Source organism: Aquarana catesbeiana, linkage group LG12 (genome assembly GCF_042186555.1).
Source record: "Aquarana catesbeiana isolate 2022-GZ linkage group LG12, ASM4218655v1, whole genome shotgun sequence".
Lineage (NCBI taxonomy): Eukaryota > Metazoa > Chordata > Amphibia > Anura > Ranidae > Aquarana > Aquarana catesbeiana.
The window spans coordinates 85,910,076-86,031,971 of record NC_133335.1 but is presented as its reverse complement, the minus strand read 5'-3'; the positions used below and the strand labels follow the sequence as shown (position 1 = coordinate 86,031,971).

At 43.4% G+C, this 121,896-nt stretch overlaps 1 protein-coding gene across 2 annotated transcripts; it reads left to right on the top strand.

The window, feature by feature from the left end:
• Nucleotides 1–1,716: 1,716 nt before the first annotated feature.
• USH1G (USH1 protein network component sans) lies at nt 1,717–112,144 on the top strand. 2 transcript variants are annotated; one of them, XM_073608161.1, is made up of 4 exons: nt 1,718–4,217; nt 79,789–80,172; nt 84,419–85,258; nt 111,332–112,144. In XM_073608161.1, the coding sequence occupies exons 1-4, from the start codon at nt 4,054–4,056 to the stop codon at nt 111,333–111,335; spliced, it is 1,392 nt and encodes a 463-aa protein (XP_073464262.1). In that variant the 5' UTR covers nt 1,718–4,053; the 3' UTR covers nt 111,336–112,144. The 2 variants fall into 2 exon arrangements, with proteins under 2 accessions (XP_073464263.1, XP_073464262.1); XM_073608162.1 differs by lacking the exon at nt 111,332–112,144 and having other exon boundaries at nt 1,717–4,217; nt 84,419–85,262.
• Nucleotides 112,145–121,896: the final 9,752 nt, after the last annotated feature.

Sequence of the window (121,896 nt, the reverse complement as noted above, 5' to 3'; positions counted from 1 at the left end):
ATGGGACACTGACTCGGTCTAGATTTGGACTGTAATCTGCCATTTAGGAAGCCTGCTATAGTTACCACCACGGGGTGACACTGGCACTTACAGTAATAGTTATAGGGGCTGGGTCAATCTTGTGCTATTAAAGCCAAAAGCTGTAAATGTAATATATCGCTGCTTATCAATCATTAGATGTGGTGGCTGCATTCGTTTTCTTTTTTTAGACTTTTTTCCCTCTGCTTTCACCTGGTGATCTGGCCAGTAACACACCTCCTGTATTAGAGTGCCTCCACTCTGGATGAAGGAGCACAGGCAGGACCTTTAGGCAGCAGCATTGTCAGTGGGGAGGAAGTGTTAGATGTGTTTGATGTACTAGATGTACTTGATGTAAACCCCTGTAAGTAGCAATGGTTTGTCTCATCCATGTAACTGCAACATCTACAGGACATCTTGTTCTTCTGAAAAACAACAGACATACGGCCAGATTACCAGATGAAAATAGAAGAAAGAAAGGCTAAAAAGAAAGTGAATGCACCCATCACACCTAAGAATTGGTAAGATGCAATATAAGTAGTAAATCCTTGCTTTGGGTTTAATACAGCTTCAATTCCCACCTGGGACTGTAACCTGGTGCATGCAAAGCCGCGTACACACGGCGGACTTTTCGACCGGATTGGTCCGACGGACTTTCCGACGGACTTTCAACGGACTTTTGACGGACTTCCGACAGACTTTTTAACGAACGGACTTGCCTACACACGATCACACCAAAGTCCGACGGATTCATACGTGATGACGTACACCGGACTAAAATAAGGAAGTTGATAGCCAGTAGCCAATAGCTGCCCTAGCGTCAGTTTTTGTCCGTCGGACTAGCATACAGACGAGCGGATTTCTGGGTCCGGCGGAGTTACGATGTAAAGATTTGAAGCATGTTCCAAATCTAAAGTCCGTCAGACTTTCGACAGAAAAAGTCCATTGAAGGTCCGATGAAGCCCACACATGATCGGATTTCCGCCGGACTTGGTGCGTCGGACCAGTCCGGTCGAAAAGTCTGCTCGTGTGTACGCTGCACAAGAGTTTGGGTTGTGTATGCCTGAGATTGAGATCTGTATGGGGTTCAGCACCCTGCCTGATTGAGGAGATTATGGCTTATAAATTGGTAGAAACCTGTGAAATTCCTGCTGCAGGGAAATTGGTATCTGCTCTCAGAGGATACTGGAACCCCCTGGGTAGAGGAAGATAGCTGGTGGAGTCTGAAGCCTTGTTGCTGATGGAGCCCTGTTGCTAATGGAGATCTAAACTCTAATCCTTTCTTCATTGTCATGTGACAATCCCCACTGCAGCCATGGATCCAACCCTCCCCCTGCACTAGAGGTAAGTCATTATCTACTCTGGTCAGGACAGGTGCTACAATGGTTTACACACTTTTTGCTGGAGAGTTTAGGATAATATAAAAGTGTGCATGAAATAATAAATAGGAACAGGGACTGCAGTTGTAGCACCCTCTAGTTAGGGTATAGGATGCTACGTACATTTTGTTTGGCTCCTCTGTAGCCAGTGGAACAGTTGTTGATTGCTTTAGCCAGCTCAATGTTTCACAGGCTGCTGGTCTGATTATTTCCCCTGCTTTCTAGAGGGTTCTGGAATTACAGTGGGAGGAAAGCTAGAAAGGCTGAATATTAATGGGGAGCCAGCAAATTCCTGCGGAGGTAGCTGAAGAGCCCATAAATAGTCTGAGGCCTGGAGCAGAGTTGTGTTGGTTCTGGGTCCAGTCCTGCAGGAGGATCTCCTGGCATAATGGGCCCCTGCCCCTAAGGCTGTTCCCTGGAACATTGCTGGAGGGTCATCAAGGTCCCAGCTGTAGCATAGCTAGGTGGCCTACTTAGAAGGTTCCAGTCTGAGATTTTGGTCTGGAGTGCTATCTGAAGAGTGCCCAGTGGAAGTTTTAGGAGGCTGTTCTACAGTCCTGTGGCATTGTGAGCTTTTTTCTCCCTCCCTGAAGAGCGCCTGGTAGATATTGGAAGGAGGCAGATCCCAGTGATCCTGTGGCATTGTGAGTACTGATCTACATTCGGAACCTTAGTGACTGTGTTCTGGTTCTGTTTTCTTCAGAGGGCTCCAGTAACTGTTCAGGCTGTGGTGGCCCTCATGAGAACTTTAATTCCAGCTACCATGATGTACAGAGACTGATAAGTAGTAGAAGTGTCCTCTGATTATTCAGTGTTCTTGGGGTATCACATGCTTCCCTTCATCCCATCTTCATCCGTTCCTACAAGCAAGACAAAGCATAAAAACACATTGCCTAGACTATGTATTGTGTATTTGTTTATTTATTATTGAGAGAAAATACTGTGTGCTTGGCTGCCTCTGTACTAAAATTGGGGAAGGAACCAGTCGAACTACACTGTTTTTTTTGGGAGGGTGCACTACACAATAATAAATAAGAATAGAGATTGCAATAATAAATAAGAATAGAGAGCATGATTTAATAAATAAGAATGGGGTGCATGAAATTATAAATAAGAATAGAATGTATGCAATAATAAATAAGAATAGAGTGCATGCAATAATAAATAGGATGCATGCAATAATAAATAAGACTAGAGAGCATGAAAATAATAAATAAGAATAGCGTGCATGTGATAATAAATAATAGGATGCGTGCAAGAATAAATAAGAATATAGTGCATGCAATAATAAACAGGAACAGAGAGGAAGAAATAATAAATAAGAACAGATAGCAAGAGATAATAAATAAGAGTAGAGAGCATGACATAATAAATAATAATAGGATGCATGCAATAATAATTAAGACTAGAGAGCATGAAAATAATAAATAAGAATAGCGTGCATGCGATAATAAATAATAGGATGCGTGCAATAATAAATAAGAATATAGTGCATGCAATAATAAACAGGAACAGAGAGGAAGAAATAAAAAATAAGAATAGAGAACAGGAAATAATAAATAAAAATAGAGAGCATGAAATAATAAATAAGAATAGGGTGCATGCAATAATAAATAAGAACAGAGAGCAAGAAATAATAAATAAGAATAGAGCGCATGAAATAATAAATAAGAATAGAGAGCAAGAAATAATAAATAAGAATAGGATGCATGCAATAATAATTAAGACTAGAGAGCATGAAAATAATAAATAAGAATCGAGTGCATGCGATAATAAATAATAATAATAGGGTGCATGCAATAATAAATAAGAACAGAGAGCAAGAAATAATAAATAAGAATAGAGAACAAGAAATAATAAATAAGAATAGAGAGCATGAAATAATAAATAAGAATATGGTGCATGCAATAATAAATAAGAACAGAGAGCAAGAAATAATAAATAAGAATAGAGAACAATAATTAATAAATAAGAATAGAGAGCATGAAATAATAAATAAGAATATGGTGCATGCAATAATAAATAAGAACAGAGAGCAAGAATTAATAAATAAGAATAGAGAGCATGAAATAATAAATAAGACTAGGGTGCATGCAATAAAACATATGAATAGGGTCCATGCGATAATAAATAATAACAGGGTGCATGCAATAATAAATAAGAATAGAGAACATGAAATAATAAGAATAGAGAACATGAAATAATAAATAAGAATAGAGAACATGAAATAATAAATAAGAATAGAGCACATGAAATAATAAATAAGAAGACGGTTTGTAAAAAAAAAAAAAGGACGAGCAACCAACGTTAATTAAAAATGTGGTAACATATGTGTGACTGATATGAAAGTGTTAACAGGGCACACACAACCTGCACTGAATGGGCATCCATGAAAGAGTGACCTCAGCATGAATTATAATGGGTAGGGCTGATGTCTATGCTCTGCTGCACTTGGTGTTCTGCTGAAACAAAGACAGCACACAGACGTCTGCATAACTTAGTGGTTGGGGGGGTCAGAGGGATGAGCATGCTCATCTAAAGGGACACAAGGATGCGTGCTATCACAAGTGTGAAGCTAGGATTAGCACAGTGACAGTGGTGGGACTAGTTGGGAAGAGGAGCAGTAGAGTGACACCGGGCCCCCAGGTCATGCAGGATGGACGGGCGTTATCACCGTGCCGCCCGGGACGGGTTCCTGGACGTGCTGAAGGAAGCGACCCGAAGAGATCTGAACTCCCCCGATGAGGATGGCATGACCCCAACTCTATGGGCGGCTTATCATGGACACCTGGGAGCTCTGCGAGTCATCGTGAGCCGGGGGTGAGTCCTGATCTACTTACCTGGATGAGACCCCAAACTGTCTTCTGGGCTCCTGGTACCTTGGCTGCAAAAAAATGCAAGGCTTTTATTATCAGCGTTTTATATGGATGTGAGCGCAGCACATTGTTTTCTAGCAGTCGGTACACACTGGTGCCTTGAACCCACTAAAGCTGGGTACACGTTGCTAGAATTTCATTTGACATTCTAAGAAAAGTTCTAAGAATGTGTGTTCAGGAGCGGAACCAACATTTTTTCTCAAATGTCTGAATTTCTAACAATGTTGGTGGTTTTTTTTTTGGTAAAGTCCATTCATTCCAAAATCAAATTTTAAAAGCAAACAAATTCTTCAACTACTTTCAAATGACATGCACATCTTTTTATACTAATTTTCTTAAGAATTTTCGTTCAAAATTCTACCAGTGTATACCTGGCTTTAGGCTCACCATACAGCGCCTTGAAAAAGTATTCATACCCCTTGAAATTTTCCACATTTTGTCATGTTACAACCAAAAACTTAAATGTGTGTTATTGGGATTTTATGTGATAGAGCAACACAAAGTGGCACATAATTGTGAAGTGGAAGGAACATGATAAATGGTTTTCCAAATATTTTTTACAAATAAATATGTGAAAAGTGTGGGGTACATTTATATTCAGCCCCCCTGAGTCAATACTTTGTGGAACCACCTTTTGCTGCAATTACAGCTGCAAGTCTTTTTGGGGATGTCTCTACCAGCTTTGCACATCTAGAGTGACATTTTTGCCCATTCTTCTTTGCACAATAGCTCAAGCTCTGTCAGATTGGATGGAGAACGTCTGTGAACAGCAGTTTTCATGTCTTGCCACAGATTCTCAATTGGATTTAGGTCTGGACTTTGACTGGGCCATTCTAACACATGAATATGTTTTGATCCAAACTATTCCATTGTAGCTCTGGCTGTATGTTTAGGGCCGTTGTCCTGCTGGAAGGTGAATCTCCACCCCAGTCTCAAGTCTTGTAACAGATTTTCTTCTAGGATTGTCCTGTATTTGGCTCCATCCTTCTTCCCATCAACTCTGCTTGGCTTCCCTGTCTCTGCTGAAGAAAAGCATCCCCACAACATGATGCTGCCACCACCATGTTTCACGGTGGGGATGGTGTGTTCAGGGTGATGTGCAGTGTTAGTTTTCTACCACACATAGCATTTTGCTTTTAGGCCAAAAAGTTCAATTTTGGTCTCATCTAAGCAGAGCACCTTCTTCCACATGTTTGCTGTGTCCCCCACATGGCTTCATGTAAACCGCAAATAGGACTTCTTATGGTTTTCTTTCAATAATGGCTTTCTTCTTCCATAATTTGTGATTATGGAGATTTGTGGAGTGCACAACTAATAAATGTCCTGTAGACAGATTCTCCCACCTGAGCTGTGGATCTCTGCAGCTCCTCCAGAGTTACCATGGACCTCTTGGCTGCTTCTCTGATGATTGCTCTTCTTGCCTGGCCTGTCAGTTTAGGTGGACGGTCATGTCTTGTTAGGTTTGAAGTTGTGCCATACTCTTTCCATTTTCGGATGATGGATTGAACAGTGCTCTAAGAAATGTTCAAAGCTTGTTTTGATTTTAACCTAACCCTGCTTTAAACTTCTCTGAAACTGTATCCCTGACCTGTCTGGTGTGTTCCTTGGCCTCCATGATGCAGTTTGTTCACTAAGGTTCTCTAACAAACTTCTGAGGGCTTCACAGAACAGCTGTATTTATACGGAGATTAAATTACACACAGGTGGACTCTATTTACTAATTAGGTGACTTCTGAAGGCAATTCCACTTCACAATTATGTGCCACTTTGTGTTGGTGTATCACATAAAATCCCATTAAAATACATTTACGTTTTTGGTTGTGACATGACACAATGTGGAACATTTCAAGGGGTATGAATACTTTTTCAAGGCACTGTACCTATTACAATCCGACCATACAATCTTTGCAAAATCAACTTTAGATTTATCAAAACTTTGCAATATAAGGGCCTATCTAATCTATGCAATAACTGCTATGCAATCAAAGTGGATGTTTATCCACTTAAAGTGTTACTAGACCCACAACAGTAAAATCAGTATGTATATGAAGTGCTTGTTATACTCACTGTAGAACCTAAGCTGTTAATCCTACGCATTGTGTAAAAAGGCTGTTTGATCCTGTCTTCTCTGATCCTCCCCTTCTTCCACTGTCCCCAATCCATCTGCTGATAAGACAGATCCTTTGGAGTCACTCTGCACATGCTCAGTTTGGTGTGTAATGCTAGAGAGTTTTTTTTTTCTTGGGGGGTTGCATTTGATCAGCACAGGGCCAATCAGCACTGTCCAGACAGCATCAGGGGTCCTGCAGCCTCAAAGGACAATCAGAGTGGAATGAAAACTCCTACAAGCTTTAACCAGACACTGATAGAAGTCATACGACTGCTATATACTGCTGATGAGAAAAGGTATTTAGCAGTTTATATTTACTAAAATAATTGCATTACATTTTCTGTGTACTGTGGGAGGCCAGATATAGTGAATGCAGGGTCCCGGGTTTAGTAACACTTTAAGCTTTGGAAGGTTTTACCCCCTTCATAACCAGGCCATTTTTGCTATTTAGCACTATGCTACTGTACTTGGTAATTGCACGGCCATACAACACTGTTCTTAAATTATATTTTGGCACAGAACTAGAGCTTTATTTTAGTGGTATTTGATCACCACTGTTCTTTTTTTTCATGTTTTGTGATATAAAAGAAAAATGACTGAGAATTAACAAAAAAAAAAAAAAAAACAATATTTTTTACTTTCTGCTACAAAACTTATCCAATACAAAATAATAATAAACAAAATGTCTTCATAAATTCTGGCCAAAGTGTATTCTGCTACATTGATTAACAACAATCCCAATAAGTGTATATTGATTGGTTTGTGAGAAAGTTATAGCATCTACAAACTATGGTATCTACAGTGTACTGGATTATTTTTTTAGTAATACTACTAATGGCAGTGATCTGCAACCTATAATGGGACTGTGATAGTGCGATAGGGAATCTGACGCTGTGGGGGAACTGATTATTTTTTTAAATCATTTTTATTGCTGTCACAAGAAATGTAAACATCCCTTATGACAGCAATATGCTTAGACCCCAGATGTCTCCTCTGCTCCTAAAAGCTCAAGATCAGTGTGATCAGATGCTTCCACTATTTAAAAATGGAGCTATTTACATGCAGGAATCTGGAAGTGACGAGAAAATGCTCGTTGCTTCTGGTCTCCTAGCTAGGGTTGTCACTTTTTATTCTTTTAGTCAAACCCGAACACTTTAGCGGCACACGGCAATTTTTTATAGTATACATTATACATATATTTTGCTTTTAAATAACATTCCTAATCATATGAAGTTAATAACAAGAGTCCCCCTTTACATATGAATCCACAGAGTTCCCCCTTTACATCTGAATCTACAGAGTTCCTCTTTTACATCTGAACTCGCAGAATTCCCTTTCACTGTAAGTGGGGACTCTGCAGACTCTGGTGTAAGGGAGAGCTCTGGGGACTCTAACATAAGGGATGCTCTGGGAACCCTGATTTAAGGGGGAACACTGAGAACTCTGATGTACGATGAGGACTATGATGTAAGGGGGAACACTATGGCCTCTGGTGTAAAGGGGAACTCTGATGTAAGGGGTGCTCTGAGAACCCTGATTTACCTTAGTGTACTCACGCAGAGGCAGGAAAGAGAACGGGGGAAACTTCAGTCACAGACAGGGATGGATGGTGAGCTCACTCACCTCTTGGCAGTCAGCACCTCTTATCCAGATGTATCTGAGGCTGCTGGACTTCAAATTTACGCCCTCCCACTTTCCTTTTCTGAGGCACAGCGCCGGGGATTGGAGTATGGGCAAAACACAAAGGGGTGGGAGGGAGGAGCAGATTGAGCCCTCTCTCCTCTCTTGTCTGTGTGTGTGTTTGGGGGGGGGGGGTTGTTAGTGTTGGCTTTGGGCAGTGTGAAAGAGAGTGTCCCCTGCTGGAAAGCCATATTCCAGTCTGAATAATGTGTCCAGGTTTCAGGCAGTCTGAAACCCAGACACATGATTCCAAACCCGAACTGTCCTGGTGAATCCCAGACAGGTGGCAACCCTACTCCTAGCCCATAGAGGTGGTCGGAGATGATCTGGTCTCCAGTCACCTCTATTGTAAGCCATGCAACTGCCAGATCGGATGCCGGTACAGGAATCAAAATGGCCAAAGATTGTAACCTCGAAGAAGACCAGCCATAGATGTCAGTAGCCAGTGAAGGAGCCCCCAAGACACAACGCTGGAGACTTATGTGTATATATATATATATATACTTTAACCGCATTCCATCCAGTCCCAGTAATATGATGGTTGGGTGGGAGCTCCCTGGTTCATTTGATGTTCCCCAGTCGTGCACTCCCCATGCGCACTGGCAGATGCGCTGCAGCTTGATTTGTCACCAATTGGTGTACCAGGCCAGGTGACCAATCCCAGCGATCACATGACAGTTGTAAACAATGAATGGCTTTCATTCATAGCCTTTCATTGTGTAGTATTGTGATCTTTGTGATCACATGGTACAGACATGGCCAATCACTGCCTGTGCTAAGTGGCCAACCTCCTGTGTTCACAATGCATCAGGCCAGCCATTCAACACAGAACTCAGAAGTATGTGGAGATGACTGGACTAGTTTTGTGTACTTCAGTGATTTCCAGCTTCCAGGGGGATCCCACAGGTATGGTATATACATAGTTACATTGGTCCAAGCTGGATAAATCTGTCACATAGAATAATAAAATGTAAGAAGATACACTCTATCCAAGCGGTGCTTCTGTCAAGATAGTAACAAATTGACACATCTACATTCAAATGGATACAATGTAAACATATTAATTAAGCAATAGAACGCTAACAGGTGAATGGAGATGAAAGTAAAGTCTGTGATTAGCTTCATGTATGGATAAGGGGAGAAGATAACGATATAGTGCACCGATCACCCTATTCCACACCCTGTGCTTCACACGCCCCTCTGAGGTTCAAACTCACTAGAGATAAGCAGAAAGTAAGCATTCACGATCTCCCACAAGTTAGCTGCTCGGCTACCAAAGAATTGCAGATAATTCACGATCTCCAACTGGTTAATTAATCGGCCAACTCGGAAGTCCACTGCATCAGCGGATATAGGGAAAATAAACTTCAGATAGAGTAGTTCTATTTTCCAAACGTTTTATTAAAAAACTGTTCATCTAAGGTTTAAAACTTTTCTACTTCATACACCTGCCATCAATACTCATTTATCCAATGGCTTGTTGTGAAGTTCACACAGAAGACACAGGGCCGGAAATATCAGAAACCGCTGCTGGGGACACTTAAAGTCAATTTACCGCTTAGCGCTAGTTTTTATCCGGAACCAAAACTGAGCATTGGAGCGCAGTGTCTGAGTGTAGTGTTCAGTATGCCATTGGATCATTCCCTGATCGATTTCGTGTTCCCGACTTTCTCAAAGGGGTGTAAATTGACTTTGAGTGTCCCCCGCAGCGGTTTCTGATATTTCCGGCTCTGTGGCGGCACTGTGCCTTCTGTTTGAACTTGACAACAAGCCATTGGATAAATGAGTATTGACGGCAGATGTATGAAGTAGAAAAGTTTTATACCTTGGATGAACAGTTTTTTAATAAAACGTTTGGAAAATAGAACTACTCTATGTGAAGTTTATTTTCCCTATATCCGTTGATGCTGTGGACTTCCAAGTTGGCCAATTAATTTGGAGATCATGAATTATCTGCAATTCTTTGGTGGCCGAGCAGCTAACTTGTAGGAGATCGTGAATGCTTACTTTCTGCTTATCTCTGGTGAGTTTGAACCCCAGAGGGGCATGTGAAGCACAGGGTGTGGAATAGGGTGATCGGTGCACTATATCATTATCTTCTCCCCTTATCCATACATGAAGCTAATCACAGACTTTACTTTCATCTCCATTCACCTGTTAGATCTAGGTTCTACTGCTTAATTAATATGTTTACATTGTATTCATTTGAATGTAGATGTGTCAGTTTGTTACTATCTTGACAGAAGCACCGCTTGGATAGAGTGTATCTTCTTACATTTGATTATTCTATGTGACAGATTTATTTTATCCTATTTTATTCATGTAATGTTTTTTTTAAGTGGCAGCTATATTTTATCTTAATTTATTGGTGTTTGTGATCTTTTGTAGATTACTGGAGTACATTGCGCTGAGTGGGAAGGAGATAAGGGAGCCGGTGTTCTGCCGAGAAAGTTCCCCTCGGCGGATAAGGACCCCCCTCTACTGCGCAGGCACAGCGCTTGTGCAGTAGGAGCCGGCGGAAATAGCCGAAGCCAAAGAGAATAGAAATCAGCTGTACACGGCGCCTGTAAGAGGGCCCCTCGCGGGCTCGCTTCGCTCGCCACGCTTCGCTCGCCATGCTTCGCTCGCCACGCTTCGGGCACGGCCTCGCTGCGCTCGCCACTTTTTTATTCTCCCTTTAGGTCCACTTGGATGGTGGGGCTTGAACCTGGACCTAGGGCGCAGGCGCCGCGTACAGCTGATTGAAGATTTTCAGCTTTGGCTATTTTCGGCAGCTCCTAGTCATTCGTACTGCACAAGCGCAGCGCCTGCGCAGTGCAGGGGGGTCCTTATCCGCCGGGGAAACTTTTTCGGCAAGACACCGGCATTCTTTTTCTTTTTGTTTTATCTATTCACTCACATGTTACACATCTTGTATCAAACATTGTACAGCTCGTACTACAGTATACTAAACGCAATCCCCATTAATCTCACCACCTCCACGCTGGCTAATGACCATCCAGGAAGACACCACTCACTCTCACAACGTTGATTCGATGATTCCAGTTGCTGTACAGTCACGCACCAACGTGTTTCGTCTCTTTCCGACTTCGTTATAGGGGGTGACTGCACGGCACAGCAACCAGGCTTATCAATACTCTGCCTCTAAACTGTTAACCCCTTCCAGGGTTAAGGGGTTGTAAACCCTCGTGTTTTTTCACCTTAATGCATCATATGCATTAAGGTGAAAAACACCTGGCAGTGACCGCCCCCCATTTTAACTACCTGAGCCCTGGAATTTCAAACACCAGAGACGCGCTCTTCCTATGCCCGGGAGGTTCTCGGCTCTTGATTGGATAGATTGATAGCAGTGCAGCCATTGGCTCCCGCTGCTGTCAATCAAATCCAGTGGCGCGGGCGCCGTTGAGAAGGGGCCGAGTTCGGCATTCGTGTCTATGGACGCAAATGCTGGACTCGGGAGTGCGCCCGCAAGGTAACCCCCATGGGAGAGCGCTTCTCCTAGGGGGTTATCCGATGCGGGGAGGAGCCGCGAGAGCTGCTGAGGCACCCCAGAAGAGGATGTTCGGGGCCACTCTGTGCAAAACGAGTTGCACAGTGGAGGTAAGTATGACATGTTTGTTATTTAAAAAAAAAAAACGAGCCTTTACAATCACTTTAGCAATTTCTAAAAAAGGCTGTGCTATGCTGTGCTCAATCCTCCGTGCAGTCCTCCTCACGAGGGAACACCAAAACTTACAGACAAGACAACAGCAAGCAGTCTGTGCATTTAAATAAAACACTATCAGTTCTATCTGTAGTGTAAAGAAGATCACATGTTGAGGGTACCACTTAATAATAATCAATCAATGTTCTACAACATTGGAGGGTAACAGTCAACCTTAATGACAGAGTAATACTACCGAATACAGCTGACTTCTTTTCACGTATTAGCCCAACCATGGAGAATGGAGGGCAACAAGATTTGGCGAGTTACCATCTGATGGGAGTGGGTTGGATGTGACACACAATGGAGGTGGATCTTTTTTTGGTGATTTATTCCTAATAGGACATCACTGGGACTCAATATTTCTACAAGGAATTATTATTTTACACAGAATTATTTGTTGAGGAGGACTGTTGTTGGACTTCTTTTTTCTTTCTTGCATTATATTTTTTATTAACATTTTATTGAGCACTGAATTGATTTGGTGACAACATTGCGCGCTACTGTAGATTCATATATATGTCTATTATATACTGTATGTTTGCATTTCACTCTTTTCATGTTGATTATTTTTAGAAGTAGCAGCATTTGACATATTGTGTTTTACTAATTTTAGAGTGCTAGCTATTATATAAACTATAGCAGGATCATGCCTGCACCTACAATCATCCCAGTATCAAAAATTTCAGCCAGGGATGGGCTTTCTTTAAGAAGTGATCCAAGCAGCTGTACAGCCACTCGATCACGTCTACAGGGAGGTGACAACTGCCATTTTATTCTCCAGGGTATCTGCTTTCAAAATTCATATATTGTTTTAATATAGCATTGTCATTTTAAAAAGCTGATTTTTACATGTATGACAGAAATGCCAGAATTGGCTTGGGGTAAAGCAGTTAGAAGACCAGCTAAATCCTACAAGCCCTACCCTTTCCCTATGCACTTTATCATTATCGGCAACACTTCATATGCTTTCCCTGTTAAAACTAACTTAAGTCAATATGGCTGCTGGGTATACACAAATCTATAGTGATGGGACTGGTTTATTCAAAAGCCCCCTTATTGGTCACTTTAGGCCGGCTGACCTAAGTTCAATGTCCAGGTAGTGCATTATGGTTATGGCACATTCCTGCAGTAGGTCAACAGGTCCATGATCAGCAAGTTTCACATCTATCAGAATGTATATATTAGAATATATTAGAATCTTTGGCACGGAAAATGATCCGCAATCCTGTACATGCTCTTAAAATTCTTGAATCTATTGATACTCCACAAGAGACATAATATCAGTACAGCAGTTGACACGTTTCAGTCTTGTCAGCCTTATTGATAACAACCAACCTATGACACAGAACACCATGTGCAAGGTAAAACATTCTGTAGCAGTCATTTACAGCGCATAGCACAAGTACACATCTTTTGGTAAGGCGATCTTCCCTTTCCTCCTTTCCATAGAATTGGTACTACCTCCCTATGTATACTAAGTCTACAGCTTTAAACAGAGTTCCAACCAAAAGAAGAACTTCCACCTATCTGATTCCTCCCTCCCTCTGGTGCCACATTTGGCACCTTTCAGGGAGGGAGCGGGTACCTGTTTTTGACAGGTACCCTGTCCCCTAGGGCAGGGGTCGTCAATCCCTGGGCCATGGCCCACTACCGGGCAGTGGCCCTTCTGCAGCCGGGCCGCGGGTGTGGGTGGCCAGCAAGAGACATACTCGGCTGCCGGCATGAGAGAGCTGGGTGGATAGAAGAAGCGAGTGGGTGGGCAAGCAGAGATGATATTGTCTCTCTCCGCCCCCACGTCACCGCTCTTCCACCCTCACAGCCAGTGTTCTATCTCAGTATCGGAGGTGCGGCGGGGATCAGAGAGATGAACGCCCCGCATCACCGCACTCCTGCGGCTTCTCGCTGTGAGAAAACTAAGATTCCTTGTTCAGCGGCGCAGATCCCCCACTCCCCGGACAGCTAATTAGGAATGGCCGAGTGCCAGAGAGTGACAGCCGAAGGAGTCCCGGACCCTCCCTCTGCCAGGTGAGACCCACTGTAGCATGAGGAGGGAGACACCCTGCTACATCCAGAGGGGTGATCCCACAGAGATGTGATGTCATCAGTGACAGGTGAGCTGTGTGTGGGAGTATAGGTAGGGTGTGTTGGGACTTATAGTTCACCCCTCATCTGTCTGCCTGACATACCACAAGGGGCACTCCACTCACTCTGCATCTGGTGACAGGCAACGTGGCAGGTGGCGTGGCAAGTGACATTCCACATCTGGTGACAGGCAACGTGGCATGGCAAGTGACATTCCACATCTGGTGGCAAGTGACAATCCACATCTTGTGGCAGGCAGCGTGGCAGGTGATGTGGCAAGTGACATTCCACATCTGGTGACAGGCAACGTGGCAAGTGACATTCCACATCTTGTGGCAGGTGATGTGGCAAGTGACATTCCACATCTGGTGACAGGCAACGTGGCAAGTGACATTCCACATCTTGTGGCAGGCAGCGTGGCAGGTGATGTGGCAAGTAATATTTCACATCTTGTGGCAGGCGACAGTGGCAAGTGACACGCTCAGGGCTCCCACTGATTATACATTATGGTGAGTTGAACTATTTCATTTATTACTACAATGTAATAATAGAAATAATGCGCTTCAATCACCCTGACACCATATCAAGCATGGTGCCGTGATGATTGAAGCGCTAACACCAGCCATTGCCCGTGAAAAATCACGACCCCCCCGGTCCTTGGCACAATATTCTTCCATGCAGCCGGTCCACAGTGCCAAAAAGGTTGGGGACCACTGCCCTAGGGTGTTTCATTTTTCCAAAGATGTGATTTTCATATGACTTTGTTTACGCCCCGAGTCTCAGTGATGTAAAAGATATATATGCCAAATTTCAAGAAGATTGGATAATATTTAGGGGTTTACACACATTGATCACTTTTATCAAAGCAAAGTCTGTGGGCTTCACTTGATAAGAAGTCATATACAACAATGCTGGATGAAGAAAGTCCCGTTCAAGGCTTCCTAGAAGAACAACGAGTGAAAATGGTTAACTACATCCAAAATGTCCTAAAAGACGGAAGTCATCCAAGAGAAGACTACAAAGAGTTATTACAACTCTCACTCCTGTACTTAGGAGGTTGGTCTAAAAACTACTTCAGTTTCAGGATCCCAGGGGCGCTGCATCAAGCAAGGTGGATGGCAAAGGCAATATATGTACTTAAAATTGTCCTCTTCACTAAACAGTTGAATATTCCTCAACGACAATTGGAAGGAATGAAACAGGTTGCACATTTTGTCAGCCTCATATATGTTCACTTTTGGCATGAGGCAATTGTATGTCGATGGGCTCCAAAGAATGATTTGGATATGCTACAGCTTTTGAGCACTTACCCAGATGTAGACGTCAAAAAATGTGCTCTCACAGTTGCTAAGAGACACCTTTGGTATCTGTCAGAAACAAACGTAGGATTGGCTTTTTTGGACAAACGTATTACTCAGGCTGTTAAGGAAAATATGACTAAAAATTTAGAAACCAAGCCTGCAAAGAAAAAGGAAGTGAAATGATTAGAGGGTAAAAACATGGTTTTTGAAGGAAAAGACCTGAGCCATTTCGTTACTAATAAAACAAAGACGTTTTTTGAATTGTTTGGGATCCACGACGTGTCAGAATATAAGGGATTGCATCGTTCAAAGTTGACTAAAGGGGTTGTAAAGGTAAAAGTTTTTTTCACCTTAATGCATTCTATGCATTAAGATGAAAAAACGTCCGACAATACCGGCCCCCCCCAGCCCCCCGTTTTACTTACCTGACCCCTCGAAAGTCCTGCACTCGCCCCCGACATCCTCTTCGCCGCTCAGCCTGGCCGTTGATCGGTTACAGTTGATAGATTTAAAGCAGCACAGCCATTGGCTCGCGCTGCTGTCAATCACATCCAATGATGCGGCGCGCCGTGGGGGCGGGGCTGAGTGATACAGTGAACGGCTATGGCCGCCGGCTGTATCACGGGAGCGTGCCCGCAAGCACTCAACACCATAAGAGGGAGCTTGCATTAAGGTGTTGAGTCCTTGCGGGGGGGAGCCGAGACAGCCGCCGAGGGACCCCAGAAAACCAGGTTCGGGGCCACTCTGTGCAAAACGAGCTGCACAGTGAAGATAAGTATAACATGTTTGTTATTTAAAAAAAAAAAATATATATATATCTTTAGTGATCCTTTAATATAACACATGTTTTGCCTATCATATTACCTATTAATCTTAATGTATAGTTTTAATAGTATTTTAAGTTTGTGATTTCTAGTTTTCCCAATAAAAGTAATTAACATTGAAAAACCGTATTTTTTGCCTACTGTTACAAAGTGTGCAACCTCGGGGGGGACTCTTTCCCTGCTGCCCCCCTGCAAAGTGCTGCCCTAGGCCTGGGCCTTGTTGGCCTAGGCCAGGATACAGCGTTGGCAGTAGGGACCCGACTGTGAAGCCACAAGGCTTCACTGCCGGGTTTCCTTACCGGCAATCACAGCGGCAGCACCCGAAAGCCAAAGGAAACATCGCTGGATTCCAGGACAGGTAAGTGTCCTAATATTAAAAGTCACCAGTATGTGTAGCTGCTGACTTTTAATTTTTGGAGGGGGGGGGGGGGGCGGAACACCGCTTTAAAGCTTCCATCACAAAGTCACGGGAATTACAGTTGAGGGTCAGGGGGAAAAAGGTGTATGCCAGTCTCTTCCCAATATCCCTTCTATAGACTTGCCTAGCCGGGCATACTCTCAGTCTCAGATGAAAAACTTATTCCCAGGCTTCCACCATTACTCCCATATGAGGACTCTTTCCAAGCCCTCAAGGCTTTGACACCATGCTACATGACCTGCAGAAGATGGACTGTGGAGACAGGGTGATTACAGCTTCTCCTCCCATGATCTGTACCATCTCATCTGGGAATTCAGCCCAGCAAAGAGCCCTTTAGATCAGCTCTGTGTAGGGCTACATTTTAGAAGCTCAGGGGTGACCTGTTCCCATACTCCAGAATCTCTGGGCCCCAACTACATTGGCATTTATATGCGCACTAACTCCACCTATGACATCACTGGAGGAGGGACCTTTCTAAAAGGGGAGCTAACACTGGCATAATGGCAACAGAGTCATCTAGTGACAGGCAAGGTAAGTGCACCTGTCAACACATTAGTGCGATGGTCAGTAGGAAGAATCCTCCTTACACTTGTGGTGTTTGTGAAGAATTATCCCCTTAAAGATAGCGAAAAAGATCAATGGTGTCAGTGGGAACTTATCTGAGAGGCAGAAATTGCTCATTGCTTGAGGAACCCCTAGCAACCACTGGAGGAACCCTAGGGTTCCATGGAACTCTGGTTGAGAAACCCTGACATAGGGGATCAGGGGAGCGTTTTTTTTCAGTACTGCAAAGTAATTTAAAATCTTTTCATTAGCACCAAGATCCACTGTGAGGTTGAAAAGCTTCTATATCCACTTCAGAAAAAGAAAAACATTGTTTAACCACCTATTTACTTTTGTATGTTTTTGGAACAGAGAATTGGTGGACGGCATTACAGAAATCAATAGGCAGTGTGCCCATTAATGGCCGTTACCATGCCATTATTAGACGGCTCAGTCCACAGGCACAGTGTACAGAGCCAATCCAAGCAGCTCTGTACCATGTGATTGCTGTGCTGAGAATCACGCATGTAAACAATGTAGTGATGTAGTGTTACGTTGACCACTCCCCCCCCCTTCCCTCCTTACATCTGAGGAATAGAAGAAAGGAGGAACTAATGAATGAATCAATCATTCATTCAGTAATTCCAGATCAGAATATCAGTGGGTCTGAAGGTTGTAGGGTCAATTTGAACCTTTCATCCTCCCTCCTCTCCAGTATATTTATCTTGTCTCTGCAATGACCTGTATATTGACCCCTTAATTTCCATACTCCCACAGTATGTTTCCGGTACCCCTTCACCTCCTCGTATATCTGTAGGTGACCTGTACATTTATTGTATCTAGTGCACCAATACCAAACTCCATGATTTAACCCCCTCAATACCAGCATGTTTTTTTCATTTCCATAAAATTGTGGCAAAAAGAGATTACCTTTATTGTATCCAATTTCCAATTCCAATTCCAATTCTAATTGGCAGTTTTCATATTGTCCTGGCATTTTCGTTTGATTTGTTTCAAAACAGGACATTTAAAAAAAAAACAATTTGGTTCCTTTTGGTTCTTTAATCCGGTAAAAAGTAAACATCAAAGTGGTTAATCAATACTACCAAAAGTAAGCTCCATCTGTTTAAAAACATTCATTTGGGTACAATGTTGTGAGTAATTGTCAGTCAAACTATCACAGCACTGAAATCTGAAAGGTGGCCTGGTAGTGAAGGGCTATTGCAGGATGGTACTGAGGTGGTTTGGAAGATTATTATGCCCTTTGGAAGGGATTGATGACTTGCACTATCATTGGCATTTTGTCTCCTGGAATAATGAAATGGTGGTGTTTATTGACCTACAGTATCTCTTGGTTTAATTATCTCTCAACCTGGCCAATGTACTGCATGTGGATTTGCGACATAAACATACATTTTTTTTAAGTATATAGGTGTTCCTGCATTCTGGTTGTTATTAGCAACAGGGCAAAACTAGGGGGCGGGGGTCCTCTGCTCCGGGTGTCCCTCTCATTGAGCGAAGAGCCAACAGCATGATTTGGCTATGGAAGAGTAGAGCGCATGGACTGTGAGCTCTGCCGTACAGGACTGTTTTCTTGGCTATACATAGACCGGCTTATCCTCAGATTTCATGACCAAATACAGGAATCAGGCTGTCTAGGTGGACGGTGCACCCTGGGATACAAGTAAAAAAGTGGGGTGAGTGGCGCTACCCTATTAGGTAAGAGGATGATAGGTGTATGCCCTCCCTCAGAATGGAGAGGGGATACCTATCCTAATGGGGCTAAGTGTGTATGTATGTGCCCATCAATAGTGAATATACAAAAACGTGCTAATACACAATAAAACTAAGTGAAAACAAATAAATATTGTAAGTAGTCAAGCAGAACTTATCATAAACCTAGCTAGGCACATAATGTAAAATATACACATATGTCTACCAAGCCAATAATGTGAACTAAAAGGCCATAAGTATAATAACAGTGTTGTATAAATGAAGTTTCTAGGAATGACCAAACAAATAATTAAAAGTGAAATATAAGAATCCGTTGCTTGGTTGTGAAATCCCACATGAATATATGATAAAAGTGTGTAAAAAGAAAATATATCAGTATAGTCCTACACAAAGCGTGTATAAAAAATCAGCATATAAGTCCCAGAGGATGGTATATATAAAACATGAATATAATTCCAGAGTAGCCAGTTCTAACTCATTCAGGTGACTCCAGTGCTCAACAAATCAGGTGACTAGTAGTGCTCCCCCCGTTGGGTTCCCACTCACCAAAAGTTGTTACCCCTGCAGGGGTAGTAGGCATATGTGGGTAACTGTGGATGGATTTAGTCCTCAGCTCTCCCAATGTTCCAACTGTTGGTCCAACGGGCTCCTGCAGCTGCTTTCCACACAATCAGGGGTGGTATACACTGACCAGCACCTCCCAGGGGTCACTCCACAGTTTCTCAGGTCTAGGTCCTCAGAGGGAGGAAGAAAAGGGCTCCCATAGTGTAGTAATTAAAATAAGTTTTATTTAAAATAAATTAAAATCAAAGTCAAAATTAAAAGCTTCCCACCCACAGTGTAGGAGAGCTCAAAAAACTACAAAGCTGGTGTGTAGGAGAAGCCGGTCCGCAGCGTGCATTCCACCTGTGTTCCAGGCTCCCTACTTCCGTACCGGAACTGACGTAAAAGTGTAGCCCCGCCTTACGTGTTTCATCATTAGACGTTCTCAAAGGTGGCGCCATCTTACGTCACTTAGCATCTAATATAGGCAGACGGACATGCAAGTTACTCCCCCTCCCGGGACACAGCAAATAGACACTCAAGGTGTCAATAGTGAGCTAAGGGGGAGGAGTGGACCTATTCAGCATGCATCAGGCAGCAGTTTCCCATTGGTTAGTTGAACTTGTGTAAGTCTGTTCGTCCTTAGTAATAATATACCAAACAGGAATACCATATTACAGACAAGAGTGTATAAAAGGCATGTACAATATAATTGATAAAACGAGTAGAGCTGCAACTAACGATTATTTTCATAATAGATTTGTTGGCTGATTATTGTTTCGATTAATCGATTAATCGCTTAATAACCTTAAAAAAAAAAAGTTTTAAAAATAGGCAATTTATTCTTAAATATCTCTATGCAGTGGTAAATAAAAATAGCCAACTATATGGTTAGGGAGCAAAATATATAATCCACTCTGAGAATAACAGACAGAAGAGATATACTGTATATACTATAAGAGGAGATATACTGTATATACTATTAGAGGAGAGATAAGAACGTTCGTTCGATTTTCTAATCGTTAGTGGGGTCAAATCGACGTTCATTTTCAACCACAGTGACGGGAAAATTTGGAAATAATAAAAAACTTCTTGGTGAAAGGAATTATCAGTATGTGTATGTGTATGTGGTTTTCGTTCAGAAATTACAATTATTTTAAAAACAGAATGTTAAAAACAAGTGAAAATTTCAAACATTCTTTCATTCATCGAATGTACAAAGACTTTTCGTCTGAATATTCTCGTCTGAAAATTGATCCGTGTGGCCAGCATAAGGCTCGGTACACACCTATGCAGTTTGCTTTTGATCTGTTTCTGCAGTGCTTTTTGCTGTGCGTTTTGATTTTTGTGCACGTGATTTTGCTGCAATTTGTGTTTTTGCATTTTTTTTTTGCCCAATTTGTTGGGCAGATTAAAAAACACAAATTGCTGCAAAAACGCATTACATGCTTTTCTGCAGATTCTCCATTGAAGTATGTTGAACCAAAAAAGCATTGTTTTGCGTTAAAAAAAAGTCACTGACGCTTTCCAAATACGCAGCGGCTGAAAAAGCATAGATGTGAACATGTCCCATAGGAAACCATGTAAATGAACTGTAGTCCGTTTCTGCAAAAAGCACCAAAAAACACATAGATGTGAACCAGGTGTAAGACGTTTAGTAACATAATGGGGTTAAAAAAAAGAATATTAGCCCTTTATAGTACAAAAAAAGCAGATAATCACTACTGTAAGGGTTTTTTTTTACTGTAGAACTGTGAAAGAAATAGTTACAGTAGCGATTATTTGCTCTTTTTGTACTATAAAGGGCTCATTTTAGTTTTTTTTATTTAACCACATCATGTTACTGTCCGATTAATTTCATAATCGATTAGTTGTTTCAGCCCTAAAAACGAGTTGGTGAAAATGCCAGCAGTAACGCACCCTGGGATGGCTTCCTCTCCCCACCACAACACTAGAAGACCCTTCTGCAGCCACCACCATGATGGACAGGTTCTCTAGTACATTTAGGAGCACAGACAGACTCATCCTTATCCCCCCCCCCGCGGTAAAACTAGAGCAAGCTCTGTTTCTTCCAGTGGTGCAGCTCCTGCTTGGTATGGTAAGCAACCTCCCAACACTGCCCTGCAGTTAAAGCAGTTAAAGTGGTTGTATAGTCTTTTTTTTAACTTTTACCTACAGGTAAGCCTATAATAAGGCTTACCTGTAGGTAAAAAAAATATCTCCTAAACCGAGATATTCCCCTTGCTATGAGCCACTGACTGCAGCGGCGCATGCGCACAGGGGATTCTCGGCTGAAGGCCCGGCAACTGCCGGACCTTGCTGGGAAAGAAATCTCCCGTGCACATGCGTGGGAGTGATGACACACGGCCCCAGCCACTCACAGTGCTGGAACCGCGATGCCCGGAAGACACGCCGAGGCAACATGTCAGCTACCTCGGCATGGACCAGGTAAGATACCGACGCCTCATTCTAAGGCAAGTATTTCATAATGAGCTAGTATGCGGTGCATACTAGCTCATTATGCCTTTTGCTTTACAGGGGTAAGAAAAAAAAAATGTTCAGCGGGTATACAACCGCTTTAACACATTCAGCTCACAGTTTACATTCCCTACCAACCAAAGAAGACCCAGCCTAATTTTTCTCCCAAATACAATCCACTCTGAAAGCAGATATCACTGTGATCAGACATGAGCTGTTAACCATTTCCTTTAAAGGAGAAGTACAGCCAAAGCTCAGTCTGCACTCTTGTGACCCAGATTGCAGACTAGCAGATCTGCCAGATGGAGATCTGTGTGTGTATGGTGGCCCAGCAAACGGTTGGGTGGTGGCAGGCTAGCTTTTGTTGTGTGTCTGGTGTGTGGACAGTGGGAAGAGTGATTAACACCAGGGTTCTAGCTTGTAGGATAGCTTGAGAAACCCTAGAAGTGTGTGCTTATTGCTAGACTGCTCCCCAATACTTAGTGCACCAGATTGTGTGTAAGATTCGTATCTGCCTGTGTGTGGTCAGCCAGCTGGATTGGAGTGGAGTCTTCCTCTAGTGGTGGCCAGAGGTAGTGTGGGCTGTGAAGGTGTATCACAGCTAGTCTTACTTATTCCCTCATACCCCCCAAGTTACGGAACCACGTCTCAGCTAGTCGCAGTGGGCGTGGGTATCCATGACAGTCACCAGCTCTCTGCTCTCTGCTCACAGAGCTCTGAGAACTGAGCGATCAGCTGTGTTTATCACTCGGTTCTCAGTCTTAGAGCCAGCGGGGGACAGATGTAGCATCAGAAAAATGCTGCATCCACCTAGGTCATTTCTAACTAATATCCAAAAAAAAAAAAATTCCCAAATTTCTCTTTTAACTACTTGACCTCCGGAAGATTTACCCCCTTCATCACCAGGCCATTTTTTGAGATGCGGCACTGCGTAAACTTAACTGATGATTGTGCGGTCGTGCGACACTGTACCCAAAAATATTTATGTCTTTTTTTTCACACAAATAGAGCTTTCTTTTGGTGGTATTTGATCATCTCTGCGTTATCATTTTTTTACGCTATAAACAAAAAGACCGACAATTTTGAAAAAAAAAATATTTTTTTACTTTCTGCTATAAAACGTATCCAATAAAAAAAATGAAAACATGTAATTTCTTCATAAATGTATACCAATGTTTATTATGCTACTTTTTTTTTTTTTTGTAAAAAGTATATATTGATTGCTTTGTGCAAAAGTTATAGTGTCTACAAATTATAGGATATATTTTCGTATTTTTGTTTTTTCCCAAGAGATTCCCTTCATTTGCAGGGATTTATCTCACTTCTTGTTTGGCTATGCGACAGGAAGTGAAGGAATTAAAGCTCCACAAACCCCCCAATATTCTATTCATAATACATGGAATGTAAAGAATGAGGCTGCTGTGACCACTGAAATATAGGAATATAGAACACTCACTTTATTAATTAGTAATAAAGTGTATATGCTATATTTCAATGTTCACAGCACTTCTCACTTTTTAGATTCCATGTATAATGAATAGAATGTTGGGGGCATTGGGAGGGGCTTTTTGTAGTTGGGTTACATATTAGTCTGTACCAGGAGCTCCCACCTCACTTACTACTGTTCTCTGACCTCTGAATCACTTACTGCTGACCTCTGAACTCTGAATCACTTACTACTAATCTCTGAACTCTGCATCTTACTGCTGACCTCTGAACTCTGCATCACTTACTGTTGACCTTTGAACTCCATACTTACCAAATGCCCCGGATTTCCCGGGACATTCCTGGGATTTGGACTCTTTTCCCGAGTTTATTGTTTCCCGGGAAATGTCCAGAGAAATCAGTTTTTTACAAATTTTTGCCGCCGCCGTTAGAGGTCTGCGGCCGGCGGAAACATTGTCTCTGCCGGCCGTCATTTTTAAGGAGACCACGAACGGCTGGGTGGCTAGACGAAGCTCCTGCGTCGCTGCCCACCCTGCGCCCCGCTCCGCCTCGCCCCGCCTACCCCCCCGACCCGCTGCCGGTCTGTTATGGAATGGTAAGGCACCACTGGGGACACCTGATATTAGGGGGGGGCACCGCTGGGGACACCTGATGTTAGGGGGGGCACCGCTGGGGACATCTGATGTAAGGGGGGCTCCGCTGGGGACACCTGATGTAAGGGGGGGCTCCACTGGGGACATCTGATGTAAGGGGGGCTTCGCTCGGGACACCTGATGTAAGGGGGGGCTCCACTGGGGACATCTGATGTAAGGGGGGCTTCGCTCGGGACACCTGATGTAAGGGGGGGCACCGCTGGGTACATCTGATGTAAGGGGGGCTCCGCTGGGGACATCTGATGTAAGGGGGGCTCCGCTGGGGACATCTGATGTAAGGGGGGCTCCGCTGGGAACATCTGATGTAAGGGGGCTCCGCTGGGGACACCTGATGTAAGGGGGGCTCAGCTGGTGACACCTGATGTAAGGGGGGGGGCTCCGCTGGTGACACCTGATGTAAGGGGGGGCTCCGCTGGGGACACCTGATGTAAGGGGGGGCTCCGCTGGTGACACCTGATGTAAGGGGGGGCTCCGCTGGTGACACCTGATGTAAGGGGGGACTCCGCTGGTGACACCTGATGTAAGGGGGGCTCCGCTGGGGACACCTGATGTAAGGGGGGCTCCGCTGGGGACATCTGATGTAAGGGGGGGCTCCGCTGGGGACATCTGATGTAAGGGGGGGCTCCGCTGGTGACACCAGATGTAAGGGGGCCTCCGCTGGGGACACCTGATGTAAGAGGGGGCTCCGCTGGGGACATCTGATGTAAGGGGGGGCTCCGCTGGTGACATCTGATGTAAGGGGGGCTCCGCTGGTGACACCTGATGTAAGGGGGGGCTCCGCTGGGGACACCTGATGTAAGGGGGGGCTCCGCTGGTGACACCTGATGTAAGGGGGGCTCCGCTGGGGACACCTGATGTAAGGGGGGGCTCTGCTGGGGACATCTGATGCAAGGGGGGGCTCTGCTGGGACACATGATGCAAGGACAGACGGCTGGTGGCAGGCGACGTGGCAGGTGACACGCTCAGGGATCCCACTGATTCGGCATTATGGTGAGTTGAATGATTTCATTTTATATTACAATGTAATAATAGAAATAATGCACTTCAATCATCCTGACACCATAACAACCATGGTGCCGGGATGATTGAAGCGCTAACACCAGGTGTTTGGAGTATCTTTATCTGCTGGTTGTTAAACTTTCTAGAATACACATATTTCCATTGTTGTGTAGGATCTGAGCCTGCTTTCCTTCCATCCCTCTCCCCCCCTTTCCCTCTCCATCCCTGATTCATCTCAGACTCTAACCACACCCCCTTTGAGCCACGCCCGCTATTTTGCGTAAACCACACCCATTTTTTGCCGAGGCGTGCTTCGCACGTCGCATTTTTACTTTCCCCCTGTGCCACACCTACAAATGCATGCCCGCCCCCTAATTATAATAAGACTCCTCCTACAGAAAAAAAGTTCTGTCCATAAAAATTTTTTTCAATGTTGCCAACTATGGAACTCTGCATCATTTACTGCTGACCTCTGAACTCTTCATCACTTACTGCTGACCTCTGAACTCTTCATCACTTACTGCTGACCTCTGACCTCTTCATCACTTACTGCTGACCTCTGAACTTTGCATCACTTACTGCTGACCTCTGCACTCAGCATCACTTAGTGCTGACCTCTGAACTCAGCATCACTTACTGCTGACCTCTGAACTCTGAATCACTTACTACTAATCTCTGAACTCAGCATCACTTACTGCTGACCTCTGAATCACTTACTGCTAGTCTCTGAACTCTGCATCACCTACTGCTGACCTCTGAACTCAGCATCACTTACTGCTGACCTCTGAACTCTGCATCACTTACTACTGATCTCTGAACTGTGCATCACTTACTGCTGACCTCTGAACTCTGCATCACTTGCTACTGATCTTTGAACTCAGCATCACTTACTGCTGACCTCTGAATCACTTACTACTAGTCTCTGACCTCTGCATCACCTACTGCTGACCTCTGAACTCAGCATCACTTACTGCTGACCTCTGCATCACTTACTGCTGACCCCTGCATCACTTACTGCTGACCTCTGAATAACTTACTGCTGACCTCTGAACTCTGCATCACTTACTACTGAACACCTGCACTCTGCTTCTATTTTAACTACAACCAATATTCTGCACAATAAAAACCACACCCAATTTTGACCATGGTGCAATGTACGTGGCACACTTTTTTTCTTCCTTAGGAGGGCCCAGCTTATGATACCACACACAGGCCCCATTACATTCTATGTCACTGTTACCCAATATTTTACTGCCGGATAGAATGCAGCATGCTTAAGTGCAGTGCTCTGAATCCTACACCCTTCTCCTTCCCCCCAGTTGGGTTGATTGCATTTGGGCACTGAATGACCTTGTTCCAGTACTAGAGGGGAGCTGCCGAACTGAGTCTTTGCCTCGGGTGAAAGAATGTCTACCTTCACCACTGATCAGGAACATACTGGAGGCAAGGGGTTGTCAAGGTTTAAACCCCCTTGTACATGTGCATCTGCAGGCAAGGAATGTCCCTGCGGAAGATGAGTGGGCCATTGCAGGTGACAGCTTGCTGATGGGCTTGGCCACATGGATTTGAAAGATCATTTAATAACTCCTGAGCTCATATTTATTCCTAAGGAGTTTGGTAGGAGACACTTGGTTGCAGAGGCATAACTAGAACCTTCAGGGCCCCGGTGCGGGAAACCATAAAGGACCCCCTGACCCCCGGCTGGGGCCCTTCCCACTGATCCCAGGGCTCTTTACTCTTTTTGCTGGGCCCTTTATTACGGTCCCACAGCGGGTCCCTTTCACATGTTCTGAACCAGGACCCCTTCCTTTTGTCTTGGGGCCCCCCAAGCTGTCAGAACCCGTAGGGCCCGGTCGCAAGTGCAACCTTTGTGAGCCTGGTGGTTCTGCCACTGGTGTCAGTCGATTTTTATTTTTGTTATTTTATTTTTTATTATTTTTTATCATTTTATTTTATTTTGTTTTGGTGAAGCATCAGGGGTCTAAACAGACCTCTGATGTTTCATATTTGAGACTGAGAAAGGAGATCGAGGGGCCTCAATCTCCATCTCTGCAGCCTTAGCTGCACAGAATGAATGGGCAGAAATAGATCTGTACAGAGCTTCCTGTTCATTCACAAACCAAAGCATAGTAAACAGATTTAGCTATGCTTCAGTACTGATCACTGACTCTAGCCATTCAGAAAGGGAAGGGCCCATTAAATTACATATTTACTGGCCCCTTCCCCACTCTCAATCCCGACATCCCCTGTAGCAGCTAATGGGAGAAGGGAAGCTGGCAGCACTGTGGGGGGGAGGGGGAACCAGGGGAGCACACAGGGGCCTGAGGGCAGCAGGAAACAAGTTCCCCTGGATTGGAGGGGCACAATTCCCCCCATTTTCCACAGGCAATTGTGAACCTATATAGTTACACCCCTGAAACATCCTATCAGAGAGGCAACAGCCTGAGACCATAACAGAGTCTACAGCCACTGCCCCTACACTGGGTTTTAACCCCCCTGGAAGGAACTCCACAAATATATTCATCAATAGCAAACTTTGGTTCCATTGGTCCAGCGCTGTCATCCACACACACCAGATAAGTAGTTTGGTGGAAGCAGTCTAGCTATGGGTGCTATCAGGAGCCTCACTATGGTTAGGATCATTAGTGGTATGGATAATTCATATTTTTACTTGCTAATGCATTCACCCTCTAAATATGTCCTAGTGACAATTGGTTAGAATTCTTACTGATATAGAAAGTGATAGCAAATCCAAAATTTAGAGTTCTCACAAAAACAGCGGTGAAGGAAAATCCTCCAATGGGGACACCTTTCCGGTAACAAAGGTCTAAGAGCAGAATTTCCCTCACTTTGTACAAATTTTCTCTTACTTTCTGTTGCATTTCTTGCGTAAATCTCCCAAATAGATCACAGCAGGCAAAAACGAAACTTCCAGGGGCTGTAACCCTCCTTTACGCTACTCAAAACTGAAGAGAAACATTTTGGCTTTTCAATCACATTAAATCATAAATGTAATTGTAGTGCTACCCCCTAGAGGGCCACAGGATTTCCGGTCCTCCTATTCCTGCATAGCCAGGCAAAACACATTTTCCAACTTTCACATGAAAACAGAAATCAGTCCATGGGCTTGTTTTTGTTGTTTTATTAGGGGAAAACAACTTGGATATGGGAAGAGGGATCATAGAATGCTCAATTTGACTTGATAGAAACAACTTGGGGACACCTTCCTTCACTACATACACAGAAAAATGATGGCAGGGACTGGATTTGAACCCAGAGCCTCTGCTGGTGAGCCACCTGGAATGCTGGACAGTTCCTGAACAATTCCTTGGATGATCCTGTCTTAAACCTAGTTTGTCTTGAACCTTCTCCTATGAATGTCTTGATTTAAGCCATGCCTCTGCATCTCCTGTTTGCCAGATTATTGTGCTCTCTTCAGCCAGTATCTCACTCTTGTCTTCCTTGCTGTCGTCCATATTTTGCTACCACTCGTTATCAACCCTGAGACTCAGAAGGGAATCTGAGAGAGAGGAGTCCTGTTTGTTTGGATTGAAAACAAAGGTTTGCTTTACCTCATGTTTTGTGGGTGTCGGGGACCAGCTCCACACTGTATAGAGAGCAGTGTACTGTTTAGTTTAGTGCTGGACGGCAAGGATTTGTTTTACTGTTTTGTTTATTTTTATGACTTTGCAAACCACCTGTAAATAAAGCTGGCAACCCACCAGATTTTAAAGAAACTGCCTGTACGCTGACCTTCATTTCAAGAAAAGGGGATCCCCACAAGATAATCTCCCCACAATATATATATATATATACATACAGGGCTTTTTTCAGCGGGAACGCGGGTGAACGCAGTTCCAGCACCTCCAGCAATGAATGTATGTATGTATGATCTATTTTTGCATGGGAGTCTATTCTTGCTGGGTAGGACTATTGTTGCTGGTGGGGGGGTCAGTTGTTGCTGGAAGGGATCTACCATTGAGGGAGAGGTCTATTGCTATTTGGCTGCTGGGAGATCTGTTGTTGCTGCTGGGGGTCTATTGTTGCTGGGGTGTTTTTTTGGTGTGGGGGAGCATTGTTGGTGGGGGGGGGGGCAGTCTATTGTTGTGTATGGGATCTATTGTTGCATAGGGAGGTCTATTGTTTTTTGGGGGGATCTATTGTTTTGGGGGGTGGTGTACTGTTGCTGGGGTGGGGTCTATTGTTGCTCACAGCAGGGATTCTATTTTACTGTTTTGTTATCATTACCAAATTCTGTTATCATTAACAAACCACTAAGTAGTACAAAATGATACTTGGTTCTGTACTCTCTAAAAGGGGCGGTACTGGGAGGTATGTAGAAGGAGGAACCAAGGGACATTGCTCAGAGGTGGGTAGGGGGCAGAAACGACGGCTGACTCGGAAGGCATGAGTTCCTGCATCTATTCTCTGAGAAAAAAAGCCTTGTGTATATATATATATATATATATATATATATATATATATATATATATATATATATATATATATATATATATATATTATTATTATTATTATTAAACAAGATTTATATAGCGTCAACAGTTTACGCAGCGCTTTACAATGTATAAGGGGGACAACACAATTACAGTACAGTTCAATACAAAAGGTACAGGAGGGTCCTGCTCGTAGAGCTTACATTCTAAAGGGAGGGGGTGGTGGTACAAAAGGTAATAGCTGCAAAGAATGATTTGATGGGGGTGGCTCAGGGACAGTTATGTGGGTGTGGGATAGGATATATATATATTATATATATATATATTATATATATATATATATATATATATATATATATATATATATATATTTAAAATTCCTTGTGATATCTGTTCAAAGGCTTCCAGTAACAAGGTGACAACACACTAATCTTGTCCCCCGGTGGTGCTCTTGTGTTGTCATCTTGTCATGTGGGCTTCTGTTGGAGACCGCCAGGTGGCATGTGATTAGCTGGCTTGAGCTGCAACAAAGGGTACAAAAGCTGACAACATGTATTTTATGTAAAAAAGGTAATTGTTTATAGTACAAGGTGCTTTGGCAGAATAAATGTCAGTCAGTTAGGGTTTACATATACTTTACCATTTTTCATTTAGATCCCACAGTAATGAAATATCTACACAGTTAATTAATAAAAAATTCCATTTACCTAGCAATAATTTCAGAATTTGCAAAACGGTTATATGTGAGTTATGCAGAGCACAGCAATGTAATTAAACACAGTTGACGTCACATTATAGATTGCATTAAAGAATGTTTATTAAATGCATTTTTCTGGGGTAGTGCAAAGGGCAATGACTGCGCACAAAGTGTGATAACCATGGCAGCCAATCAGAGTTCTTGTTTTTTCTTCATTTAATATCAGAAAACTGATAACTGTTTGCTCAGGGTATTTTGCAGTTAAATAGGGCTGCAACTAACGATTATTTTCATAATTGATTAGTTGGCCGATTATTGTTTCGATTAATTGGTTAATAACCCTAAAAAAAAGTGTGGTGTATAATTTAGTTAATATGTAAAGTTTAAAAAAAAAAGGCCATTTATTCTTAAATATCTCTATCCAGGGGTAAATATAAATAACCAACTATATGGTTGGGGAGCAAAATATCTAATCCACTCTGGGAATAACAGACAGAAGAGATATACTGTATATACTATTAGAGGAGATATACTGTATATATTATTAGAGGAGAGATATACTGTATATACTATTAGAGGAGATATACTGTATATACTATTAGAGGAGAGATATACTGTATATACTATTAGAGGAGATATACTGTATATACTATTAGAGGAGAGATATACTGTATACCGTATATACTCGAGTATAAGTCGAGTTTTTCAGCACATTTTTTTGTGCTGAAAGTGCCCCCCTCGACTTATACTTGAGTCAAGCACTTTTATGCAGCAAAAAATGTCATTTTCCGAACCGACTAGCACTAAGTGGCCCCGAGATACGGGGCCCCAAAATCGGTTCGGAAAATGTCATTCTCTGCTGCAGAAAAGTGCTTGACATTTTCTGAACTGTCTTTGGGGCCTCGTATCTCAGGGCCACTTGGTGCTAGGAACCCCAAATTTGATGTGCAATCCCAGTGGAACTGGTACCATAACATATCCAAAGATGGAGTTCCTAGCATCAAGTGGCCCCGAGATACAGGGCCCCAAATCCGGTTTGGAAAATGTCATTCTCTGCTGCAGAAAAGTGCTTGACATTTTCTGAACCGATTTTTGGGGCCCTGTATCTCGAAGCCACTTGGTGCTAGAAACCCCAGCTTTGGATATTTTATGGTGCTAGTTCCACTGGGTTTGTACACCAAATTTGGGGTTCTTAGCACTAAGTGGCCCCAAGATACGGGGCCCCAAAGTCGGTCAACTGTGTCCATCTGCAGCAATGTCATTTTGGGACCCTTTGGGTTCAGAGACCCCAAATTTTGGCTGCAGCTAGGCGGCATCTAGGAACCCTTAACTACTGAGTTTGAAGTTCGGGGGGCCTATGGCTGCAAATGGGCACAGTGAGGCATGCAAATGGGCACAGTGAGGCTGCAAATGGGCATTGTTGACCCTCTTTTCCACTTACAGTAGCTGTGCATTTCTCACCCTCGTCTTATACTCGGGTCAATAAGTTTTTCCCATTTTTTTGTGGTAAATTAGGGCCTCGACTTATACTCGGAACGACTTATACTCAAGTATATACGGTATACTATTAAGGGAAATATACTTTATAAACTATTAGAGGAGATATATACTGTATATACTATTAGAGGAGATATATACTGTATATACACTATTAGAGGACATATACTGTATGTACTATTAATATACTGTATAAACTATTAGAGGAGAGATATACTGTATATGCTATTACAGAATATATACTGTATATACTATTAAAGGGTGGTTCTGGTAAATATCATCAGACTCAGAGATCAAAATTTTTTATTTAAAAAAACAATGTCTTCCTTCAAAAAAAAAAAAGTAATGTTTTAAGAAAGTTTGTTCGATTTTCTAATCGTTAGTAGGGTCAAATCGACGTTCATGTTCAACCACAGTGATGGGAAAATTTGGAAATAATAGAAAACTTCTTGGTCAAAGGAATTTTCAGACAGTATGTGGTTTTCGTTAACAAATTACGTTCATTTTAAAAACAGAGGGGGTTATTTACTAAAGGCAAATCCACTTTGCACTACAAGTGCACTTGGAAGTAAAGTCGCTGTAGATCCGAGGGGGACAAGCAAGGAGAATAAAAAACAGCATTTTAACTTTCACATGATTGGATGATAAAATCAGCAGAGCTTCCCCTCATTTTAGATCTACCCCTTAGATTTAGAGTGACTGCACTTCCAAGTGCACTTTCATTGCACTTTCAAGTGCACTTGTAGTGCAAAGCGGATTTGCCTTTCGTAAATAACCCCCAGAGTGTTAAAAACAAGTGAAAATTTCAAACAACATTCTTTCATTCAGTGAATGTACAAAGATTCATCTGAATATTCTCGTCTGAAAATTGATCGGTGTGGCCAGCAGAAGGCTCGGTACACACCTATGCAGTTTGCTTTTGATCTGTTTCTGCAGTGCTTTTTGCTGTGCGTTTTAATTTTTGCACACGTGATTTTGCTGCAATTTGCATTTTTGTGGGCCAATTTGTTGTTGGGCAGATTAAAAAACAGAAATTGCTGCAAAAACGCATTACATGATTTTCTGCAGCTTCTCTATGGAAGTATATTGAACCAAAAAAGCACCGTTTTGCGTTAAAAAAAAGTCCCTGACCCTTTCCAAATACGCAGTGGCTGAAAAAAGCATAGATGTGAACGTGTCCCATAGGAAACTGTAGTGCGTTTCTGCAAAAAGTATAAAAAAACACATAGATGTGAACCAGGTCTAAGACGTTTAGTAACATAATGGGGTTAAAAAAACTAAAATTAGCCCTTTATAGTACAAAAAAAGCAGATAATCACTACTGTAAGGGGTTCATTTTTTTTACTGTACAACAGTGAAAGTAATATTTACAGTAGTGATTAGTTGCTCTTTTTGTACTATAAAGGGCTCATTTTAGTTTTTTTTTTTAACCCCATTATGTTACTGGCCGATTAATCGATTATGAAAATAGTAATGATTCATTTCATAATCGATTAGTTGTCGATTAATCGATTAGTTGTTTCAGCCCTACAGTTAATAAAGTATATGTTAGAGCAAAAAAAAAATGTACTAAATGTACTATATCTCTGCAATACATTCACATTTCTCCATGTTTTATCCATTTAAAGACCCTGCAAGTACAGAAAAACACCTGTTGTGCTTCCAGAAATGCACTCAGCTCCCCCACCCAATTTGTGGGCATTTCTGTGGATGGTGCGGTGTCAGCCCTGCCTAGTTTTCTTTTGCTAAACTATTTAAACAACCCCCATCCTATTTTTTACAACATAGGCACTAATTATTGTGTAGTCCCAAGATAAGAGCTAGGAGGGATCATTACTTTTCCTAAGATAACACAGGAAGTGTGCATTCAGAGCATACATCAGTGCTTTATGCAACCCCTGGTGCACTACCACTTACAGCCTTCTCTTCTAATGCATCTCAGTAGACAGCTGTATGCGGTGCCAGTGGTTCCCAGGGGTGTCATTATGCAGGCTCTGCATGCTTTATGGCTTCTGTGCAGTGGTGGTCATACACCGATAAATTATTAATTTCTTTTCCAATTGATCACAAAATAATATTCTTCCAATAGGAATAATCAATTGATAGTCGACAACCCATCCCATCAATATGGCCCCTTCAATAAATGACAGATTTCCTTTCTGATTGTTCTCTTTCAATAGGAATAACCAATGTATGGTTGACAACCCATTCAATCAATATGCAGCATATCAAAATACAGCCGTAACATACAATCTAAAATTACTGATCACATCTCTGTATCCAGCACGTAATCTCAAAAACTGATTGATTGAAATATGATCATATTCACAAACAAAGTATCCCAGTGCTTCCCACTGATGCAAAATAATCAATATTGCACCCCGGCTGATTTGATTTTTTCCAATTCAATTGAGAGGGGAGAGGGGATATTACAATGGGTGTGTATTGTGGAAGTAAATAGAATATGAGCAAGACATACACTATATTGTCAAAAGTATTGGGACACCTGCCTTTACACGTACATGAACTTTAATGGTATCCCAGTCTTAGTCCGTAGGGTTCAATATTGCGTTGGCCCACCCTTTGAAGCTATAACAGCTTCAACTCTTCTGGGAAGGCTGTCCACAAGGTTTAGGAGTGTGTCTATCGGAATGTTTGACTATTCTTCCAGAAGCACATTTGTGAGGTCAGGCACTGATGTTGGACAAGAAGGCCTGGTTCGCAGTCTCCACTCTAATTCATCCCAAAGATGTTCTATCAGGTTGAGATCAGGACTTAAGTTCCTACACCCCAAACTCGTTCATCCATGTCTTTATGGACCTTGCTTTGTGTACTGGTGCGCAGTCATGTTGAAACAGGAAGGAGCCCATTCCCAAATTGTTATCACAAAGTTGGGAGCATGAAATTGTCCAAAATGTCTTGGTATGCTGACACCTTAAGAGTTCCCTTCACTGGAACTAAGGGGCCAAGCCCAACCCCTGAAAGACAACCCCACGCCATAATCCCTCCTCTACCAAATGATTTGGACCAGTGCACAAAGCAAGGTCCATAAAGACATGGATGAGTGAGTTTGGGGTGGAGGAATTTGACTGGCCTGCACAGAGTCCTGACCTCAACCCGATAGAACGCCTTTGGGATTAATTAAAGGGGAGACTGCAAACCAGGTCTTCTCGTCCAACAGTGTCTGACCTCACAAATGTGCTTCTGGGAGAATATTCAAACATTCCCATAGACACACTCCTAAACCTTGTGGACAGCCTTCCCAGAAGAGTTGAAGCTGCAAAGGGTGGGTCAACTCAATATTGAACCCTACGAACTAAGACTGGGATGCCATTAAAGTTCATGTGCGTGTAGCCATGCCCCCATATGGGTTTGCTGTATGTAGTGGTTCACCTTTCACCCTGCCCAGCCAGACATCAATTTCTCAGTCATTTAGAGTCATAAACTTGGTTGGGAATTATGGGATGCCCTGAAATATTCAGTGCAAACTTGCTTGGGACTTCTATATACACTCCAGTATATACACCTCAATCTTTTCTCGAGCACAAACACTTGGTGCACACAGTTTCTCCTCCAGCACTTCACTTGCTGCAGACTAGCTAGCACTGCAGGGACCTCGGGCCCCTGTGGTGCAGAAAAAGTTCAGGTGCCAGCTGTCCTCTATTCAGCTACCACTCCCAGATAGCTCAGTTCTCTCTTCTGGTTCTGCACCCATCTTAACCGCAATCTCCCATTTCTCTCATGCGTGCCTCCCCAGTCCTCCCAACTGTGCTCACTTACCAGCCTTCCTGGGTGCAACCAGTTGTCCTCCCTGGAGACTCTTAGAAGTGTTATCTCCCGCTGTCCTCTACTTTCTCTCACATGTGCCTCTCTCCCAGGATCTCGTCACTCCTCCTGGATGCACCCGAGCCCCAACCCAGAGTCACCCCCCCCCCCCCCCCCCAGACTGGGGAGCTCCCCGTGGGCCCCAACAGCCTCCATACTCTCTCACTCCAGCTTTTCCACCTGATAATTCCTCACCAACTGGGCTGACTCCAGGTATTTAAAAGAGAAGTATTTTTCAACAATGTCATGAAGGGGAGGGGCTTAGTCATTATCACATAAAGTGCAGAAATGTGCCCATTATATGCACCCTCACTGTGCCCATCAAATGCGGCCTGTACAGTGTGGAGGGTGTACAGAGTTGGTGAAGGGTATTAGTATATACAGGAAGGAAGGTAGGTGTATATAGGACAGAAGATGTATATCTGCAGTGAGGGATGATGGAGGAAGGTCTCTTTATACAGGAAGGAAGGTGGGTATATACAGCTATATATACACCCACCTTCCTTCCTGTATATAGAGACCTTCCTCCAACATCTCTGACTGCAGATATACATCATCTATCCTGTATACAGCTATATACACCCACCTTCCGTCCTGTATAAAGAGACCTTCGTCTTGCAGATGATGATGATGTTCTTTCAGGAACTCCCTCTGTGTCCTGGCTCAGGGGATGGCGTCTGACCTCCGTCATACTGCGCCGCAGCATATCCGGATCTGAAGTGCAGGTAAGGCTGAAGTATCAGGAACAGCCTCCAGGCCGTGGTAGATAGGAAGCTATACTGTCCGCAGATGTCCCTCTGTATGCAGCTGTAGATAGCCCTCTCCTATGCAGGCCGCGACTCGCCCGCAGCTCACACTGGCACAGAGCTCCTGCTGGCAGATCTAGACCAACGTCCCAAGAGACCTTCCTCCATCATCACTGAAAGGTATGCCACTTGACTTCAGGACTTCCTGTGATTAGGCCTAGGCAGCGACGAGTGCTCCTTGCTTCCTCCTCCTCCAGTCCTTCGTAAGCGTTTCTACACCAGTCCATTCCACTTGAGTGGGTGACGCCAGTGTCCCGCCGGCCAGATCTATATCTCATAGTCTGCACAGGGACTAGAGGCTGAAGCAGAGCGGCCAAGCCATCGCATTGGATGATCGGGGGTGAGGGAGGGACGATCAGAGAGCTGTAGCCAGCAATCACTCAGCAGACTCACAAAAAAAAGTCAGCAGCGGCCGCAGCGGACCCTTGCCGATTCCAGGGGGGGGTGGATCGGTGGACACCCATGTGATGGCCATCTCATTTCTTGAGGCCCGAAAATGCCAGGACAGTACAAATACCCCTAATTGACCCCTTTTTGGAAAGTAGACAGTAAAAGGTATTTAGTAAAAGGCATAGCGAGTTTTTTGAAGTTGTAATTTTTTTGTCACAATTATTTGAAACATGAAGAAATAAAAAAACCCCAAAAACTGTCACCAGTGTAGTAAAGCGTTATCATCTAACTGGTGTGGCAGTGATTAGGGACCCTGACTGCTGACAGTATGTAAAAAAAAAAAAAGTCTTATTTTTTTTTCTATTTTTTTTTTTTTTTCTATTACATTTTTTTCTTTTTTTCCTTTTTTTTTTTTTTTTTAGTGAATTTCCCTGGTATAAGCAACCATTTTTACTGAATTAAACTGGTTCATTCAGTGTCTTTTGTTGTAATTAGCTGTGATTGGCCAAAGCCAATCACATCGTACAGATGAACTGTGATTGGCCCTGTCTGTGCCATGTGATCACTGTGACCAATCACAGCTAGCAACACATTTGTATACAATAGATGGCATGAAAGGAAGACATCCATTGTTTACAACTGTCATGTGATCTGCTGTGATTGGTCACAGCGATCACATGACACTGGCAGCAGACCGGCACAGTGATCAGTCATTGGCTGTTTCCGGTGGACACAGCTGGGAACAGATTGCTTTGCTGCGTGGCCCTGTGAGAGGCGCATTCTTGGCCGACATCATATGACGTCCTCCCAGAATAACAGTGCTCCTACCTGGCCATCATTTTACTATATGCCAGGTGGAAAGGTGTTAAGGAAGTTCAAACTAAGTAGATTAAAAAATGTATGGATGTGCTGTCTGTCAATGACTTTAGAAAGGAGACAGATGAATGCCATTGAAGGTACAGAATATGTTATTTTTTCTACTTTTTGGGTTTAGTAACACATTGCATTGGAACTTTACGTCCAGCAGTGATATTGTATCATTTGTGACAGCGCTATGCCCTGCCATGGTAGGAAAAGGAGTATAATGTATGTCACAAAGGGTTGTCACTGATGCAGGCTGAGGGGCTCCAGAATGTCTATTCTGAGTGAAAAAACCTTGTTTTGCAGTTTTTGCTGGGAATGGTAACTCCTGAATTGGGTGCTGGAGTCCAGAGACTTCGAAGAGTATTGGGAGGGATGAAGCCTCTGACCCTGTGCCCACGTTCTACTAAAGATCAGCAGCCTGATGGTGCAGATGTGTACAGCCTTTTTAATCAAGGGGCTGCCTCTGATTCAGGGCTTTTTCCCCTGGAAACAAGCTGCTTCAGGAGCAGCGAAAGTGTGTGAAAGACACTAGGAGAGTGTCTACCAGTGGCAGCCGCTCATACAGGGCGCAGGGGCATTGCCCTTTAATCCATGCGCCCGACCTCTAATCTACATGTAGGGTGCCGGACGCATGGATTTCAATAGATTTTTTTTTAAGCACATGATTAGAGCCTGAGGCTCTAATTGGCTTCAAAAAGGGTGGGCTTGGGGTGCAGAGCACTGCGCCTGAGCCCTCCCAGTTGTGTGACATTAACAAATTAATATATTGTTAATGTCTTCCTGTTTCTCCTTGCAGCCAATCAGGCAGCTGAGACCCAATTGGCCAGGAGTCCTGATTGGCTGGGAGGAAAAGCGACCGCCAGGACTCAGGAGGAGACACGTGGAGAAGCCGCAACCTGGATGGTATAAGTTCGGGGCTGGTCTCGCGGGGGGCCTGGCGGGCACCGGGCGAGCAAAGCAGCGATCGATCAAGCAACAGGGGTTGGAGGGAAGCGGCGATCGATCGAGTGCTGGGGGCGGGAGGTGGTTGCCTCCCCCCCAAAGACAAATGCACCTCAAAAAGCACTGCAGAAACGGATCAAAATTAAACTGCATAGGTGTGAACCGAGCCTTAGGCAGGAGCCTGTGCAGCCCAAGTGGGCATTTCATGTGTCGCCAAGCTGACTGAAACAATCTGTGCAATGACAGGCTCAGGAACCACAAGGTCTAGATAGCCAGGAGGCTGGAAAACCTATGTTATAATGATGAAAGCCCTGGCAAGGGTAACCCTGAGAGTTACTTTTGAATTTTTCTTTTAAATAAAAGTCGGCCTCAAGCCTTGAAAATGTACTTCCCCGGCTGATCTGAACTTTGATGGAAAGCAATCAACTTTTTTTATATTCTCAGAATTATCTTTTTATGTCAAGGGTGCGTCTTACTGTTAGTGACATTTGGAGTAGAACTGTGGCCAGGCTATAGAATGTCAAATAGTTACATACTATATTCCTAACAAGCTTATAGTGGGAGTAAACATCTTTTTTAGAAATGGCCTGGACAGGAAGAGGGTGAAACATGTCAGTACTGAAGTGGTTAATCATTATTGTCAGACCTTTGTATATTAGCAGCCTTACCTCTAAGGCTGGGTGTATACCAGAAAAATGTGGTTTTCATTTAGTCCATTCATTCCAAAATCGAATGTTAAAAGCAAACCAAATCTTGAACTACATTCAAACATTTGAATATTCTGAGAATTTTCATACAAATATTCTTTAATTGAATTCTCTAATTTTCTATAATTTTCGTTGTAATTTCTAATAGCTTTATAGCCCATACACACAGTTAGGAAATCGCACTAAAAATACGGCTTTTGAAGTGATCGTACGATAATCTGATTGTTAGCACACAGCTTTCGAGAGCCGATCATGACAATTAATTTGATATTATCTGATGGGACAAGCGCGAAAATTTTGCTCATACGTTTAATCAATACAGTTGTCGTTCAGATACAATGCAAATACACTACAACACATTACTTAACTTCCGAATTTTTATTCTGTCGTACAAGAATTTTTTCGTCACTTTAGTAAACTCTTAATTTTCGATATGAGATTAGCATGCAAAAAAAAAAAATGGATGATCATTTGTCTGATAATCTCAGCATGTGTAAGAGGTACAGTTGGGCTAACAGTTCGAGCCGAGCAAAAGTTTGGCCCAAACATCACCTGTTCACCCTTTCGGCAAACACCCAAATTTGCGGGGGGTTCGGCGGGATGTTCACCCACCGAGCGATCCGCAATGCACCCAGTGCATTCTAAGCCCTGATTGGGCAGATCTTTGCCCAATCAGGGCACAGTGAATAGGTGGTTGTTAACCAATTGCCGACCAGCCACTGCAGTTTTACTGCGGCAGAATGGCATGGCTGGGCGAAACGACGTTATGTTACGTCACTTCGCCATTTGGCCACTAAGGGCGTGCACGCGCCTGCTGCTCGCCCCTGGAACCGATGCGAGTGCCCGGCGGGCATCCGCGATCGCTCGTGATACAGCGAGAACTGGGATCTGTGTGTAAACACACAGATCACGGTTCTCTGAGGGGAGAAGAGAGAGATTGTGTGTTCATACAAAGTATGAACACCGATCTCTCTCTTCCCCTAGCAAGCCCTCCCATCCCCCCTACAGTTAGAACAGTGGTCATCAACCCTGTCCTCAGGACCCACTAACAGGCCAGGTTTGCAAGATAACTGAAATACATCACAGGTGATATAATTTGCTGCTCAGTGATTGCAGTATTCTAGTCTTTATCCCAAGGTAATACATAAAATCTGGCCTGTTAGTGGGCCCTGAGGACAGGGTTGATGACCATTGAGTTAGAACACAGAGAGGGAACACAGTTAACCCCTTGATCGCCCCCTAGTGTTAACCCCTTCCCTGCCAGTGACATTTTTACAGTAATCAGTGCATTTTTATAGCACTGATCGCTGTATAAATGCCAATGGTCCCAAAAATGTGTCAAAAGTGTCCGATGTGTCCGCCATAATGTCACAGTCCCGATAAAAATCGCAGATCGCCGCCATTACTAGTGAAAAAAAATAATAATAAAAATGCTATAAATCTATCCCCTATTTTGTAGAAGCTATAACTTTTGCACAAACCAATCAATATACGCTTATTGCAATTTTTATTACCAAAAATATGTAGAAGAATACATATCGACCTAAACTGTGAAAAAATTTGCTTTTTTAAAAAAAAAATGGGGATATTTATTATAGCAAAAAGTACAAAATATTGTGTTTTTTTCAAAATTGTCGCTCTTTTTTTGTTTATAGCGCAAAAAATTAAAACCGCAGAGATGATCAAATACCACCAAAAGAAAGCTCTATTTGTGGGGAAAAAAGGACGTCAATTTTGTTTGGGTGCAGCACGACCGTGCAATTGTCAGTTAAAGCGACGCAATGCTAAATTGCAAAAAATGGCCTGGTCATTCAGCAGCCAAATCTTCCGGGGCTGAAGTGGTTAAAGCGGTAGTAAACCCATCCTGTTCAATTTCAGGCATATTAATCATTCCAAACTAGTGAACTGGATGCTATATATGGATCTCTTCCTACCTTCTTCCTTTCAATGTAATTCTTCCTTTTCTGAGCAATGACGTCACCGGCGTATGCACACTTTGTTCCATTTCTCAGGCAAGCTCTTAATGCCAGAAAAATGGTGTTTACATGCCGGAGTTACGTCATTTCCTTTGCTCTGTGTCAGCTCCGAGATTCCGTGAGTAATACAGCAGCAGGTCAGCTCCGATTCCTGGAGCACAGTTGTTAGGGTAATCCGGCAATGAGGCTTGCTTGATAATTACTGTGCATGTACGAGATTATGGACGTGGAGAGGGAGTAAGGGCGGAAATAAAACACGTATTGGACACGGAAGACAGCAGTCACTATGGTGGCGGCTGCAGACGAAAAGGAGCTTTCCAAAAAAATTATGTTTATTTAAGTAAGGAGCATACTATACACTCTCCCTATGCGGCGCATTGCTTCAAAATAACTAAATTCATTTCATTATTTGAAATTTAGGGTAGAAATATCTGAGTTTACTACCGCTTTAAGGAGCGGGATGGGAAGCCGGCCGCGGTGTCCTAAACAACGGTTGAGTCATCAGCTGTCAATTGGCTTCCCCGCTGACAGCTGAATGAAAAAAAAAAACATTGCCGGCAATAGAAGTAAAAAAAAAACAGCGTGGGGGTCCCCCCCTATCCATACCAGGCCTTTTGGGTTGTTGGGAAGAGGCCCTTGTCCCCATCAGCAGAGCCCCCCAAAGCACCCCCCTATGTTGAGGGCATGTGGACTGGTATGGTTCGGGGGGGGGGCACTCGCTCATTCCCCCCCTTTCCAGGCCTGCCGGGCTGCATTCTCAGATAAGGGAGTGCTATGGCTTTTGGGGGAGACCCTGTTTTTTTGTTAAATTTTGGCATGGGGTTTCCCTTAAAATCCATACCAGACCCAAAGGATCTGGTATGGATTGGGGGGACCCCCATGCCATATTTTTTACATTTTTTTTATTGTCGGTAATGTTATTGTATTTTTTTTCTTTATACTGTAAATGTCAGTTTTGCTGCAGCATTTTCTATACACAGTACAGATGCACCACTTCACAGGCAGACTAAGGGACCACCAACCCCCGCCCCCCCCCCCCCCCCCGGCACTATATTTAGAGGAATTTTTCATTTTTATTGTTTCATTTTAAGCATTGTTAAAATCACTGCTCCTGTAATCTTAAAAAAAAAAAAAAGCATTGACACATGTCCCCAGGACAGTACCTGGGCACCCATACCCTTTTAATGGTCAATTACTTACATGTAAGCCTTCAAAATGGGCACTTTCGATTTTTCAAGTTTGGGTCCCATAGACTTTAATAGGGTTTGATGTTCGGGTCCGAAGCTTTGAGATGTTCGAGAGTTCTGATGCGAACTGAACCGGGGGGGGGGGTGTTCAGCCCAACCCAAATAATGGTAGCATAACAGTTTCTTGCAGCAGCACTGTCAGAGACTAGACCTCTACCGTGTGCTCTTTATCAGTATCGCCACTGACCTCAGCAAGGCATCAGTGCCTATACATTACAGATGGTAGCATTGTTATTGCAAATTAGTGTTAACTGACATGACATTCTTACTTCTCCTGTGTAACTCAGGTGTGACTCAGCCATGGTCACACCTGGATGCAGCAGATATGAGGCAGGTGTATGGGTTACTGAGGTCAGGAATAGAAGTTATAGTGACAGAAGTAGGAGATTTGGGAGAGTTTCCGGTCTGACCTGTGTCTGCTACCTAAGCCAGATGCTCTGATAATCACCAAAATTAATATTTTTTTTACTGCTAAGTGACATCTTGAAAAGTTTTATGTTCTGAATCAGCTTGTGTTATGGATTGGTATCCAGGACTAACAAATGACGTAGATGAGTGCTCCACTGGGATGACAATGTATGTATCTCTTGGCTGGATAGGTGTGTTGTCCACAACAATTTTTCACGGAGCCACGCCTTGCAAATACATACTTGAACCTGGGATTTAATGGGTGCTGGAACAACCTGAGAACTTGTGAATTTGCTGAATAGTCCACAATCAGTATGAATTTGAACCCTCTAAAATCAAGTATATACCATTTCTTCATCCCTTGATAAAATATATATATCTTCTTTATATTTCATATCTGGGACCTATTTGAAATGCAGGTTTTTCCCCTGATTTAACCACTTCCTACCTGCAATCTGTAGTTCAACATTCCCCTCCAGTGTCAAGGGAATGTTAATCTAGGTCCTCTACAGCCTTGTACACATGGTACGATTGTTGGCCAACCGAGCGTCTGATTTTTGTCAAAAGGGCGTGTGCCAGGATCTTGTCTTGCATATTAACATTTTACACAATTGTGCCACAAACACGAACGTAAAGACGTACTATGAGGAATTTCAGCTCTTGAGCACCACCCTTTGGGCCCCTTCTGATAATTTCGTGTTTGGTGAGCATTGATTCTGAGCATGCGTGTTTGTACTTTCGACGTTTGTGTGACGGATTTGTGTACTGACCATATGAAAATCTGACGTCAAACTGTTGTCCGCCGAAAATTTACTAGCCTGTCATCCAACATTTGTTGGCTGAAAATTGGACAACAGTTGTCAAAAGGAGCGTACTAATGGTAGGGTTTTAGGACAACAGTCTGTCAACAGACAACTCCCTGCCAACAATCGTATCGTGTGTACAAGGCTTTAGACTGTGTGTGGTTGCTGGCTGTCAGACTGCACTGTTAAACTGACAGCTCTGGTTTTCTCTAAGGCCCTGTTCACACTTGAGCATTTTTTAGCTTGTAAAACGCTTGGCTCTGAAGCTCCAAAATGACCAACAAGCAAAATCCTATTATTTTCAATGGCCCCTGTTCACATAAAGAGTTCCATAAAAGCACATAGATTCGCGTATGCTATCTTAATTATATGGATATGGAGCGAAGGCATAAACCTGACAGTCTCTCGGATTTCGTGGAATGTTGTTTATTGTAAGAAAAAACATATAATCCTAATTAAAACATAACATAAAGGCTATGCAAACCAGTGGTGTCAATGTGGTATCCACAATAGCCAGTGGCTCAAACCGCTTACTTGCCCTCAGATGGAAAGGTCCTGTATGTGTCTTTGTGCCTGCAAGTACCAGCGTTGGTGTGTGATGGCTGGACTGGGTCGATGGATCAGGGGGCAGATGGAGCAAGTAAGCGATTTGAGCCACTGGCTATTGCGGATACCCCATTGACACCATTGGTTTGCATAACCTTTATGTTATGTTTTAATGAAGATTATATGTTTTTTCTTACAAGAAACAAAAATTTTATTCCACAAAATCTGAAAGACTGTCAGGTTTATGCCTTCACTCAGAATATCCATAAAATTAAGATAGCATACCTGGATCTAAGTGCTTTAATGGTAATACACAGTCTTTTCTAAGATTTTTATTTAAACATATAAAAGAGGTCAACTAAAGGTAAATAATATTAACATGTGCTACTGTGTTAAAAATTGTGTCGTTTTTATTTTTTTAATATACAGAATCTCACAACCTCACATTTTTGTAATTATTTTATTATATCTTTTCATGTGACAACACTGAAGAAATGACACTTTGCTACAATGTAAAGTAGGGAGTGTACAGCTTGTATTATGTACACACGGTCGGATTTTCCGACGGAAAATGTGTGATAGGACCTTGTTGTCGGAAATTCTGACCGTGTGTAGGCTCCATCACACATTTTCCATCGGATTTTCCGACACACAAAGTTTGAGAGCAGGATATAAAATTTTCCGTTGTTGGAAATTCCGATCGTGTGTACACAAATCCGATGGACAAAGTGCCACGCATGCTCAGAATAAATAAAGAGATGAAAGCTATTGGCCACTGCCCCGTTTATAGTCCCAACGTACGTGTTTTACGTCACCGCGTTTAGAACGATCGGATTTTCCGACAACTTTGTGTGACCGTGTGTATGCAAGACAAGTTTGAGCCAACATCCGTCGGAAAAAATCCTAGGATTTTGTTGTCGGAATGTCCGAACAAAGTCCGACCGTGTGTACGGGGCATTAGAGTGTAAATTTTCTGTCCCCTCAAAATAACTGAACACACAGCCATTAATGTCTAAACCGCTGGCAACAAAAATGAGTACACCCCTAAGTGAAAATGTCCAAATTGTGCCCAAACTGTCAATATTTTGTGTGGCCACCATTATTTTCCAGCACTGCCTTAAACCTCTTGGACATGGAGTTCACCAGAGCTTCACAAGTTGCCACTGAAGTCCTCTTCCACTCCTCCATGACGACATCACAGAGCTGGTGGATGTTAGAGACCTTGCGCTCCTCCACCTTCCGTTTGAGGATGCCCCATAGATGCTCAATAGGGTTTAGGTCTGGAGACATGCTTGGCCAGTTCATCACCTTTACCCTCAGCTCTTTAGCAAGGGAGTGTCATCTTGGAGGTGTGTACAAGCTGTACACTCACTACTTTACATTGTAGCAAAGTGTAATTTCTTCAGTGTTGTCGCATGAAAAGATAGAATAAAATATTTACAAAAAGGTGACGGGTATGTACTATATGTACTGTATGTACATGGGTAGAACCATATTTATCTATTACATATCTAACATCTGATTTCTTATTTATAGTTCTTTTGGGTCCTCTGTTTCGAGGCTTGTGTCTGCATTTTTATCTAGTGACAGGTTCACATTAAACTTCTGACCTTTTTGGCTTTTCCACAAATATTCGTGACTGCTGATCTCCCTTAATACTTATTCATGAAGGAAGAATGTTTTACAGTGTGACTCAGATTCTGAATCTTCACTATCCTCAGTAGCCTGGCTTGTTAACTTGTCCTCTATTCTTTGAAGTCTAAGCCAAAGATAGAAGAGTAAGCATCAGATCTTGATCTTCTTCTCTCCTATAAGCCACCAAAATGTATAGACCGATATACATAAAACTGTTTTTGCTTTTGGTGGATTTAGAGATGTTGGTAAGTTAAATTTATTAGGTAAAGAGCATTCATAGGTGTAAATAAAATGTCACACACACAGAGGCTTACCCTACAGATCGCTTATTGACGATAATGTTTAGACAATGAAGCTTGGATTTAATAATGCTATTAAAAATGTAAGTACAATGGAATAACAAGAAATATGTTACAATGTAGTCTATGATTGTGAAACATTAAGAAGAACTAATTAAAAAAACCTAAAGTTGGATGAGAAGGTTCTGTAGGGGAAGGGGCAGTGGGTCAGAGGCGTATCTAGTGAAAATGGCGCCTATGGCAAGCACTGAAATTGCACCTCTGTGCGACGAAGACAGAGAGGGACACCAGGGACAGAGAGAGACGCTGAGGACAGAGAGGGATGCCAGGGACAGGGAGAGATACTGGGGACAGACAGAGAGGGACACAGTGTGATGAGGACAGAGAGGGACGCTGGGGACAGAGAGGGATGCAGTGCAGACAGGGGATACAGGAGGGGGACGGCGGGGGGGAGAAGAGGACACCATGTGGGGGTGGGGACACAGGGGGATACTGTGGGGGGACCAGGAGACTATCATGGGGCCTCCTGCGGTCCTATTGGGGCCCAGGCCCCCCATAACTGTACTGATTGCCCCTCCTCCCTCCCCTCCCCGATGGTGGCAGCTCTGGTGTCTGTAGACGCCTATAAAAAAATAAAAAGTACACAGCCTCACCTGATGCCTGTAATACTAAGACCTCTCATGGCACGCTGCTCCCCGCCGGCCCCTCCTCTCTTCTCTTCCGTCCGGTGATGTAATGTACAGTACAAGCACCTGGGGTGAATGGGAGGGAAGGAGGGGCCGGCGGGGAGCAGTGCACTGTGAGAGGTCTTATTACAGCCACTGCCCCTGCTAGACTGTATGTGTTGCAGTCTTGCAGAGCCTCTTATGGGGCACCCCTATGGCCCCAGGCCCTCGGGCAGTGCCCGAGAGTCCCCGATGGGTCAGTCTGCCCCTGCTCATTAAACTGTTCACATTCAATTAAAGTTCATGTATTGCAATGTTTGCAGTAAAGTTCACTGAATGTGGACAGTTTAATGAGCTTGTTGCACAAATCACTTTATTACACTTTATTTATGATATCAATGACAAAGGCTATGCATATCTATTTAATCCATATTGAGCACTATATTTGATTAGCACACGCACAATCGCACATGATGATGACTTTAATGCCGCGCACACGTGACCGGTTTAGCCGTCGTAATAAACTCTGACGGTTTCTCCAACGGAATTCTATTCAAGCGGTCTTGTCTACACGCGGTCAACCCAAATTCCGACCGTCCAGAACGCGTTGACATACAACACTTACGACGGGACTAGAAAAAGGAAGTTCAATACCCAGTAGCCAATAGCTTCGTCTCGTACTTGCTTCAGAGCATGCATACAGATCATCTGTTTTCCCGATAGGAATTGGGTCCGTCGGAAAGATTTAGAATATGTTCCATTTCTAGGTCCGGCAGATTTTTCGAAAAAAAAAAGTCTGATGAGGCCTACACACGATCGGTATATACGGAATAAAATAAATATGCATAGCCATTGATATCATAAATAAAGTGTAATAAAGTGATTTGTGCAACAACAGGTACTACTTTTAAGTAGAAGTAGTACCTGCTTTTGCACAAAACACTTTATTTATGATATCAATGGCTATGCATATTTATTTTATTCCATATTCAGCACTATATTTGGCTGCTTGCTTCTCTTTGGCAGTTGGCAGTGGGATGGAATCCAGGCACACAAGCATATGATGATGATCAAGATCCGTACCTGCTACGCTGCAGTGCTAATCCTTGCTGCTGCCTGGGGGTTCCCTTTCATCCATTCTTTCTCTCTAGTCTCTCGTGACTCTTCTCTTCTCCTCCTCACATCACGTGACGTCACAGACCACGCTCTGGGGAGAAGATGATGCCAGCCGCGCAGAGGAGGTTAGGCGGAGCATTAGGCTCCGCCTCCGCCAGTCACCCTACCTTCTACGTGGACCTGGTCTGGCCAGTCATTGGCCGTCATGGGGGCACGCGCCTGTCGCCCCCCTTCCCAGGCCAAGTAACCATTAGCAAGTGCCGTGCCGGTGCCGCGCTCCAGCAGGCCGGCCGCAGCGCTGGGGGCTTTATTAGTGTGGGAGGCACCCACGAGAGGCGTGAGTGCGTGGGGGGGGGGGGGTAGCATTAGTAAATAGATAGGAACATGTATCATATTTACTTGTTTTAAACTTTTTTTGTACATTTCTTCAGCTACTTCCTGGTTTCCAGGCCTATGATGTCATACATCCCAGGAGTCTTCAGGATGAGAAGAGGGGTGTTCTCAGCTGAGCATACCTTCCTGTCTGCCTGTCCGAGCTAAGGGCAGAGGGATTCTAAGAAGTTAATGCTACATGAATCATCTGACCTTACTCAAGATGGCCACGACCAGAAATGCTAATGTGTGATTTTCAAAGTGATTTCTCAGCAAAATAAAGCATGGATAGATGGGAGACTTTACTTTGAATATAATAAATGAATTAAATAGCCTATTTAGTTTGTGGTGCAGTGTGGTTCTGCTCTAAAGTAGAACTGCAGGCAACAATTTTTCTCATTTTGGATAGAGTAATGGGGGGTTATAACCCCTGTCAGTTTTTTTTGTCATCTGTGTCCCATCTAGGAGATTTCCCTTCATAACCAAAACAGAAAGTGAGAGTAAATCCCTCCAAAGTAAAGAAAATCACTGAATGTCCCCATAACTAACATCCCCATTGGAAGATGTCCCCTCTATTCCTGTTCTGGTGACAACCCAAATTTGGAATTTTCTTTCACTTTTAGTGAAAATTTTAACTGTGACAAATGGAATGAATCTCCCTAATGGGGGGCACAGAGAGGAGTAAAAACTGAGGTGTTCTACTCCCTCTCTATCTATCCAAAACTAAAAACATTGCCTTTAGTTTACACTTTAATTGCATAGTGACCGTAGAAAGCATGTAGCGCCGCTCGAAGCCCAAGGCACATAATGTTGCCCCGCTGGAACTCAGAAGAAGAGAGCAGGTGTCCAATTCCACTGATTTGGAAGTGCTGATAGAGGTCTATAGAGGTCTATGACTAAGCCCTGGTAGGGCAAAATGCTTCAGAGGTGTGGCTGGTGGAGTAGCGCCGGCCGAGGCCATTCACTCACTTTCAAACACCAGGTCAGTAGAGCGTCTCATACTTCTCTTATCTGCACTTTACTTGCATAGTTACATTGATTCACCTTGACACAATGTATGTATAGTGCTCACCCCTGCAAAGACTGCTGAGTTGTGTCCCAGGTCCTTCTGCCACTAGTGTAGCGGCAGCCAGGCAAACAGTAACATTCACTCCTCTGGCTCAGAAAACATTCTAGGGGTTGCCTTTTTAAAGTTTATTGTAGATGGGCTCTAGGGAGCTGTGGGATACTCCAGAACACTAAGCAGAAATGTGAGGATATTCTTCCCTTTGCAACTACTTCTTAAAAGTAGGACGTAAAATAGACAGCACTGGGACACTATTATTAATGTTCAAGGCCAGGCAAGCCTTAAAGTATCGTTAAACCCAGAATATGAAAAACTCTCATTACATGCTATATAACAGAGTGTGCATGCTTTCAAAACCACTAAAGCATTTGTTTTTTTGTAGAGTGAAATATACCTGGATGATCCTGTCTTTAGCTGTCCCTCCCATCTTCTCCGTGTCCTCACTGTAGGCTGAGATTGTGTAGACCAGCTGGTGTCCTCTACTGAGCATGCTCATATTTCAGTTCTCTTCTGTGGTTTTCATTTTCACCTTTTTCTTATCTGTGCAGCCTACATGACCATAGAGTCACACATGTGGAGGTATACAGAGTGGTAAATGACACCCCCCTCTCTCCCTCCCTCTCTCCTCCTCCATGTCCTCCTGATGCTGATCGCTCAGTTCTCAGGGCTCCCTGAGCAGAGAGCTGTTGACTGCTGAAAACGGGTCACAGAAGTGCGGAATGAACTGCACTCCTGTGATCCATATATAAATATATAATATATATAATATATCAATTTAAATATATTTAATGTACTTGCTAAAACCTGTAAAGTAAAAAAGAACCTTGGATGCAGATGCCATCAGAACAAAATGAAAGCTATAGTCAATCATCTTTGAATCCACAAACACCATATTAGTTCATACAAAAAAAAAAAAAAACATTTGATGTTCAATAAAGTTTTATTTGAAGCTGTAAAACAGTTTTTTTTTTTTTTAAGCTGAATTTGAATTGCTCTTCTGAAACAGGTTTTTTTAGTCATGTGACTGGCAGAGAACCAATAAGAGCTGTCTAGACACAGACTCACATTGTAGATAGCATACATCAGCAGAGTAATAGAAGCCCCATCCTAAGGATTTTCTCTGCGCATGCCTAAGAATAGGGAAAAATCATATGACCACACAACAGAGCTGCAGGAATAAGGTACTTAGAGGATTTGAAATAAATACAGTGATGTTATATATATGAGTCATGTAAATGGATTATGGCAATAAACACTTCTCTGTTGAGTATCATTTTAAACTTAGTGCAGAAGGATCTCTCTCTCAGGTCTGTACTCACAATGTCCCAGGGACATGGATGTCCCCCTCGCAGACAGACTTTTCTCTGAAGCTTCCAGACTGGATCCTCAGTAAAACCCCTCTTCCAGCTCTCAAAGAATTAGCAGCAGAATATGACCCCACATCTATGCACAGCGGGGACCTCACTGAAACAGGCAGGATCTTCAGATGGACTGTCAGGAAGGGCAGCACCCCCTCTGGATAGGAACCTCTCCTCCTGGGGAAGAACCCTGCTTTCAGAAGCTCCATACTGTTTATACACTCCCCAAACACCCTCTGGGCACATCTTTCCAGGGACTGGCTGGAGCTGCATAAATATTCAACCCACTACATTCTGGAAGCCACCAGAAGATAGGGGGATGCAATAAAACTCTTAAGCTGCAAAACACAGAGGAGCCTAAAGCAATCACGTGCTGCTCTGCTGATTACAGGAGAGCCATAGAACTAAATTTGCCTAACCAAACCTAGCAGCCTATCTGGGAGGGGCTACATAAGCATGTATATCTCATTCACAGATTCTTTTTAAAATTGCCAAAGTATAATATTTAGTATCTTGTTTAGGTGAGTTCTTGTTGTTTTCAGTCATTTTGTTTCATCCTATACAATCTGGTCGAATGTATTGAGACTATTTTCTCTTAGAGATGTTACATTCACCTGGCAAAGGGTAATAAATGTAATCTGACAATTTGTACATATTACAAACTTTACAGGGAAAACTATTCCACATTTTATCTCCATCCTGCTTGGATCTATCTGAATTGCTATAAGATTATAAGGTACAGTACAAATGGTGAGATAGATAGATAGATAGATAGATAGATAGATAGATAGATAGATAGATAGATAGATAGATAGATAGATAGATAGATAGATAGATAGAAACTTTGGAATACCCATTTTGAAAGTCTACATTCTGTACAAATGGAGCAAAAAAGGCAAATGGGGCAAAAAATATTTGTATCATAGGAATTTCCTATAATGCTTATCTCCATCTAGTGGCTAAATGTGGTATGTTTAATCTTACATCAATGATTTTACATTTAAACAGCACAGGATGTAGCCTATTTAGTAGGGGTGTTGAAAATAATCGTTTAATCGATGCATCACGATTCAGCCTTAAACGATTCTGCATCGATGCAGAGAACGGCTGATTCGAGATTGCATTGATGATGTCATCCCGGTAAACCCTGTCAGAGTCCTCGCCTCCCCTCTGTCGTGAAAAGGTTTACCCGTTGGTGGCGCTATCAGTCTCTTGGATCGCAGTACCAGTGTCCACCAGCGGGTGTCTTCCAACACCTAGGACCTGTAATAAGAGGACTCACCTGCTGGTGGCACTGTTGCATCCTTGGGCCGTAGTACCGGTGTCCACCAGCGGGTGTACCCTGGAAGTGTGGAGCAGACAGCACCCTCTGCGCTCAGGTGTAACGTGAGGTCAATTACTGCAGCCTTATAAATACCCGGCAAGCACTCACATGCTTGCCTTGGTATCTTTCTCCCTGTGCCCTGACCTCGCTGCTTGTATCCTGACCTTGAGCCTGTTCCTGATCTGATCTGATCCCTATCCCGAACCCATCCTGGACCTGTCCCTCCTGTGCCCTGTTCTCCTTGTATCCCTGCCCTGCAGCCTATCCATCCATCCTCTCCCTTTCCTGTTGGTTTCCCATCCTTACCCATCTGCTGACCTCCCTGTGTATGACCTCGGCCTGGCTTGTTTACGATTCCGGTATCTCCAGTTATTTGTATATATTTTTTGTAGTTCGTGGGTCTGTGGTTGGTTTTGCACTGTTTATATTTCACTTATTTGTCACCTATTTAATAAACACCCTTATTTTTCACTTACATGTGTTTCTGGTTTCCTCTGTGCAGTCCACACAGTCTGGTCTACTAAATTCCGTGACACCCTCCCTCCCTCTTCCCCTCTGCCTCTCCGCCTCTCCGCCCGTATGTCACACCGAGCGGGGATCTCCTGCTGTGTCATGGAGCTTGGATCTGAAATGCCTGGGACGGCCACTCACCAGTGCCTGGATCACACACAGCGGGCATCTCCCGCTGTGTCACAGAGCTTGAATTTGATTATCCAGGCGGCCACTGTAGCAAAGTCCCGCCTCCTAGACCAGCTTCTGTGATAGATGGAACACTGATCCAATGTCTGGAAATTGAATCAGTGTGACGTGTATCATAGGAGCCGGTCTAGGTGGCGGGACTTTGTTACAGCGGCTGCCGGGATATTCAAATTCAAGCTCAATGACACAGCGGGAGATGCCCGCTGTGTGTGATCCAGGCACTGGTGAGTCTGCATTGATGGGAACAGTGAGGCTGCATTTGATGGGCACTGTTGAGGCTGCATTTGATGAGCACAGTGAGGCTGCATTTGATGAGCACAGATGAGGCTGCATTTGATGGACACAGATGAGGCTGCATTTTATAGGCACAGATGAGGCTGCATTTGATGAGCACAGTGAGACTGCATTTGATGGGCACAGTGAGACTGCATTTGATGGGCACAGTGAGACTGCATTTGATGGGCACAGTGGGGCTGCATTTGATGGGCACAGTGAGACTGCATTTGATGAGCACAGTGAGACTGCATTTGATGGGCACAGTGAGACTGCATTTGATGAGCACAGTGAGACTGCATTTGATGGGCACAGTGAGACTGCATTTGATGGGCACAGTGGGGCTGCATTTGATGGACACTGGTGAGGCTGCATGTGATGGGCACAGTGAAGCTGCATTTGATGGGCACACTGAGCCTGCATTTGATGGGCACACTGAGGCTGCATTTGATGGGCACAGTGAGACTGCATTTGATGGGCACTGATGGGGCCGCATTTGATGGGCACTGGTGTGGCTGCACTGATATTGCTGCACTGATGGGCACTGATGGGTTTTTGATTAAACCCATGGGCAGCAATCGTGATGCATTGCGGAATCGAATCGTTGACATGATAATCTGAATCAAATCGTGAGACCAGGGAAGATGCGTAGCTCTACTATTTACATTGTTTGTTTGTTTTTGCCCCATTAGCACAGAACAAATGTACATACACTTTTAACGGGTAAATTGGCTATGCGGATTCTTTATAAAACACTTTAGGATTTCAAACTTCAAAGCTGCAAGGGAAGCCATACCCCATCCACTTTAGTCCCCTGTCACATACTAACAAAAAAGAAAAGTCTCAGGAGCTGCTTTGCAAAATCAGAAATAAAAAAAATATATACATAGTGAGTCTCAGCTGAAGCCTTGACACACTTGAGTGGTGCTTCTTCATGATGATGATTAAGGTGTTCTGATTAAGTGCCGTTTGGTACAACACACATCAAGGTGTCAGCTAAGACCCACTATTTTAACGTGAATAATAAACCTCTGATTTAGCGTGCAACTCCTGGGATCTTTCTTCTGATTTAGCATTTCAAGTTATGCACTGTATACACATCCTCTTGAATATATAAAACAGTTTTAGTGCATTTCATGGATTGCAGAGGTTTACAAACAAATATAACGCTTTGCTTTAACCACTTCAAGAGCATTGTACTGAGGACAGGCAGCTCCTACAGACACAGGGACGTACCTGTATGTCATTCCCTGCTTCCAGGTTCAGGGTGCACCCCCCTTCCCGCCGACTCCTGCTGTGATTGGACACAGCGGGATTTTGTCAGCAGTTCCCAGACAGTGATTCATGGCTGAGACCTGCTGACCAGCTGTGTCCAATCACAGCCCAGAGCCCTGTGTTGACAAACTACACAGGGCTCTGTACAGAGGGAACAATCTCTCTGTTTCTTATCCCTGCAAAACAGGGAGAAGGAACACATTACTTTTTTAGTAAAAAGCAGCATATAATACACACATTAACACTTGTTAGGCACACACTTAACTTCTTGATTACCCCGAGATGTTAACTCCTTCCCAGCCAGTGTCATTAGTACAGTGCCAGTGTATATTATTAGCACTGATCACTGTATTTGTGTCACTGGTGATGTCAGTGGCAGTTATTCAGTTCCCACTCACTGTCAGTTAGTGTCAGATTTCTGTTTGTCAGATGTTTGTTTGTAGATGCTATTACTTTCACACAAACCAGTCAATGTACACTTATTTGGATTTTTGAATATTACCAAAAACAAGCAGCACAATACATTTTGTCCTAAATTTATGAAGAAATTTTATTTTTTTATTGGATATGTTTTATAGCAGAAAGTAAACAAATATTTTTTTTGTTTTTTTAATCTTCTGTCTTTTTTTGTTTATAAAATAAGAAATTAAAAACCCAGTATATAAATTTAAATTGTGTACAGTGTTGTATGAATGCGCAAGTACCAGTAGCGTGCTGCAGAATAGCAAAAAATATAGATCCATGTCATTTTAAAGTAAAGTAATAAAGTGAATGTTTTTTTTTTCTGTTGCGTAAACTCATTTGCACAAACGGTATTTATGTACAGATGCATAAATATATGATTTTCATTTTACAATTATTTATAAACACTATAAAATACATTGGGGGAAATTTATCAAAACTAGAGCAGACATAATCTGTACCAGCATGCTCTAGTGGAAAGGAGGAAGAAGTAAAATGACTTAAATGATGTTAGCATGATGTCATTTCTTCAGTGGAGCTAATAAATTATGCTCACTAAAGCTGCGGCATTCTTGGGAGCCGACCTCTGTTGGGATGGGACATGGAGATCCCATTCACACACCTCAGCATGTGAAAAAAAGTAAATTATTCTATATGGAGATAGTTCATATCTCCACTCCAAGTCGCCTGAAGCTCAAAAAAGTTCTGGAGCTTTTTTTGTAGCTTGAATTTGAGCGTTTTTGGCACATTTTTATTCCCATAGAAATGAATGGAAACACACATACGAATGTGCGCATGCATGCATTTTTTGTTACACATTTTTGCACAATTTTCTGCTCAAATGAAAAAAATTTTAAAAATTGTAAAAAAAAAAAAAATAGTAATAATATATGAATAAATAAATGTAAAATAAATACACAAATAACTAAAAATCATCATAAATAAAATACATTAAAATATGTAATAATACATAAATAAATAATTAACCCCTAACCTTTAAAATATTAAATACATTTTTATTATTATTAATGATAATAAAAATAAATAATAATAAATAAACACCCAAGCCTGAACAAAAATAATTATAATAATAAATTAATGTATTTATTTATTTTGTGTTAGGGTGTTTAGTTATTTATTATTATTATTTTTTTTAAGGGTTACGGGTTAATTTTTTATTTATTATTATGTAGAATTCATTCATGATTGGAGCTCACTGGCAGAAAAAATGTAAAACTCTCCTAAACTCATCTAAACTTTGTACAAAAAATGCTCTATATGAACGTTTTTTTACTCCCAAGAGAACAGACAGTTTTTTTAAGCCCAGTGTGCATGGAGCCTTACTCCTTAGCTTAAAGAAAAGAAAAATACATGAAAAATAATAATAAAAAAGAAATAAAAACGAATGAAAAAGCTAAAACAGCTGAAATACCTAGCAACAAAAGATGCAACAGATAATAGTTTTCTCTATTGGCTAATAAATAAACGCCAAAATTCAAAAACGTTGTAAAAAACACGCAAGTCACGCATAAAAACGTGCCAAAATCGTACATAAAAACGCCGGAAAAATGCTCAAAGATGCTACGCTCAGGTGTGAGGCCTGGTTTACGCCTAAGCAGGTTGCAGTTTGCATATTCCAGGTACATTTTGCATTTTTGCATTCTCCCAACACAAAATGCATTTTTGCATTCTCCCAACACAAAATACTCACTATACTTTCAGCCTACTGACTTGCTTTTGCAGCACCGCTGCTCTGGCCTCACAGAGGCCTGAAGCCCTTATTTGTCTATTCTTGAGTCAATACCCACAACTTGGATTCTGAATGCATATACTGTATGCACCATCTCACACTGGCCAACCGTCTCCTGGGTGACTGTCCTATCCCCACGGTGGACCCCTGAACTCAAAAAATTTGGACCCAGGGGTCCACTGTGGGGATAGGACAGTCACCCAGGAGACGGTTGGCCAGTGTGAGATGGTGCGTACAGTATATGCATGCGGAATCCAAGTTGTGAGGATTGTCTCAAGAATAGACAGATAAGGGCTTGAGGCCTCTGTGAGGCCAGAGCAGCGGTGCTGCAAAAGCAAGTCAGTAGGCTGAAAGTATAGTGAGTATATTGTGTTGGGAGAGGAATGCTGAGAAACCCTGTGAGGGTAACCCACCTGTGTGACTGGAACTTTCTTTTATTATAGGTGGGCACTCGGTCTAATTACAACATTGTCTCATGTATGGAGTACACATCATATTGAAATCATTTTTGTTTGCTAGAAAATTACTTAGAACCCCCAAACATTATATATATATTTTTTCAGACAACCTAGAGAATGGTGGTCGTTGCAATACTTTATGTCACACCGTATTTGCGCAGTGGTCTTACAAGCACAAACATTTTGGAAAAAATACACTTTTTTGACTTAAAAAATAAGACAACAGTAAAGTTAGCCCAATTTTTTTATATTGTGAAAAATGTTACGCCGAGTAAATTGATACCCAACATGTCATGCTTCAAAATTGCGCCCGCTCATGGAATGGTGACAAACTGACCCTTAAAAATCTCCACAGGCGACATTTAAGAATTTCTACAGGTTACATGTTTAGAGTTACAGAGGAGTAAGAATGATCACTCTCGCTCTAATGATCGCGGCGATACCTCTCACATGTGTCGTTTGAACACCGTTTTCATATGCGGGCGCAACTTACATATGCGTTCGCTTCTGCGTGCGAGCTCGGCTCAAGTGTTGCTTTAGCAGTGTGTTTGGGGTCATTGTCCTGCTGGAAGGTGAACCTCCGTCCTAGCCTCAAATCACACGCAGAGTGGTACAGGTTTTGCTCAAGAATATCCTTATATTTAGCACCATCCATCTTTCCCTCAACCCTGACCAGTTTCCCAGTCCTGACTGCTGAAAATCATCCCCACAGCATGATGCTGCCACCACCATGTTTCACTGTGGGGATGGTGTTCTTTGGGTGATGTGATGTGTTGGGTTTGCGCCAGACATAGCATTTTCTTTGATGGCCAAAAAGTTCAATTTTTGTCTCATCGGACCAGAGCACCTTCCTCCATACATTTTGGGAGTCTCCCACATGCCTTTTCACAAACTCAAAACGTGCCATTTTGTTTTTTGCTAAAAGTAATGGCTTTCTTCTGGCCACTCTGCCATAAAGCCCAACTTTATGGAGCGTACGGCTTATTGTCATCCTATGTACAGATACTCCAGTCTCTGCTGTGGAACTCTGCACCTCCTCCAGGGTTACCTTAGGTCTCTGTGCTGCCTCTCTGATTAATGGCCTCCTTGCCCGGTCCGTGAGTTTTGGTGTGCGGCCGTCTCTTGGCAGGTTTGCTGCTGTGCCATATTCTTTCCATTTGGTTATGATAGATTTGATGGTGCTCCTAGGGATCATCAAAGATTTGGATATTTTTTTTATAACCTAACCCTGGCTTGTACTTCTCAATAACATTGTCCCTTACTTGTTTGGAGTTCCTTGGTCTACATGGCAGTGTTTGGTTAGTGGTGGCTCTTGCTTAGGTGTTGCAGCCTCTGAGGCCTTTCAAAAAGGTGTGTATATATAATGACAATCATGTGACACTTAGATTGCACACAGGTGGACATCATTTCACTAATTATGTGACTTCTGAAGGTAATTGGTTGCACCAGAGCTTTTTATGGGCTTCATAACAAAGGGGGTGAATACATACACACATGCCAATTATCCGTTTTTTATTTCTGAAAGATAGTTTTATGTATATATTTTTCTAATTTTACTTCACCAACTTAGACTATTGTGTTCTAATCCATCACATATAATTCAGATAAAAAAAAACATTGAACGAAAGGCTGTAATGTAACAAAATAGGTAAAAAGCCAAAGGGGGATGAATACTTTTGCAAGGCACTGTATATCTAAAAAAAATTTTAAAAATTGGTTGGTTGTTGATGTATTGGCTGGCAGAAGGGTTGTCTAGATTGGCATACTGGGCGTGATTTACTAAAGGCAAATAGACTGAACTTTGCAAAGTACAATTGCTCCAGAGCTTAGTAAATGAGGTAAGGCTTCACTTTGCAAACAATACCCAATCACGTGCAAGGAAAATAAAAAAGAATGCATTTTTATGTGCACATGATTGGATAATGGAAGTCAGCAGAGCTTCTGCTCATTTACTAAGCTCTGGAGCAACTCCTCTTGCAAAGTGCACAATCTATTTGCCTTTAGTAAATCAACCCTACTGTACATCATTGTAGCACATTGAAATGGCTATGCCTTATTGTGTGTTGCTATATTAGGTACTTCCAATGCTTTAAGACTACTTGATATATGCATGTAGGACACCTTATACCCTTAGGAAGGCAATGCTTTCTTGCTGGTGTTCTGTTAACAGGTACAAGCTGAATATTTGAGATTGTTTGCCTTAGTAATTACCAAAGTGCACTACTTTCTGTAATCACAGTCTAAGAGATTGAGTAAGCGTTGCACGCAAACTGACTATTTCACCTATACAACAGATATTGAGTTTTGAGAACCATTTAAATATTAATACAGTTATTGAGCACTATATTTTTGTACATTTGAAAGTCTCTCTAAGTGCTTGTTTACATTTATAGCAAGGACTGCCACTCCTTTGAAAAGTGATCTGTGCGATATGCCTTCTTGATGTCTGTTTTAACCTCCTAAATGCCACACGACTGTGCCGCAGCCACGTGCATTGCACACAGATACAGGGCAGTTGTAGTGCAGCTTCATTCACTTAAAGTGCCTGCCTTACACAACAGGGGGCATAATGCCTGCCAGGGCATGGGTACACCTCCAGCTACAGCGCAGGCCTACTTTCCCGGGAGGCTGTCATATGATACATTGATCGCGCTGCCCACGTGCCCCGCTCTATGATTGCTGAGTCCTTCGGTCAGGATCCCTCTGTGTGTCATGAGAGGGGATCCCTTCCACACCTGAGCCCAGGCCTAAGTTCACCCCCCCAGGCTAGGGGGCTACTCTCAAAGGGCTCCGACAGCCTAACGCTCCATCTCCATCCTCTACCTGAACTCATACTGCCCCAGCTAGGCTCACCCTGAGTATTTGAGGAGGCCTGCCCCCTGTCAACCTATCTGTTGGGGATTGGTCAGGGTCTTCAGAATACTTCAGCCAGCTTCTCCTAGACCCCATCCCAACTGCTTCTGGAATCTTCTCCAAGTTTCCAGCAAGCGGGGAGGAGTTACCAGAGAAGCTGCTGCTGAGTCATCCAGCCTACCTGAGTCACTCAAACCCTGACCCAGAAAAAAAACACACAAGGCTTGGCTGCCAGCGAAGCCTGAATTCACCTACGCTAACAAAAAATCCTATCTTGCGTTTTTTTTCGTACGAAAACAATACTAATTATACGAAAATCGGACGATGAGTTCACATACGACAAAAATGTTATGGTCTGCACATCCAGCTTTTGTCGGACGAAAAACCAGAATTGGCTGTCGAAAGCACTATACTAACTATCCGAAAACTGGCAGATCGTTCGGACAAAATTTTACTTTCGATTTTCGTATCGTGTGTACGGGCCTTAAAGAAAGCACACCCAGGGAACACAGTTAACCCTTTGATAGCCCCGATATTAACCCCATTCCCTGCCAGTGTCATTTATAGTGACAGTGCATTTTTTCTTAGCACTGATCACTGTATTGGTGTCACTGGTCCCCCAAAAGTGTTGCTTAGTGTCAGATTTGTCTGCCGCAATGTTGCGATCCCATTAAAAAACGCTGATCACCATCATTACTAGTAAAAACTATTTAAAAAATAAAAAGTCCATAAACTATCCCATAGTTTGTAGACGCTATAACTTTTGCACAAACCAATCAATGTACACTTATTGGGATTTGTTTACCAAAAATATGTAGCAGAATACATATTGACCTAAACTGATGAAGAAATTTGATTTTTAAAAATTTTTTTTATTGGATGTATTTTGTATTGTATTTGTATTTGTATTGTAAAAAATATTGAGTTTTTTTTCAAAATTGTTGGTCGTTTTGTTTATGGCATAAAAAATAAAAACCGCAGAGGTGATCAAACACCACCAAAAGAAAGCTCTATTTCTGGGGAAAAAAATGACATAAATTGTCATTGGGTACAGCATTGCACGACTGTGCAATTGTCAGTTAAAGTAATGCAGTGCCATATTACAAAAAATGGCCTAGTCATGAAGGTGGGTAAATCTTCCGGAGGTCAAGTGGTTAATGTTATGTTCTTCCTAGTGGAACTACATGGCTATGATGTAATTTATTGTCCATCCCTCCCTCCCACTCCCCTCTAACCCATCCTGCCCGGGTTAAACTTTTCCTTACCTAGTAAAGCCAGTTACACTCACCTGTGGCCATCTAGTCTTCTTCACTGCCATTGGCCTGATATCAGATCTCTTCTGGATCCTAAATCCGGCTATACACTGTTGAATTTTTAGCGTTCAGCCAGAGTGCTGAATGAAAAAAACTAAATTCTATAAATTTCTCCCGCTGGGACATTGTATTCTGACAGCTGAACCTGCCACTGTCAGCAGCTGCAGCCAATTGGCTGTAGCCGCTGATCGACTAAAGTTTTGCAACATGTCCAATCCACAGAAGTTGATCTAACAGTCAAGTGGGGGCGGTCACACAGTGAGTGAAATTTGGCTGGTCCCTGCTGAACTTCAGTCTGCCTATGGCCAGCTTAAAAGGACCCCTCCACTGGTTGGTCAATGGAAATTGTCCATACCACGCATAGTTGCCAACATTGTAAAAAAATTTATAAGGACACTTTTTTGGCTGTAGGCGGAGTCTTGTTATAATTAGTGGGCGAGGCATGCGTTTGTAGGCATGACATAGCAAAAATGTGGGAAAATGGGCGTGGCTTTTGTGAAATAATGAGCGTGGCTTATATGGGCATGGTTCAAATGGGGGTGTGGTTAGAGTCTGAGATGAATGAGAGATGGAGAAAGAAAGGGCAAAAGAAGGAGGGAGAAAGAAAGGGGAAAAGAAGGAGGGAGAGAGAAAGAAAGAAGGAAAGAAGGAGGGAAGGAGAGAGAAGGAAGAAAAGAGGGATGGAGGGACAGCAGGCCCAGATGCTACACCACAGAGAAATGTGTTTTCTATTTTCAGAGTTTAACAAATCAGCAGATAAAGATACTTCAAACACCTGGTGTTAGCGCTTCAATCATCCCAGCACCATGGTTGTTGTGGTGTCAGGATGATTGAAGCGCATTATTACTATTATTACATTGTAATATAGAATGAACTAATTCAACTCACCATAATCCAGAATCAGTGGGACCCCTGAGCGTGTCATCTGCCATGTCGCCTGCCACCAGATACCATCAGGTGCCCCCAGCAGAGTCCGTCCTTGCATCAGGTGCCCCCAGCAGAGTCTGTCCTTACATCAGGTGTCCCCAGCGGAGTGCCTCTTACATCAGGTGTCCCCAGCAGTCAGTGTTCCCAGCAGAGTGCCTCTTACATCAGGTGTCCCCAGCGGAGTGCCTCTTAAATCAGTGCCCCCAGCGGAGTGCCTCTTAAATTAGTTCCCCCAGTGGAGTGTTGGCTGCAGTCTAGCTACATCTCCTCTCGTTCCTTGTGTTCAGTGGAGAGGGGATGGGCCGATCTGTGCAGCTAACCCCGGCTGGAGAATTGTGAATAGAGAAGATGATTCATTGGCTGCATGGATCGGCCCCTCCCCTCTCCACCGAACACGAGGAACGAGAGGAGATGTAGCTGAACACAAGGGGAAAGCTCTCGTGGTGGCGCCGGCTGCCATTTTGTTGGAGCCAGGAGCCAGAACTGCTGCAGAGCCAAACATTCCCGTTTTTCCATGGACAAAAGGCAAAATCCTGAATTGGGACGAGGGACCCAAAATCTGGATTGTCCTGGGAAAATCGGGACTGTTGGCAACTATGTACCGTGCAGGCAGCGATGTGAACACCTGTGTAGCACCCTCTACCATAGGTAGGTGCTAGAGATGTAGTGTTGTAGATTCTGTTAGTAGAGGTAAATTTAAGCAGGCCATTGCTGTGAGCTAGGCAGGTTTGTTTTTGATCTGGGGGCAGGGAGTGGTTAGTGTAGCAGTGGGTGTGACTGACATGTACTTCAGCTTTTGGGTGCCTCCCCTGCTTTCAGTGAGAATGTTCTGGAAGAGGGGCAGGGCTGAGAGTTGGAGTGGCATGGAGTACATGTGAAGTGCCCTGACCAATCCCCAACTAGGAATGGCAGGGGCCAGGCCTCCTACATATACCCATGGTCAGCTTGCTGGGGGAGGAGTTGTCGGCGGGGTGAACTGAAGAATGGAGTGCTAGGCTGCGTGCAGGAGGAACACCCCTATCTGGGGGGGGGGGGGTGCGACTCAGGCAGTGGAGATCTGGAAGAGACATGCCAGAGGAGCTGGGTGCAGAGCCAGAGGAGAGACTGGGGTTTTGTGCCAAATCGTTGCAGCCTGCGAATGCAGGATTTGCAAGTTGGGCTTGCTTGGATCAGTAGTCCATCATCAAGTATCTTTTTCAACTAAATGTTCAGGGCCGCCAAGATGGGGTATTGCAGGCCCCTGGCCTGTTTAAGAATCATCAAGTGAAACTAATCCTAGGACTTATTCAGAGGGAGGCCTAGTCATAACCGTTATATCATTTCAATTTGTTCTATGGGCATCCCATATCCCTTTCCCCCAACCAAGTTCAATTCCCTAAATAAAACAACAAAACAAAGCAAAAGACTTCTCATTGTCTACAAGTGTGACGTATGGATGTCTGGTAGCAGGGTGAGTATGCGTGGATGTTAGTAACTAGTGGCAACACACCGCTACACCTGGAAAAAGGACCCCTCCAAGGAGTAAACCGAGAGGAGAAGGACTGAATGATCATGTGACTGCGGCCTAATGAAAGTGAAAAAGAGAGAGCACAAGCAACTGTGACAGTTATCATTCATGGCAAGCCTTGGGAGGAAGTTAAATCAATGGGTTTAGTTCCACGTTAAGTAACTTAGTGCTTTAGAATTCCAATTGATATGTACAGTCACCGGCCACTTTATTTGGTAGGTCATCTTGATTGTACCGGTTTGGACCCCCTTTTGCCTTCAGAACTGCCTTAATTCTTCGGGGCATAGATTCATAAAGGTGTTGGAAACATTCCTCAGGGATTTTGGACCATATTGACATGATAGCATCATGCAGTTGCTGCAGATTTGTCGGCTGCACATCCATGATGCGAATCTCCCGTTCCACCACATCCCAAATGTGCTCTATTGGCTTGAGATCTGGTGACTGTGGAGACCATTGGAGTACAGTGACCTCATTGCCATGTTCAAGAAACCAGTGGTGAGATAATTTGAGCTTTGTGACATGGTGCATTATCCTTCTGGAAGGAGTCATCAGAAGATGGGTACACTGTAGTCATAAAGGGAAGGACATTGTCACCAATAATACTCAGCTAGGCCGTGGCGTTTAAACGATGCTCAATTGGTACTAACACTGCATTCACACCTGAACGTTTTGTAGCTTGAAGCTCAAAAACGCTGAAGGAGAAAAAAAAAATCAATGACTCTCTATGGAGATGGTTCACATCTCCACCCCTGTTGCCTGAAGCCAAGCGCCTGAAGATCAAACAAGTTCTGGAGCTTTTTTTGTCGCTCGAATTGGGCAGAATTGGACGTTTTTGGTGCATTTGTATTCCCAGAGAAATTGATGGAAATGTGCCATTCGCGCATGTATTTGCTCGTTTCTATACGCGTTTTAGCGTAATTTTCTACTCAAATGAAAAAAGTTAAACATTTTATTCTAATAATATATGAATAAATATAAAATACACAAATAACTAAAAATCATCATAAATAAGTAAAATGAATAATATGTAATAATACATTAATAAATAATAATTAACCTCTAACCTTAAAAAATATCAAATACATTATTATTATTATTAATAATAATAAAATAACAATAAACACCCAGGCTCAAACAAAAAAAAAAAAATACATTAATAATAATACATAATTATAATAATAATACATTTATTGTGGGTTAGGGTGCTTAGTTATTTATTATTTTATTTTCTTAAGAGGTAAGGGTTAATTATTTATTTTATTGTTACTTAGTATTAATTTATTGAATTAATTTTTTTATTTATGATTTTTATTTATTTGTGTATTTATTTTACATGTTTTTATTCAGTTATGTTTCGTATAATAATAAATGAAAAAATATAAAAAATAAATAAAATAATAATAAATAACCCCAACCCCAACTCCTAATCCTAACACTAACTGAATTCAAACCCCTTACCCTAACGAAAAAACATTATAATAAATGAATAATAATAATAAAAGAAGAAATAAAAGCTAATGGAAAAGCTAAAAAAGCTGAAATACCTAGCAACAAATGATGCAACAGATAACAGTTTTCTCTATTGGCTAATAAAAAAACCGCCAAAGCCCAAAAACGCTGCATACAAACGTGCAAAAACGCGCCAAAATTGTGCATAAAAACAAAAAAACACCAGAATATCGTTCAGACACTACGCGCAGCCCAAGGGGCCCAAAGTGCACCAAGAAAATATCCCCCACACTAATACACCACCACCCTGAACCATTGATACAAGGCAGGATAGATCCATGTTTTCATGTTGTTTACACCAAATTCTGACCTGATCTGAATGTTGCAACTAAAATCGAGACTCATCAGCCCATCTGCTTTAAGGTTCGATGTGTTGTGTGTTCAGAGATGGTATTCTGCATATCTTGGTTGTAATGAGTAATATTTTGAGTTACTGTTGCCTTTCTGTCACCTCAAACCAGTCTGCCCATTCTCCTCTGACATCAACAAGGCATTTTCCTCCACACAACTGCCGCTCACTGGATATTTACTCTTTTTCAGGCCATTCTCTGTAAATCCTAGAGATGGTTGTGTGTGAAAATCCCAGTAGATCAGTAGTTTTTGAAATACTCAGACCAGCCCGTCTGGCACCAACAATCATGCCACATTCAAAGTCGCTTAAATCCTCTTTCTTCCCCATTCTGATGCTCGGTTTGAACTTCAGTAAGTCGTCTTCATCACATCTAGATGCCTAAATGCATTAGGTTGCTGTCATGTGATTGGCTGATTAGCAATTTGTGTTACCAAGCAATTGAACAGGTGAACCTAATAAAGTGGCCGGTGAGTGTATGTCTACATTGATCCACTTTATGTGTATTCTTAATCATGGTTGAAGAAGAACAAATACAAGTGTTGATTTTTTTAATGGGCACATTTGTGTTTTTAGGTATTTTTCTTTGTATGATGAACATTGATCGGTATTGGTGTGTGGAGTTGTGATGAATAGGACAAATCAGGGAAGATCCGCTCATTGTTCTCTATGGATGGGACAGTTTTGGTGTCTCCTTCCTGTAGTATATAGATAGTGACATGTTAGTGAAGAGGTCACTGCATACAGAGCTGTGAGTCCCATCATTCCCTCTCATGGGATCAGTTACATTCCTCTTTCTCACTAACCCAGGACCATGAATTATGGATGAGCATGAAACGCTTATCCTGCAGGTTATGTGTACAGGTGTAAAGATGCAAATGCTGGGGAGGAAGGTCTGCAGATCTTAGCCTGTCTTGTGCTGTCATATATGATAAAAGATTGATGGAATACTATTATACCCGGTGATTAGGAAACACATATTTGTCAGAAATAAAAACGAATGGGGAACATCTCATGGTCCAATCCGGGTCAGCCAGTGGTGTGGTGGGCCCAGGCAAGGAAATATATTTTAGTATAACATTATAAACCATTTACTATCACACACATTTTTAAAAAAGTGGAAATAAAAAAAATTTTTGGAATCGTATGCATATCATTAAGGCTAGGATCACACTAGCCATGCTCTGAAGAGCAATCTGTGGTGGATCTTTTTTCAGAGCACAGCTAAACAGCCAAGCTCAGGCATTCAGGAACTGATCCTTCCACCTCCTGGTTGCCTTTTTTTTTTTTTACTGAACGGCAATTTACAATGGAGTTAATGTACCACAAACAAGAGCTAAGCGTTTGGCTCGCAGTTGCAGCTAGGCCCCATAGATGTAACAGGCCAAGTTTGGCAGGCGGTGTCATCTGTCAATTCAGAATGCTGTGTTAGATCTTCTGCAGCCATGATGCAAAGCTGCAGCTTGTGAACAGCCTCCTCGGGCTTTCTTTCACACTTTAAGTGGGTGGTCAGGGAGCAGTAAAACTGCAGCTCAGCCACCTGTTTTTACCACCACCAGCTACTTGTGTGAAAGAGGTCCACTTTAAGAAACAACCGTCATATAATAATCAGAAATAAGTATGAATAAGGAGCATGCGATGGTCCAAGTAGGCTACGTTCAAGCTTGTGCACTTTGAGAATGCACGCAAATTCACTTGTATCCTCCCAACGTACGAAAACGCACAGCCCTTTTGCAGATGCATGGCAGTGCTATTATTTCTTTATGGCACCCCCATGCTTCTAGTAACATGCGTGTTTTGGTGTGGTATGATTTTTGAAAAGGGTCATGCACTTGTGTGTTTTTTTTAGTGAAATGCAGTGCTAATTTCTTCAACGAAAACGTTTGTCATAATTTTCGTCAGTGGCTTTTTTACAGTGACGAAAACGAAACAAAAGTACAGCACATTTTCCTCAACTGATGAAATCTATGATGAAAATCAAATCCGTTTTCATTAAGGAATGGAAACGGACATTAATGGCAAGGAGGGTCTTTTATCCTCGTGAACTACTGTATTTATCGGCGTATAACACAGTGCGTGCGTGTTATACGCCAATATTTGTTTCTTTTTTACCAACAGGGGGCGGGGACTGGGCGGTCCGTCCCGGGTGCCACACATTGGGGGGGGGGGGGGGTGGGTCAAGCCGGTGTTCTGCCATATACTGTCCTCGTATCAGATAGTGTCCGCCTCGTACTGCGCAGGCGCAGCGCCTGCGCAGTACGGAGGAGCAGGAGATGCCGAAAATGCCCGAAGTTGATCAGCTGACCATCAGCTGTACACGGCGCTCGGGCACCTGTTAGCGATGGCAGTGTAAGAGGGCCCCTCGCGGGCTCGCTTCGCTCGCCACGCTTCGGGCACGGCCTCGCTGCGCTCGGCAAATATTTATTCTAACTCTATGTCCACTTGGATAGTAGGGAATGATCCTGGACATAGGGTAAGAATAAATGCGCAGGCGCCGTGTACAGCTGACGATCAGCTGTTGAACTTCGGAGACTTTCGGCGTCTCTTTTGTCCTCCGTACTGCGCCTGCGCAGTACAGGGAGGACACTATATGATAGGGGACTGAATTCGATAAGACACCGGTCATCCTGCCTCTCATGGCCCTTGGACAGCACTGCCAGCAAAGTCTAAAGTTAGGAAAAATCACTGCCAGCCCCTACACCGCTCCTCCTCCTGTGTCACTCTCATTGCTAAATTGAAGCTTCTAAATACTTCAATTGCTCTGTTCTTGTCGGCCTCTCCCCTCCTCCTGCTCCTCCTCTTCTTCCGAGTGTTGCTTTAGATTGGAGGAGGAGAGCGGTCACATGACCATCCATGAAACATCAGAGGAGAGCAGTCATGTGACTGGGTCCATGCAAGAACTAAGCTATTGAGGTATATTTAGAGACTTTGATTTACAGTGAGTGACACAGGAGGAGCTGTGTATGACAAAGGGCTGGCAGTGATTTATTCTTAACTTTAGAGTACGCTGGCAGTGTTGTCCCAGGAGACTGAGGGTCTCCTGAGAGTGCAGGGGGGGGGGGCTGTGTATTGTGGGGGGCAGTGTATTGTGCGGAGGGTGGGGGGCTGTGTGGTTTGTACTGTGGGGGCCATGTGCTGTGCAGAGAGTGGGGGGCTGTGTGCTGTGCAGAGGGTGGGGGGCTGTGTGCTGTACAGAGGGTGGGGGGGGGGCTATTTATTGTGCAGAGGGTGGGGGGCTGTGTACTGTGGAGGGCTGTGTGCTGTGCAGAGGGTGGGGGGCTGTGTATTGTGCAGAGGGTGGGGGCTGTGTGCTGTGTACTGTGGAGGGCTGTGTGCTGTGCAGAAGGTGGGGGGCTGTTTATTGTGCAGAGGGTGGGGGGCTGTGTGCTGTGTACTGTGGAGGGCTGTGTGCTGTGCAGAGGGTGGGGGGCTGTGTATTGTGCAGAGGGTGGGGGCTGTGTACTGTGGGGGGCTGTGTATTGCGCAGAAGGTAGGGGGCTGTGTGCTGTGTAATGTGGGGGTCTGTGTACTGTGAGGGGCTGTGTATTGTGCAGAGGGTGGGGGACTGTGTACTGTGCATATTCATTTTTAATTTTAGTTGACTAAAATGATTTTATTAGACTAAAATGTACTGGAAATTTTAGTTGACTAAAATACGATGACTAAAATGGGACTAAAACTAAAATGGCATTTAGTCCTAAGACTAAAACGAAATTGAAATTTGCTGCCAAAATTAACACTGGTGAAATCAATGGGCTGCCCTAAATACAAATGTGCAAAAGCGCATGTACTCTGCTGCACCTGCAAAGATGTGAATGGAGTCGTGAAGAGGTTACGCAACATACGAAAATTCTCATATGACCGAATTCAACTTCAAGTGGTGTAATGTGTTAAATTTTTATTGTTTTTTATGTGTTCTTTAGTTTCTGAGCATGCGTAGTCTTGCTCTTACGATTTATTTTGGATGAAAGCTATACTCGTTAAACGAAAATCGAACGTTGTTATCACATACAACAAACATTTTATAGCCTGCAGATCCAGTTTTTGTCATCTGAAAATTTGGAATTGGCTGCCGAAAGAACCGTACTAACGATCCGAAAATCGGAAGATCGTTCGTCGGACGAAATTTTACTTCCGATTTTCTGAACGTGTGTACGGGCCTTTACTGTCAGACAATGGTCTGATGGACCCAGACAAGAAAATACAGTATATTGCAATACAACACATACAGTTTGTTGTTATTATTGCTTGCCGACCGTATAATATATATATATGTATGGTGGAAAGGCAGCTCTACTGTGCAGGATCACGTACCTCGTATGTGATCCTGCACTTCCGGGTCTAGGGCGCACCTGCTGATTTGGCGGGCACAACTAATAGTTGTCCTGTGGACAGATTCTCCCACCTGAGCTGTGGATATCTGCAGCTCCTCCAGAGTTACCATGGACCTCTTGGCTGCTTCTCTGATTAATGCTCTTCTTGCCCGGCCTGTCAGTTTAGGTGGACCGCCATGTCTTGGTAGGTTTGCAGTTGTGCTATACTCTTTCTCAATCCATGTCTTTATAGACCTTCCTTTGTGCACTGGTCCAAGTCATTTGGTGGAGGGGGGATTATGGTGTGGGGTTGTTTTTCAGGGGTTGGGCTTGGCCCCTTAGTTCCAATAAAGGGAACTCTTAAGGCGTCACCATACCAAGACGTTTTGGACATTTTCATGCTCCCAACTTTGTGGGAACAGTTTGGGGATGTCCCCTTCCTGTTCCAACATAACTGCGCACCAGGGGTCCTAAAACTTTTGACAATATAGTGTATATAACAAAAGAGACCAAAAAGATGCAAATACATTTATTTCCAGTGTTTTCATACACTTGAAGCAGGGGCACTTTATGTATAATTACTTCCAGGAACTAAAACTATATTAGTATTTTTACAGATATTAGTCATTGTATTAAATGTAAACCCAGAACAAAAAATGTAATATATAACAGATTACTAGTCCTTGGGCCTTTTTGTTCTATTTTATTATTTTCACCTGGTAACCCAGCATATAACATTACAATTCCTGTCCCTAGGTGGCTATGTCACTCCTCCACTGTATCTGTGGAGGGAGCCATGGTTGTCACCCTAGGCTGCTCTCCTAATATGGCAATATAGGGGCGACAAATGTGCTTTGCTTTTCATCTTTGTAGCATCATGAGGGCAGGGCAATTGGTTGATTACTGAAAATACCTAGGAAGGAAGATATTCTTTGGTAAAGCTCACAGGAAGTGACAAAGACACTTCAATATATGAAATTTTTGTCTGTGAATTTATTTATCCTTTAACTATATCAACCCCTTAGGACATACTGATATGTTCTCGAGTGGAAGTGGCTGTACCAGGATCAAGGCTGCGGCTATGATCCCTGTACCAAAATTTTCAACCAGGGATAGGCTTTTTTGTAGAAAGGGGCTCCAGAAAAAAATTTAAGGGAAAAATGTAAAATAGTTTTAAATAAAATGATTAATAAAATAAATGTAAAGGGCCCCCATGCTAATGCGCAAATGTGAATGCACGTGTAGGACCCACACTGGGGTTGCCAACTTTTCTTTAAGCAAAACCCAAACACTTAAGCATTACGCTGCAATTTTTTTTTTCAAGGGCTTTTTATAAACAGTTTGAAGATATTTTAGCTCTTATCATGGAAGTCACCTTCAATTCAATCTCTGACGTATGCGCTTTTTCTCGACAATCTCAGGTGGCACATATTACTCTTATTTATAAAGACAAGAAAGACCCAGCCGAATGCTCAAGTTATTGCCCAATTTCTTTAATTAATGTTGATCTTAAAATATATGCCAAATTATTGGCGGATAGACTTCCGTTGGTTATTCCATCTATTATCAGTCTTGATCAGGTTGGTTTTCTCCCTGCTTGCGAAGCACAAGATAATACTATTAAAATAATATCACTTATCTCCCATTGTCAATCACAAAAGATCCCTTTGTGTCTTCTCTCACTTGATGCGGAAAAAGCGTTTGATCGTTTGGATTGGGCATTGTTGAAAGCAACATTGGAGCAAATTGGCTTATTCCTTATGACTTTATTCATAAAATAATGGCTCTCTATTCCTGCCCCCGCAACTAGGATAAGGGTAAATGGTGCTCTTTCGGACCTGGTTCATATATCTAATGGGACTCGTCAAGGATGTCCCCTTTCACTGCTTTTGTACATACTAGCAATGGAACATTTGGCTGTAGCCCTTGTATTAATAATTCAATACAAGGTGTGGACATTGCTGGTAAGCAATATAAGGTCAGCTTATTTGCGGATGATCTCCTGCTTCATATTAACAATCCATTAGTAGCCTTCCCTTCGTTAATAAAAGAATTGGAATTATTTGTCATTTTAAGTAATTTTAAAATGAATGCTGCTAAATCATATTGCTTAGATGTATCACTTCCTACAGGCACCCAAGACTCTATCACAGATAAATTTCCATTCCAGTGGGAGCAGCATTCTATCAAATACTTGGGAGTCCAAATACCTTTGCAACTTCAAAAACTGTACGAGCTAAATGACTGCCCGTTCCTGATACCATGCAGCAGCGCCTTAAGTCATGGTCATGAATGCATCATTCCTAGCTTGGACAATTGTCCCTCTTTAAGATGGATATCCTCTTTAGATTTCTTTACATTTTTCAAACAGTTCCGATTCCATGCTTATTTTTCCGACTGGCATGCTCTATATTACTTAAATTAATTTGGTTTAGATCGTCAGCTAGACTTAGTTATGACATCCTGGTGAGGAAGAGAGACGCTGGTGGAGCAGGTCTGCCGCATTTGGAATTATATTACACCGTGGGACTACTTGGCAGGATATTAGACTGGTTCCATCATGGTCCTTTTAAGCAGTGGGTCATTGTGGAGTCGGATTTATCGCCAGTACCATTGACTTCTCTTCCGTGGCTGCTTTCAACAGACCTTCCTCCTCTTTCACAGCTAACACTCCCGCTCTCCTCGTTTTTATACGTCTGGGACAAGGCTATCACTACATATAATGTATCTTCAACCCGGGGCCCCTTTCCCCTATTTTGGGTAATCCAGGGTTTTTACCCAGATGGTCAGACAAGGGCTTTCTTTGTTGGCAACCCTCACAACTATCCAATAGGCACTCACCCTGCAGGGCCTGAAACCCCTGAGTGAGCTAAGCTCTATTTCTTACACTAGACGAGGAGATTGGCTTTAATATTTTCAATTGCATCATCTTTATGTGCGGCTTTGTAGGGATCTAACTAAGATTGAGGACCTGTATCTGCTTTCCGAGAGTGAGTCACTCTATAGACAGTATATTCTTTCATACTGGCACTGGTACTTTCTGGTGAGTTATTGGGTTGGAAATAATCATGGAAGTGTTCATTGGCATTTGGAATAAAAGAAAATGCTTTGGAAAATTTGTATGACAGTTATCTATGTTTAGTATGATTTTATATGTGTATTTTTTAGTTTAACTGGTATTTTATACAACAGATGTGCTCTACTGATTACATTTAAAGGGCCTTTGTAGCAAATGGCAGAAGTGTTATGCAGTGAATATACAAGTAAACATTTTAGGATAATATTAGAATAGAAACCAAATTGGCATAGCAGGGAGCAATATTGTCACCAGGCCTTGGTAATAAGCCTTGCCCTAGGGATCTACCCACAGCCAGGCTTTATACTGTATAGCAGTCATTGTATTGTCATATGTATCATATCACCTGGCTGATTTCATGGTACCTGAATGCAGGCAGCAAGTGATAGAGTGATGAGTAGGTAGGCAGGAGGCTTTTTCGACAGAGACAAATGTGGGTTTCCCCAGAGAGTCTAACAAGGTAGATGGTCTTCTGCTGAGCTCTGATAACTCACTGTGTGGTACCTTGCTGGTTTGTCCTGTCGGTGACTACAAGGTTAAGGCAAATGAGCAGAGCAGTAAACAGAATGAGACCAGCAACAATTTGACTGTCAGGCAAGGTGCCAAACTGGAAACTAGTCCAGAGCTAAGAACTATACAGTGACATCATTGCCAGGCAAGGAGCAGAGTCAGGAGCCAAGGTGCAGTCATAAACAATAGACAAAGCTGGGGAAGCCAGTGACTGGAACACAAATGCAGGAACACAGGAATCACGCTCCAAGTATACATGAGCTAAAGAACCCGGGGACAAGGCTAGGCACACAGCACGATGTTCTGACAACATCTTTGAGGGTTCAAAAAACTGAAAGTCTAATTAAAATGTATGTAAACCCTAACAATAAATGTCCCTTATTTTCTACCTTTTGGTCTGCTAAATATGCTAAATATGTACCATTGTCAGTCTGGGGTCATGTCGATCAATGGTCCCATGATCAGCGAGAACTTCCACAACAGCTCCTAGAGTTTATGGAGAATGTCACAAGTAAAAAAAAATCTGTTAAAAGTAATTCTGTGGACAAAAAACAAAACATAATAAAGCGGTATTAAACCCAAAAACAAACTTCTATTATATTGCAGCTAATTAATTCTTAAAGCTCATCTTTGGGAAATCAGACAATTCCTCCTTGCAGTCGGGCTGCATTCACACCGCAAGGATTGACTGTCTCGTTCTCTCTGACACTGTGGTGAATATTCCAGCAGACAGCTCTCCAATACAGCAGCCCAGAGGCATAACTAGAACCTTCAGGGCCCCGGTGCAAGAAACCATGATGGGCCCCCCTTCCATCTGAGCCCCGGGCTTCCAATTTTGGAAGGGTGTCCATGGGCATCCTCCCAAAACCGTGCTTCCCGCATGCCCCCTGGGACATGCATCCAGCGCAATCACAGCAGCCCTTTACCATGTGATCAGCTGATCACATGTAAACGGACTTGCTGGTTATCCGCAGCCCTTTCCTCCCACACTGTGTCTGTGTTAGGAAAGGACTGCCGTTAACTGTCAAGAATGTCAGTAAATTGTTTACACTGATAATCAGTGCCCCAATCATAAGTGCTATCTATCAGTACCCATCAATGCTGCCTATCAGTGCTCATCAATGCCGCCTATCAGTGCCCATCACTTCCACCTACAAGTGTTACCTATCAGTGCTCATTAATGCCGCCTATTAGTGCCCATCAATTCTGCCTGTCAGCACCATCTTTCAGTGCTCATTAATGCCGTCTAACAGCGTCCATCAGTGCCACCTATCAGTACTCTTCAATTCTGCCCATCAAAGCCCATCAATACTGCCTGAGTTCTGCCTATCAGTGTTCCTCAGTGCCCATCAGTACCACCTATCAGTGCCCATTAGTGCCTCCTATCAGTGCTGCCTATCAGTGCTCATCAATGTGGTCTATCAATGCTCATCAGTGCCTCCTATCAGTGCCCATTAGTGCCTCCTATCAGTGCCCATTAGTGCCTCCTATCAGTGCCCATTAGTGCCTCCTATCAGTGCCCATCAGTGCCTTCTATCAAAGTCCATCAGTGCCTTCTATCAGTGCCCATTAGTGCCTTCTATCAGTGCCCATCAGTGCCTTTTATTAGTGCCTCCTATCAGTGCCCATCAGTGCCTCCCATCAGTGCTCATCGGTACACATAAATTCCTCCTATCAGTGCCCATAAATGCCTCCTATCAGTGCCCATTAGTGCCTTCTATCAGTGCCTCCTATCAGTGCCAATTAGTGCCTTTTATCAGTGCCCATTAGTGCCTTCTATCAGTGCCCATCAGAGTCCCCCTTTACATCAGATGTCCCCATTAGAGTCCCCCTTTACATTAGATGACCCCATCAGAGTCCCCCTTTACATTAGATGTCTCCCCCCCCCTCATACTCACAGCTCTCACAGCAAGTCGCCTTCCATCCACCTTTGGACCGGCCGGGATGAGTCAGAGAAATCAGAAGTGACAGCGCAGGTCCCGTCAATCACTAACCACAGCAAGGAGCAATGCTATAGAGGGAGTGTTCTGGGCACAGAGCTGTGCGCCCTGAGGACTTTCTAAAGGAAGACAATAGAGCTTCTTGTTTGCAACACGTTCACGTTTACGTGTTTGCAAACACGTCATGCTTCCCATAGCAGCTGTGTATCCGGTGCCCTGCACACAGTTAAAGGGCCATTATTTTATTTTTTCAGTGATTGCAGCACATCATGCTTCTAATACCCCTGTGTCCAGCAACCCACACACACTTAAAGGGCCATTATTATTTTTTTTTATGTTGAGTAGCTCTGGGGGGGGCGGCGCCCCTGCGCCCTCTATGGGTGGGGCGCCACTGACAAGAACACAGCTAAACTCTGGTCTTTGAATGAATCACACAGTACACAAGATTCTGTTTTGTAACATTATGATCTGTGTGAGCAGGCAAATACTCTGCGTTTGGGACCTGCTTTGGGATTTGGGTAGCATTTCATTGACACCTGCTGCAGATTGCAAGGGCAGTGCGTCTTGAATGCGCTGCGGGAAACCCTTACAGAGTGCAGGTTTCTGCACTACGCACTGGTGTGAAGGGACCCTAATGCCCCGTACACACGGTCGGATTTTCCGACGGAAAATGTGTGATAGGACCTTGTTGTCGGAAATTCCGACCGTGTGTGGGCTCCATCACACATTTTCCATCGGATTGTCCGACACACAAAGTTTGAGAGCAGGATATAAAATTTTCCAACAACAAAATCCGTTGTCGGAAATTCCGATCGTGTGTATACAAATCCGACGCACAAAGTGCCACGCATGCTCAGAATAAATAAAGAGATGAAAGCTATTGGCCACTGCCCCGTTTATAGTCCTGACGTACGTGTTTTACGTCACCGCGTTCAGAATGATCGGATTTTCCGACAACGTTGTGTGACCGTGTGTATGCAAGACAAGTTTGAGCCAACATCCGTCTGAAAAAATCCATGGATTTTGTTGTCGGAATGTCCGAACAAAGTCCAACCGTGTGTACGGGGCATAAGGCTGCTTTCACACTGAGGCTCAGTGGATACATTTAGTACTGAGTGTAGACTGGAGTTCATGATCCTTGCTTAACTTGGAGGAAATGACACGTGACTCAAGTCAGTGATTCAAATCATTTCACTGATCTGATCCATGTCTTGATAGGTTTGCAGTTGTGCCATACTCTTTCCATTTTTAGATGATGGATTGAACAGTGCTCTGTGAGATGTTCAAAGCTTGGGATATTTTTTTATAACCTAACCCTGCTTTAAACTTCTCCACATCTTTATCCCTGACCTGTCTGGTGTGTTCCTTGGCCTTCATGATGCTATTTGTTCACTAAGGTTCTTTAACAAACCTCTGAGGGCTTCACAGAACAGCTGTATTTATACTGAGATTAAATTAAAGTGGACCTTTAGTCATTTTTTCAACTTTCCATCTATTAAATCTTCTGCCCTTGTTGTTTTAACTTTGGATAGTAAAACATTTTTCTTTCTTCCAGTAAATACCTTATATAGCCCACTTTCTGTTTCTTGTCTGGTAAAAAAGCCTAGGCTTATGACATTATGCACATCTCTCTCACACTCTCGTGAGAGTTTGTCAGGCAGGGAGGGGGGATGAGTTATAAGAGGGCCAATGAAAGCTTCAGGGCTGCAGAGCTGGGAGTGTGTCTCTGTGTGTTTGTGTAAATCCAGGAAGTGAACAGGCAGCAGCTTCAGCTGCCCACAGTTAAAATGGATGCAGCCAAACTTAGCGGAAGGAGATTTCTGCTATGTGGCAAGTACAGGATCACAGTATATATAAAATAATATGCAAAGTGGTTGGAGGGAAGCTTCAGAATGGCAAAGATGTTTTTATTACAAATTATGTGAGCAGACTACAGATCCTCTTTAATCACTTAAGGACCGGAAAATTTTCCCCCTTAATGACCTGGCCATTTTTTGTGATACGGCACTGCGTCGCTTTAACTGACAATTGCACGGTCATGCGACATTGTACCCAAACAAAATTGACATCCTTTTTTTCCCAGAAATAAAGCTTTCTTTTGGTGGTATTTGATCACCTCTGCGGTTTTTATTTTTTGCGCTATAAACAAAAAAAGAGCAACAATTTTGAAAAAAACCCAATATTTTTTACTTTTTGCTAGAATAAATATCCCAATTTTTTTTTTTCAAAAATAAATTTCTTCATCAGTTTAGGCCAATATGTATTCTTCTACATATTTTTGGTTAAAAAAAAAGTGCAATATGCTTATTGATTGGTTTATGCAACGTGTTATAGCGTTTCCAAAATAAGGGATTTTTTTTTACTGTGATTTTTAGTAGGGCTGCAACATTGCAGCGGACAGACTGGACACTTTTGACACATTTTTGGGACCATTGACATTTATACAGCGATCAGTGCTATAAAAATGCCCTGATTACTATGTAAATGTCACTGGCAGGGAAGGGGTTAACACTAGGGGGCGATCAAGGGGTTAAATGTGTTTCCTCATGTATTTTCTAACTGTAGGGGATGAGACTGACTAGAGGAGGAGACATATCACTGTTCCTAATTACTAGAAACAAACGATCTGTCTCTCCTCTCCTGTCAGAACGGGGATTTGTATGTTTACACACACAAATCCCTGTTCTGGCTCTCGTGCCCGCGATCGTGGGTGGCCGATGGACATTGCGGCCGCCGGCCACACGCATCGGTTTCCTCGTCGTGCAGCAAGCGCGCCTGCCATGGCTCTTGCAGGAGTCAACGTACAGTTACGATTCGCGAAATGAGCCGACCTGCCACCAGCGGCTGGTTGGTAAGTGGTTAAACACAGGTGAACTCTATTTACTAATTAGATGACTTCTGAAGGCAATTGGTTCCACTAGATTTTAGTTAGGGGTATCAGAGTAAAAAGGGGCTGAATACAAAGGCATGCCACACTTTTCACATATTTATTTGTAAAAAAATGTTGAAAACCATTTATCATTTTCCTTTCACTTCACAATTATGTACCACTTTGTGTTGGTCTATCACATAAAATCCCAATAAAATACATTTACATTTTTGTTTGTAACATGACAAAATGTGGAAAATCTCAAGGGGTATGAATACTTTTTCAAGGCACTGTACCTCCTCCACAAGTCTTTGCTCCTCCCAGCAGTCCTAAGGCAAGGGGGGTGTGGCTACTCCTCCCCAGACTGCACTGCAGCCAATCAAAGGGGCCTCTGTATGTTGGGCAGTGGGCGGACTCTCCTCCAGCAGCTGTGGCTGCAAATACAACCCTGTCACAGTGTCTGTATCTTCTCTCTCCTTCTCTCTGGCTGTGACGTTCCACTTCACTTGTATCTGAAGAGAGGGGAATGACAGCTGCAGTATGAGGGCAGCCATGACAGCCCACTCAGCGTAGCTGTAGTCTGGGGAATGTCATGGACTGGGCTGGGGCTACATATACTTCATTGGAACTGATTTATCAAATAGTAATATAGGTAAAAATACGGTTTAGGGCTCAGTATTAATAAAGTGGAACCTTGGATTATGAGCATATTCCGTTCCAGGAGAATGATTGTAATCCAAAGCACTCGCATATCAAAGCGAGTTTCCCCATAGGAAATAATGGAAACGAAGATAATTCGTTCAACACTGACTTCTATTGCATGCAATACCGCATGTAGCCAGAGGTGGGGGGCACTGGAGAGCCTTGAAAATACTTGGGGACAGCTCGGCTGAACATGGAAACCCTCGGAAAGGTTCAGAAACACTCGGGAACTGAGTATTTCCGAGTGGTTCCGATTATTTCCGAAGGGCTCCGAACCGTTCCAAGTGTCACCGGCGCCCCCGCACATCTGGCCAAATGCGGTACTGCACACCCCATTGGCTTGAATCCTGCTCGTTTTGCAAGACAACACTCGCAAACCGAGTCAGGATTTAAAAAAAAAAGTTGCTCGTCTTTCAAAACGTTTGTTAACCGCGTTACTCGTAAACCAAGGTTCCACTGTAAATCCATCTGTATTCTTTCTATAATTTGTATACTCTGTTTTCCTTGTATGTACTTACTACCATGCTAGGAACAGCTAGACTTAAACTGGATGTAAACCTCTGCAATGAAAATTGAACAAAGCATATCCTTCTATAGTGTGTACTTGACTCAATCCAAGCACCCAGTGTGGTTCCTCTCTCCTAGTTCTGCTATCTGTGTGAATTACTTCTGACAGTCTAACTTGACACCACAGAATCCCGGGAGAGAACCGACCCCCCCTTCCCAGGCACACAGGAAGACATTGACAGTCTCAACTGTGCATGTTTCCCTATAAGTGAGTGTAGAGGGTGGTGTGTCTATACCCCCTGCCTTCTGGAGTGGAGAAAAAGCCTTTGATCTGTATGTTTTAGAAGGCTGTAAAGAAGCAAGTGCTGCAGATAAACAGGTACAACTTATGTAGAGGATTAGTTTAATCCCTGGGCTAGGCTATATGTAAGGGATTACAACCACTTTAAATAGAAAACACACATAGCTATGGACATTAAGAATTTGGGTAACGATCTGCACAAGAATAATACCAGTATAAAAACAAGAGCCATTGAGTAGACAGTTTGTGTATTTTAAGTGACTTTTAATGCAAATGTCATATCGGACTGGAACATACCTCTATCAAAAAACCAATCAGAAATAATTCTAAGAAGGGTCATCGTGTTGCATGGCTCTTTGTAATCCATGTTCCTCATTTTAATCTGCATTGTTGTGTCTCTTTTAGGGGGGATCCAGATAAATGGGACATTTGGGGAAACACCCCTTTGCATCTGGCTGCTGCCAATGGGCATCTAAATTGCTTGTCCTTTCTGGTGTCTTTCGGGGCCAACATCTGGTGTCTGGATAATGACTACCACACGCCATTGGATATGGCTGCCACCAAGGGCCACATGGAGTGCGTGCGTTATCTGGATTCCATTGCAGCCAAGCAGACTGGTTTAAATCCCAAGCTGGTTTCCAAACTGAAAGACCGCGCTTTCCGCGAGGCAGAAAAACGCATTCGTGACTGTGCAAAACTGCAACGCAAGCATCATGTGCGGATGGAGAGGCGTTATCGAAAAGAGATGTCTGACCGTTCTGACACCATGAGCTTCTCCAGCTTTTCCAGGTACCTGAATATACCCTCTCTTACTGTAATTCTGTTCTAATGTATGCTATACTGCTCCATAGAGGATAAGAATAAAAAACAAGGGGCAGGTTCGTGGCAGCCTGGGTGGTTCTTCAGAAGATGTGGATTAAATAATGATAGCCGTGCCAAAGGATTTGTCATTTTGAGCATTCGTGTGATATACACCCTCTCTTGGCATTCTGCGGTCACATTCACACTATTTACAATAGGATGAATGTGCACCAGTCTGTAAACAGCTATCACATATAAAATGTGAAGAATAATAATCCCTCTACAAGAGAATCTACTGGCAATAACTCTCCATGGTGCTGAAACTGTGTTTGTATACAGCTAAAACACTTGGGGGTCAATTTATAAAACATTTGTTGCACAAATGTCAGAAACATTCTTGCAAACTGAACAAAATTTCACCATACTGTGTTTTTGAATAGCTTAATTCCTGTATCATCAGCTCCATCTAGTGACCAAAATGCAGTATAATTTCCCATATCCCCTATACTGCATTTTGTCCACTAGATGGAGCTAATGATACATGGAATTAATTTATTCAAAAACATGCAGTGACATTTGGTTCAGCTTGAACGAAAAATAGACCCTTGGGAATGTTATATATCAAGTAGATGGCTACTCTACTTCTAACCAGTTTACTGTGCATGTAAGCAAAGCAAATTGACACCCACAGTATTGATAAAATTATACCAATAAAATAAACATAGTTGATTAACCAAATAATGATCTGTGGGTTGCAGCACGCACAAACTTGTGTTTGCACAATTCATAAATGAAAGGTAAATAACCCCTTCACGCCGAGCGTACGAAAATATGCGACTCCACTGAACTGGGCTTTTTTCCGTGGGTCTGCATATATGCGTATCTCTCTTTGTGCTGGGAGCGCGCACAGGGGATAGTCTTAGTGGGAGCACCGGGCTCCGTACTAACGATTTACATACATCGTCTCTCTCTCCCTCCTTTCAGAGAAAAAAAAAAAAAAAAGTGTGTGTAAAATAAAAAAATAATTCTATATATATATATATAAAAATAATAATAAAAAAACATACAAAAAATTCCTAGATCAAGGTTTGAGCTAGGTCAGTGTCAGAGTTATGCCCTGTGCTTTGGGATTTGGGTAGCATTTCATTGACACCTGCTGCAGATTGCAAGGGCAGTGCGTCTTGAATGCGCTGCGGGAAACCCTTACAGAGCGCAGGTTTCTGCACTACGCACTGGTGTGAAGGGACCCTAATGCCCCGTACACATGGCCGGATTTTCCGACGGAAAATGTGTGATAGGACCTTGTTGTCGGAAATTCCGACCGTGTGTGGGCTCCATCACACATTTTCCATCGGATTTTCCGACACACAAAGTTTGAGAGCAGGCTATAAAATTTTCCGACAACAAAATCCATTGTCGGAAATTCCGATCGTGTGTAGACAAATCCGACGCACAAAGTGCCACGCATGCTCAGAATAAATAAAGAGATGAAAGCTATTGGCCACTGCCCCGTTTATAGTCCCGACGTACGTGTTTTATGTCACCGCGTTTAGAACGATCGGATTTTCCGACAACTTTGTGTGACCGTGTGTATGCAAGACAAGTTTGAGCCAACATCCGTCTGAAAAAATCCTAGGATTTTGTTGTCGGAATGTCCGAACAAAGTCCGACCGTGTGTACGGGGCATTGGTGTTTGGTTCAAGGTCAGGGTTAGTATCAGTATTAGTGTCAGTGTGTTTTAGGTTGGATAAAAAAAAAAGCAAAATGTGCACTATTGTTTTGGGCTGTACTGCGGGTACAAATAACAACTAACATACACATATGTGGTATTGCTGTGATTGTCGGGAGCAGGAAAATTTAATTTGGGTTGTTCTTAGGTGGAAGGTTATGGTAGTAGCAAGAAATATACAGCTACATTTAAAAAATTTTTTTTTTTTACTAATTTGGGCCAGTTTTTGTTTGATAATAAAAAAATGGAGCTATCCGTTACCATTTACCATCAAATAAAAGTCCAATTTGTCCTGAAAAAACAAGTATAATGCACCTGGATGCACAAAGTGTGATGATATGTAAAGGTTTTACTAACACATGTCAAAGTTGCAAAGTTGTGCTTAGGCACTAAGATTTGTTTTATTCTTAATCACAAAGGAGTTAATATGTGCTGCGCTACCAATCTCAAAATTATAAATGTGAAATAACATGAAAACCGACTAAGTACCAACGTGATAGCAATAGTGTCCTTCATACACATCCAGTGTTACACTGTATCAGTTCTTAAAAAAGTGACAGTTCATTAAGTGTATGATGTGAGATTCAAATCCAAAAGTCTTCATAAGCTTCTAAACCACCTCTCCCGATCACCATTGTGCTCTCAGTGCCCTCACCTTAGTAGCGTGATATACAACGCATTTAAAATCATATCCAGCTTGGTTCTCTTCATTCAATAACATGTACCAGGACCCTGAATTGTGGCTTCCCACTCACTAGGGTGCTCATATCCTGTGAGGTGTTCCTCCAGGGTAATAAGGTGCTGGTCCTTTTAAGAGTGTCTTACCCATGCAATGTATGGTGATTTCCATGCCATGTAGAGAGGATGCCCCCAATAGTGTATTGTAAAGGAATGCTTTATTACAGTTAAAATGATGTGTAGCACCCTCTACCTAGGTAGGTGCTAGAGGTGAGATTTTTGTCAGAGCAGGTAAACTTAGACAGGCCTAGCTGGAAGCTAGTGGGCTGGGAGTGGCTCAGAGTAGGCTGGTGACTCACAGATGGCATAATCTTTCGGTTACCTCCCTCTGGCTTCCAGATGATTCTAGGAGAGAGGAGGGGAAGAGAGGTGGAGCTGTCCAAGGTGTCTCAGGGAGCCCTGACCAATCCCCAACTAGAATTGGCAGGAGGCAGGCCTTCTTTATATACCCAGGGTCAGCCCAGCTGGGGAGGAGTTGTCGAGTAGAAGAAGCTGGAGATGGAACACTAGGTTGTTGGGGAACTCCCCAGTCTGGGAGCGGGTGACCTTGGGCCTGTGGGGTTCGGGTGCAAGTCGGAGCCTTTCTGAGAAAAAAAAGGATCTGGCCAGGAGGGCTCTGAGTAACAGGCACAGTTGGGAAAGCTGGGAAGGCATGCTGGAGCGGACTAGGAGTGTGCAGTCTGAGATGGATGTAGAGCCAACAGGATAGACTGTGATGTCATGGGCAGTGGAGTCAGGCAGCTGATTTCAGGAGGGCCGGCAGGGCCTGAAGAGGACTGACTGGGAGCAGTAGTCCACCAAAGGTCAGCTAGCACTAAAAGACTTTCCTATTTTGTTGCTATATCAAAGGGGCCTACGGTCCCTGCCTGCAAATGGCAGTTGCTAAGGTCTGACAGAGCCAGAGTTGGGCCTACCATGTGCTAGCTGTACCAGGAACCAGGTATTGTACAGGAGCGAGAGAAACAGTCTGCAAATAAGCATTGTGCTGGAGGAGGCTGGAGATCTAGAAGAGTAAATAAAGGTTCCAACTGATCATCCAATTGCTTCTACCATTGATTCTGGGCATCCCATAATTTCCCCTACCCTATCCAAGTTCAAAATCCCTCAATAAAATACAAATCAAACATACGGACTGTTCATTGTCTCTAAGGTGAATGCCGGGCTGGGCAGAGGTGACAGGTGACAGGACCACAATATCCAGCAGCCCCTACGGGGGTACTGCTACAGGTGCTTACATTCATAAAAAATGCTATAAAGCATGGATATGCAATTAGCAGACCTCCAGCTGTTGCAGAGCTACAAGTTTCATGAGGCATTGCAAGACTCTGACAGCCACAAGCATGACATCTAGAGGCAGAGACATGATGGAACTTGTAGTTTTGCAACAGCTTGAGGTCCACTAATTGCATATCCCTGCTATAAAGCAATCACAGGGATACCGTTCTTCCTGCTTTCACGTAAATTCCAGTCTGCAATCCCTCAGGCTCCGCCCTATGCGCTACATCACACAGCACATATTAATTGGTAGCACAGAACATATTAATACATTTCTTTGATAAAATCTTGTATTAGGTCCAGGCTCCAGCTGACTGTGTCCAGTCTTGGACACCTGTCACTTATCGCAAGTAACCCTGTGGTGTGTGGCTGCATGCAATCGCATGTTCTCGCGACCTCCTCACTCCTTTTAAGAAACAGATGTATTATAATACAGCTGCAATGAATCTAAAAGTGCAATCATAGTAACCCCTTGTCTGTTTCTTTTCCCAGCTCAGTGAGCCAGCGCCTCCCCAGTGCCACATTACTTGCCACCATGCCATATTCCCACACTGCGGGCACCACAAAGGGCAAATCAAAGGTGCAGAAGAAACTGGAGAAACGGAAGCAGAACGATGGAACTTTTAAGATATATGAGGATGGTCGGAAGAGTGTGCGCTCACTTTCTGGACTTCAGTTAGGAAATGACGTCATGTTTGTGAAGCAAGGCACCTATGCCAGTCCCCGGGATCGAGGCCGACAACATCTCCGGGATATGTTCGTTCATGAGGAGGATTCGTTATCAAGAGCTGTCAGTGACCCTGGACTACATGTGGATTCTGCTCACTCTGAAGTCAGCACTGACTCTGGACATGATTCCCTTTTCACCAGACCAGGTCTTGGCACTATGGTTTTTAGGAGGAACTATCTGAGCAGTGGGCTGTTTGGAGTAGGCAGGAATGAGGAAAATGAACATACCATGCAAAGGGAGCTTGTGAAGCTGCGGAGTAGACTCAAACGTTCTTCAAGTTTGGATGATAGTATTGGCAGTGCCCGTAGCCTGCAGGAGAGAAATGAACAGGAGCTGCCATGGGAAGAAGAGGAGTTAGGGTTTGATGATGAAGAGGAACCCGACACCAGCCCCCTAGAGACTTTTTTGGCATCGCTGCAGATGTCAGAGTTTTCCACCCTTTTGCAGGGTGAGAAGATTGATTTGGCAGCTCTGACACTTTGCTCAGACAATGACCTGAAGGGTATACACATTCCCTTGGGACCTCGCAAAAAAATACTAGAGGGTATCCAGAGGAGAAAACAGGCACTAGGTAGACCCCAATCAATAGGAGATACTGAGCTGTAAGTATTTCAATGATAAAAACATTCTTGAATGATAAACTGTATTTTTATCCGAAGCGATGATGGTAAATTATATTTTTGTGGTAGTTCTAAAGAAGCATTGCTGGAGTATTCAACCAAACTTTGGGGTCCAGCAGGAAAACTTTACAAACGATCAGTAGGGATGAGCTTCGAGTTCAAGTCGAACTCATGTTCGACATGAACATCGGCTGTTCGCCAAATAGCAAACAATTTCGGGTGTTCGCGGCAAATTCGAAAGCCGTGGAACACCCTTTAAAAAGTCTATGGGAGAAATCAACAGTGCTAATTTTAAAAGCTTATATGCATGGTATTGTCATAAAAAAGTGTTTGGGGACCTGGGTCCTGCCCCAGGGGACATGGATCAATGCAAAAAAAAGTTTTAAAAATGGCAGTTTTTTCGGGAGCAGTAATTTTAATAATGCTTAAAGTGAAACAATAAAAGTGTAATATTCATTTAACCGGTTCAATACAGGGCATTTTCACCCCCTTCCTCCCCAGGCCAATTTTTAGTTTTCAGCGCTGTCGCACTTTAAACGACAATTGCGCGGTCGTGCGACGTTGTACCCAAAAAAAATTGACGTCCCTAGGCGGCCGGGAAGCCCAGGCCGTCATATGACGTCCACAAAGGATGGGAGATCCCATCTGTGGACGTCATTTGACAATAGCCACGTAAGGAAGTGGTTAAATAGGGGTGTCTATAGTATGCCTGTAAAGGGGCGCATATTTCCCGTGTTTAGAACAGTCTGACAGCAAAATGACATTTCAAAGGAAAAAAAGTCATTTAAAACTACTCCAGGCTTTTAATGAATAGTCGGTCCGACAATACACATAAAAGTTCATTGATAAAAACGGCATTGGAAATTCCCCACAGGGGGACCTTGAACCAAAATTTTAAAAAAAATGGCGTGGGGGGTCCCCCTAAATTCCATACCAGGCCCTACAGGTCTGGTATGGATTTTAAGGGGAACCCTGCGCCAAAATTAAAAAAAAAAACGCATGGGGTCCCCCCAAAAATCCATACCAGACCCTTATCTGAGCACGCAACCTGGCAGGCCGCAGAAAAAGAAGGGGGAGGAGAGAGCCCCCCCTCCTTAACCGTACCAGGCCACATGCCCTCAACATTGGGAGGGTGCTTTGGGGTCCCCCCCAAAGCACCTTGTTCCCATGTGGATGGGGACAAGGGCCTCATCCCCACAACCCTTGCCCGTGGTTGTCTGCGGGCGGGGGGCTTATCGGAATCTGGAAGCCGCCTTTAACAAGGGGACCCACAGATCCCAGCCCCCCCCATGTGAAATGGTAAGGGAGTACCCCTACCATTTCACAAAAAAAGTGTCAAAAATATTAAAAATGACAAAAGACAGTTTTTGACAATTCCTTTATTTAAAGTCTCTTCTTCTTTCCATCTTCTTTCTTCTATCTTCCTTCAATTTCTTCCTCCATCTTCTTCTTCCTCTGGACCTTCCTCCAATCCTCTGCTTCTTGCTCCGGTGTTCTTGTCTGGCATCTTCCTCCGCGGCGTCTTCTTCTACTTGCATATAAGCCTTTAAAATTAGCTGTTCGCATGTTCTGGTGCGAACCGAACAGGGGGGTGTTTGGCTCATCCCTAACGATCAGTAAATTAGTATGTGTTTATGGTGAGGTATGACATGTCTCCACGCCCATTGGCTCCTGGGATATGAGTGTCATCAATTCCAGGAGTCAATGGGCATCCGCCGCTTGTAGCATCGCCTCACCGCAATTTGTATGATATGCACATGCGTGAGATAGCCAGCAGCGCTGTATCCCGGAAGGAGATGCCAGAGGGCTTCAGATGTCCACACTGAAGATGGGAGTGTGATCGGTGGGGACAGCAAAGTACACTTTAAATAAAAAAAAAAGCATTTACAAAACCTACATTCACTACTAATCCCATTGGATGTAGGATTTAGTGGAAACACAGGGGTGTTTTTTTAAAAAAAAAGAAAAAAAAACATACATATCATATACACACATCTCCATGTACATTATATACATAAAAACACATCAGATGCACCACAACTGTATCTCAGCAAGATAAAAAAATATTTTTTTTCCCAGATTCACAGGAGACTCTAGTAGTGGATAACCCAAGGAATTCTTACTCAATCCAGCACCTTAGGTCCATTACCATGGACTATTGTTACTACCTTTGTCAGTGCAAATGTTTGGGCAGCCATTTGCAACCATCTTAGGATTGAAGGCAGGTGGAGATTCCCAAGAGAGGAGACATGCACACTTCCCATATGCTGGAAGTTTGGGCAGCACTGAAGGCACTCACAGCCCTGGTGCCATATATTCAAAATTAACCAATCATTCTTTAGGGAACAGGGCAGTGGTTTCTTACCTTTTAAAGTGGGGGGCCCAAAGCAGGACCCTCTTCAGAAGTGGAACCAATCCTAGTCTTGCAAAGGAAAATCTCCAGGAACTTTAGGCAGTTTACTTCCTGGGCTCTCAGACTGCCACAGTGGACTGCCTCTCTAGGAGTTCTCTAGATGTCAGCAAAAGGAGCCTTCATCCAGACACCATCTCCCAAATCACTGGCTGTGAGCCTAACTCACCTGGATTTGTTCACCTCCCCAGCCAACCACAAGTTACCCAGGTTTCTTTCTCTCTCACTCTCCTCACCTGCTGGCAAAAGGCATAGATGCTTTGCCCTACCCAGTGGACTGCCACCTAGCCTATACCAAACCTATTCTCAGCTTTTCCTCTATTATTTCTGGTAAAGAAGTTCCTGGTGAGTCTACTGTTAAAGAATCGCAGGGCGACAGCTATCTTGCTCTATTGGCCTGACGGGCCATGGTTTGCCCCGGCCATAGAACTCAGTCTCATCCCACTGATTCAGTTCTCAAGTTATCCACAACCCCTGTCTCAAGGGAGCTCCTTCACCCTTAATCGGTACAACTCACCCTTTGGGCCTGGGGGTTGTGAGGGAAGGGTCAGAGAAGTTGACTTGTTCTCCAGCAGTAATCAGGACCCTGCAGAAGTCCAGGAAGCTTTTGGCTAACATTGTTTCTTTCCCAGTTTGGGACAGGTTCACAGCATGTGTGGCAGGTCGGAACTCACACAACCCAGACATTTCCCAGCTGTTATCTTTTTTGCAGATGGACTTGGGTCTTGGCTTTAGTTCACTAAAGATTCAAATTTCAGCCTTTTTGTTCTTCACCAGGAAGAAATGGGCATATGATCAACTAATCGAGCAACTCATGAGAGCAGTTCTGAAGTTTAGACTTCCAAAGATACAGTATATTTTTCCCCAGTGGGACCACACAGTGGTTCTAGAGTTCCTCTCTCAAGATCCATTTGGTCCCATGGGGAACTGTTCACTATGGACCATTACCTTGAAAGCAGTATTCTTTCAAAGTAGTGCCAACAACATCAGGCAACAGGGTTTCAGAGCGCCAGGCATGGGTGATAACTTGCATTTAGCCACGTTTGGTTTACAGGCATTTTTCATTTATGACTATTTGCAAAAAAAAGCTTTTTTTAAAAAAAAATGCAAATGTGGCTGAACTCAGCTAAACAAGGCAAAACGGACATTTTTAAGCGTCAGTTACTATCTGTCAAGTCAAATAGTTCTCAGGAGAGGTTTTAAAACGTCCCGTGTACATTAAGCCTAATAGGGAGGTCGTTTTTACCCTGCAAATGTCACTTATTTGAGAAATATATACTAATGAAAGTCTAATGAGAGCATACCCTGTCTTCAGATTTAATATAAATATAGTATTTAACAAATAAAGCTTAGGGTATAACAGACATACAGTATATGGAAAAAGACAAATAGGAAATATTTTTTATATATTGAAAAAAATGTAATATTCTACTAGTAGCCAGAAAAATGCCACCATAATTTAAAAACTTTTAAAACAAGAAAAAGACACACTTTAAAAAAGCTGTTCTCAACCATTTTACCCCAGAGGAACCTTTAAAATTAGTTTCAGGTTTTGGGGAACCCCTGTTAAAACCAGTACATTGTTGTTTAGTGAGTACAATGCCCCTTACATTGGTAGTTAGTGGAAAGAATGCTCCCTTTAATAGTAGTCAGGGCTGGTGCAAGGATTTTTGACACCCCAGGCGAAACCTCATTTTGCCGCCCCCCCTGGCTCCACAGCACTGATCGTAGAGGCGTGCAGGGGATGTTTGCTTCAGTTCCATCAGGACATGTCCTCTAGTGCTGCACCTCTATAATGACACTACAGAGCGGCTGCCTGAGTAACCTGCAGCAGAGGCATCCCCTACAAAACAAACATAGCGCAGAGACAGAGAGTAGGGAAACCAGCGGCTGGGCGCCCTAGGCAGCAGTGCACCCTAGGCGGCCGCCTAGTTTGCCTAGTGGTAGCACCAGCCCTGATAGTAATGGTCAGAATGCAACCTCCATAGACAACTCCATGCAGCTGACTATGCCAGGTGACCTTGAGCCCAAAACAATGTGGGCACCATTAGATGAGAGGCCAATCAACTACAGCTTTAGGAACCACTATCAACCTCTGGAGGATCCTTGGTTGAGAATGGCTGCTTTTGAGGAATCTCTTATATGTTGGGGATGAATGGTGAATTGTGTTGAATAGATGAATGTGACAAGTAGAACTGTTTTTCCTAAAAACTGTAGTCATAGGTACTGTAGGTTTGGTATGGGCTGAGACTCAGGTGCTGAGCGGATCCAAAATATTTTTCCCTTTTTAATATTTATTTAAAATTTTTTTTTTTTTAAAATGATCATTTTTATTATATTCTGTTGTTAAAAAACTTTTACCAAATAAAATCTATGTCCCTATATTGCCTCATACATTATAGTCTCCATAAAGGGCATGACCCTAACCAGTATTGCAGGGATGTCAAAATTAAAAAGGATACTGAACGAAGGGAAAGAAGTTAGGAATACACTTGCAAGACACTAATAAATACATATATATATATATATATTTTTATTTATATATATATATATATATATATATATATATATATATATATATATATATATATATATATATATATATATATATATTGAATATAAGCTGGAATAACTATTCTGAGGAGTGGACTACTCGCAAACAAAACTGTATGTCTATAAAGATTCCCCGTAAAATTATGAGTTTAAAGCACAGAATTCTAATAAACACTGCTGGATTATGAAGTATGGGATTTTAACCCCTGGCTAAGGGTAATACAAGTCTTAATGCCTAAGCACAATTTTGCAACTTTGACATGTGTTAGTAAACATCCATACTTACCACAATGCTGTAACATCTGTGTGATGCTGCAGCTGTCCCATGTCGGTTATAAGACCACTGATCCCTCAGTTCATAGTCGTTCTGAGCAGAGAGCAGGAACTGCCTGTCAGTGCTCTCTGCTCTGCCCTTCCAATGCTCACTGGAGCGCTGGGCTGGGGAAGGGGCGGGAGCTGAAAGGCAGAGCCAGCTGTCAATCGGACAGCAGGGTGGATCCCAATATTATTGTTAGGATGCTTCCAGAGCAGAGTATGGAGCAGTCTGCACCGTAAGCTGATAGCGGGAAATAGTTCTCTTTTAGCTGAATCTGGGTAAAAGGAATTGTACTTCTGTGACTCACAAGAGAAGTATAGCCAGAAAAGCTTTGACCATATGTCTCTTTTGACCAACCACAGAGATCAACACAATAGTACACAATGATTGGCATGAATAAAAACCCCTGATCTTCTGTGATTGTCTGGTTGACACAGTGGATAACAGATCGTGCCGCAGCGCGGCCCACGTCCACTCAGAACGACAAATGTCCCACCCACCCGTCATTTGACTATAGGTACTGGTTAAAGTCATCCCTGTTTATGACCCATCTTGTACAATGATTTAAGGGGTAAATTTTATCTTAACGAGAATTGTGTAATCTAGACAAGCAGATACTTGCTGCAGTAAAAAACATAGATAATAGATTACTCTTTTTGGACCCTTAGGGGTTTATTTACTAAAACTGTAGAGTGCAAATTCTGGTGCATTTCTGCATAGAAACCAATCAGCTTTCAGGTTTTATTGCCAACGCTAAATTGAACAAGCTAAAGTTAGAAGCTGATTGGGTACCATGTACAGCTGCACCATATTCTGACTGCTCCAGGTTAAGTAAGTCTCCCCCTTAGGGCTCTTTCACACATACAGATCTGTATTCAGCCATCCGCTTGCTCAGCAGGGATCACTCCATTGATCCCCGCTGAGCCAGCGGATGACAAGTCCGTCTCTTCACACTGTGCAGGGACGGACCTGTCAGATCTCTGCTCTCCTCTATGGGTGGATCGGATGATTATGGACCGCCTGTCCGTTTTCATCTGATCCGCCAGACGGATGGAAAATAGGTTTCCAGTTAGGACAGTTAAGACCACCCACTTTTTTTTTTTGCTAGTCTTTTCTTATTAAGAAGGTATGGAGAGTTGGAAGCCTGAAATACTTGATTAATAATTTGGCTCTTCTGTAAACTTTTTTTAAGAAATTATTGTAACATTTATGTAATTAGTGTGAAATTCATGCAACAATGGTAATTACCTTTCTCTAGCATGGTACTTACCTGTTTTTCAATGTGACGCAGCTTTCATAGTTCCTGATGAAATGGGTCAACTGACCCAAGAAGTGTGTTGAACTCACCCAGACCTTACCATTGTAATCAACATGCAAGACCAAATTGATATATATTTTCAGCATATGCCTGTATGTAATATGTTGATGGGTGAGGTGAATTGGGGCATTTTCTGGTGAAAGGGAGAAATACAGGAGACTTTAATGTATGAAAAAATCTAGTGAAGTACATTTTATTCTGTAATAGCCTTTTAACAGCAAGATTTTTTAATAACTATGAAAATGTATATGTGCTTTGGATCTGCTCATCAATCAGGATGTGGTGTGTTGGATCTAGGAGGTTATCCATTGTTCTTCTAATACACAGATGGTAATTGGCAGTTTTGAACATGACCAGATAATCTGCTGAAAATGGGTCACAGAAAACGCCATCAGTCACAGGTCACTACAAAATAATGGATCATAGATAACTTAAAGGAAGTAGTATCTTCATGGAATAAGAAAAAATCCATGTATATTATATTGATACAGCAACACACCCAAAGAGTTACAGTTCATAATGTATTAGTGCCAACAATGTCAGAAAGCCAAAGAGACTGAATAAGTACCAGGCATAAGACAAGAGATTATTGAAATTCAAAATATTGTATCAGGACACTCAGAATCTTTCACCTGGCTTCAGTTTCTTTTTATTGAGATGCTGCACATCATGGGCCCTTGATCATTTTGTTGTAGCATAGGTACATAGATGATATCCTCTTCTTTTGGAACATCCCAGAGCTTTTTTCTAACGTTCACAATATAACCTACATTACACAATAATATGACACAAGTTTATTTTTTTTGATAAAGTTCTTGAGAAGGAATCAGATGGCTCTATCTCCTGTACACTATATTGTGCAACAACAGCAGCTAGAAGGTATTCCCTTTGGCTAGTGTCATAGAATCTAGAAATTGTTTGAATAATGATGCATTTGAGCAAAAAAGAAAAAACCCAAGTATTGGATTTAGAGAGATAGAATATGGGGGCAATGATCTTAGAATGGCCTATCAAAAGGGCTAGAAAAAAAAATTACAGGGTCATCAGGATTATAACTAAGAACATTGAATAATCAATAATGGCACTGTGACTGATGTTAAACCCCTGTAAAATGGTATAGTCCAACACAGGGCAGCTGTGCTCTCTCAATGTATACACATTGAATAATAGGTAGATATATATTAAAATCCCTATTTGAGTGTTTTTAAATAGTATTTTAAACAGTTTTTAATAAAGACCTTTTGCTTTGGCCCTTCTATGTATGTGAGCTCTCATCTGATTTTGTGTGAGAGGAGACAGGAAAAGTGAAGGATATCCAGCCCTGCACAGTGGAGCTGTGGAAAGCTTTATTTGATCTTTTTTGGCATAAGCTAAGAGGTCAACTACATTTGGTGAGTTTGAACCCATTGGGGCTGGGGCACAATACACACGGATTGAATTTATATGTTGATCAGCACTGCATTAGAATAATCACCTTAAGCACTTTTCATTAGAAGATCTTTTTAATTTTTATCTTATTTTTCTTAATTCTAATCACCACAGATTTTTTGGATGGACACAGAATTTATGTTACATGTATTTTTCTTATGAATTTACTTACTGTATTTAATTTAAGCACTGGCACTTTAAATATATATCTATATATAACTTTTTGGTTGTATAATGCTTGATAAACGTATTTCACTATTGTGTAATTGGTGATAATTTAGCAGCAAGTATTTCACAGGAACATTCACTGTTTTTTTTGAGCATATATATTCTATACGGGACTAAAAAGGCACTGGATCATCAAGCCAGGCATTGGATCATCAGACTGGACAGCAGGCACTGGAAATTCAGGCCAGGCAGCAGACTGGACGGCAGGCAGAGGCACTGGAACATCAGGCCAGACAGAGGGTACTGGAACATCAGGCCAGACAGAGGGTACTGGAACATCAGGCCAGACAGAGGGTACTGGAACATCAGACCAGACAGAGGGTTCTGGAACACCAGGCCAGACAGAGGGTACTGGAACACCAGGCCAGACAGAGGGTACTGGAACATCAGGCGAGACAGAAGGTACTGGAAAATCAGGCCGTACGTCAGGAACTGGATCATCAAGCCGGACATCGGGCATCGGATCATCAGACTGGACAGAAGACACTGGAACATCAGGCCGGGTAGTGGGCACTAGAGCGACAGGCTGAACAGTGGGCACTGGAGCAACAAACAGCGGCGAGCTGGGCATCAGGAACTGTTTTAGCAAGCACCGTGTCAGCAGGTTGGGTAACAGGCACCGGCTCAATAGGCTGGGTAACGGGCACTGGCTCAACAGGCTGGGTAACGGGCACCGGAACATCAGGCTGGACCATGGGCACCGGAACATCAGGCTGGACCGTGGGCACCGGAACATCAGGCTGGACCGTGGGCACCAGAACATCAGGCTGGACCGTGGGCCCCGGCACATCAGGCTGGTCAGCAAACACTGGAGCATCAGGCTGGACAGCAGGCAGAGGGTTGGCAGGGTTAGGTGGGTCAACAGGTTGAGGACCATCAGAGGCTAGCCTAACCCCATTGGCAATCATGGAGGCAGGATGGAGCAGATCGGCTGGTGTGAAAGCAGGCTGGAGCAGATCGGCTGGTGTGGAAGCAGGCTGGAGCAGATCAGCTGGTGCAGAAGTAGGCTGGGATAATGGCAGGATTGCATGGATTGGGAAAAACTTCAGTTTCTTCTTTGGTTTAGCCACGAAAGCTCTGTAAGTGACTGCAGGGCTGTAGGTAGAGGGTGCAGCTGATTGAAGAGAAGGGCTGGAGTATGGTAAAGAAGAGGGAGCAGTGGCTAAGGGGGATTTTTGTGGGATTTTTGCAAGCAGTAGAGAAGAGGCAGATGGGTTAAAGGCAGGGTAGTTGCATCAAGTGGAAACAGGATACTGATATTTAGTTGATAGCAGGGTATATTGGGCTGCAACTGTGGTTGCTGTGGGTGATGGAGAGACCACTCAGCAGGCAGGTCCCTGGCAGCAGGAATGGGCTGTTGCAATCTGACTGAGGCTGAGTGTAATAGATCTGACCATACCTGTAGTAATGGCTGAACAAAATTCAGTTTACACTCTGCCCGTCTGACAAGAGACTGCATTGCGTTAAGACACTCCACTAACACTTGTTGGGAACATGCTGAATAGTGCTCAAAGAAATAAACTGAGTCATCCTCCAATAACCACACCAAAGATTCAACCTGAGCCATACTGAAGGGGGGAGAAAAGTCATCACTGCCATTAGGAGTACTAGACAAAGCCGGAATCCATTAAGGCATTTGAAAGTCTCAAGGCTGCCTTTGTTTCTGCTCCTGTGTTGGCACATCCTGATCCTACGTTACCTTTTATCCTTGAGATTGATGCTTCTGAGACTGGAGTTGGCGCCCTTCTGTCTCAACGTCCTACCTCTGAGAGCGCTATGCATCCTTGTGGCTACTTTTCCAAGAAATTGCCACCTGCAGAGTGCAATTACGAGATTGGTGACAGAGAGCTATTAGCGATCATTTTAGCCCTAATGAATGGAGACATCTCCTTGAAAGGTACCACTGTGCCGGTTCTCATTCTTGCTGACCATAAGAATCTCACATTCTTGTCTGAGGCTAAACGCCTCTCTCCCAGAAGGGCGCGATGGGCTCTTTTCTTGTCTAGTTTCAATTACATTGTCTCATTCTTACCCGGTACTAAGAATGTAAGGGCTGACGCTTTGTCACGACAATTTTCCTCTACTTCCAAGATGGAGTGGGTTCTGGTTCCTGTGTATCCTCCTGATCATATTCTGGCTACGGTTCGCACCAGTCTCACTTCTCTTTTGGGTGACAAAATTCTTGCCGCTCCGGTCCATGCTCCTCCTGAGAAACCAGAGAGTCTCCGTATTGCTGTGCTCCAGACTTACCATTCTCCCAAGGCTGCTGGCCACCCTGGGAAGAATCAACTCTTTTGGGCTATTAACAATTCTGGTGGCCTAGTCTACGTGCTGATGTAACCGCCTTCGTAGCTGCCTGTTCCATGTGTGCTCAGAGTAAGACTCCACGACACCTTCCAGTGGCCCTCCTACAACCCATACCCAATGGAGAGAGGCCCTGGATCCACCTGGCTATGGATTTCATTGTTGAGTTACCCAACTCCCAGGGTAACACAGTTATCCTTATGGTGGTTGACCGGTTCTCGAAAATGTCCCATTGTATTCCACTTAAGAAGTTGCCCACTTCTAAGGAACTGACTTCCATTTTTGCTCGGGAGATCTTTCGTTTACATGGACTACCCAAGATTAGTGTCTCGGACAGGGGTAGTCAGTTTGTGTCCCGGTTCTGGCGAGCCTTTTGTGCACAGTTGGGAAATCAGCTTGCTTTCTCCTCTGCGAATTACCCGCAGTCTAATGGGGCCGCAGAACAAGCCAATCAGTCCTTGGAGCATTTCCTACGTTGCTATATTTCTGACCATCATAACAACTGGTCAGACCTCTTACCGTGGGCAGAGTTTGCTTACAATAGTGACTTGAATTCTGCTTCCCAATTGTCCCCGTTTATGGCGAACTATGGTTTCCAACCTTCCATGTTGCCTGACTCGTTTGTTCTGCGTTAGAGAAGCATCTCCATGGTCTTCATTCCACTTGGGCACAAGTCCAGGAGGCTTTGCGACATGCTAATGATAGGTACAGACTCCATGCTGACTGCAGAGGCCTGCATATGCCTTCCTAGTGGCCAAAGGCAACCCACATCCCAGGGTGTTAGAGGGAAAGAGGTAAGTGCCAGATGCCAGGAGAGTTATGGATAATCTACATAAAAGCATTTTTAATAATACCATAGGTAAAGATGAGCATTTAAAGTGATTGTAAAGTCTTGTGTTTATTCCTATAAGAATCATAAACATGTTATACTTACCTGCTCAGTAGCAATGGTTTTACACAGAGCAGCCCAGATCCTCCTCTTCTTGAATCCCTCTTCTGTGATCCTGGCCCCTCCCTCCTGTTGAATGCCCCCATTGCAAGCAGCTTGCTATGGGGGCACCCAAGCCGAGTCACAGCTCCCTGTGTCGAATCTGACATGGAGCCCTGACCCAATCCATCCCCTTATCTCCCCTGACTGGCTAACTGACTTTGATTGACAGCAGTGGGTGCCAATGGTGCCACTGCTGTGTCTCAGCCAACCAGGAAGGAGAATCTGGACGGCACCTATTAGAGGGGATGAGGGCGGCTGCTGCACACAGAAGGCTTTTTATCTTAATGCATAGAATGCATTAAGATAAAAACCTTCTGCCTTTACAACTTCTTTAACCCCTGCAGTGTTGGGAAGACCCACAGCAAGATTAGTTTTAATTTTCCCCCCGGAGTTCATCTTTACCATAATACCTGGTCATTCGGCTATGAAAGTCCCTGTTACACTTACTCTTATGGGGTGACAACTGTGCTTCTGTGTTGTCCCCCTGACACATGTGCCATGATGGGGAGATTAAAGTGATTATGCCATCATATACCACATAGACATTGTCCACTGTCAGGAACTGGATCCAGATCTAAGTGCATGTACAATGTACAAAAAATTGGCTCAAAGAGGCAGAAATAGATCAGCAGCACTAAAAAAGAAGGATTAAAAGTTAAATAGTATAATATGAAACGTTGAAACACTTGTTTGATACATAGCTCTTTAGCAAATTAGAAGTTGGTATGAGGGTGGTATAGCACTTCCCTGTTTAAACCACAGGGTGGAGCCTCTTCTTAGGTATAAAAAGTTTTGTTAGGGTTTGAAAAAATAGGATTTTTTACTTACCGTAAGATCTGTTTCTCTGAGTTCATTGACAGACACAGCCTTCTTTATTCAGAACGGTAGGGTTATATCATCTCCGCAGGAGTAGGACTAGGCAGAACAAAAAAACACTACCCCTGGCTACGTCCATGGGCTGTCCTCCGTCAGTATATGCCCCCCTCCCTGCTCTAGGTATTCAGTTTAGTAGCAAGCAGTAATAGAAGTATCAAAAAACTCCATAGAGGGGTGGGTGCTGTGTCTGTCAATGAACTCAGAGAAATAGATTTTACGGTAAGTAAAAAATCCTATTTTCTCATTCGTTTATTGACAGACACAGCCTTCTTTATTCAGAACGGTAGGGACGTCCCAAAGCAGTGCTGAACATGAGGGGTGGGACAACGAAAAATCCCAAGGCTTACACAAAAGCCATAGAAATGTGGAAATACCGCGCTAACAGAACAGTGGTAAGAAGCAGCAGCATACAGTGCGATAACACCAAAAAGTCTAAGGAATGGGGGAAGCTGCGCTAAAAATGAAGTCCATAACGGTTGACATCAGGAAAAACAAAATGTCCATTGGGAACATGAAAAATAATAATAATAACACCACAGTATGCATAAACAAGCAGTGTGCCCAACCACCGTAGCTGTTGATTGAGCTTACCAGACGGCAAGCTTAAAAAGGCAGATGGCTATAGCCCAGCCAAGGCCTCTAAGCTTGCTGATGATCACAGTGTTCGGATGGCAGGGGATCAATCTCTAAGGCCCACTTCCGGTATCCACGTACTCAATAGAAAGCCCAGGTAGCCCAGAAGAGAAAAAGACTGGCCATAGTGTGATATCCTCCAAACATTTATTAAAAAACAAGTAGTCACTTACAGTTAAAACAGTGATATTGCACATACAAAAGCTGGCCGGCATATACAAGAAAAGGGGAGCTCGTTCTCTTACTCCGATGGCGTGGTGACGTCAGTGCGTGCCTTCCCAGACGCGTTTCGTCATCATCTGACGTTGTCAAAAGCCAACCAGGTAACAGGAGCTTCACACAGGACAAGCTGGGACCCAACCTGAACGATACCCTTTCAAGAGGGATTAGACCCTCTTAACAGCAGCCTGCAAAAAGCTTGCGGCCAAAAAAGGCACCCGCAGATGCCAACCCATCCACTTCGTAGAACTTGTGAAAAATGCGCCACGAACGCCTGAAGACAGAAGGCCCAAGAAGCACTAGGCGCCTGAGAAGAATGCACTATAACAGGGAAAGCAGGAACCCGATTACTGACAGAATAGCCCAGAGTCATCATCCGCACCGCCTAAACCTGGGTAAGGTGAACGAGAAGATAACGCCACCCTTTTCGACATAAAAAGAGAGAGGGGCGCACCGGCCATGTGCATTATCTTTTGTAAAACATTTATTGAATAAAATAATAAAAGAAATTACTCACAAGCAGTAGTACAATCAGGTGCCATAAAACTCGAGCAGCAACAAGCAGCAAGTAGTTATAGTGATGAGCGAAGCTTTCCAAAGGTCTTAGAGGAACATACAGGCATCACTACTAGCTAACGCGTTTCGAAGGGCACGTCCCTTCTTCATCAGAGCTCAGCAGTGAACCCTCCTTCAGTGGTCCCTGTATATATAGTGTATGTGCCAAAAAAGCACAGCCAATGGAGTATGGAGAGCACATGGGGCCCCTCCCCCCCTCCAGTGGATCCCTCCCTCATAGGCTATTCGTCAATAGTCTCAAGCAGAATCAGGACGTCATCATTCGGAAAGCCGATAAGGGAGGTAGTTTGGTCATCCAAAATAGAGAGGACTACATTGCCGAAGCAATGAGACTACTGGGGGACACAGATACCTATGTCAGACTCAACAGAGATCCCATTATAGAATACACAAAAGATTTGAAACTACTCCTAGATAAAGCCCTACTGGATGGGGTCCTCACTAAAAGCGAATACCACTTTCTCTACAACAGACATGCTTTAACCCCACATTTTTATCATATACCGAAGGTGCATAAGAGTGAGGTTAATCCTCCGGGTAGGCCTATTATTGCAGGTATTGATAGTATCACAAGCAATGTGGGCTGTTATATTGATTACTTTTTGCAGGGAATAGTGACCAGCCTTCCATCTATTGTCAGGGACTCGAGCCACATGCTGGAAATACTGTCCCATTATGTTTGGCAGCCTAGGTACAAATGGCTTTCCCTAGATGTAGCCTCGCTCTATACATCAATTGACCATATTTATGGCCTAAGGGCGGCCAATCATTATCTGTCTAAAGGGGGCGCACTCAATTCAGTGCAGGCTAAATTTGTACTTGACTGTGTTGAATACTCCCTCACACACAACCACTTTTCTTTTCTTGGAGAACACTATCTGCAGAAGAAGGGCACGGCTATGGGGGCCAGGTTCGCCCCAAGCTATGCCAACATTTTCATGGGATACTGGGAAGAACAGTCTATTTGGAACAATAACCCGTATGGGGCGAACCTGGTCCTCTACGCCAGATATATTGACGACATTCTTATCACCTGGGATGGGACTGACCAGGAATTGCATCTCTTCCTTGACCACTGCAGAGAGAACCCCTTTGGGATTAGTTTCACTCATGTCATGTCATCAGTAGTGAGAGTCTTGTCTTTTTGGATCTTGAACTTAGGAGTGACCTTGATGGTAATATTCTTTCTAGAACACATTTTAAACCCAGCGGTGGCAACTCCTTCTTGCATGCTGATAGCAATCACCACCCTAGATGGATCAGAAATGTCCCGTTTGGACAGTTCTGCCGTCTGAAGCGTACTTGCACCAAAAAAAGTGACTACCTGGAACAGAGCAAGGTCCTTCGTAACAAGTTTTTGGACAAGGGATATGATCCCACCCTTATTGAGACTGCCTTCAATAAATATGCCCTCTTGTATGATGAAACTCCGATATATGATCCATCGTCCATTCCCACCATCAACCAGGACACCATACAAACCCGGTTTTCCACACAATATACAAACAAAGCCTTTGAAATACAAAGCGTTCTACGGAAAAACTGGAGTATTTTGAAGCGCGATCCAGTGTTAAGTGAGTACCTCTCTGACGGACCAAATATAGTGTATAGAAAACCACGAGACCTGAGAGGTCTTATAGCCCCCAGTATGGTGAGGGAACCCCTAAATAGGTCCATAAACGCATGGTCAACCATCTTTGACCAAAAAGGTAGTTACAAATGTAGTGTCAGGAACTGTGGCACTTGTCAATACATGTGGCACAGAAAAAAGACAGTTACTGGCAATGACGGTAGGGTCCACCATCTGAAGCAGTTCATCAACTGTGGGACGGACTATGTGGTCTACGGCATTCTTTGCCCATGCGGACGCCTCTATGTGGGCCGCACCTCCCATCCCATGAGAGTACGTATTGGCGAACACAAATGCGACATCACGAATACACGGGTCAAATATCCGGTCCCTCGACATTTTCAGGAAGTCCATCATGGTGATCCATCAGGCATGAAAGTATTCGGGATCGAGTCTATTGGAGGCGGCCTCGATAGGGGCAGAAGACACCAAAGGCTCTGCAAACGCGAAGCCTATTGGATCTTCACCCTCGGGAGTATGACCCCATAAAATCACGTGACTCTGCAGTGCCCATCCTTAGTGCTCTCATGTGGCATTGCCACTTTTTCCACACACACACACCCTTTCTTTCCCCTTTTGCTTCTGTTATCAGGTCGACTTTGTTCGTTGCAATTTATTAGGTTTTTAATTGGTGTATTATATTTTCACATCCTCGAGTGATCTATAATCAGTGTATTTCAATTAGTGCATTCCATTAATTCCAATTATAATTTTAATAACATTATTATTGTGTTACCATCAGCTATATGTTTAGCATTCATATGATATAGGTATTCTTTGGCTAGTGACAAGCTTGTCACTTCACATATGCTGCACACAGTAACGAGGAAGGGACCACTTGGTTCTTTTTTGTGGGGTACACGATGAATTTTATTTGCATAATATCACTAAGCAGTCATTATGCTAGTTACTGTTTGTGCTACAGGTGTCCACTCCTTCAGTATCATCCCTGTGTATTATATTTAAAAAAAAATTTTATTTTTATTTTTTTTTTTTTTTAATTTTTTATATTTTTTTTTTTTTTTGGCCTAGGTTATCCGTTCATTTACACAATCTCCTCATACACCCTAGGTTGGTTCATGAGATGTCAGTGATATGGGCATTCACGTGATGTGCAGATTGGCATTCGGGATGCGCATCTTACACTAATGTTAGACTTCTTTGTACACAAATATGCATAAGTTTATGTTATGTGTGTATGTATACATGTGCGATTATATGTGTATATATATATGTGTACCATTGACAATGGTCTCAATGCCATATGACATATATTATTACAATATAATTGTGTATACATAATCTATTATTTATACACTTGGTCCTACTTCCCCTCAGGTGCACATTCAGCACCATACAGGAGAATGAAATATACATAATATTTCTTGTGGTGCGGTGGCCCCTTTTACTTCATGTGCTACTTTTAGAATAGGTCTACTACTTGGGTGCCGCGATTCTGGCATTGTGGCTGGAGCAGCCGCGGTCAGCGGGGCAGACCCATGATCGGGCCGGCGTCAGGTAGATTCTGCGCCTGTGCCGGCCATGTCTCTTCGATGGTCTGCCTCCAGTAACATGACGCCGAGTGTTCTAATGCCGCTCACGTCACTGGGAGGCGACAGCAGGCGCAGAGGAAATGACGCGCACCGCCTCTTCCTCCTGTCTGGAACGCAAACGCACTGGCGTACGTTCCAGCACAGGTACAACATGCGGAAACGATCGGCGAGCCACTCGTATATGCAGAGCGGCTCACACAGAGAGCAGGACCGGACACTGAAGGTACAGTGTCCATTCACATACGCTAGCCTGCTAAGTATATGGCTCCTCCCCCTACTAACAAATTTTTCCTTAGCCTGTGCCACTCTGCATCTCTCTGTGATCTATCACATCTTGCCCTTGTCACTGTGTGTTATGTACACCTACGGTTAGCCTTGGCTGTGGCTTTTTGGTAGTACTCAACCACAGTGATACTCATTTAGATTTTATATTTTTATTAACATTATTCATATCCATATTTGATATCATCATTCTTATTATTTTATTATATATTATATATTCATCTATATCATTTTATTATATCAACTTATTATCATCTATCCACTTGCACAAGTGAGAAGCCTATGAGGGAGGGATCCACTGGAGGGGGGGAGGGGCCCCATGTGCTCTCCATACTCCATTGGCTGTGCTTTTTTGGCACATACACTATATATACAGGGACCACTGAAGGAGGGTTCACTGCTGAGCTCTGATGAAGAAGGGACGTGCCCTTCGAAACGCGTTAGCTAGTAGTGATGCCTGTATGTTCCTCTAAGACCTTTGGAAAGCTTCGCTCATCACTATAACTACTTGCTGCTTGTTGCTGCTCGAGTTTTATGGCACCTGATTGTACTACTGCTTGTGAGTAATTTCTTTTATTATTTTATTCAATAAATGTTTTACAAAAGATAATGCACATGGCCGGTGCGCCCCTCTCTCTTTTTATGTCTTTGTTTGCTAGGATTCCCCATCCTTGAGGGCAGCAAGGCCTGTGACTTTTTTCCATTTATCAGGTTGACCACTTGTGCGCAGGAGTCATTTTCTTTTTTCACCCTTTTCGACACCCTGTGAGCAGCGGGTGAAAGACACTAAGAGGCCACCTTCCGAGACAGAGTAAGCAGTGGAATCTCCCGATATTTTGAGAGAGGGAGAGAGAGAGCGGCTCCTGGAGAACCAAAAACACCAAGTTCAGATCCCACGACGGTAGAAAAAAAACGCACCGGTGGAAACAGACATCTAACCCCTTGAATAAAGGTACGCACCAGGGAGCGCGAGACCAGGGGATGCTGAAAACGACCACCCTGGCTGACATCTGGCCATCGATGGTACTTGAGGCGCATTCCTGCTAAACCCCCCATAAATGGGTGTCAGAATTGGAGCCACCTAGAAAGAACAAGGATGAATGCCCAGTGATTCACACCAGGATAAATGCGCTCTCCACACCCGTTGGTTAAAACCTCCTAAAAGATGGACTCCCTAGCCATCAACAGTGTCAGAACTGCCGCACCTGGCTCAACACAGCCAGGTCGTTAAAACCAGTGACTCTAAGGCAGGATGGAAGAACTGCCCTGGGACCATAGATACTTCCTGAGAGGCAGTCGACAAGGAACGCCGGTGACCAGGCGCACCCGGTCTGCGTGCCCAGACTGACTGGACCCATCCGGAGATAATAGAATGACCAGAACCCCCGCAGCTGTGATCCTGCATAAAAGCCACAACAGAAGCTGGAGAGGAGGAAAGGCATAGGGAAACGTCACTGGCCCCATGGGCCACCAGAGCTGCCAGAGCAACCCGTGACCTTACCAAAAACCTTGGTATCGTCCAGTTGAACCAGGACACCAAGAGAACTACCTCTTGAGTGTCCCAGCGTGAATAAACCCGAAGAAACACGGCCCGGTGAAGGTCCCATCCGTGGTCCATCCTTCGCCACCTGAGGTATCCGCCTGTCAGCATTGCACTCCTGGAATGCATACACCCGAAAAGGGCCGGACGAAACATTCTGCCGACCGGGGAATACTGGCAACAGCCAGGGCTGCCACAGCCTATTTGACCCGCCCTGGCGAAGGCCATAAGCCATCGTGGTTGCCTTATCCGACTAGAACCGTATGGGGAGCCCTTGAAGTCGATCTGTTCATGATCAAGACATAGCCGGATCGCTCGAAGTTCCAGGATATTACCTGGTAGTCCGGATTCCACCAGCGTACAATGACCCTGAGCGGAGCTCAGTCCCAGGACATCCTACCCGGACCGACTGGCATTGGTGGTCACCCTGTTTAATACAAGGGGAAAAAGGATTTATCCCGCCGAAGAACCGGAGAGCAAGCCACCAGACCAGGGAACCCTGGTTCCCTAACTCAGCCGAAACTGATTGTCCCGAGACTTCGGGCATTTGTCTCATGCCAGGATCTCCCGGAAGGGAGCTTGTATAGAACTGTGCAAATGGAATCGTTTCAAAAAAGTAGAAACTCTCAGACCCAACACCCACACGCAGGTCTGCAGAAGGCCTACCTGCCGGACAGAAAAAAAAAAAAATGCAGCATGCAACTTCTGGAGTTTGTCCAAGAGAAGAAAACACGCTCAGGCTTAGATAATCCGATGTTCTGGAAGGGCCCAAGCAGACTTCAGATAGTATAGATGCCTACTGAAATCAGTCAAGGCCTGTATAGAAACTAAATTGCCCCTTGGGGTAGCCGAGGAGTGGCAGAAGAAGATCGTCCAGGCAGCCAGGACCGCAAACCCCCACAGATGCAACCGCGCCGATCCGGGCCCAACACCTCGCGAATACCCGAGGAGTGGTGGCCAGACTATGCGCTGATCATGCGCCGCACCCACAGCAAAATGGAGGAAGTGCTGGAGTCGGGCACATAACGATATGCGTAAACAAGCATTCGTGATGTCGATAGAAATCAGAAGGTCCTTATGATGAAGGGGTACTACCGCCATTCTAATGGACTCCATCCTGACCTTCTGTACCCACACAAGGCAGGTCAGGGCCTTAAACTGTTCCCGACACGGAAACACTCTGCAGCAACGGAGCTTGCACCCCCCCCCCCTCCCCCCCCCCCCCCCCCCGTGGAGAACAGCAAGCGGTCCGGCAGAAGACGCCCATTGGAAGTATTGACATCCAGGGTAGCCCCAAAAATATCTGTCTAAGCACCACTGAGGGGACCTTAGAAGCTCAGCAACCAGGGAAACTACGGCCAAGAGGCGTAGCTGACATACTGCAGTTCCTAGACCATAGGTCCGGCAATGCAGCAAAATTTAGGGGAATTCCCAAATGGGTACCTCACAGCAAGCGTTTTTTTTTTTTTAATGTTAAACTTGAATGGAAGCTTCAAATCCACATCCTCGTAATGTTCTCATACTCCCGGGGGGGGGGAGTAGGGAAGGGTTGGGAGAAAAAGAGAACTCCAATGGTGTAGTATGTTCAAAATGTAAAATGCTTAATTATATAGACAAGCTGGACTCTTACATCAATAAAAACTATAGTAAGCTTAAAAATCAGATCGAGTGGCGTTTGAACGCCGTTCTCACGTCACTTCCGGTATTTACTCAACCTCCGGCCACTCCCTACGCGTTACATCATCACGTGACTTCATCAGGGGATCAGATCCCCTTTCCTTTTCGGTTTGTTTAAACCTATTTTGAAGGAGCATTTTGGACATTAATTAGAAAAATGCCTGAGTAGGAGATAATCACCACATTGACTTTTATTTATTTTATCAATGCCCCTGGATCGATGTACCAGTTCACTAATTAATCAATCGTACACCATTTATTAACTGTATTTATTGGGCACTTTTTGCACTTTTTTTCTATTGCTGTATCGCGGGATCAATATTTGATTGATTTATAAACTATTTCCTTAGTTTCTGTTATAGAAAGTTAAAAAATAAATAAATAATTTTTTTTTATAAATTTTGGCCAAAATGTATTCTGCTACATTTCTTTGGTCAAAAATTATCCAAATCGGTGTATATTATTTAGTCTGCGTGAATGTTAAACTACTATAGTAAATGCAGTATATTTGAAAACTGAACAATCTTGATGTACTGACTGCCCATCTCATTTGTGGAGGCCCTAAAATGCCAAAAGAGTACAAATAACCCTGAATGACCCCTTTTTGGAAAGTAGACAGTCCAAGGTATTTAGGGGGAGATTCATGGTGATTTTGTTGAAGTTGTAATTTTGTTGTCACAATTTTAGGGAAAATAAAGAATCTAAATATTTTTTTTTTCACAATTATTTTTACATACTGTCACCAGAGCAGTACAACATCATCAAATGACTCGTGTGGCAGTGATCAGGGATACTGACTGGTGACAGTATGTAAAAAACAAATATATTTCTATTTTTAAAACATTTTTTTTTTTTTTTACATTTTTTTTCTCGTTTTTTTACATATTGTGACCAGAGCCATGCAGTGTTACCATGGTGACACTGTACTACACTGGGGAGGTGATTTTTTATACTATGATTGCTTATAATAGTGGTGACCACTGTTATAAACAATAATTTTTATGAATGGCATCCATTCATTCACAGGGTATACTATTGTGATAGCCATGATTGGTCACAGACATCACATGGTACAGATGTGATGTGATTGGCCCTGTCTGTACCATGTGATCACTGTGGCCAATCACAGAGATCACCCCAATAGTACACAATGAACGGCTATGAAAGCCATTCATTGTGTACAACTGTCATGTGATCGATGTGAGTGGTCACCGTGAACACATGATACTGGGGTCGGCTCGGTACAATGATCTGTCATCCGCAGGGTCAAGTGGACACAGCAGGTGACAGATTGAGCCGCAACATGGCTGCTAGAGTATGCGGGAAGCACATACTAGGAGGACGTCATTTGAGGTCCACCTGCAACCAGAAAGCTCCTGCTTGCCCATCGTTCTGCTATAGGCTGGGCAGAAAGCAGTTAAGTTAAGTAAAGCATTGGAAAAGCAATGGACTGGCGTCTCCATGGCCTATTCCAAGAAAAACCCCGGCTCTGCAGGGTGCCCGTTGGGCAAAGACGGTATGTGATGAGATATGTGCTAAAACTGTATGCTATTGCACCCCCCTGGCAGCGGGATTCACACAGACAAGGTGAACAAAAGGGCAGGCCAAGAAGGTCATGATTTGTTCATGTCTGGTTGAATCTGCTTACAGGTTCACACCTAACTGGGCCTTGTGGTGCATTAGGATGGCTCCTTCATATGAAAGGACTGTCAACAAATGGACTGAAAATTGGACACACACCCTATTTCTGGAAAACAATGCACCACAAGGCATGTTAGTTGTGTTAGTGTGTTGGGGTAAATGGCTCTAAAGCATGTATAGTGCATTGCCATGCTTTGCTGTAGCATCTCTATTACCACAAACACATAGTTGTCATAGGTGTGCACAGCCTATTGCATTAGGGTGTGCACTGCAAAGTTCAAACACACATGTGCAGTAGAGCAATGGAGGGTGTCACGAAACGTCCCACACTCCGCTTGAGTGCTTCCGTCAGTATACCGCTTCCTAAGTTCTGGAACACGAGCCCAATGGATCTGGCTATAGGAACCCCAAGAACAAGACAACACCAGTCTTGGAGTACATCAGAACTAACTTTTTATTTGAGATCTCACAGACATTTATACAGCAGGGATGACTCAAAGCTAACCTAATTAACATGAGCTAATTTACTACAAAATGTACCCAGACCAGATGACAGACTTGTGGGCACCGAGCTTCACACAGTAATATAAACACAATAGCTGGAGCTAATTACAATTAACAATACAAACAACAATCTACCCCCTCCTCAGCCTAGACCATTCGTCTCCTAGCCAGTGCTGGTGGCTAATGTGATCAGCTCTCTCAATTAACATAAACACAGGTTGATGACACCAGCATCTCCTCACAGGATGTGTCCCAACAGAATGAATCAGTCTTATCAGCAGGGGGCTGCTGGAGGAATCCCCCCTCTCTCCTCAGGGACACAAATCTACAGTAAGGAGTCCCCATACAATATATACATATATACACGACTGAGTCCGATTAGTACAGTTCAGCCTGGATTTCTCATTCACCTCACAAAGAGTATTGTTCCATTGAAAATCCAGGGCCCATAATCAAAAGGCAACAGGCTTGCATACAGTCCTCTCCAACAGCCTCTGTTCTGGCTAGGTCTGTCACATTTCTCCCCTTTCGGCAGGAGACTAACACAGGAGGAGACCCCAGACGGGTTGACTCCGAAGTTAGTCCATAGTTCCAGTCCTCTACTGCCTGTACCCACACAGTACCCCAAATAAATTGTTCCAAACAGAGTATTACTCACCCAGCCATCCTCTGCCTCTCTCAGAGAACATATCTGCCGCTGGGGAGAGGCCCGGACTGGCCCTTCTCCCTGGAATCCTTTCTGCTGCTGGAGAGAAGACAGGGGGACTGGGCTCACTCCATCCTGCTGTTGGGGATCTGGGCCGACTGCCCAACATCCCTGGGGTATACAGGTGGGGACTGAAGCCCCATCAACCGACACCAGATCAAGCTGCAGTTGTGAGGTGATGACTGCATTCTCTCCTTGGATCCTGATCTGCAGCTCGCGATAGACTGCCACCTCCTCACCTTGGGCCTCCACAATTGCTGCAGGTGTGGGGCAGAGGTCTTGGACCCTCTGTCCGGTTGCCAGCACTTCTGCTGGGGGTTTGCCAGGTGGTTCCTCCTCTACAGAAACGTCTATTAAATCCCCAGTCTCTGGAATTGGTAATAGTGTGGGACAGAGGTCTTGGACCCTCTGTTCAGTTACCAGATCTTCAGCTGGAGAAGTTTGTTTTAACTCCATAGATGCTGCTGGCAGAAAATCACATGTCCCTGTCAGTGTTGTGGGAGAAAGGCCGACTACCTCTTCTCTCAAGAAGGCCGAAGCCACTGTTGGTGCTGGGCAGAACACAGTGAACTTTGGCCCTGATAGCAGCTCTTCTGCTGGAGGCTCATCGGGTTGTTTTTCCTCAGCAGAAAAGTCTATCAAATCCCATGTCTCTGCAACTGATGTCTGGGGATAGAGGTTCACCATCTCCTGTCCATGGAACCCAGAAGATGCTATCATTTCTGGGCAGAGGTTAGCAGAGCTCTGCCCTGTTGTCAGAACTTCAGGTTTGGGGACGGCAATCTCCGGATTTTCCACTGCCGATTCTCTGGCATGCTGCTGAACTTGTTCTAGCAGTTTCCTGTATGCCCTTTCCAGATGCTGTTCCTTCCTTAGCAAATGGTCCAGATCAGGTTTGAGCTCTGAGACCCCTGCAAGACCGAGCATAGACTCTCTATATTCTCTCAGGTCCTCAAGGTCAGGTTCCCCTTCATCGCCAAACATAAAAAGATCTGTAAGGTTCTCCCACAGCAATCCAGGGCCGCCAAAGTCATATCCCTTTGGAGAGCATTCTGTCGTCTCCCCTAAATATCCCTCCTCTGCGTGCCATTGCAGAGCCTGATAACGATTGTCCAGCTCTATCTCCTGCTGGACCAACCTGTCCAACTCAGTCACCCATTGCTCATGGGGCTGCTCTCCCAGGAATGCCATCCGCAATGCCCGTTGGTCACTGGCCCGTTGCTCTTGGGTTGGAAAGCACTTGCCCTGTTTTATACCAGCGAGACGGAGGGCTGCAATCCAGAGCTCCACCCGAATTTGCTGCCTAAGCTCCAGGTATTCATCCTCAGACACAGTCCTGGTGTATGTTGAAAGGATGATTCGCAGCAGCCCCGGGAATTCTGATGCCAGGTCCATATCTCCGCTGGGGTGACTGAAGTCTGCTATCCTGATCTTGGATCCAGGTGGAGGTTTAAATTTCCCAGAGTGCAGGAAGCTTTCCCGCTGCTTACCACCAATGTCACGGAACTTCCCACACTCCGCTTGAGTGCTTCCGTCAGTATACCGCTTCCTAAGTTCTGGAACACGAGCCCAATGGATCTGGCTATAGGAACCCCAAGAACTAGACAACACCAGTCTTGGAGTACATCAGAACTAACTTTTTATTTGAGATCTCACAGACATTTATACAGCAGGGATGACTCAAAGCTAACCTAATTAACATGAGCTAATTTACTACAAAATGTACCCAGACCAGATGACAGACTTGTGGGCACCGAGCTTCACACAGTAATATAAACACAATAGCTGGAGCTAATTACAATTAACAATACAAACAACAATCTACCCCCTCCTCAGCCTAGACCATTCGTCTCCTAGCCAGTGATGGTGATCAGCTCTCTCAATTAACATAAACACAGGTTGATGACACCAGCATCTCCTCACAGGATGTGTCCCAACAGAATGAATCAGTCTTATCAGCAGGGGGCTGCTGGAGGAATCCCCCCTCTCTCTTCAGGGACACAAATCTACAGTAAGGAGTCCCCATACAATATATACATATATACACGACTGAGTCCGATTAGTACAGTTCAGCCTGGATCTCTCATTCACCTCACAAAGACTAGTGTTCCATTGAAAATCCAGGGCCCATAATCAAAAGGCAACAGGCTTGCATACAGTCCTCTCCAACAGCCTCTGTTCTGGCTAGGTCTGTCACAGAGGGTATCAGTAGAGCAGTGGATGGTGCCAGCAGCGCAGAGGACGGTGTCAGTACGGATAAGATTGGTGTCAGTAGTTTTTTTTATTTTTTATTATGTTATTTTGTTTGTACAATTTTATTTTCTTATTATTTTTTTATTATATTATTTTGGTTTATTATTTTTTTTACAATTTGTTAGGAGCCCCATTGAGGGGCTTTGGTGAAATAGCAGAGAAAGGGACTGAGAACAGAGATACCCTGATCCCTTTCTCAGTAGCATCAGCTGCCAGGAGGGAGAATCTGCATTGCACAGGGCAATTAGGGTGTGCCCAGGCACACCTGGCACATCCTGTGTGCATGCCTATGATAGTTGTGAATAGTATGGCCCTTCCATGTACATTATCACTAGAATCACTAGATCCTGACCATGGTGTAGAGTGTGCTTTGTATCCCAGGTGATAAAAATACACATTTTCCTCTTTTTATTACAGATAGTGGCTTGAAGTGAGTGAGCAAGGACTGAATTACAGTGCCAGAAACTCAACGGGCTTTTACCAAGACAGTGACTGCCCTGGGCCAAAGATGTGCCACTAGAGGAGACCCGGAACTCTTCACAACTCATGAGTCATTCAGGTGCCAAGAACCTCTACCTCTCCCCAGATGTACCATCTCTTCACAAGGAAGGAAATCCATCCTGAAACCCTTCTGTTTGCTTTTTTGTATTATTTGTAGAAATAATTAACAGAATCAGTTCCAGATCTGCTGTGAAAACACAAGAGGTGTTAGATTAGAAGAGCATTAAATAGCGGGGTAGGGGCGGCTGTTTTCTCCCTATCCATTGTGCCGCCCTCAAGGAGCTTACAATCTAAGGTCTCTATTTCACATTCACATACTGGGGGACAATTAACCTACCAGCATGTCTTTGGACCATCCTAATTCAGGAAGGTAGGAGTGCTAGCCACTGTGCTGCCCAGTTCTTTGCTTATGAGTTTGCCTTGCCCCAGGCCAATAGTGGTCATGAAGAGTCAGCTTTAAGGGCCCATTCACACTGGAGCAGGAGCCCGTACAGAGCGTGGTTATGCACGTAGGAGTGACAGATGCTACATGTAGTCGCAGCCAGATCTTCTCACACACCTGAATGTTTACATCCTTACAGGGACAAGTTCCTTCTCAACTGGTAACTTTGCCTACAGCAACCAATCAACCATTCTTCACAGCTTAGGAATTATAAAAGTAAAAGCTGATTGGTTGTGCTCCATTTGAGACAAAGTTTGTCTCAGGCACTATGACTTCCCCCAGCCTGTCTATGTCCTAGACCAGTGGTGGCAAACCTTGGCACCCCAGATGTTTTCAAACTACATTTCCCATGATGCTCATGCACTCTGCAGTGTAGTTGAGCATCATGGGAAATGTAGTTCCAAAACATCTGGGGTGCCAAGTTTCGCCATCACTGTCCTAGGCCATGTATACTTCTCTGTATGTGTGGGAAGATCTGTACAGCTGCTGTGTCTGTCAGCCTGTCATTGATTTTTATCAGGCTGTACAGAACATCTGCCACTCCAGGACATTTACACAGTTACTGTACAGGACTCTGCCTTTATGTGAAAAAGCCCTAAAAAACAACCTCCAACCATTGGAATATAGAATTTTCATAGCAGTTATTATAAAATAAGTAAAAATATTATTTAAAGCAAACATATAGATTTGATTTCCATAAATCCTATAGGATTTGCACAAAATCCTCTCATTTCTGTATAATGTATTATTTTCCTGTGTTATATATGATTGTATTGTGGTCTTTTTTATATCTGCACTGCACCATCATTCTCTGTCACACAGCCTCATCTATAGACATGGCCAATATGGTGTCACTGGAAGGCACATCCATCAGAAATTGATGTATAAGGATAGTAAAGAATGATTCAGATACCGTAAGGGCCAGTTCACATCAGAATGCTGTGCGGGAAATGCACTGCCTTTGCGATCTGCTGCAGGCGCCAATACATTTTTAACACCACACCAAACACAGATCGCACACGTAGTGTGTTTTGGGCGCACAAGATCGCATGGCCCTCAGTACCAATGCGATTTGATGCAGCACATTTTTCAAAAGAAGTGTATACAGTACTTTTTGTGCGATTTCAGTCCATTCAAATGAAAATCGCACTGCAGGGGAGCACACACTACATTTCTGTACGTTTCTGGTGTGAACCAGCCCTAAACCGGTGGATGGGAAAATACTCCCCACTGTGCTAATGTATTCTGACAGCGGAGACTTCTCCACAGAATACACTGATCAGAATTCCAGCTGATTGGCCGCAGTGCTGATTGAACAATAATTTCCAACATTTCTGTTTGTGAGAAGTCAGTCATTAGATGAATGGGAATGACCATAGATGGATCAAAATTTAGCCTGTCACTATTGAACCAGACAGATTTCGATCCAACTATGGCCGACTTTAGTTCTTCTTTTCATGACTCGAATGAGTGTGAGCTGCACTGACCAGAGGCACCTACTGTATACCTATACAGAGAGCAGAGGAGAACATGAAGTCATAGGTATATTTCATACCTAACCAAAACACTTTTATCTTTGAAGTTCCTGCAGATCTATGAGCATCACAGCCTACCTAAGAGTCATCCCATCCTGCCAAAATCTCAGGTGGAGGGGCAGGAGACAAATGTCTATGGATACAATAAATGCATTTCAATCTGGAAAATACAAATAAGTATCACTGTAACTGAGGTTGTCTTGTGACGTTATGAATGACTCCATTAAAAGTAGCAATACACCTCAGTGTTTTTGGTTTAACACACTGAGCACAATAAAATAAACTATCCCCAGTAACTATTTGGTAAAATTCTTACCCCAGCACTTGGAGTTTACAACTTTCCATGCTGCTGGTGCGGCAACATGTGGTTTGCATGTGCAAAAACAGGTACGTTTGCAGATGCGTGGGATTACAGTGTTGTGTGTCTGCTAAACAAGGTCTGATAACCCCCCTGATAGATGGGCTGTTTGGGGTTTTATTCCATTGGTGTTCACCCATAGGCTCTCTTCATACTCATTGATGGCACATTAGAGACAGTGAGTTATGATGGGAACCACATCTTCATTTTCTGGGACCCAGAATTACTGTGGTTATCAGGTGGTTGAAGGACTTCCCATCCAGGACAGTCTTGGTCCATTCATACATCTTCTAAAGTGTTTCTGTGGAAATTCTGTGCCATCAATGGAAGGACTTCAAGAAATGTTAGTGACTTAGCACACCTAGAATCCCATTGGCAGTCATCAGGGAGATTGCCAATGATTTCACATGGAAGGATCAGTTTAGGAATCTTCAATCTGCTCTTTATGCTGTCAGATCTGCTACTGTAGATTGTTTTGGTGAGCTACTACTACTCTACATTACCTGGAGCAACCATCTGCCCTGCTTATTATCACAATAGTTATCACTGTTAAAGCCGAACTAATGCCTTAGCATTTATTGCAAAATTGCTGGTAAAAATGTGCATTAAAGTGGATGTAAACCCACTTTCATCCTTTCTAAACTACTGCCTCCTGCATGCATCCTTACCTGTCAAATGTCTCCCCTCTGTCTGTTATTAGACCAGAAAAACTGCATATTCTGTGGGTGGGTCTGTTGTCTGGAGCTCGGTGGCTGGAGTCGTGATGTCAGTAGACTCCCCGCCCACCTCTACACTCCCCTGTGTATTTCTAACACTGAACTTCTGCTATGATCTCTAGCATCCAGTGAAAAGACAGGAAAGTAACCACATGACTTCAGCATGCCAAATCATGCTGAGGTGTGGAACAGCCAATCCTTGCAGAGCGAGTGGGGGAGGGAATTAAAAAATACTGCCTGTGTCTTAGGCTGTCACTCACAGCAAGGGTGAGTATTTGACAAAGTTTTTCTCAGTTTGTGAAGAATTATCTCACTGAAAAATAAAAGAGGATTGCTCAGAGATGGATTAACGTTGTATGGCAAGACTGGGCTCAAATGATAGGAAATCTTATACTCTACAGCAATGTTTCTCAACTCCAGTCCTCAAGGCGCCCCAACAGGTCATGTTTTCAGGATTTCCATTATTTTGCACAGGTGATTTTATCAGTTTCACTTCCTTAGTAATTACCACAGCCGTTTCATCTGGGGGAAATCCTAAAAACATGACCTGTTGGGGCGCCTTGAGGACTGGAGTTGAGAAACACTGCTCTACAGTATGATATAAAAATTTTTTTTTTTTTCGGGTTTACATCCACTTTAAAGTGACACTTAACAATATCCTTATTCTCCAAAAATAATCCATACACATCCACTACTTAACGGCCCTGTAATCTTTTTTTCTTACTGTGTTTTTCTGCCTCATTGTAACATCCTCTGTGAACTTCAAAATCTTTCCTTTTCCCCCTCACTTCCCTTTGTTTGGAACAAGAAGCCCATGTAATTTGTGTGGACTTATGTTTTTGTTAATTTGCCCTTCCCCCTTGTGACCCAAAAACTAAACTCACACTGTGCATCATGGATGTAAATTGGCTGCAGCAGCTCTTTATTAAACAACCAACTCCAAATATAGCAACAAAACTAACCATACAAAATTGCCATACAACATTCCAATTATTGGCAGGGATTGAAAAAAACACCTGCGTGCTCCTTGAGGTTCCTGTGGGTCCTAGTTCAGTGACTTATGCTAAGGGTGCAGGCTGGGTAGAGCCCGTCTTGACTTAAAGGCATACAGTATACAAGAAGGAAACAACCCTGAGTGCCGCACACCAGCAGGACCCAACAGTCACTATAGTAGAAGTAGCCTCAGACCGACTCTGTCCAGGCCATGTCTCAACATGTTTCTACCCTCCCACAGGCTCTGGTCATGGACCACCATGACTAAGTCTTATGGGCAGGGCGAAACGCATTGGGGTGGCCTGGACAGAGTTGGGTTGAGGATACTTCTACTATAGTGAGTATCGGGTCCTGCTGGTATGCGGCACTTAGGGTTGTTTCCATCTTTTATAATATTGGCAAATGTTGCCAGAAGGGGTTGCTTGGGTGTCCCATAGGCTAAAGGTTTAAATAAGCTCCACAGTTGCCCCCAGCCACATTGAACTAGACTGAGGACAGTTCCAAAAATGTAGCATTTTTAATTAATGGACTGAACTCCAATAAAATAATAGACACCCGAAAGCAGAAACCCCATATCACCAGATGGACCCCTATTGTTACCACTCTACCCTTACATAGATCATCTTAGCCTGCCAAGTTGCCATGACAGTCATCCTGCTATCAGAACTTATTTTTTGCTGTTATAAAAGAGTGAGGGAGGATGGGACAACTTTCTATGTCCACTGACCATTCCGGAAAGACCCCACAGAAGTCCCACAGTTCCCCCTCTCCATCTGACCCTTGACAGGCAATCAGGAAAGACTTAAATGTCTTCTGATTATCTCCTTGGCTTTCCTGGGATTATTCTTTTCCTCTCTCAGGTTCCTTCTCCATTAATTGTATCCCTCAACATCAAACCTTCTATGACTTTATTCAACCATCTTATTACTGGTCCTCTTCATCTTTTCCACTCAACTTTTCGAAGGATAACTTTTTCTTCTTCGGTTGGCTCTTCTCATATTATTCCCACACATTTAGACTGGCCATACATGGTTAGATTTTTGTTCAGCCGATCGTTGATTGTGTGTTCAATAGACTGTAAACAGAAAGGTATCACCTCTTTAGAGGCTTCCTTGGCTGTAAAGCATAGCTTAGTTAAGCTTTAAGGCTCAACTGCTTTCAGATTTTTAAAAATCTAGGTATAGCCTTGTTACAATCTTCAATTGAATGTGTGAAAAGTTTGACCAGTGACATCATGAGGTTAAGAGCGTGGGATTGTCCTACAATAGGGCACCAGTAGAGCAGAAGAACCCGGTGCTCATTAGATGGAGGTAAATGTTCTAAAGGGTAGTTGAAGAAATATGGGTTACTATGTTTAGCACACTCACAGCCCTCTCCTTATGTGCTGTAGATACCAGCCAGGGATTTTCTGTTGAAATCCACCATTTATCACCATGACCACATTGCATTGTTCTGTGCACTTCAAACCTTACTTATTCTAGGGCTCCATGTTGAAACAAGTACCAGAGCTGCATCAGCCGCTTGAGAGATTGCAGGTTGCAGTTGTATATTTGGACCCCCACACACACATAATAGGGCCAAGTTAGAAAGAAGCCAATCAACCATCAGCATTGGAATATGGAAGAAAAAACACACAAGCACAGAGAGAACATGCAGACTCCCTGCAAACCTGATAGTTGTAACCCTTCTTTGCCATTCAGGATTTAAAAACATTTGAGCTGATTATAACTGTCTAGGCTCAATTTCTATACTCCCATGATGTGCCACCCATTATATTCCCCTTTTTGTCTTGTTATTTTTAATACCTTCACCATGTGGTTTAACCAAAATAATATCCACTCTAAAGGTTGACAATAATAACCTCTTCTAGTGCTGGATTAAACAGATCTATGCATCTCTTTATGATGGTCTGTGAACTGCAGTTTGGACCCTATGCAAGTTGTGAATACATTGGATGTTGTTTGTGTTTTGTCATAATGGTAATATGTGACTTTCTCCATTACAACAGTGACATGAAACCCCATATTGACACTTATCTCATCCACTTTAAGGGAGATTCATTATTACCCTGGCGCCATATGTCCATTCAACCTGAGTTTTCTATGTATTTAAGGTGCTATGTCAATATGCTGATGACTTTGTGTAAATGGTAGATGTGTATTGTATATATACTCTTTGTATATATTTACATATGGTGATGTGTAGAACTCCCATGACCATAAAATGTAACATCAGTGCATTAAAGTGTATGTAGAACCAAGACATTTGTTGTTTTCGATAAAGTAGAAGAGGATTAAACCCCCCCCCCAGGGTATGTTTTGCTGTCTGTGTCCCACTGGGGAGGCTCCTCTGCACTTCCTGTCCTGGAGAAAGAACAGGAAATTAAAGAAATAGTTGGGGGATCAATATCTTAGACAGGTGTCACCACAGCATTTGCCCCCATTAAGTAATATACCTTTACCACTTGCCCAGGTGACAGTTCTAAAATGTTGGATTTCCTGTTACTGTCTATTTCAGTGAAGATGGACCACAATGAAAAAAGCATCTAAGAGGTGCCGGGACTTTGATTGTGGCTCACAACAGACAGGGCTACCCTCCTGTGAGTAACCAGCACGTTACCAGAAAAAAAACATGTATCTATGGAAGGAGCACCAGACCCAATGATAAGAGTCCAAATCAATCTATTGGTTTGCACTATAAAAAACATTCCACACGTTTTGGGGTCAGAAACATGTTGGACGTTTTTAGTGCAAACCAATAAATTATTTTTGACTCGTTTGTCATTTGGTTGGTGCTCTTTCCATTGGTTCATGCTTTCCATGCAATTGGCCACCAGGACAGATAGAGAGGTTACTCTACCCAGCTGGGACAAAGAAAGTGGGAACTAACTCTCTCCTGTACTTTCCAAAATAAAAAAAAGTTTTACCATTACATATACTTTAATGTGCAGCGATGCCTTGTAATGTATTGTTCAGAAGAGTAATATACAGTGGGGACAGAAAGTATTCAGACCCCCTTAAATTTTTCACTCTTTGTTATATTGCAGCCATTTGCTAAAAGCATTTAAGTTCATTTTTTTCCTCATTAATGTACACACAGCACCCCATATTGACAGAAAAACACAGAATTGTTGACATTTTTGCAGATTTATTAAAAAAGAAAAACTGAAATATCACATGGTCCTAAGTATTCAGACCCTTTGCTCAGTATTTAGTAGAAGCACCCTTTTGCTCTAATACAGCCATGAGTCTTTTTGGGAAAGATGCAACAAGTTTTTCACACCTGGATTTGGGGATCCACTGCCATCCCTCCTTGCAGATCCTTTCCAGTTCTGTCAGGTTGGATGGTAAACGTTGGTGGACAGCCATTTTTAGGTCTCTCCAGAGATGCTCAATTGGGTTTAAGTCAGGGCCCTGGCTGGGCCATTCAAGAACAGTCACGGAGTTGTTGTGAAGCCACTCCTTCGTTATTTTAGCTGTGTGCTTAGGGTCATTGTCTTGTTGGAAGGTAAACCTTCGGCCCAGTCTGAGGTCCTGAGCACTCTGAAGAAGGTTTTCGTCCAGGATATCTCTGTACTTGGCCGCATTCATCTTTCCCTCGATTGCAACCAGTCGTCCTGTCCCTGCAGCTGAAAAACACCCCCACAGCATGATGCTGCCACCACCATGCTTCACTGTTGGGACTGTATTGGACAGGTGATGAGCAGTGCCTGGTTTTCTCCACACATACTGCTTAGAATTAAGGCCAAAAAGTTCTATCTTGGTCCCATCAGACCAGAGAATCTTATTTCTCACCATCTTGGAGTCCTTCAGGTGTTTTTTTAGCAAACTCCATGCAGGCTTTCATGTGTCTTGCACAGAGGAGAGGCTTCCGTCAGGCCACTCTGCCATAAAGCCCCGACTGGTGGAGGGCTGCAGTGATGGTTGACTTTTTACAACTTTCTCCCATCTCCCGACTGCATCAATGGAGCTCAGCCACAGTGATCTTTGGGTTCTTCTTTACCTTTCTCACCAAGGCTCTTCTCCCCACGATAGCTCAGTTTGGCCAGACGGCCAGCTCTAGGAAGGGTTCTGGTCGTCCCAAATGTCTTCCATTTAAGGATTATGGAGGCCATTGTGCTCTTAGGAACCTTAAGTGCTGCAGAAATGTTTTTGTAACCTTGGCCAGATCTGTGCCTTGCCACAATTCTGTCTCTGAGCTCTTCAGGCAGTTCCTTTGATCTCATGATTCTCATTTGCTCTGACATGCACTGTGAGCTGTAAGGTCTTATATAGACAGGTGTGTGGCTTTCCTAATCAATTCCAACCAGTATAATCAAACACAGCTGGACTCAAATGAAGGTGTAGAACCATCTCAAGGATGATCAGAAGAAATGGACAGCACCTGAGTGTTACAGAAAAGGGTCTGAATACTTAGGACCATGTGATATTTCAGTTTTTCTTTTTTAATAAACCTGCAAAAATGTCAACAATTCTGTGTTTTTCTGTCAATATGGGGTGCTCTGTGTACATTAATGAGGAAAAAAATGAACTTAATTGATTTTAGCAAATGGCTGTAACAAAGAGTGAAAAATTTAAGGGGGTCTAAATACTTTCCGTCCCCATTGTATATTCATGGGGTATGTACTAAAAATACTGTGTCACATTATATGTTTACTCTGTCACCTACCTGTCTGTAAGTCATATGTGTTGTGCATTGTCCGAGTGTCACCAAACGTTGTATTCTGTATTTCCAGTACCAGATGTGATAACTATGAATTACATTTTGCTCACATAGCCATATTCTGTAAATAAACCATGACTAATTGGAAAGTGATGTATTCAGGTCTATTGTTTTCTGTAACATGAGTATATTTTTCCACATGGTCACATGTGTCTTGTTTGTTCTAACATGAATTATCATGATGAAATAAACTTTTTTTTAGTTACCATAGTTTGTGAGTCCTCCCTAACCCATGGCTTGTTTTGCTGGTCTGGTGAGAACCTGAGCCAAGGATGGATGGCAGAAACTTGGGCAGTGCTGATAATTCTGGGTTTTCTGCAGGGCTGAACCACTAATCATGGGGCCCAAAATCAAAATTTTGATGGGGCCCCCAGGTAACTCTGGAGCATCTGTCAATGTCAACTGTAACAATATGTGGGAGATTTACTAAAACGGAAGCATGCAAAATCTGGTGCAGCTCTGCATAGAAACCGCATAGCCTGATTGGCTACCATGCACAGCTGCACCAGATTCTGAGTGCCCCAGTTTTAGTGAATCTCACTGTATGTGTCAGCCATCTTAACAAAACGCATGCCTAAATCAAGAGCAGGAAACAGGTACACTGCCAACATAATAAGACTTCTAGAGATCAATGCTTTGGATAAAAGTTATAATTGTAGTAGCAATAATAACCGTAAGGCTATTTTATATTATGACAACCATTGGTGTGCGCAGACTATTGCATTAGGGTGTGCAGCTTAAAGCCCAAACACAGATGCATGTGTGTGTGTGTGTGTTATATATATATGTATATATATATATGTATATATATATATATATATATATATATATATATATATATATATATATATATATATATATATATACATATACATACACACAGACAGACACACACTTATAAATGTAAACAACATTTTAAAATATATTAAAATGTGGACAGTGTCAGTAGGGCAGTGGATGGTGTCAGTAGGTCACCAATTATTTAGAATTCTGTAAGGAGTTTCGCTGGGGGCTTTGGTGAAATATCAGGGGTCTAAACAGACCCCTGATGTCTCACTTTTGTGACAGAAAAAGGGGCTGAGGACAGAGATTCCCCAGCCCCTTACTTTGCCGTGTCAGCTGCACTGGACAGTGAATGAATGGGGAAATGCTCTGTACTGGGCAGTTTTTTGTTCATTTACAAACCGAAGCCTAGTAAACACAGTTTACTAGACTTCAGCTATGAATGAACACAGTGAGTGATCTGTACCAATCACTCACTGTGCTCATTCAGAAAAGGAAGCATCCGGTAAATGACATGGGCCTCGGGCAGCATGGGGGAATCTACGCTGCACAGGGGTGATTAGGGTGTGCCCTGGCACACCTATGATGACAACATTATTACTTTCTCTATCCCTAATTAAAACATTTTTAAACTCTTGCTTCTCTAAATGTTTTTGTAGACATACAAAGCTCAGCTGCCCTCTAAGGTTTTAGCAGAGGAGAAACACTGTGATTTTTCACTACATTATGTAGCACCCTCTACTTAGGTAGGTGCCTAGCTGGAAGCTAGGCCTGTTTGGTTTGATCTGTGTGGGCTGAGAGTGGCTCAGAGTAGCAGCTGTGACTCACAGACAGCATCTCTCCACTGTCACCTCCCTTTTCCTTCTAGAGGATTCTAGAAGAGAGGCGGGGAGGAGAGGTGAAGCTGTCTGGGGTGTCTCAAGGAGCCCTGA

Excerpts from the sequence above, each read along its gene's own strand:
- USH1G (XM_073608161.1), top strand. The coding sequence starts at position 4,054 with ATGGACGGGCGTTATCACCGTGCCGCCCGGGACGGGTTCCTGGACGTG. Across the intron at positions 4,218-79,788 it reads CGAGTCATCGTGAGCCGGGG|GGGGGATCCAGATAAATGGG; the intron begins GTGAGTCCTGAT and ends TGTCTCTTTTAG. Across the intron at positions 80,173-84,418 it reads AGCTTCTCCAGCTTTTCCAG|CTCAGTGAGCCAGCGCCTCC; the intron begins GTACCTGAATAT and ends TTCTTTTCCCAG.